At 42.4% G+C, this 122,600-nt stretch overlaps 3 protein-coding genes and 1 long non-coding RNA gene across 4 annotated transcripts; 1 reads left to right on the top strand and 3 right to left on the bottom strand.

The window, feature by feature from the left end:
* The first annotated feature begins 13,357 nt into the window (after positions 1-13,357).
* Positions 13,358-41,485, top strand: lyrm4 (LYR motif containing 4). The gene is made up of 3 exons (XM_036519071.1): positions 13,358-13,461; positions 17,713-17,833; positions 40,322-41,485. Exons 1-3 carry the CDS (start codon positions 13,376-13,378, stop codon positions 40,379-40,381), a joined length of 267 nt encoding a protein of 88 aa, XP_036374964.1. The 5' UTR covers positions 13,358-13,375; the 3' UTR covers positions 40,382-41,485.
* Positions 41,486-46,227: 4,742 nt separating this feature from the next.
* LOC118771484 (protein phosphatase 1 regulatory subunit 3G-like) lies at positions 46,228-47,336 on the bottom strand. The gene has a single exon (XM_036519494.1). It carries the CDS (start codon positions 47,274-47,276, stop codon positions 46,428-46,430), a length of 849 nt encoding a protein of 282 aa, XP_036375387.1. The 5' UTR covers positions 47,277-47,336; the 3' UTR covers positions 46,228-46,427.
* A 6,046-nt stretch (positions 47,337-53,382) lies between these two features.
* LOC118771392 (chromodomain Y-like protein) lies at positions 53,383-89,468 on the bottom strand. Its single transcript, XM_036519374.1, has 7 exons — positions 89,123-89,468; positions 67,622-68,429; positions 61,866-62,110; positions 58,234-58,406; positions 57,031-57,241; positions 55,120-55,263; positions 53,383-54,352 (listed from the first exon to the last, which is right to left on the bottom strand). Exons 1-7 carry the CDS (start codon positions 89,144-89,146, stop codon positions 54,194-54,196), a joined length of 1,764 nt encoding a protein of 587 aa, XP_036375267.1. The 5' UTR covers positions 89,147-89,468; the 3' UTR covers positions 53,383-54,193.
* Positions 89,469-103,739: 14,271 nt separating this feature from the next.
* On the bottom strand, positions 103,740-104,606 carry LOC118770853. The gene is made up of 3 exons (XR_005004579.1): positions 104,551-104,606; positions 104,426-104,482; positions 103,740-103,763 (listed from the first exon to the last, which is right to left on the bottom strand). It is a non-coding gene; the product is annotated as an uncharacterized LOC118770853 (long non-coding RNA).
* Between the last annotated feature and the right edge of the window lie 17,994 nt (positions 104,607-122,600).

Here is a 122,600-nt window from a genome sequence, read left to right as displayed (position 1 = left end):
GGACCTACCCCAGCTGAGGGCTGCACTGGAGCTGCAGGGCACGTTGTTGGGGGGCCACCAAAGCCAGCTGGAAACCATCGGCCGGTCCCTGGAGGGATTCACAGCCAGCCTTGCCAGTGTCACGTCTCAGCTGCAGCAGTTGCAGCTGAGCCAGGATAACCGCCCCTCGCCGCCCGCGGAAGCTCCCCATCTGCTCCACTTGTACCCCCGAACCGGGAGCCCCGTCTGCCACCTCCCGAGTCATACACGGGGAATCCGGGAACCTGTCGGTCATTCCTCTCCCAGTGCTCCCTGGTTTTTGAACTGCAGCCCTCCACGTTTCCCACGGACCGGGCGAAGATTGCCTATGTCATTACCCTGCTGACGAGACGTGCCAGGGAGTGGGGCACTGCGGTCTGGGATGCCGGCGTCCCTTTCTGCCATTCCTTCGTGGCCTTTGCGGAGGAAATGAAGAAGGTCTTCGATCGATCCAGACATGGTCGCGAGGCTGCGAGGGAGATGCTCATGATTCGCCAGGGGCATCGGTCGTTGTCGGACATTGCAATCGACTTCTGCACTCTCGCTGCCTCCAGCAGCTGGAATACGGAGGCTCAGTACGACGCTTTTCTCCACAGCCTTACAGAGCCCCTCTCGAGAACAACTGCCCACGCCGGTTGCACGTAGCCCTGCTATTCCGCCACCTGCTTTCTCGGAGCCGATGCAGGTCGACCGCACTCGCCTGACTCACCTGTCCCCTGCCGAGCGACAGAAGAGGATCAGCGCCGGGGCCTGCCTGTGTTGCGGGCAGCCAGGGCATTTCGTGGCGACCTGCCCAGTAAAAGGCCAGCGCTCACCCGTAGCAAGGGGAGTACAGGTGAGCTTGACCCCCTTAAGCCAGTCCCCTGAAGTCCGCCCTCTTTTTTCGGCCACTCTGCTCATCGGGGGTCAGCCCCACGCTGTCTTGGTGCTACTCGATTCGGGGGCCGATGGGAGTTTCATCAATGCCGGCCTCGCGGCCCAATTGCAGCTGCCCCGTATCCCTCTGCACTCGCCGCTAGAAGCCCACGCCATCACCACTTCCGTGGTCCTGGGCCATCCCTGGCTAGCTCAGCACAACCCCCACGTTGACTGGCAGGGCTACAAGATTCTGGGCTGTAGCCCATTCTGCCATTCCCACTGTCTTCGCGATGCTCTGGCCCCTGTGTTGTTGGATGCCCCCTCGCCCGAGAAATTCCCGGATCTGTCAGCAGTGCCGCCGGAGTACCTGGACTTGAAGCCGGTCTTCAGTAAGTCCCGCGCCACCTCGCTTCCTCCGCATCGCCCCTACGACTGTGCGATCGACCTCCTGCCCGGCTCCTCACCCCCGAGGGGGGGGCCTGTACTCCCTGTCCCCGCCAGAGAGGGAGGCCATGGATCCCCGCCATCCGGGAGTCCTTAGCTGCCGGGATCATCCGCCCGTCCTCCTCGCCTGCCGGGGCTGGATTTTTCTTTGTTGGGAAGAAGGACGGCTCCCTCCATCCCTCCATTGATTACTGGGGTCTCAACGCCATCACCGTCAAGAATCACTACCCCCTACCACTCCTGTCCACTGCTTTCAAGTCGCTGCAAGGTACTCGACCTCCGCAATGCCTACCACCTGATCCATATCCGTGAGGGAGACGAGTGGAAGATGGCCTTCAACACTCCTTCCGGGCACTATGAATATTCGGTCATGCCGTTCGGGTTAATGAATGCCCCAGCTGTGTTTCAGTCACTGGGAAACGATGTCCTCCGGGATATGCTGAACCAGTATGTGTTCGTTTACCTGGACAACATACTCGTCTTCTCCCGTTCCTTGCCCGAACACGTTCAGCATGTCCATCGGGTTCTCCAGCGCCTGCTGGAGAATCACCTGTATGTCAAAGCAGAGAAATGCGAATTCCATCGGGACACCGTCTCTTTCCTGGGTTTCGTGATCACAGCGGGAAACATCCAAATGGACCAGCAGAAGGTGCAAGCAGTAGAGGAGTGGCCTACGCCCTGTCTCACCAGTTCGCACCAGCAGACGAGACCCCGGAACCCAGCACCATATTGCCTGCCCGATGCGTGGTTGCAGCGGCACAAAATGGGACATCGAAACCATCGTCCACGCCGCTCTCTGGACCGAACCGGGCCCTAGCTCCTGTTCCCCTAATCACCTCTTTGTTCCTCGTTCTGTCCGCTCCCAGGTCCTTGCCTGCCATCCTGGCGCCCGACGTCTGGCGGCATTCATTAGTCGGCGGTTCTGGTGGCCCACCATTAAAGAGGACGTCCGCAGCTTTGTTTCTGCCTGCTCGGTCTGCGCCCGGAACAAGACATCTAACCAGCCGCCCGCTAGCCTGCTGCAACCCCTGCCGGTTCCCCAACGACCCTCGTCCCACATTGTGCTGGATTTCGTCACCGGTCTGCCCTCATCTGACGGTAACACCACCATCCTCACCATCGTTGATCGGTTTTCCAAGTCCGTCCACTTCATCCCACTCCCCAAACTCCCCTCTGCCAGAGAAACTGCCCAGCTGCTTATACACCACGTGTTCCGGCTGCATGGGCTGCCCACAGACGTGGCGTCCGACCAGGGCCCCCAGTTCATCTCTCACTTCTAGAGGGCTTTTTGCAGGCTGCTGGGTGCCACGGTCAGTTTGTCGTCCGGGTTCCACCCCCAGTCCAACAGCCAGGCCGAGCGGGCGAACCAGCAACTGGCGACTGTGCTGCGGTGTCTCACCTCCCAGGAGCCGTCAGCATGGAGCCAGCAACTGCCCTGGGTAGAATATGCCATCAACTCCCTGCCCTCACCGTCGTAGGAGCTGTCCCCTTTCCAGTGCTGTCTAGGTTACCAGCCCCCCCTGTTCCCAGCCCAGGAGGAGGAGTTCGGTGTCCCCTCGGCAGCTGCTTTCATCCGGCGATGTCGCCACACCTGGAGACGTGCACGGCTCGCCCTGTTTCGCACCTCAGCACAGGTAAAGCAGCTCGCCGATCGCCGCCGTTCCAAAGCCCCCCGCTATCGCCTGGGTCAGCGGGTGTGGCTCTCCACCAGGGATCTTCCCCTCAGGATGGATTCCCGCAAGCTCACTCCTCGCTTCATCGGGCCATTCCCTATTGCCAAAGTGATCGGTCCCACGGCGGTCTGACTTAAGCTACCGCTCTCGCTCCGCCGTATCCACCCCACCTTCCATGTCTCCAGGGTCAAGCCTGTGGTCAGTAGCCCCCTCTGCCCAGCTCCACGGGCTCCTCCGCCTCCTCGCCTGATCGACGGGACCCAGGTGTACACTGTCCGCCGTCTGCTGGGAGTTCGGCGCCGGGGGCGGGGTTTCCAGTACCTGTTGGACTGGGAGGGCTACGGCCCCGAGGAGAGGTGTTGGGTCCCCATCCAGGGACCTGCCTGATAACCAACCCTGCCTGCTCCAGTTCCCAATCCTCATTCTGTCCACGGACTGCCTTCTGGTTTTCGACCCTGCCCGTTTCTGATTTGCGATCTGCCTGACGATTTCATTAAAGACGCTTGGAACCCGAAGCTCCCGTGGTCCGCGCCTGAGTCCTTGCCTGAGCCTTGACAAATACGGCTTTTCCATGAATTTTATGTCATAAATTATATTTGATGTCATGCAGAACTGAAGGTACAGTATGTTCTCAAAGGAATGTATCCTTTAGAATGTGCTGATGAATACTGTTAGAGAATCGTTAAAAGACCAAATGATCTGAAATCACAGGTTGTTAAACGAAGCCATCTATCAGTATCACTTACATATAAATCTTCAGGTGTTGCCTGTTTTTAGCATTCCTTTACCTGGTGAACCTGAGGGGATGGCTGTTGGCACAGTCTACTGCTCTCACTCAGAAAATGCCAAAGGGAATATAAACCACCAAATCAGGACATTTTCGCATCTCAGTGGATATCAGGAAATGAGACACATTCTACAGTAAAGGACAAAAAAGTGTGGTATCTGACAAGTAGAATGTAGGAAACTGTCAAAATGTGACAGGAATAGACTGTTTATGGAAGACAAGAACTAAATTTCAATGTAGTGTGTGCGAACAGCACAATTTAGGCATTTAAACTCAGTCAGCAAGAGTATTCATCAAAATGCAAGGATATGTGCATGGAACAGGAATCAAATGGTACATAGTGTCAACACTTCATTACACTTTGCACAAAGTGAATAATGACAATTTTCCAACATAAAAAACTGAACATGAGTTGCAGATAAGTGAGAAAACAGACATCATACAGTAGGTTCTCAAGGGATGAATGGTAGTATTATGGCTAATCACTGCACTGTCTGTTGGCTTCAAATACAGTCAATGCTGCTTGTTTTTTTATATCAGGAACATAATAAATCATGAGAGCAGGCCTTGTTATATAGACTTCAACTTCAGTCTAAAGCCCTGTGCCACACCTGGGGTCACATGTATCAACGGTGCGTACGTACTAAAATCACGCTGAGCACTTTTCTACACATAAAACGGTATTTATGAAAAGATACTTCCCGGGAAAACATGCATACCTCTGCACATGGTCTTGCAGAGGTACGCATAACATTTGTAATTTGCAGATTGGCAACACCAAGAGGAACTAACAGTGATGCAAGTTAACAGGTCTTGTAATAATCATTGATGAGTGTTATCGCGCCAGGTCCTGGCGCCAGGATGAGGTGACTGAGGGGGCAGGTAAAAATGGTGAGGGAGCAAATCTTTTTGTATATTAAAACAGTAGATTATCATCCTGCTATGCCTATTTCTGCATTTTTTTTTCATCCTGCGGGTGGAAATATAGTGGCGTTTTGACTAGATGCGAACAATTCCCTACACTACCTTTCCCATGTGTTTGTGTGTCATGGCCATAATATGAAATAGGAATATTTGGGGTAGATTGCCAGGTCACCACCTAAAATTGGTCTGGTGCTAGGTTTAATGAAATTCATTGATTTAACCATGCAATACCCTCTGAAAGGCTAAATAACAACAACAACAACACAAGACTACTGTTTCAAAATCAAATAACTTTATTTCAGAGCAGTGGTGAAGCCAACGTTAAACCTGAGTGTCCTCGCACAATTTAGGGAAATCGGAGCACTTGTAACGTAGGCCTTCTAGACACAAAGTAATAGAATTTATAAATGATTCTAACCACTGAGAGATGGCTGCTAAAATCAACAAAATAATGGCCAACAGCATCAGGGTCATTAAGTTAAAAAAAAAGATGATCAGATTGTTTTGTCTGTCTTTCTGCTCATGCCATTAAGCTCTCTCACTCTCTCTCTCTCCTCTCTTCACTTCCGTGTCGTGTCCAACGAGTATTCCAATGTTTCCAATATTTTTGTTGTTTTTGCTAATTTTCTATAGGGTACATAAACAAACTGGGGGGCACAAAATACAACCTCTTGCCCCCTCGTGGCGCCGGGTGCAGACACACTGGTCCTGTGTGCGCTCATGCGTTTTTTGGCCACTTCTTCACCTCCTCCACCGTACGCACCTCTGGTGAAACTGCATTCATAGCAGTCACCACTTTGAGCCACTCCGCATTTTTCCGTTGATTTGAAATGTCCCAATTTGGCACCCAAAAGGACATTTTATCTCCTCTTCCACCTCATCAACCATCACCTCTATCACCGGGGTGGGATGTGTACCAAGGAGCTCCAGCTACTGTGGACCTATAACAAATATACATATACAACTATACATAACGTAAAACATACATAACATAAAAATGCCTACATACTTGGTTGTGAGAAGTCCTATCCATACCATATATAATCACATCACAGATTATCATTCCATAATTTTATTTGGGCTGTGCAAAGGTTTAACATGCATTATTTTCTTATTCTTTTTAACAAAAACAATATATAAAAACATCATGTAACTTTTCTGGAGTGCAAACAACATTTCTGATATAATGCATCTTCACATTGGCATGTACATTCAAGAATTTTCTTTCAACCGCAAAACCACAATTTCACATACAATTCTTTTGAATAAAACTGACCTGGTATAATGAAAGAACAAAAGAATAACAGACAAAAGAATAATTAATTATTGAAATTTATATGTATTTTACAAACACTGAACCATGGAAGACAAAAACACACAAAAAACTTAACTAGTGGACATCACAAGCGGCTCAAGAAGCACAAGCAGCTCTGAATTTGGTCGAGGTGTATTTTTTCCACTTGTACTTTTTTTGATCTCTTGCAGCAGTAAGTAGTCGTTTATCCTCCAGAACTGCACTGTAAAACTCTGAGCAAGACATTTCAAAATTCATAGTGACGATCAGCTCACTCTTCATTAGTGCAACAGAACATTTGTTCCACACATCAGTCCATTTAGTTTTCATTGAAGAGAAAACTCTCTCCACATACCCAGTAGAGGATGGGATGCTGAGGACAAAGGACACCACAGCCAGGATGTTTGGAAGATCAGCTGCCTGGAGAACTGCCATCCACCTCTCAGCTGTTCCCCTGGACACCCACTCCTGATGCTCTGTGAGGCGCTCTAGAATGCTGTTGGCAGTAACACACTCATCATGGAGCGCATCCATGGAGATCTTAAGTCTGCAAACCAGGTGAAGCCGCTCGGTGATCTTCTCCATGTCATCATAGGAGATCCTCCCAGATGTCAGAGAGAGGGGCTGCAGGTGAAAGAGCCAGTTGTCCTCTGAAAAGTTGAACCACTTCTGGACATAACTGATGGCGGTGTTTAAGAAGGCTGTAAACTCCTGTATGGCAACATCAGCATTAGATGGAGAGACAAGCTGAAGTTTTTGTTTTGTCAGGAAGCCATAGAACCCATCATCTCTTCTCTGAGTTAATCTTCTCAGAAAAGAGTGCATAATGGTATAGAGGTCAGCTGATGTGGTGTCATCCCTCTTCAGCTTCTTGACCACCTCTTCAAAGAGAGACAGGACATTATTACAGAAGAGGAGGTACACCTCCACAAGAACAGCCTCTTCCTCAACTCCAGCAGCATCCCCTTTCAACCTCAGCAATGCTTGCAGGCACCTTGGACAGTCATCACCAATGCTGATAAAGTATGACTTCAGAGGAGTCCAGTTCTGCAGCAAGCGGGTGATCGCAAGGTTGAATGACAGCCATCTGGTCACCACATGGCGCAGGATTTCATGGAACTCAACATCACAAAACGCACAAAACTCCTTCAGGGACTCTCTCCTTTTGGCAGAGGTGGAAAAGAAACTGGAGACCTTAATGACAATATTTTCCACGTCAACTGAGAGCTGATCCAGGGCATGTTTAATAGTGTTATGGACAATATGTGCATGGCAGTTTCCTTGGAGGAGGTCATTGTTGGACTTGGATCTTTAATTTTATGAAGACTGAATTGTGGATGCCATAATTGACATTTGTATTTGTCAGTTTCTCCTGACATGATCGCGCTGCACTCCCTGGGAGAGTGAGGGGGCTCGGGCGTGCAGCATGGCTGAATTAGTGGTTGAATAATTGGCTAATGACGGTGTTCGTTGCCTGGTGTGTGCTCCGCACCTGTTGCCTGTCCGTAGTGATTTCGCCGGGACTATTTAGGCAGGTGAGTGGGAGTAGCATCAGAGAGACGCTGACGGAGGTTGTCACATGGGGTTTTAGTGTGAGGTTAGGTTTTTTGATTTTTCTTTCCTTTGAACGTGCCGGCACGGCCGAGTTTAGGGTTTGTTTTTTTGGTTTGCTGTTTTTTTCTTTGCGTTTAGTTTGAGTTCTGGGAGTCACGACCCAGAGCGGGTTTCGAGTTTGTTTCGTTTGGTTAAATTTCCTTTCTTTTTTTGCTTTGGTGTGCTGGGGCGAGTGTGTTTGTGTCTTAGGCGGCCTCAGAAGAGCGGCGACCGAAGGGGCTCCAGCAGCGAATCCCTGAGGGAGCGGGGAAAACATCACTTGGTTCCGGACGCAGCCGGGGTCGAAGAGAGCCCCCACCCCGTGGAAGCGCGTGCTGGGAAGGTGGATCCCCTAGCTGGAAGGGAGGTGGCACCGCGGAACCTCATGAGAGTGCGTGAGTCACCAGCATGGGGTGGAGAGGGAGGGCTGACCGGCTGCTGCTCTGTGTCTCCCTCAGTGTGATCCTGCGGAGCCGGCGGAGTTACTACCGGGGAGAAGACGTGGGTCGCCGCCAGCCCCCGCAGGAGTGATGCGGGGGCCTTATCTGGAGTTTATTTTATTTATTTATTTTTTTTTGTTTTTTTTGGGACGTAGGCGAAGCCCGGCATCGTGGTGCGGGCTGAGCTACGTCCCCCCTTATACTTTCGTTTACGTTTTGTACGTCTTGCGTGGTGTGCGTGTGCGTGCGTGTGAGGAGCCTCCACCGCAGCGGCAGCACTCCCCCCCGGGTGGTGAAATTGAGCAGTCCTCTCTCTCCCGGTGTCCAGGTGGGCGGGGACGCCAGATCACGGGGTGTTTGCAGTGAGGCTAAGTGTGTGTGTGTGTGTGTGTGTGTGTGGGGATTCCTTTTTTTTCCTTTTTTTTGGTGTGTGCGGTTGGGTAGCGTTCCCGCCTGTTTGTAGCCGGGGAGGGCAGACAGGGGTAGACAGAAGGATAGGGGGAGGGGCTTCGCTGGGAGAGGGATAGCGGCGTCTCAAATTTTATGAATTGTTTTGTTAAAATTGTGTTTTTTAATCTAATAAAATAAAGAGTTGCTATCTTACTCACCTTGTCCTGGCGTTCTTGTGGCGGGCGGATCCCTGGGAGGGCGAACTGGTTGGGCATTGTGTCACTCCTGACATATTGTCTGCACTGAATGCAGACACATGATCCAAAGTCAGGCCCAGGTTTTCAAGAGAGCTCAGGATGGTATTGACTATTCCTTCAGCAGACTCATTTGGATTTTCAACAAAATCAATCAACTTGTTGATGACCCCACTCTCTGGAGTGAAAAACTGTACGGCCAAGGGTAACATCTTGCGATTGCCCTTGTAAGAGGCATCTGTTTGTGTAGAGAATGGGAGTGGATTCTCAGTGCATTGTAATTTGTTTATCACCTCCTCTACTGCCTTTGGAGCAAGGACATCTGTGATCACTGCCTCGGCTTTTGTCCTCCCACAGGACATCTTCTTGGCAATGCTGGAGTCACTCAGTGTTCGGTGAGTCAACTTAATCACACAGTCAGAACTGTTGTAGCTCAAGTTGTGGTTCACAGTATGATAGATATGTGCTAGCTCAGCAGCAGTCACCTGTAAAAATAATCACAGTGTATCTATCACTGTTGGGGAGTACTGAAGTAGTGAACTACATGTAATTAAACTAGTAGTTTAACTACATTTTGCAGTAGCTTGCTGGTAGTTCAACTACATTCATATGTGCATACTGATTCAAGTAGTTAAATTACTTTTTTGCCATTTTTTGTGTAGCTTACTGAAAATACAAACGATTTTGGGTCATAAAAAGCTGACATTCTTTGCACTTTCCAATGAATAGTGGGGTATTTTATTTTTTTGGTTTATGTATGACCTGTGAACAAGTGAGCACTTTTAGCAATAAACTCAAGTGAGGGGCATTTTTTGCTGGCTGACTTTTTTGTATTAAATTTTGTTATAATTTCGCATCACAAGTACATTGACAATTTGATATTGATTTTTCCAAGTAGCTTTAGTTAACCAAACTAGATTTCTCCCTAGGGTAGCTTTGCTGTAGTTCAACTTCTTCCAGTGTGAAGTAATTGGTAGCTTGCAAAGCTATGCTTTCAAAGTAGCTTCCCCAAGACTGGTATCTATCAACCAGATTTGGGTTTAAAAAATCTATATGATTAGTATACTGTTCAAGCCATATCAGCCTTTGGAGATGCCTGGCGGACAAGAAACTTTGAGAGTATTCCCTCTCCCTGTGAGCTCCGCAGCCTCTCCCTCCTCCTGTGATTTTCTCCCGGCGCGTACTGTTTAATGTCACAAATTCCGCCGTGCATTAGCCTTGTGCACATTGTCACGCATTCCAGCAATTGGTATTCATTTTCCCAATCCTTTCTGTATTTTTGTCTTTTTTTGCTGGCGGACTGTGCCCTGACATTGCCATTTAAAAAAAAAAATCTCGCGCCGCTGTCAGGCGTATCGTAGCTACGCTGACAGCGCTTCTCATGAAGCGCATTCTCTGGGTAGTGGAACATAACGTGACAGACAGGCTGAGGGAGAGCAGCAGGGTTTCCTTCTATCTCATACAAATCGCCCGGTCTGTAATATTTCTCTCCCATAGATTTGCACTGAATAGATTTCTCTCCCATAGATTTGAACGGGCGGTAGTGCAGCATAGTGATTAAGGAGCAGGACTCGTAACCAAGATTGCCGGTTCGATCCCCGCTGGGCCACTGCTGCTGTACCCTTGGGTAAAGTACGTAACCGACAATTGCCTCAGTAAATAGCCAGCTGTATAAATGGATAACATTGTAAATAACTGTAACCTATGTAAGTCGGTTTGGATAAAAGCGTCTGCCAAATGAATAAATGTAATGCAAAATGAATTGATTCTCAAAAATACGGAACAAAGCGCGTCCCGTATCAATTCTATACGGAACACGGCTTTTAGTTTCCAATTACGGGACGATTATGTATTTTACGGGACTGTTGGCAACCCTATCTCAACATCAATCTCTGCATTTCAGATTTATCTCAGATTTGTGTTGCGACCTAGACACTGAAATAGATTAGTTCTGTAAGGGGGATATATTGGAATTTCATTGTAATTTTATTTTGCAAATAGTCTACGTATTGTTCTGATTACTTTACCAGTAAAAGGTCAGAGGTGAACATCAAATGATGTCATCAGTTAGCGCTCTACTAGAAGAGAGTTGCTGTTGAGCTACGGAAAACCAATGGTGTATGTTGCGTACTGACTGTGTGTGCATTATAATTGCTTCGTAAAGATTTACTCCAATTCAGAACTGGGAAAAATAAGGTTGGCAACAGGGAAGACGGAGTCTCGTCTGTCCAAGAGTGCAACATTTACTCTTTATATGCTAATTCGACTAATTAAAGCCGAGTCTCGGTCCATATAAGAACAATTGTGGGAGTGGACGTTAAGCGCGTTCATGTGCACATAATATCACGATGATTTTATTTACGCTGAGATTTATGAAGACAATCAGGCGTGCGTGGTGTTTGATAACTGACTAAAAACCTCCGTACACAAATCGTGGGATTCTGCGTACGCATGTTCCTACGGCAAGTTGTACACAAAGATTGATACATATGGCCCCTGGTCTAGAGAAATCCAAGTTTGTCAGGTTTTACCTCCTCATAAGCTACTGTAACAGGCCAGGGTAATAAATTGTGATTCACTTGCCATTCATAGATAACCAATGGGTAATAGTCTCTTACACCTGTCTCGTTCTCATGCCCTATGGTGGAACTTTGTTAGCCGGTGTGTGTGTTGTGTCATGTTGACTGTCGTGGAATCTCACCTTCTAGAAAGAAACTTCAGTGATGAAACAGAGTCAGAGTACAGTGAGACAATTCCGTGTTTATTCTTAAAGCTCTCAGGGGAAAAGTCATCCGAAAACTCGCATAGAGAAATCAAAGCAATTCCAGCTTTCAGTAGTATACATCACAATTTTTATGCGGTGATAACGCATACAACTCTCAAATAGGCGCATACGTCATTTCTAGGAAGTATCCAGGGAGAAAAGTTATAATTGTGTTTTGAAATATTCTGTGGTTAGCAGTTAATTGAAAGTGAAAAACTCCCTAAAATATATTCTTTTAAACTTGAGCCAGGTGAAACCATATCTGTTGCTGACCGGGCATGGCCTGTGTGCTTCCTTAGACCCACACAGGACAGACATCAGTCAAGGCCGTGAAGCAGATAATCTCCTCTGCTCAGGAAAGATACAACATCCTTAACATTTCTGGGGAGTTTACAGAGGGCTTTGTGAAGAATAGCATCTTTGTGTATAGGTTTTATACATACAGGTAGAAACAAAGAGTACAAAATGATCACACAGAAGGCACTCAGCTCTCACATGACATGGGGCTGTGTTTCAGATAGAATGGTCCCAGTCGCATGTTTCAGACACTGCCCATGTAAAAGTAATGTTGTAACTATAAAGTGAATGTAGGAAGGTATAGTTCAACTGAATGTGTTGATATTACATTTCGGAATGTATTCAAGAAGTTCTGTAATTTCCTGGTGTGTATTTTTGTTTTTATCACCGAATAGCTAGTTATAGCTGTAGCGGTACTGCAAATTCCATGTGGTGCATGCATGCCTGTTTTCTCTTCTGTATGCCAGTGACACAATGGTGCACGATGACATTGGATGGCTGTGCATGGCTAAATGCATGTTTTTTTCTTTTTTTTTCCCAACCAGATATGAACGAAAATAAAGTGACTACAAAGATTGGTCTGTCATCATTTTAATTAAACACAACGCAGAAAAGAAAGATCAGTAACACTACATCATGCATTGAGGATGCTCTGAGAGATAAAACACCTCCTAATGTCAGTGTTTGCCTTTAAATAATTTCCCCCATGCTCTCCATCTTTACCCATAGAGCCAAGCTTGAAATAGCTCCTGCCACTTTATTAATCCCTTTCAAAATACTGGTGCCAGTACAAAAACAGACCACTTATTCAATTATTTTCCCTTTTCCCAGTTGAATTATGAAGTTACAAACAATAGAGTTGCTAGATATTCAAACATTCATTTAAAACACCAGTCCAGTATATGCTAACTTTAAATCTGCTTGCAGATGGAAAAAAAGATAGTAGTAGCAGAGCTTTTCTTCAAAAATATTCACTTCACTGTCCATTGTCAATTCTAACAAATATTGTGAGAGGAAAGGAAATGAAAAAGAAAAGAAATAACAGGTTTGGAAACTAATGAACTGCCTTCAGTAGAGGAGGTTAATTGTATCCAAAAATAATTGATGTTACTCCTTTCCAATTTGGCCATGTCTTGACGTATTTGCCCAGTATATGGGTAATTAAAATCACCCATAATTTATGTGTATATATCCTGACAAACTTCTGATGTTGACATAAACCATTGTGTTAAGATCACAATGGGATCCTGATTGTCCACAGCCATTTCCTGCATTAAGGTGCTTCTCATTTCCCCACTAATTTCATCAAAATAACCTTGCAAGAATTTAGAAAATCAGTTCATGTAATCTCAAGCACATTAGGTTCATGTGGGTTCACCTATCTACTACATGCACGCCACTCATCTAAACAAGCACTACGTTATTCTGGGGTCTTACAATTGCCTGAATAATTACATGTTTATATTCCAATAACAAAGTTTATTAAAAATTGCGTTGTATTCACTTTATTTCCAAGTACCGTCTGTTTGGGTCATAAACTACCTCTGAAAATGATTGATGTTAAAAGGAGAAAGTATATTTATTCAGGCACTCTTGGATTATGTTGACCAGGGTCCTGAAGAACAGGCTTGCAGGCAATATGGCGTCGTCTAGTAGAACGCAGGTTATATCCCTGTATCGAATGCTTATGCGAGAGAGCAAGAAATTCCCTTCATATAATTACAGGTAAGCGACTTAATAAAGTGATAAATGGGGGGAGGGCTTAAATGTTTTACAAAGGCCAAAGTGACCAACTAGCTGTCATTACATTTATGATAAAGATAAAAGGATAAATGATGTTTTATTGTCATTCCAGGCCATGTTTTGCATGACAGGGAACGAAATGAGGTACTCGGGTCCCGGTTCGGTAGTAGCAATAATAATAATAAAATTAGAAAGAAGTAATAATAAAACTACACCATAACCGGGAGCCGGGGAAACCGCTGCACTGCTGCGCGCCGCCATCTTCAGTTTCTGCACTATGTCTCGTATGGATCAACGATACTGTTGTTATCTAACTAGCCAAAATGGTCACTTAGCAGGCAGCGCCAGAAATTTGTTTAAAATGACTGTTATGAACTTGGAGTTTAGTGATTACTTAGCAGCTGGTAAAGTGATTGAGAGACCATTGATTGATCCAGAACAGCTGACATGAGCTATTTACATGTTAACCCTGTAACGCTAGCTAGTTAGCTTTACCAGCTTTTTGTAAACAGTGTACGTTTCATTTGCATTTTGTCTTGCAGCAGTCGACGTGTATCTGATAAAGTCGCAGAAACGAGCTAATCTTAGCTAGCTTACTAGGATCGCCTTGGATCTCTGTTTATGCATGTAGTTAGCGAGTTAGTTCAAGCTGCAGATCAGCGGGGATATCAGAGTTGAGTTCTGATGGTCATCATTTTGTACATGTGAGATTCTCCATTACGTCATCTGAATGTGCCGAAAACCTGGTGCAATGTTCCAGAATCCAGACAGGCACGGAAATTACCAGCTCACATGCCATTCATTGACGTTGTGACACCGTCCGTACGACCCTATTTAATAATTAACCACACTACCCTTTCGAGACTGAGGCATAACCGTGTGGCCAGATCGAAAGCACAACCATTCATCAGAATCAGAATCGGACTTTATTGGCCAAGTATGCTTTTACACATACATGGAATTTGAATCTGGCCCCAGTGTCTCTCATAGGGCGTTCACACAATGATTTACAAGGTGACAACAACAAATACCATCCAGCAGTAACAACTTGGAACAACAAACATCAAGAGTAGTGCAGGGCACATACATGTAATGGCATAAAGATGGAATGAGTTATAGAAAAAATAAATATGAACAGATGTTATGATGATATGAAGTGTACAAGTACGGGAGAGCACTGCACCGCGGCGGTCGATCGTGGCGCCTTCTTGATGAACCGGACGCGATTAATTTAGTCGAACCTACGTTTTCTTTAATAATATTAATGTATTTTTAGTAATATTACTGTCTTTAGTGATAATTTATTATATAGGCAAGACAAACATAACCACAGTCGCAGTGTCCGGTGTTTGACAAGCGTTTAAGTAATGACGTTCATTCAAACGATGAGTCCCTACAGCACTAGAATCGCCCATGCTAAAACTGTCATTTGTGGCGTAGCTCGCCCTGAAATAACTGAACAAGACGTGTTGTCTGTAATCAGTGTAGCTAAGTGGTGAAAGTTGCCAGGTTGGTGGTATATTGTAGATTTCTTGGAGTGAAATTATATTTTTTTTTCCTGAATGTTCCTTGTATTTCTGGGCATTCAGGCTTGAAAAATCCATGCCTTTCATAATTGATTTTATGATGGCTAAGAAAGAAATGTAACTACCATCAATGTCACCTGTGTGCTTTGCTCTCTGTGCCACTAAATTGGCCACACTGTATGTGTTGGCCTTAAGGTCACTGCTTATCCACCGCTTGAATAATGCATTGTATGTCTCCATCTGTGGGGTTTTTCTGTCATTGCAAACAGTTATTTGTTGGTCCATTGGTCCACTAGCTACATCTGTAGAACATATCCTGTCTGGAGACACATTTGCTCTTTTAGCCACAGCTGTTTCACTGCAGTTTATTGGTACAGCTGTAAAGCACAATTAAGGAGTACTGCAAAAAGCACAGGTAACAGTAGCACACACTAACAAACACACACTTACTACACTTACTCATTATGGTTGTTAGAGAGTAAGGGGGTAATGTTTAGAGAGTATTAAAATGTGAAGTGGACTGAAGAATGACTGGAATGGAAACTGTTTATGAGTGTTTGCCCCTGGGGTGCAACACCCCTCACACTGTTGCTGAGCACAGTGTGTTCTGCTCAGAGGGACTCGGACCACCACCATTGATAATAAGTGAGCCACATTTCATGGGCATCACATTAACACTTATAGGGGTCTGAGCACGCTTCCATTAGCAGTCAGTAAAGGGCTCGATGTTCACCTGAAACAGTCTACACACCTACAGAAGGCAGATCGGCCGTTTTGTCCATGAGTTGCAGAACCCATGTGCCACTGATGCCTCCCTCATGGGTCATTCCATATCAAATCATCCAGAGGGTCCCAGGTCACCCTCTCAGATTCCCCTGAAAAAAATCACAGGTGCTCCTATACCAAACTTATGGAGAAATCCCAAATATTAGGTCTATATATCTAATAGTTTTGAAACTACAGCCCTTTGAAATTTTAATTAATTTTATGCATTTTGCCGAACAAGTCTTTCGGTCCAGCTTCTGACATTCATAGCTACTTTGATATGGCATGTACAGCTCTGAAACTTTGTGACTAGGGCTAACTTTTTCTGTAGAATTCAAATATATCTGAAGATGACCTGACAAAAAAATTTGGTGTTGTTGCTGAGCTTCCTTCTGGAGTTATAATTTTTTTAAAGAATGAGCTGTCATGCTCTTGATGCCATACAAATTCAACCAAAACACAAATATTACATATTTCACAGTTTCAGAATTGCCACATAGACTTATTTCAATAAGAGGAACATACTGCCCCTTCATAAATTAATTCAAAATAGTGAAAATAAACAATATTTTTTTTCAAGTTAGGCAATTTTATTGATTGTCAGAAACATGTCAAAGCAAATAATCACAGCAAGAGCTTTTTCTTTTCAGAAATCATCAATCATCCAATCAGATATTACAGTGGCACTCATGAGATATCTTCTTCTTGTGAATGTTTCTTGAATCCAAACAAAAGTGTTGAAGGCCTTCAAACCATGTTAAGAATAGTTCCTCATGATGGAAACACACGCTGTCATCCTCAGCTGGTGAAATTCCTGATTTCCAGTGAACTAAAGCTTTTTCCTCATCAGAGAATGAACTGAAGTCCCGAAGTCCTTGTTTTCTTGAATAAGTAATTTTATGACATTCATCTTCCAATCTATTTCCAAGATTACACTGAGATAAAGCACTGGTCTCCATCTTGATGACCTGAGTGATTATGATTATCCTAAATCCATTCACTGTTATATAAGGAAAAAATTGCGCAATCTTTCTGATGTGCCTGGGCAAGTGCGGATTAATCCATTAAGCAATACTTATCATATACTTCTTGCTGATGTTAGATGTAAGGAGACAAGTACCAGCATGTTTCAGTGACATCACAGCAAGAACACAATAGTGACAAATTTAATATCTAGTTAAAATCAAGTTAAAAAAGTGAATCCCTGGGTCATGATGAATTGGATCACCACCAAATTTGGTACGTATCATCTACACATGGGTGTGACCAAAAGTTATTCAAAGAATTTTGCTAGGGCAAACAATGTGGCCGCTGTCATCCAATGAATTTCCATGGTGAAGATACCAGCCCCTTCATTGCTGCTTGCAGCTATATTGATAATTGAAATTTGAAACAGTAATACTAACTGTTGGGAATTTTACTGTGGTTTACTGTGAAACCGGTAACCGTTTCATCCCTATTCAAGTGTTTTGAAGCAACCCACAAACCGTGTTAAATTTTCAGTTTTCCTGTGAACGTTTGAGTAATGATACTCGGCAGTGTTTTAACCACTTAACATTAGCTTTAGCAGTGTTTAGTCAGGGAAAACAAGGCGATTAAATTGTTGATATTTTTGGGATTTAGTAGATGCTTATATCCAGAGTGACTTACATAGGTTACAATTTCTGTGCTTGTTATCAATTTTTATAGCTGGATATTTACTAAAGTGATTCTAGGTTAAGCACCTTACCTAAAGGTATAACAGTGCCTCAGTGAGGAACGGAACTAGAGATCTTTCAGGCAGAGATCTGCCCCTTACCACTATGTCACACTAGTGCTCATAACGCATTATGACTGGATTATGAGTATCTTTGTCACCCGAACTACCAAGAAGATGAATGTCAAAGCCCGAGGCAGATATAGGCTTGTGGAGGGGTAGAATTTAAACCCTTTCCTGTCTTAGGACCTATGCCCTGCGCCGAGTGAAGGATGGCTTCAGAGAGAATCGCATCGTGGATAACCCAAAAACGTTGGACCTCCTCCTCAACCAGGCCCGTGAGAGCTTGGCAGTCATCAAGAGACAGGTGAGTCCACCGTTTTTTCACTGGTGCACGTGGTTTGTCCAAGCTCTTTCTCACAACTCCAGATATGATTGACGTGTCACCATTGAGCTTTATCACAAGGGGCCACCAAATAGGCATTAAGATCACAAAGTTGCTGAAGGTATGATAGTTTTATCAAAGACACAGATCATTTATCAAAACAGAAAGCAAATTCAGTACCCAGGTGTTTGTAAAGGTTAGTAGGTCATGTACAAGGCAGATGTGTGCTGGATTGAAATGTTTGTAGCCTTTCAGTGTTTTGATGCGTCATTTGTCCTCACAGCCACGAATGAGACCATGTCTGCTGCAGTCCTCTCTGAAACAGATTCAAACTAGTTTTATTGATACTCACTGTTGTGAGTAATATACGGGTCTTCTGAACAGTAGACTGTCCACTCTGAAATTAATTCCACACATCTTTTACTGTGAACAAAGGGGAAGTCGAAAATGTTTCCAGTCGGGCAAGTTGGAAAGACATCTGCTTGCTTGAACTAAATTTCTACTTGCCTGGATATGACATGTTTTAACTGTAATATAAAGCACTTAATATGGCCATGTGCCTTCAATATAAAGCACTGTTGTCATAAGTGTGTTTCCTTTGCAATCTGTTCTCCCCATGTAGAGATCCACTTGACTTGTCCCGAGTTTGTTGTGCCTTTCTAGATTAATTTTTGTAATCTTACAGACTCTGCTGAAAATGAGTAATTTTACTGAATTTTTTTTTTTAAAGCACCTCAACAATTATCACTGCACCCACGTCATTGTACCATTGTGACTTCAGTGTGGAGATGGTTTCTGAACAGGATACCTTAAATCTCATGTCAGGGTCCATGCTAATCTGCTTTCCCTATCTGCGTCATGCCACTCCAGCAGGTGCGAGAAGTGTAATCATGGTAGAAACATACCGTTAGCTACTAGAACAAGCTATCTGTTCAACTAGCAGGCTAGCTGGTTAGCCAAGATAAGATAGCAAAGTGTTAGCCAGCCAGCTAATTTACTGGCATGAAGCTACTGATAGCGATAAAGCTTACATTTACTATTTAGGTAGTTACTGTTTCAGACACATTTTGCTGGTTAATATGTTGTACATAGATGCAGAGCTGAAGCTAATGTCAGCACTTATTGCAGTGCTACGCAGGAGGATCAGGTGAAAGAATCGAATTGGATAAGGCAGTGACTATTTTTGTAAGAACAAGTGTAGAAACTTGTCACACACTGCAATGAGAGCTGGATGCAAGTGTGGAAACACAAAACTTTATTCTGGAACGGGGCAGGATACAGACAGGGCACGAACAGAAGATCAGATGGGAGACAGGCAGGAATCGAAGAACTGGTTGGATTCAAAACCAAGAGTTCGAGAAACCAGGCTTAGCATACCCTTATGCGAGAGTGGACTTCACACAGGAGAACTAAACACAAAGATTTAAATAGGGGAACAAATCAGAGCTAACGAGGTGGAGACAGGTGAGGGAGATAATTGCTGATCAGACCGGTGATTAGCAGGTCGGCAACACTGAGCGCTGACTGGCTGAAGACGGAGTGGGAGGAGGTGAGGTCGTTACAAAACTGTATGTCTTTGGAAACTGCATTAGGTGCCTTAGTGAGCACTAGTATGTGAAGCCAGCGCAGTTTAACTTTTCCGCCAGCTAGCTATAACACACGATTTGCTAACTGGTTGTATTAATCAGTTGACAAAACAAAGTTATAGTAAGGATCTATTTATGAAACTAACTAGGAAATTCATTACACTGGTAACTTTCTTTAAGTCAATCGACCACAATGTCAAACATGAGCCCTGTGATGCAACAGCAGATGCCACTATTGTTCGGTTGCTTGATTAAAACTTTCATTAATTGAAACATTACTGGGTTGCACGAGAAAACTCTGTCTGCTAGAGAAACCTCCGCAGTCAATTTTGGGTTGCTTCTGATTGGTTGAGAAACATTGGAGAATTTAGGCTAGGAGGGACCACAAGGCCAGTCCTAACAGGCAAAAAAAAAAAAACGCAGAACTTCATCACACTCTGACAGTAGGCAGTTGATTGAGTCTGCTTACACTGTCACAGATAGCAGGTTATTAGTCAAGAGCTAAGTTATGATTGGTCATAGGAACCAACGTGACCTGCCGTGTTCCCTTTTCACACGTGTGTGTGTGTGTGGGTATGTGTGCATGCACGTGTGTTTTACTCATTTCTTTTTGGCAACTCTTTTGTTTTTATTTAAAAGCTTAACAGACACTGTGCCATGCAGAGTTAGGTCTCTAAGTGACACAAAGAGAGATTCATGAATTAGTCATGATCACAGCCATGCACATCCTCACCGTGTCATTCTGAAGCACACACACTCACACACATATGTACATACTGACATTCACACACATACATAGGTGCTCAAACATACACACATACATACAGACACATGCACACACCTACTCACATACATACCTGTTGGTGCATTCTGCTTTTTCCTGCAACCATTGTCTCAGCTGCTTATGCTGTCACACAGGCAGTGCCTGTAATGTATAATGGATTTTTGCAATTGCTGAGCATAAAGTTGTATCAGCTTTTCAGCCAGGCACACAAACTCATTTTCTTGCACACATGCTCACACCTGCCACATACCAGGCTGCTCAGAGAGCTCCAAAGGGTGAAATGACTGCATAGCCTGTAATGTTTCTTATCCAGTGTTAGTCCTTAACATGTTACTACTAGGCCTAACTGTGAACATAGGAAGGCCTTAAGACATGTTGCTGCAGGCCCCTTCTCTGGACTCATGAAATGATAAAACTTACAGCAGCTTTTCTGAGTCAGATTATTGCCTCAGACTTCATTCGAGTTTTGTAATCAATGTTTTACAGCTATATACAGTACATTATTGAAACAGTTTATATAACCCCTATCTGGCATTGTGCTTTTAAAATGTGTATTCATGGTATTCATTCTGTTTCAGTGCAATTGTTCATGCTGAATATTTGGATAATTTTTCACAACTCACAGTGATCATAGTCTTTAAGATCCATCAATCTCACTTTGTGCAGCTGGGCAGAGATGTACTCTTGTGTTGCAGACCCTGGTTAGCATTAGCACTCCACTGGAAAGAAGTAAACAATGTAGTCCAGGATTACAGCTTGTCAGGGCATGTGCAGTTAGCCATGTGTCCTCCACTCCTAGTAGCTCTTTGCTTTAATTACAGAAGGCACAGCAATGGCCCTACTGGTAGGGTGCCACCTGCTGTTCAGAGGACGTATGTGCAAGTTTACCTGCTCATGTGCCCATGTGAGAAGCCAGCCAACCACAGCAGTCACTTTTTTCCATTCAAAGTTTAAAAGGAAACCTTTTTTCTTTATAAATTTAAGAGCCAAGATGGTGAGTGGGTGATTGATTTGTGATTAGCCTACTAGCTGAACAGACAGCTTGTTCTAGGAGTTAACAGTACTGGCTTTAATTGGATGTGTACACTAAACTTAAATTGGTCAGGGGCACAACAAGAAATCTCAGGAGGCAGAAAGTGCATGTAAAAGGCATCATTTGCAGACTTATAACAAACAATCACAGAAGCTCAGCAGCTCCTTGGCACTGAATGAGTATTCTGACTTATACAGAAGTCTCTCATGTAACTTTGCAAAGCTTGCGTTTGACATTACTTTGAATACATCTGTTGTCAAGTTGCTGCACCATCATCTATGCATCAACACATGACAGCTCCCTGAAGGAAATTGGCATCCCTTCTTTAAGTTTTCGTAGGACAGGGATCAACAGCAGCCAGAGAGTTGACGCACACAAAGCTTTCATACCTCAGAGAGTGGCATCTGTGAATGGGAATGGGACAGCCCCCTCATACTCATGACCGCTGTTCAAACCCTATGTTCTCTCAAGATTGCTGCATTCATCTATGGGGCAACTGACTGTCTGACTGGATGACCCGACAGGGTCGCTTTCCTCAGACATGATCCCTGTCTGTACTGTTCCCTCAGTAGTGGAATGAACTCCCCACGGAGGTTAGGACAGCAGAACCACTGGTCATCTTCTGTTGCAAGCTGAAGACCCACCTCTTCAGACTGCATCTCAGTTCTACTTTAATCCCTGCCCCCTAACACCTGATACCTCTAGTATTTCATATATCATAATACTACATGTAAAATACGTATTTTGCATTCTGTGTTCTAGGAACTGTTGTATCATAGTATGCTTCTGTCAGATTGTATAAGTTAACTTGTGGTGGGGTTCGAATAGTGCTATGCTCTGGTCTGGGAGTGTTGTGAGCCTGGTCTGATACTGTTGCTCGTTTAAATTGAATGGATGCACTTATGTTCTATTGTGCTGGAAGAGTGTCTGCTAAATGCATGTCATGTAGCAGCATCCCCATCAGTTTCCCATGGAGCAGCTCCAGTAGCAGTATCCTCATCAGTTTCCCATGGAGGAGCACCGATATATATGTATACCAAAATCTTTTTATTTGAGGAACACATGGGTATAGTTCCTTAAAAACAAAAACAACGTGTATCATTGCTGCTTCATGTCATTAATACGTAGGCAATGTGTTTGCATTAGTTAGCACAGGGAAAGCTGGTTTGTAAGGTAGCTACAAGGACTGACAGAACGTAGCTGACCGCCAGTAGCAACTTTGTGAACATTGTGAACGTTTTCTTGCTAGCCTAATATGAACAACTAGCTAGCTAGCTAGCAAAGGAACATGAAGAACTACGTTTCTCTTGAGTTGCGCTAAATTACATTGCATTCGTGAGCAAGTGCTGCTGTTCAGTTTAGCTAGCTAGCTAGGTAGCTAGGTAGCTAGGTAGTGGTTGTGCACTGTATTAAAGTTAAGCTAAAAAGCTGTGACTGCAGTGCAAATATATATGAATATGCATACCAGGCATCTCCACGATTTCGGACACCCTTCTCCACACATCATTTTTTTATTTATATCTCTGTACATATCAAGAGACAAATTGTAGATTATGGGGAAACCCGACGCTGCCACAATAAGCTTCTCCTCCATGTTTGACTGGAACCAAAATGTTGCATCATTTGTTTCAGCAACGTGTGTCACGCTGCATCCCTCAGGATTTGCATAAAACAGAACTCGAGTCTAGTCTATTTTAGCCCCACCTAGTTGCAAAGCCAAAGGCCACTTGTGTCTTGTCGCTGTAAATCGCCAACTCTCATTGAAAATGAATGGCAGCTGGTTGCTTTGTCTCTCTTCTGTGTCGTCCGTGTGACCGTAGGGTTTAGCCATGGTGAACACTGAGAGGTCGCATCACAGTTTAAAAAATTGATGCAACAGGTTTTCCTCTATGCGTTCCCAGGTCGTTAAACGTTAAAAGTTAAACGAGAGCGACATGTAATGAGGGGGGGCTAGTAATTGCCTTTAAATACGACAGGCCATGTCAGAGCCTGTCTATTTAATTCTCTGGCTATGTTTAACCATTTCTGAAATGAACCTAGAAAACTGGAAAAAATGCATATTAGCCTAAAAGATTGATCCATAAATTTTACAGATCAATATCAAATCGGGCGAATTTTAAAAAACAATTAATCAAAAAAAAAAAAACAATATTTTTGCACACCCTTACTTGCTTGCATGTGTATTTACAGTGTGTGGCATACAGAAGACCCTTTTCATTCCAGCAGCAGTTCTAGAGATTTACTGAACAGCAAAATCGGTTAAAACTGGAAAGCTGGACTGTACTGACAATGAACACACTAAAGGGCAAAACAGTTTAATTTCATTCTAAAAATCCTCTTCTGCACAGCACACTCCTGCAGTTGGAGAATGCAGTATACTCCTGCTGTGGAGCCTGTAGAGAAACCGATGGACCTTCATGACAGAATGCTTCTGTGTAAGGAAAGTGATGGTCTGAATGCTTCTGTGTAAAGAAAGTGACAGTCTGAAATCTTGTGTTGAAGGAGTAACTGTTCGAATGCTTTCCGTGCCCCACTACTGCACGCACTACTCGCACTACTGCAAAGTCCATGCTGAAGATTTTAACAGTAGTGTCATATTGAGCTACAAACCCATGTGGGCTTTGAAGCTCTGAGGTCTGTGTTCTAAACGTTATTGTTCATTGCATTCAACCTAACCTAAAAGTTTATTCTCAGTAATTTAAATTGATTTAACTAAATTTAGCTCCATTCTGTAATTTGAATTTTGTAGCACAAGAAAGCTATAATGCGGCACATTTAAGAGAAAGCTTTGGGATTAGTTGCCACTTAATTATTCAAATTGCCATCCTTGTTAAACAATCTCATGCTGTAGCTTTCATAATAGCACACAAATTTCAGACAATCTCCGGTGCTTCGCCAGCATAATGTTTAGCGAGCATAGTGTTTCGCCACTATGCACTATGCACAACAAACAACAACAATAAAAACAAGAAAACAGTACTTTAAAAAACTACACTTTATACTGTTTCATTGTCCACTACACTTTATACAATTTTAGCCTTTGTGAAGCCAAATGTTAAGTGACATTGGTAGGTGAGGCAATGGCAATGTTAGAAAATAGCATGCTAACATTAGCTACTGTTGCCCAGGTTACGGTAGCTGGCTAGCTAGCTGTTGGTCAGCTAACATTACCCAAGCAAGCATAGCTACTAATTTTCCACATCAATGATATGAACGTCGAACGTAACATTGATGTGAGAAATTAGTAGCTATGCTTGCTTGGCTAATGTTAGCTGACTAACAGCTAGCTAGCTACCCATCAATGTTACGTTTGAAACATTTGAAAAATAAAACTTTGGTTTTTCTTCTTCTTTTTAGGCAGACTAGACGCTACACTACACGTTTTTTTATAAATGGCAGTCACAAAGTTTTAGTTGGTCACGATAATCCTGCCCCCAGCCCCTGACGTAGCGGTTCTTTGTTCTAGACCAGCAAAAAGTTGGTGCCGCTCTCGAACCAGTTTTCCTGGCTGAGAGCCGGTTCTTTGGCCGTCGAAACGTGAAGAACTGGTTGAAGACTAGGCACCGGCTCCGAACCGGCCCTCAAAATGCGTTGGTGGAAAAGGGGCAACAGTGGACATATAGGGCACTTACTGAAAACACACAGGGCACTTACCGATAACGTATGGGGCCCTACAGCATTGCAGGTGCAGAGCTACCTGTCCGAGGTGCAGATACCAAGAAGTGAACAGGTGTTGATCTTCTGGCGCACAAATAAGAGCTGCTCTCCTGTGCTGGCTGAAGTTGCACAAGGTTACCTGTCTGCACCCTGCACGAGTGTAGACAGTGAACGTTTGTTCAGCTCAGCTTCTCACATGGTGGACCAGAAAAGAAACCGACTAGCTTGTGACAAAGCTGAAATGCTTCTTTTTGTAAAGAAGAACTTACAAAAGCCGTTTTTGCATATGAACTGACCTGATCTACAGAGTTGCCCTTTCACACATGTAGCACACAACAGGAGACTGTCCATGTCAGACACATTCTCACCTGCTGGAAGGCAAGGGGTGGCGCCTGGACGGAGCATGCAGGAGGCAGGACATGATGCAAAAAGTATGCTGCAGAAATTGCAGTGGCTGTATTCGAAACCGCCTACTACATACTGTGTACTGCGTACTGCGTACTACACAAGTATATACTGTATACTGCATGCTGTTTTTCAGTGTAGTACCCAGTACGTGACCATTAATGATTATATTTGTAGTATGTTACATTGCCACGTGAAATCATTGCGAGTTTAGAAATGTCCCGATTTCCTCGTGATATTTTCGAGTTAGACGCCACTTGCATTCTTATGAGTGAAAAGTATTTCACTTGAGTTCACAAGTCGAGTGTTCACGAGAAGTATTTGCAAGTTGAAGTATTTTCAGGTTTTTTTCTTTTCAATGTCTTCCCTTTCGGTGGTACAGGCACATAATGTGGCAAGGAGGAGGAGAATGCGAACATACAGTATGATCAAGACTTTATGCCTACTCTTATGCTATGGTGTTGACAGGTAATAAATGCTCAGCCCGGTGCGTTAGGTGCCCACTTTCGCCCGTTCCATTTGCTTTGTCTCTAGAGCCCTTAGCTCAAGCGATCTGTCAGCCTAGTTCTTTTGCCCTATTAAAATGAACACATGAAACTGAACATTGTATCTCACTCTATGCAGATGATATTTTGTTTTTTGTTGACGATGCCCTTACAGTTATACATTATATACTGGACTTATTTGGTCAATTTGGCAAGCTATCAGGGTATAAAATAAATTGGTGTAAATTGCGCTGATGCCTTTAAGCCCTGTTATAAACAAAACTAACCTACCATCAACTATTCCAGTAGTTGACATTTCAGATATGTCGTGTCTGGCTAAATCCTAATACTCCTGTATTTTGGCAGAAATTAGAAGACAGCATGGTTTCACCTTATAAGCTTAGTGATCTTATTTATGTGGGTATTCCACTTAAGTATTGCAGATTGCACTTTGGCCCCATAATAACTCAATTAATCGAAGTTTTGCGATTAGTAGAAAGGTGTACAAAATCTAAAAAAACATAGCATGCACATTCTCCCATCTTTCATAATCATAGGCTTCTTACCAACAATTGTTCGTTTGCCTCCTCGCAATGGAGCAGCAAGGGCATTCACATTTTACAGTATCTGATGTTTTTAAAAAGAATGGCCTTCGATCATTCCAGGACCTGCAATTACAGTCTTCCAGGCTCTTCGTTCTTTCTGTATCTGAGACTTCTGCTATGCGTGCCTATGGTGTCCCCTGGGGAGAAAGTTTACCCTTCCATCCAATGCATAATCTATTTGTTGTTAAGCATAAATTGAAAGGATTGGCATCTTTAATTTACATTTTTATTTTACAGGCCTCATACAAATCTTTAGCAATGATACCCATTTGGAGTAGAGGTTGGCTGTGGATGGGGAGAGTCTGTATTTCTCTGGGTGCAGGCAGCTACATGGAGTCAGTGGAGTGAGACCAAGAGAGGTCCCCAAGTCTCCAGGATACCTTATAGGATCTCTCTGTGAGGTAGGACTCGAAGTGCAGTGCCAGTGATACCCAGTTCAGCAAGGGTGGACAGGAGGATCTGGTGGTTCACTGTTGCCCCTTTTCCACCAAGGCAGTTCGAGGGCTGGTTCAGAGCTAATCTCGCCAGGAAAACTGGTTCAAGAGCGGCACCAACACTTTTCTGGTCTAGAACAAAGAACCGCTACCTCAGGGGCGAGAATATCATGACCAATAAGTCCAACTAAAACTTTGTGACCGCCATTTTTAAAAAAACCAGAGCTAGTGTATCGTCTAGTCTGCCTAAAAAATAGAAGAGGAAAAACCAGTTTTATTTTTCCAACGTTTTGCCTTGTTGCCAGCCAGCTATGTATTTCTTAGCTGTTTAGCAAGCTACTAATTTCTCACACCAATGTTACGTTCGTAACATTGATGGCTAGCTAGCTAGCTGTTGGTCAGCTGGCAGGATGGCAATTTGAATAATTAAGTGGCAAGTAATCCCAAAACTTTCTCTTAAATGTGTCGCATTATAGCTTTCTTGTGTTACAAAATTCACATTACAGAACAGAGATAAATTAAGTTAAATCGATTAAAATTACTGAGAGTAAACTTTTAGGTTAGGTTGAGTGCAATGAACAATAACGTTTAGAACACAGACCTCACAAAAGCTGTGATGTGTCATGAGCATTTAATGTAATTTAGATCAATAATTGGCATCCTTGTTAATTAATCTCATGTTGTAGCTTTTGCAAGCACACAAACAAACTACAGACAGTCTGCGGTGTTTTGCAAGCATAATCATTTACTCCATTTACGCGATTGATGTCGACTATTTTGTGAAATATTTGTTTTATTGTTAATTGAGGAAGGTAAAGGGGAACAGGTTGAAAGTAATGATAGATTTAAAGGTAGTGTTTGGGCTTCCCCTGTTTCCAGCTCACCAGCCACCACTGCTAGCTTGGCGCTAGCGGGAAAGAGGAGACGTATACAGACATACAGTGACGTAATGACGTGGCTCTATGTTGGCTCTCTAGCCCGTGGAAAAACAAACCCATTCTTAGAAGGTTTGCAAGTTGAAGCAACTCTGAACTGGCACTAGCACCAGCCCAGAACTAGCACGTAGTTCGCGTTGGTGGAAAAGGGTTATGTGTCAAATGCAGCAGACAGGTCTAGTAGGATGAGGGCCGATGATACGGAAGCAGCTATTGCTGCCCGCAGGGTGTCGACAACAGACAAGAGGGCTGTGAACGGGAGATGAGAGAGACAGGTCTGTAATCTTCTATTTGGGAGGGGCTAAGCGCAGATTTTTTGAGTGGTGGAGTTACCCTATCCTGCTTAAATGTGGTGGGGAAGGAGCCAGTGGTGACTGATGTGTTAATAATGTGAGTGAGTGCAGGTAAGAGTATGGGAGAGAGAGCCTGTAGGAGAAGGGAGGGGATTAGGCTCAGGGGGCAGGTGGTGGCTCGGTTGGAGAGTTGCAGCTTAGAGGCGTCAGCCTCAGAGATAGGAGAGAATGTGGACAGTAGTGTGTTGCATGTGGATGGAGACTGGCTGTGAATGTGTGGAGTGGAGAACTTACTGCTGATGACATCCACCTTTCCAGTGAAAAAAGTGGCAAAGTCATCAGCAGTCAGAGAGGTGGGTAGTGGAGGCAGCGGAGGGCAGAGGAGAGTGTTGACCATCATGAAAAGTGTGTCTGAGGTGCTGTTGATTTTGTCCTGGTAGTAAGCGGTCTTAGCAGTAGAGATGTGTGAGGAGAAAGAGGAAAGGAGAGACTGATACTTAGTCAGATCAGCAGGGTCTCTGGATTTGCGCCATTTCCTCTCGGCTTCCCTGAGACTGATCCGATGGTCGTGGAGAACCTCAGAAAGCCAGACACAGGGTGTCGCGTGTGCAGGCCTGGAGGAGAGAGGGCAGATGCTGTTGAGACAGATGATTAGGGTGGTGCAGAGAGTGTTAGCGGCGTCATCTACATCTAGTGAGGAGAAGTGGCTGGGAGGGGGCAGAGAGGCAGTGATCAGGGAGGAAAAGTGGGTGGGTGAGAGGAAACGGAGGTTGCAGCAAAAGAAACAGAAACAGGAGGAGGGGAGGACGGTGGAGATGGAGGGACTCACAACATGAACAACAAAGTAGTTATCTGATATGTGTAGCGGAATGACAAGGAGGTTGTCAGTGTTACAGTTACGTGTCAGGATGGTGTCCAGCTGGTTTCCCGCTTTGTGGGTTGTAGGAGTGCAGACAGCTTTCAGGTCAAAGGAGGTCAAAAGAGTTTTGTAGCAAGAGCAATGGAGTGTCCAAGAGATCAGCATGTCACTGGCTGAAAATAAGCACGACCTTGAAAGGATTCCGTTGTCTAAAATAATTTTTTCAAACACAAATCTTGTCCCTTTGTCTTGTCTAACAATGAAATTTGAGTCTGACACAAGACATGACATATCGAAACCTGGGGGGTGATGCTGCCTTAGCGGTTTGAAGGGCATATGTGCTGCTGAAGATTACAGCTGTAAAGGGAGCACTACACAGGGTGCACGAGGCACTCATCCTGCCTCATATCCAGTCTGTCCACCAGCAGATGTTCAGATTGCTGCTTTACTGTGTAGAGGAGGTGTCCTGCACATCTGCAAGGAGAAAGGGAGGGCGTGGGTTACTCCTGCTGTGTTGGATGGAAGTGTGTGTTTGTGTGTGTGTGTGTGTGCGTGCATGTGTGTGTGTTCTTCAGTAGTATTTGCTACTTTGTTCTCTCACAGTTTATGGCCACCTGTCCCTTGCATCATTAGTGTGCCTGTCATCAATCTGTAAGACTCACTCTCCTTCCCTCTAGCAGAGATTCTATTGGAGTAGAAACATTGTAAACACGGTAAGTGCAGAGGGGCAGAAGGCTGGTGCATGCAGTGAGCAGTTTAAATGGCCACGCTGTGAACACACAGCAGGAAAGTGATGAAAACCAGACACTGGCATGTGGTGTGCTGCATTAGCACTGAGTCTCCCTGCTTGCTGACTACATCCTCCTGTGCAGGTACCCACCACTGTGTCACAGGCCTGTGTACGAGCTGTTTCACTGCTGCATACAATTAACACCACTCTAATTGCTCTGCTAACATGGCTCTGCCTTGGTATTCAGACATTTTTCAATGAATATGTCAGAGCAGAGTGGTGCTGTAAGAGCACTGTCTGACTCTGCTGGCTGAAGGATGAAGCCAGCACTGGGAAGAGCAGGGGTGCACTGTCTGTGCTATCTTTTTGCGGTGTATTTATCTAAACTTGCAGGAGGCGGATGGCTCAGTTGACAGGACTGAAGTTTCAATCCCTAGCAAGGTAGCGTGCTGCCCTCTTGTGTCTGTGGTACGGGGTGTCAGGCTGTGCATTGTGGGACGGGACCGTGTAGTACTGCAAGGGATGTTATGATGCAAGAGCTGTGATACCTCTGGACATGGGTGGAGGTGCGCTTCCTGGCTGCTGTTGGGGTGTGTGATTATGCAGAGGCCTGCCTCAACATGCAAGATGGTCTCAACCACACTTGCACTTACACTTGCGTGCACGCACACACACACACAGTACACGCACACATGCACACACACACTCGTGAAGTGGATCCTTAAGCAAATAAACACAGGTTTCTGTGTGTAATTGAGTTTGTCTGCCTTTAAGGTGCTGAGAAGCAGGCACGTAAAGGTGTTTTTTTTTCCTGTTAAGGCTGATGAATCAGTTATAAGACTCACCACCAGTGCAGGTGGCTACACACCATGACGCTCAGGACCATTTCACTGAATACCAGAAATAGATCAATCTGTGGAACCCAGGGAGTCACTCCCATCTCAAAATATCAAGCACAATACACAGCTCTCAGCCAGCAATTGTGCAGCATGGATACTGGGTGTTGTATATTGGGTGTTGTGGTATGTGCTGTATAGTGTGTGTTGTGGTGTGGGTAGGCTGTATTACATTACATTACATGCATTTAACAGACGCTCTTATAAGACGCAGGCTCACAACACTCCCAGACCAGTGAGTGTGAGCATAACACTATTCAAGGTGGGGATAGAAGTGGAACCGAGATACAGTCTGCAGAAGTGGATTTTCATTCTGCGTTGGAAGATGGCCAGTGATTCCGCTGTCGTAAGTTCATTCCACCACTGAGAGACCAGTACAGACAGGGATTGTGACTGTGAACAGTGAAACGGTTGGGTTGGGGTAGAATATGTAGTGAGATGGGAGCGGATTCTTTGGATGTTGTAGATGAAGAATCTGAAAGCACGACTCGACCGCTGCCACCTGAGATAGCGTTGCTGCGTTCCATTTGCCTCAGAAATTGGACGTTGGAGCTGGGAATGATGTCACACCTGAGTTGACTGTGTACAAGTACAAGTTGGAAAAGGAAGATGGACGCCTTCAGGAAAACCTTTGTTGTGCTTGCTCTTTTGGAATATAGACAACTACAGAACAAAGGTCCACCTCAAAAACATCATAGAAGTTATATCAACTAATGAATGAATGGCCTGACGCACTTAACGCTAGCTAGTTAACTAACATTAAGTTGCTAGCTAGCTAGCAAGCAAACGGTACTTAAGATCAGGAGTCAATACCTTGGCTTGCGGTATGAATGTTAAAATTAACCATTTGTTTAGAAGAGACATGATGAAGTTGTATTTGTTTGATAGCTAGCTAGCAAAGTGCATGAAAGCCAAATTAACTAGCTAGCTACTTGCACATTCAGCTGAAAAGTACAAAGACCACCTTACAAACACAAATCTAGCTAGCTACAATACAAACAAAACAATAAACGTAACTAGCTAGCTACTTTCACATTCTGCTGACAAATATCAACAATTTGTCAGCAGAATGTAATATCGACAGTATCAACAATGACAAATATCCCCTTGCAAACAAACACATAGCTAGACCGGACAAAAGTATTGGCACCCTCAGCCTAATACTTGGTAGCACAACCTTTGGACAAAATAACTGCGAACAACCGCTTCCGGTATCCATCAATGAGTTTCTTACAATGCTCTGCTGGAATTTTAGACCATTCTTCTTTGGCAAACTGCTCCAGCTCCCTGAGATTTGAAGGGTGCCTTCTCCAAACTGCCATTTTCAGATCTCTCCACAAGTGTTCTATGGGATTCAGGTCTGGACTCATTGCTGGCCACTTTAGAAGTCTCCAGTGCTTTCCCTCAAACCATTTTCTAGTGCTTTTTGAAGTGTGCTTTGGGTCATTGTCCTGCTGGAAGACCCATGACCTCTGAGGGAGACCCAGCTTTCTCACACTGGGCCCTACATTACGCTGCAAAATTTGTTGGTAGTCTTCAGACTTCATAATGCCATGCACACGGTCAAGCAGTCCAGTGCCAGAGGCAGCAAAGCAACCCCAAAACATCAGGGAACCTCCGCCATGTTTGACTGTGGGGACCGTGTTCTTTTCTTTGAAGGCCTCGTTTTTTTTCCTGTAAACTCTATGTTGATGCCTTTTCCCAAAAAGCTCTACTTTTGTCTCATCTGACCAGAGAACATTCTTCCAAAATGTTTTTGGCTTTCTCAGGTAAGTTTTAGCAAACTCCAGCCTGGCTTTTTTATGTCTCTGGGTCAGAAGTGGAGTCTTCCTGGGTATCCTACCATAGAGTCCCTTTTCATTCAGAAACCGACGGATAGTACGGGTTGACACTGTTGTACCCTCGGACTGCAGGACAGCTTGAACTTGTCTGGATGTTAGTCGAGGTTCTTTATCCACCATCCGCACAATCTTTCGTTGAAATCTCTCGTCAATTTTTCTTTTCCGTCCACATCTAGGGAGGTTAGCTACAGTGCCATGGGCTTTAAACCTATTGATGACACTGCGCACGGTAGACACAGGAACATTCAGGTCTTTGGAGATGGACTTGTAGCCTTGAGATTGCCCATACAATAAAAAACAATGAACGTAGAAAGCTAGGTAGCTTACTAGCTAGCTAATTTGGCTTTCACGCACTGTGCTCAACTGTCATATTACTAATAGTTAGTTATCTATCAAACTAATACAGCCTCATCACGTCTCTTCTAACCAAATAGTTAATTTTACCACAGACACTGCAAGCAACCTGTTGTGACAACTACTGTTAAGCTAGCTAGCTACCCCTGACCCGCCATCGTTAGCCACAATACCTGTTGATAACAACACATTACGTGGTATTTTGCGCATACTGAGGACACCATAGCAACATGTCCACAGATAGATGTTAGACAGTACTGTGTATACGACTGATTTAATGAGACACAAATAAGTGCTAATGAACAGTATAATACTACAGCTTTTACTACTGTTGATGCCTGGAACAGCCATATTGGATTTTGAAGTAGGGGTTGGTGAGGTTCCTCCGACTTTCCAAGTCAGAAATCCGACTTCAGGGGGCGTTCCAGCTGAAATTTCCAACTGGGAACTCGGAAATTCTGACTTCCCAGTTCAAATGGAACGCAGCATGTGCGTCAACTGTATAGTGTGTGTTGTGTGCTGTATAGTGTGTGTTGGGCTGTGTGTTGTGTAATGGGTGTTGTGCTGTGGTGTGTGTGTTTTTCTGAGTGTATGTGAGTGAGTAAGAGTAACTGAGTTTGTGTATGTGTCTGAGTGTATGTAAGTGAGCGAGTGTGTGTAGAGAAAGGGAAGTATTTGTTGTGCAGCAGGGAAAAGACTACTGCAGTGCTGCCAGAAATTTTAGAGGGCCATGCCCCATCCCACCCTCTTCTGCATTTGGCTCTTTGAAGGGTAGTGTGCTGTCACTATATCAATCTAAAACGCACCTATAAGAAAAAAAAGGATGGAGAAGAATGCATGTTGATCTGAGCCAGTGAAATTGTCTTTGTCTCATGGGATGCCACTGCTCTCTGGTGGAGACGTGTAAACATGCATGTGCACACATGCACACACACAGTCCCAGCCCACATTCATCTCAAAATACATCTGGGAATATGTGTGCTCACCTCTCCTCACTACTGCTGCTCCTGCCCTGGCCAGGTGTGTGTCAGGCACACAGGAAACATCCTGGAATGTCCTGGTTTTTCATACTAGTTCCTAACGGGTCAATTTTTTCTTCATATCTTTGATGCTACTGTATACTCCTGTTGATGAAAAATTTTCAACCAGCATGGATTGCGTATGCATGATTGTGAGTGTATACATACATTAATGTGAGTATATTTAGGCTGCAACTACCGATTATTTTTATCGATTAATCTATAGATTTTTTCCAGATTAGTCGATTAATCTTTTGGTCAATAATAATAATAATTATAATAATAATAATAATAATAATAATAAATGAAATAATTAGATAAATGAATAAATAATAACCATAAATTCTACCATTAATCTTTCAACCTTTTATTCAAGCATTTTCTCATAAAAATATTTATTTTATAAATAAAAATTTACCAGCATAAAAAAGTGCCAAGGATTAAAAGGCATCTATCATTAATACAAATATCCATGAGTCCAACATAAATTCAGCCCAACATGAATAGTGCAAAAAAGATTTTAGGACATAACTAGCTAAAACGACGACAAATACAGACTAGGGTGGTGATATCATAGGAAACATACCTAGCTACATCTGCGATATTATCACCCTGTGGTGTTTGTTCTGCAGCTATACTAACTTCCTGAAAAAAGAACCTTTGCAAACCAGATTGTTAGGAATTGAATGTTACCTTCCCACAGACGCAATGCAATCAGTACTGTGGGTTGTGTAATGAGTATTAGGAGTTCCACAGATGTAGCTAGCTATGTTTCCTGCGATATCACCACCCTGGTCTGTATTTTTTGTCAGTTTTAGCTAGCTATGTAGGTAACAAAATGACTTTAGCCTTATCTTTCATGAAGTGGTCACTGCATACACGAGCATTGTCAGACTCCATTCCACCAGACTTAAGACGGAGGTTTTTGATCCATGTCTGCTGCCATTTCTCTGAGTTTTTTAAACTTCTCCCCTTTGTGTACCACTATTTTCGGGACTCGAAAGTAGCCCTTGTTTTTTTCCTGATTTGATTGGTTGGAACAGCCGTAAACAACGCAAACCATAGGCATTGCTGCAGTGTTGGTGGTCGTTGCCAACTTGCCTCACAGTTTTAGATAGCTAGCTAGTTAGAATTGTTTATTTTATCAATCAGTTTTATATTTTCCAAGTTATATCCTTTCAAGAAAAGGAGTATTGTAATTTATTTTAACATGTTCAAATGTTATTAGGCAGACATTCTACACTCAGAGATAATAAAACAGCTGCATTGATGCTGAAAACCTGTGTAGGCCTACGTTTTTTTTCCACACAGAAAATTGATCAGGAATCAATAAGGGATCAATAAAGAATCGGACCGATAAGCAGAATCGGTAATTGCATTGGTATCAATCAATCCTGTCTCGTTGTTTTGAGGTCGGAGAGCCCCAGGATGTTTTCTTTTGAGATGCTTGTGCATAGCAGTTGTGCTGCTCTGGTAGGCAATTTCAGTTTTACAAAGCGTGCAGAGCACCATTTTATTAGGTCTCTGTTTAAAAAATTCCCAGACTTTGCACGATCGGGTTCGGGCTTTTTGGGAAAAAGTCTCATTTTCAGCATGTCCGGGAGTGTGAACGGCCATAGTTGGGGATGAACGTAAGCAGTGCGATGCATCGACGCATTCCATGCAAATCGACGTATTTACATAATTGATTACATCGACGCGTCGTTCCAGCCCTAGAGTATATATGTATGTGTGAGATTATTGCTTTTAGCACAGTGAATACACGTGTTGTTTATGCCAATTGAGTAATTGTAATATGTGACTTTTTCACTGATTAATTATTTAGTTGTTTGCCAAAGCTGCTAATAGAGGTGCACACACACAGATGCAGGGTGAGAGCAGCCATTTACAGTGTGTTGAGAGCTGACAGCTCCCCTGTATGTGGTGCTCCCCCCACTTCTGCTGTATGGGAGAGTTTGGTGGAGTCTGGGGTCTGTAGTGTCACTGCATCTTAAGCTATGCTCCTGCATTTTTGCTGCTGATTCGAGGGCGGCGGTGTGGAGTATGTAAGTTGTCCTGCATGAAAGCATCTGCCAAAGGACTGTAATGATTCCTGCAGGCCCCTGGTCATGCGGGAGAGTTTTAGTACAGAGGGATATTGGGGAGGATTTGTGGGGCGGGGGTGAGCTCTCACTATTTTCTGAGGCAGATGTTGAAGTGATGGTGTGAAGATAGAGAAAAGCTACTGCTGAGGCTTTTGCAGCCTTCAGCTTCTCCAGGAGTCAACAGATGCACAGGAGCTTCTTCTATTAGCTATTTCTCATTTATCTTTACAGCCATGTTGCGTTAGTGCAGCATATGTATGTTTTCCTGCATTTTGTGCCCCTCTTGTGAGAAGTACCTGCTGTGTCTTTCTCTGTGTAGCTCCAAGTGGGCTGGCTTCTCCCTGAGAGCAATGCTATTGGCTGTTGCAATTCCAGAAGACAGCCCCTTTCTTCCTCAATGGGTATGATGGCTGTTTGTGGCTAAGCAGCTGGAGGCTTCTCTGTTCCTCACAAGTGCCAATTAAAAGGAGCCTCCTGTGCAACAGCTCCAGAGGCATGGCCTCTCACTCCCTCTCATACTGCCAGTTACTACCTGTCCTCTGATTGGGGCTGAAATGTCTGACTGGCCACCTTTAAGGGGGTGCATGGGTCCATGCTGCCTCTCTTCCCTCCAGATTGAGGGTCTGCCTGTAGCACGTGCCCTGCAGAAAACGTCACTGAAAATGCTTTTTTAGCAAGGATGTATTGTTTATGTATTTTCTATACTTTACTTGAATGAACAGATTTGAAAAGTTTTACAGGTGTTTCAGCAATTTGCTTTATATCCTCATTGCATCAGAACAACCACAAATAATTTCCCTGTTCAATTCATGCTGTTAGGTTCTGAAATCCAGCAAAAAATTATTTCTGTGCAGGACAGCTAAACTACAGTATGTTGGGGTGCATTACACCTCCATGTCTATCTTCGTACATCACTGCCGTGGAAGGATTAAGCAGGGCTCAGTGCAACTGTGTTGTTATCAGCATACCTTCACTGCCGGCCAGTGGAGAGAGATGGTATTGCTTGGGGCTTGCAGCAGTGTGAAAAATTAACGTTGGTTGTGAGAGCAGAGCAGGCTGTCACACAGTCAATGCTCTGATTTCTGTCTGCAGGGTTTTGTGATGTGAGTGGCATAGCTAGTTTGGACTTGTCTGCAGGAGATGACTTCAAGTGCTTGTGAAACGCTGATTTACGTGCAGGCTGAACACCCCAGACATGTTAACGTGGTAAGGTGTGCAGTCGCAGCACGGGTTCCAGTTGGATTACTGTGTGGTTACGTGTGGCCTGGCATGGGCCTTTGGGTAAAGAGGAGTCACTTCCTGTTGAGACCCCAGCAGTATGCAGACTGCTGATGTGCTTTGCACATGGCGGGTTTTCCTGTTTGCCAGTGTGTGAGAATGGGTCACTTCAGGTACTTGAAACATCCTTGAAAAATATATAATGAGAAATCATAATATATAGTACTAATAAGTGTGCATATGGCGCTCTGTATTACATGCAAGTATTGTAATGTCAATTATAGAAAGACATGACATTATAGAAAGATGATTAATGTTGTCTCTTGAGGCTAGCTGCCAAGCTTGGCTCTTGCTCACTAGTGTGTAATAATTGTGACACCAGGTGGTGAGTGTGTTGCCAGCTGACTCTCAGCACAGAACCCTATTTAGGGTCAAAGGACCAAGCATAGCTAATGTAGCTTCGTACTTAAGGAAAAAGGAAGGTCAGGTATAACTTCTGCAATAAGCACATGTAGCTGCACTGTGGATTTCCATGCTGATAAATTTTAAAAGCGACTTCCCCCAACATTACCTTGAAGTGTGTCGAAGGCTTACTTGGCACTTTTGTGAATTGGTTGTTCTGTAATTTTTTCTCAGTGAAGCATAATCACAGGCACACACAAATGCTCTCATACATAGTGATTCCGTTGCTATATGTAGTGCAGCTGACATGCATTTTGAGCGACCCAGTGAATGGCTGGCCACATATAGGAGCAGAGAGATGTCCCAGCCACAGCTGGAAGATATCATCAGGACTGGGTGTGCAGCATCCTTCCTCTTCATATTAAAGATGTCCCCTCCTGTAGCAGGAGTGTGACTGATGTGCTGGTGTTTGGCTTTGGAAAATTAAAGAGGGAACATGGGGCTGGAGTTATGGGAGATTGGGTGGAGTCAAAAATCCTGTGTAAACTTGCAGAAAGACAACACTGTGTAGGTTTTGAATTGTTTCACAGGGAGGCACAGGGATTTTTTTTATAGATTTGGATTGGAAACACACCTATCTGGTGTGTACTAAGTGAAGAGAATGTATTGGTTACTGGTACATAATGCACCAAATTGTGGTGTTTTATTGCTATCATAAAATTATTTTTGGAATGTTATTTATTGTGCTAATACTACACTTTCCAGTGAGGGGGGAATTTAACCATAAAAAGCTGCAAATAGCAAGCCATTGCTGGAAAAGTAAGCCTTAATCCAGGGATGGTCCTTGGTTTGCTAATCATCAGTCTCTTATTGGGACTAACTGGCAGACACCACTAACATCCAGCATGTGATAAGCAGTGGTTTTGTAAAGGTTCCATCCCAAACCCCAGGGGATCTCATTAATTTGCGGTTACTACACCTCTGACAGTGCAAGCAGACTCCCACATACTAGGGGCTGCACATCCTTGCTCACTGACTACTTAAATGGCTAGAAGAGAACAATTATAATCTCCCCATTAATAATGCCTTCGACAGGTCTCTTTAAAAACTAATGTCAGGATGTATAATTATGTCAGGACAAGCAGTATTGTCAAGACATATAAAATCATTTTCTGCTCATGTTTATATATGCACCTTCATTTCATGCGCCACACACTCTTCTGTGCTCACTCCTGAGAGCCACAAACCAATCCCGTAAGTCGTCAAGCCATCAGCTGCATGAATCATCCAGTCAGCAGGGGCACCACTCACCCAGCCTACGTCCTTTAAGCGGACAGTTGAGGCTAAATAAATTTCCAACAGAGAAAGGATATCAGTTTGAAGGAACATGACTGGAAGATGAGAAAGAATCTTCCTTTGTGCCCTGTGTGTGCAATACTCTGCTCCCACAACACACACTCGCATACACACTGGGCAGAGGCAGATGGCCCTGGTCAGAGGGAGGCAGCTGCTATACAGACCTTAATGTTTCTGTTTAACGAATCCATCACCCTGGTGTATAAAGGAGCTCACACAACCACACACCCCCATCTTCAGCCTGGTCCTAGCAGTCTCTACCCTACCTTTCACTTTAGTGTAGTAGTATCTACTGTATGTGCACAAGTTCCTGTGGTCTTCCAACCACTCTGAATTGCTAAAAGAAACCATTTCTCCACTAAATTGTGTAATTGTGTGTAGTTTTTCTGAAGGATCTTCACAGACAGAGTGGCATTTGTTGTGCTGTGCTTTGCTACATTAGTCTAATGATTGGCTCCCTATACACTCTTATAACACATTGAAAGTCTCAAACAGATGCTGTGGTGTTCCTGTTATTTTCTGTGTACTTTGGGTGCCAGGACCATAAGTAGAACAGGCTGTGCTGTGGTTCTGTTGGAGAAGCAGCACCAGGGACTGGCTTTCTGGCTTTCTTCAGCTCCCCAATGTAGTTTGTCAGAGTTATTGAGTTGGGCCACATGTGTCAGGATCACTGAAAGAAAGGGAGGCTTACCACAGGACGAGCTGAGCTTGCGCAGTTTCCGCAGCCAGCCGGTGATGGAGTGTGCAGTCTCATCAGGTGGTGAATGCAACAGGAAACTGCTGTTGGGCAAGGCAGTGATCAGGGGGGCAGGATAAGTGTGTGCAGGCAGGTGGAGATGGATGTTGTCGGAGTCCCCTCTTGACCAGCGTGGTACGCTGGAGTATGAGAGTTTGAAGCCATAGGCCACAGGTCCAGCACTGCAGGGGTTCTGCATGTCACAGCAAGAGGAGGAGCTTTCCCATCAGCCACTTCTGCTCTGTGTGCAAAGCCATCCATACAATATGGCTGCAGAAAAATGTACACATTTATGGGCAGTACAAATCTTACAAAATGTCAAATAGATGCAAAGAATATTGCAACCCTTTGATCTCAACTCATGATATAAGCTCACGGCTGTTGCACACAGAAGTATAAGAGTTGTGGTCATCAGTAACTCTTTCATACCTGATACACCCACTTCCAATGGAAGATGCAGGCCAATCATGTCTTAGTGCTCACTGCTCCTCCCATTCACTGCACCATCACCCTGGAATGAAGTGGGAACACAACAAGGTCCTCACATTCACACACACTGAACCTCAGAACTTTTACGTGCTGTTGAGACAAACTGCACCAATGCAGTGAGCACTGCTGTCTTGCTATGTGGCCACATCTCAAACATTACATTAGCTCTGCAGTTTTTCTAATACTTACTTTTGAATGTTTGATGAGAGCTTTAAGGGGTTCTAAAAGGCCTCTCATTTGACATGAATGTCCGTCTGTCTCCTGTGCAGGTCTCCATTGGCCAGCTGTACTCTGCCCAGAAGACCATCGTGGAGGAGAAAGGCCTCTGAGTAGGACAGCAGGATGGGGTGCCTGCCCACTGCCAGTGGGAGGAGCCTGGGCATTGGAACATTGCCTCTGCTGCCTGGGCATTCATGGAGTGGGGTGGGGTGATTCCAGTCTGGGGTGGGGGGCAGGTGGGCAGGATTAAGATCTGGACCTCTTGTCATTCCTAGTCAACCCTATCCCCAGGATTGGTCGTTGAGATTGGCCCTCCTCAACGTGAGATGTGCAACTGTAATGTAGTATGAGATTGTACAGTCAGCTTTCCTTTACTATGCTTCATTTTTAAAAATATATTTCAATGTCATTTTCCTTCAAAATTGTGCACTAATTAAAAACACTCATTTGAAATGCCCATTTTATGGGCTTTCTAAGCCTGAGCACACAAGTACAAAACACACAAATGTACATGTATAATCATGCAGACTGCGGCTTCTGAGCAATCAGTGTCTGCATAGGTGGTGACTGACTGAGAGAGCTGTGTAAACTCCATATTACGCAATGTTATCAACATTAGCTGGGACTTTGGTGGTCATTTCTCAGTAACCATGGCAATGAAACTATGTGAAAGTTTTCAAACAAACCACATATTGGCATCTGTACATAAACAAAGCTAAACTATGCTGCCTGATATAGAAATCAAACATATTTAACATACAGCTTGGAACTGTGGGGAAGACTGGGTTATCCCAACATAGCATGAAGTACAATGACACTGCAGCATTGCTGGACTGTCAGCCAATCAAAGAGGTAGAAGGCTCTGACACACAATGCATCGTCCTTAGGGGTTTGATCTCGGCCCAGCACTGACCTTGTCTTTGGGCATGCAGCCAGTGTCAGTGATGACTTTATGCTGCGACCAGTGAAACACTTCCTCTGACAGTCCTGAGAGCAGCATGTCCTACCTCCCATGGTCATGGAGGGTGTATGCCCTCAGTATGGGTGCGGTAATGAGTTACCCAGTGCTCTTTTACCCCTGGCCTATCAACACATTGACAGAATTGGCTTGCTTAGGCTCTGTAAGTTGGACAGACTAGACAGACTTGGGGTTGACTTGCAATATTTTAATGTTTGTAGATGCAGGGCTCATAACTGAAAGGTTGCTGGTTCGATACCCCAATGGCTGTTGTACCCTTGGGCAGGGTACTTAACCCAGAATTGCCTCAATAAATATCTAGTGGTATAAATAGGTTACAATTTTTTTCCTTTTTTTTTTTTTACGTTACCCATGTAAGTCGCTCTGGATAAAAGTGTCTGCTAGATGCCAATAATATAATGTAATTTAAACAATATTTTCAATTTTTGGGCAAAGTGTTAAGTAATTGCATGTGTACATGCATACATCCGAAGGATGTACTCTGATATCTGAATTATAATTAATGATTAGAAGCCAACAAGTTCAAATGAAACATGTAAAGTACAGCATTGTATCGTTTACTGCTCATGTTCCTGTATTCAGGTTCATCTACATACATAATTACTGACATTTTCAAATACTATGTTTTGGGTTTGTTCACTTAAAAAGGTCAGATTTCCTGGCCTTTGTTCAGTTAGTGGATAACAAGCTGGTGGGTGAAGGTGTGTCATTAAGCCACACATAGACTAACCATAACCTGACATCCATCAACAGTTTGTGGGTTTTCACTATGGCCTTGAAACCCTGCCCTGGAAGTGACATCATGATCCTCATCTTCACAAAGGTGGAAACATTCTTTCACATCCTGATGAAAAAATTTCAATCAAGAGTATTGCTTTCTCTTTCTTCCAGTGCTCAACTGATTTTAGTGGCTCTAAAACAACTTTGTTTTCAAACCACAAAAGGAAGGCCCCATTTGCAGAGTCATAAACAATAAGTGAAAGCAAGTGAGTTGTGAGGTATGTACTCAGTTGATGCCTAGAGTGGAAACACAAAGACCTCAAACACTGGGCTTATAGCAACATGTCTTAAGGCAGAGAGGATGGCTACAGGTATTCTCATGGGATGCTCAGTAGGGGTCGACCGATTATCTGGTTGTTAGATAATCAGGGCCGATATTTGCAAATTTTTGATTATGGGCATATTATCGGTATATATATATATATATATATATATATATATATATATTTTTTTTTTTTTTATCTAAATTCCCAATTAAAAAAAAACTTTTAAAAGCAATCCATGTACTATCCCGACACATCTCCTCTGTCAGAAAAAAAGATGCTATTGGTATGGCTAACATTCTTTCCACAAAATTCCCTTATTATAATATTATCTGACCTTGAAAATCAAACATTTTCTCAGACCTGCTGCTGGAAACAAAGATGGAAGGTAGGTATCCAATAAATGGGTCGTTGTGCTCAAATCATGCTTCTAACCAAATTGCACTGGGCTAATTGGGCCTTTTTGAATCAGTATAAGTACTCTACGCTTAAGATAAAAAAAACAAGCTTGGAATATAAAAGAAATAAGGACTTGTAATAAGGACTAATTGGTGCAATTATGCTATAAGTTGCAACAGTTTGACACTGCACATTTAACAAATAGTAATGTATATTTATGCTTCCAAGCCCAGCATGGGCTGGCAAGCATATTGTTTTCGTTCTGTTTTTATGCTTCCAAGCCCACCGTGGGCTGGGAAGCATATTGTTTTTGTTGTTTTTTTTTATGCTTCCCAGCCCACCAGTTATGATATTTAATTCAACCGTACTGGCACCTTGCCAGTACGGTTGAATTAAATACGCTAAGCAAGATACTATGTTTCCAAAGTTTCTTACGTTATTCGTTACAATGAAAATGTTTCAGAATGTAGTTTAATATCATAGGGTGTTTGCTGTTTTGCTAGTACTGTGAATATATTCATGAAATAGTTTTGTAAAACCGAAGCACGCTTGTTATGGAAGACCGTATGTGACGAAGGAAGTGCATGGATTACCTAAGGAGCGACCTGTTCAGAGTTAAGAGTCTATGTAACCTGATATTCATGATATCGTAAGCAGGCTGGTCCACTCTTTTTGCTTTATTCACTCTAACCAGCGTGCCTTCAGTAGTGTAGTTTAATATGGGGTGCTAGCTAGGCTGCTAGCTAGCTTGCTAATATTTTAAACACTTGTGTCCATAGAATGTACTTCTCAAACTTCAAAACAAAGCGTACCTTATTTAATATGGTAAAATGTATTGAAAGGAATAATTCTGTGTGTCATGTAACAACAGTCCTCCTTATGTAGCATCTGCAGGTAACTTGCTATTGCAACAAGATGATTATTATTACACAGCATTTAAATTTGTGTAACTATAAAACAGAATATAGCTGTGATTAAACGACTGTATGTCATTGAATTGTGCTGTTTAATTTGTTTTGAAAGTACTGAAGGTGTTAATGGAATTATGGAATCATGCTGTGTAGGAAAAAACTCAGTTTGTTTAATTGTTATATATATTTCATTACACCTTTGGGGCTTGGAAGCATTTGATGTAGCTTTTGCGACCTCTAGTTATTCTTTCAAATGAAACATTCAAAGAAATTTACCCTAAAGCACAGCCCTTCTGAATTACAGTCGTCATTTAAGCAACTGTTCACGAAATTAAACTTCAGCTCGCTTGCGGTTGCACTGTATGTCGGAACCCCGCGGCAAAGCTGAAAATGCCGCTTTGATGTTTCTTCATTTGGCCTCATCATCATCATATAAGTTGACTTATTAAAAGAAAAATTGGCAGCACAGTTTGCACTTCACAGTATTTTTGCTAATTTTATCACAGTTCTTCCACACGGTACCCTACTTTTGTATGAGCTGTCCATTTGTCACATAAATGATTTATGAGCAAATGGGCTCCTAGAATCTCTCCGCTGCTTCAGAAAAAGCGTGGATGCACAGGCTAGTTTTAAGGTTTTATATTTCATACTTTATGATGAAAATGCAGCCTAAATGATGTACCAATTGCATTGATTGCCATCGTTCGTCCAATAATTGAATGCTTTTGAAATAGCGATAGGCATCTTATTTTTATCTTTGAGAAAGAATTTTCATTTGATCTTTTTGCTCTTTATTTAACTTTATGCCTGAAAACATATTTACATTTACATTTATTCATTTAGCAGACGCTTTTGTCCAAAGCGATGCACAAAAGTGCATACAAAAGACAAAACAGGCACAGGCACAAGAGCAAGATGTGTACATGCCATACAAAGCATATAGTGCTGAAGCTGAGCATAAGGTCAGTGTAGCGAGACAGAGCTAATCTGATCTAGGGATACATATATCAAATGCAATCAAGGGACGAAGAAGTACCGCTATGCTACCAAGGTAAAATGTGCTACAAATACAAGGTGAGAGATAGAGCTACAAGTACATGCCAAGAATCTTAGGTCAACAAGTTCAAAATGGCAAGGGTGTCAGTCCAGGTAGAGTCTGAAGAGGTGTGCCTTTAGACCACGTCTGAAGGGTTGACATATGACTAAGTAAAGGGGGTTTGTAATTAAGTCCATGTTGTCACAGAACGTTTCATTTCACACTGAAAAAAAAAAACGTTTAAAGCATTCAAATATCGGCCTGAAATATCGGTTATCGTCCTCTTTTTGTCGCAGATAATCATTATCATATCGGCCGACCCCTAATGCTCAGAATTGCCGAACTACCAAAGGCTGTGGATCATGCAGAGAGAATCCCTGTTACTTGGTTCATTAATAGTGTGAACCTCTGTCTGGGTTTAAATTGTAAGTACTGTGTGGTTCAGTGAGTCAAAGTGTATTATTTAATTTAGACAGTTGCAGACAGATTTCCCAGTCATTTAAAACATATATATATATAATGATAAATTAGTTAACCACTCAATCTCAGGCCTCCTGCAGTTACAAAAAACACACACAAACACTCGCCCCTTTGAGTAAAATCACGTCATGAATGCTTTTGGAGGACACCCAGGGGAAAGTCATCACACTACAGCTGTTTCACATCTCTTATCTTCTGGAATCCATTTCTGAGTGTTTGTCCATATGCCAGAAAGGTAAATGTACAGGTAAATTTCCATTCTGGAGTCTGCAGCAGTAGTGCCCCTCCCTATGGTGACATGGGCTCTGCATGCTCCCCCCACCATCCATCATATACCTGCACTCTCACTGTCCTCATCTGAGGCCAGTGAGGGCCAGTCCTGTTACCATAATTAACTCTCATCTAAGGCCTTAGCCTGCAGGCATCCAGAGGAGGGCTGTTGACTCTTATGCATTGTTTAATAAGTAATTTGCTTTAATCTGCAATTTACAGCTGGCACACAATTTCAGCGTTTTTGCTGTTTGGTATGTACCCAGTTGCATACACAGAGGCAGATTCTGGGCATTCTAATGGAATATTACAAACTGTCACCATGTTTACATTGTAATTCGCTCTGCATTTTGAGATTCTGTGACGTGTGACCAAAAATGCTGGTAAGGGTGGAGAATGGGCGTGGTTGTCCTTCTCGGTGAAAAATAATTCAGTTATTGTTTCTTTTATAATTTCATTGATTTCAGTGCGTATCTGTATTTAGCAGCTACGCAGGATTGACAAAAAGTTTGAAATAACCTAAACGGAAAAAAAATATATTCTAGAATGAACAAACTCTGAATCAAGTTGAATTTTACGCATGCCAAGTTATGCGTATATGCGTACCCAATGCTTATTGTGAAGCAATTTCAAGTTACTAAATATAATGGCCTCTGCTGACCGATGTAATAACCCTCTGATTTAATTAACGAGATTAGATTGGTTTAGAATACCTTGCTGACATTAATATAATGAAAAGAGACAGACGAATCAGAACATCACGATTGCATGAAGTCAGATAGGTACAACACGAGTCACACCATAAAGCATGTTCTGCAGGTAGTCTACTGTGGCCAATTCTTTAATCCAATTAGCTTGAATTCACAATTCCTAACAGTTCTGAAGCATTCTGATCTGACAATTACACCAGAGGGACTGGGGATAAACATCCATTTTCATGACACACATTCTTCCCATGAAGTTGACCGACGTGGCTAACGTTAACTCATGCACATACAGGCCTATTGGCCCGCCATTTATATTGACAATGAGTCGCTGTTAAGTGCCATGGGAAGCTACGCTCTCGGTCGAGATGCAGTGTTGCTTCAGAGTGTAATTTTGTCCCTCGTTGTTGTCCCAGAACTCGCCACGATCAGTCCGGAAATACACAGCAAAGTGCACTGAGGAACTCGCGTCCAATAACGGAGGCGTGTATAGCGTGAATGCGAACTGCTCACCAACAGCTGCGTTGTCCTCTCCTGGCGTAGGTATTGCTTGTGTGTCCACGAATGAAAGCCAGTCATTAAAAGTGTATCTCACCCCAACTTCCTTCCTTGAATTGCCAGAAGTCAGCGCTCTAATCAGTCCTCGGATGTCAAAATTAGAAACGGTAACTTTTTCCAAAGCTACTTGAAGGCGCTGGATACGGGTATCGAAACCACTGAAATCCACAGGCATCTTGAAAGTAGGCACAAAGCGGTCTATATTCAGCGAGGACGTGAATCTATCGCACAGATCATCTACATATGCTCGGTCCAGCTGCGGAGGGAAACTCTGTAACCGAGAGAATACTGTGGAGGGGATCTCCGGGTCCTCGGTAGCACTGAAATGCTTTACGCTAGCCAGGTTCAGACCGAGTGTGTCTGCGAACTGCACCCTTTTTCTGCATGTCTCTGGACAAATTTGCTCAAAGATAGTGGTTTGGTCCGTATAAACGGACAAAGATTTTGCCCTCTGTCTGTCTTTAGGATTGCTTAGTTCCTGCTCCAAGTGCGAGGTCCCAACGTCTCGTTCTTCACCGTGTTCAGAAGACACTTCTACGCCCCCCTCGCACCCACTGTTCTGCACATTAGGTGAGGCTTGCCCCGAGTCACCTGTGAGAACAGAGTCCGATGTATCGATATCCATAAGATTTGTCTTAAAGCAAGCGTGGGTTTGTTGAGCTTTTTCTTTCTTTGCGCTTTTGCCCATTCGACTCAGTAACCCAACAAGAGGAAACTGTCTTTTGCTGTCCAGCATTTCATATACTATTGTAGTGCGTCACAGTAACGTAACTCGCAAACAAATAATCAGGAAATACTCCAAAAACCTTGTGACTGGGGCTACGTGAATGCATGGAGCTAACCATTCTAAAGCATTCTAGTGATTGGGAGTAATACTCAATGCCGTTAAGTGAAGATTGCTTTATTAACACATTCACTTTTATGGTTACTTAGTTTTGGTGAGCGATTTTTTATGTGACACAAAAGCCAGCTGTGAAATGAAGTACATTTGATGATTGACTGTCGGCAGAAAAGTTTGATGAACATGATCCTAATCATGTACACCATTTTGTACTCTTGTATGGAATTTAATTCCATAAAGTTCTCCGCAACCACTATAATCATAATAATAGAACAAATAGCGCTAGATAGTCGTACATTTAGTAATAGTTGTAGTAATCATAATTAATATATAATTAATGCTGATAATATTATTGCTGTCCGTCATAGTAGTCTTAGAAGACGATATTTTTCTGAAAGCGCAGTGTTTACGCAGATAATTGTATTAGAGAAAAGTATCCGTATTATTATTATTATTATTACCACGATAGACGCGTGAGTGAAATCACTTCTCCTGAGTTCTCAATTTCTGTGTAAATGTAGCCTGTTTATTTCATATTGGCTTGGGTGTTGATGCAAGCATTACGCACATGGACGATTTGTTTATCAGTTTACCCTTTTTCGTTTCTTCCGTTTATGTTTTCATTCGAATAAGTAAGCGACGATGGACAATTGTTTCGTGTAAAGTTTAAGAATGAACGTTTTACCTTAAGAATGAAATTTCCTAAAAAATTATTTGTGGTATTTTTGTTGTTATAGTAATAGATCGTATTAATTACGTCCCTTTAGATAGTATTTAATGTGTTTATTGCACTGCACTGGAACAGTAAACTATAAAAAAAACTTGACGGCGTCTGAATGTGTAACTCATCTCAGAGAAATGATAGCCTACACCCGAGCTTTTTTTCCCGACAAGAAAAATATGTATTTTTAGCGCGCTCAGACATATCTTGCTCTTGTTAATCGCAAAATGACCTGACGTAACAGATCCCAACTTCAGACGTGACCAGTCACTCACGCGGGACGGAAACATTATGCACTGTTATCGATTATAAACCGGAAGTGGTGTGTGTGTGCGTGCGCGGGGCCGGGGGAACTCGGCTACATGTTTTTTTTTTTCAAAGCAGTCATATCCAAAAACATAAAATAATGCATTTTTGTAATCAAGCGTTAACCTAACAGCTATCGGTTTTGGGGTGATGTTCAACGGATTTGTAAGTGATGACATTTATTTATTTGGATTTATTTAACTAGTTTTATTGTTGCAGTGTTGTACTGCACTTGGAGTCTTTTAAGACTTACTAGTGTACTGTGTAAGAACTACAGCATTAGTGACTATTATATGATCATTGTTTTCTGAATTCAAGCACATGCTAAATATGATTCAGGCTTAAAAAAAAAATCACAAACATCACTGGTTATATTTTTCAGTATTTGTACATATCCCTATTGGTCCCTGAGTGTGGAATTCACTTCCCTCCATGCACTGTTATCCAGGAGAGTTTGAATAATGTCATATTCTGACTAAATAATGACATATTCTTGTAGTTCCCATATATTGATATAGTTATTGAGGGAACATGCCAATAATGTTTTTTGGAAGTTCTGCTACACAGAGCATTGTTAGTGTATTTATCATATTGTGGGAAATACCTAAATCATAGTGAAATGTGTCACAAGTGTGAGTATGATGTAAAAAAGGATATCAAATTACATTAACCAAACAATATCCACTCCACCATTTACCCATCAACAAACTACTGGAAGGAGAGTCAGAGAAACATGAAGAGATGAAAGTTTCCACATGCAGGGCATCCTGTAATTCCTTTCACTCTCAGCTGTAAACAGTAGGTAAGACATGACATTCATTTCCCATTTATTCTTTACACCTTTCTAATGTGCTTAGCCAGGATAGGTCCTACTGTCCTGTCCACAGTGAAAGTTTCAGCTGCAGGTTTGATGATTCTGATTTCACAGTATAAAAGAGACTTTGCAGATGGCTTTACAAACAGCTTCTTCCAGTTTCATGTGTTTGCTCAGTGACTAGCCCTTGAATGAATCTCCAGCATGCATTATCCTATGGTTCAATTTCAGCTCCATGGATTAAAGGACTTCAGGAGATACCCTATGTGTATGTCCTCTTTGTCACACAAAGCAGGGGACTTGCAGAGCACATCAGCTTGGGACAGACGCTCATGTTGTTTACGTTTTACCCACAGGTCTGTTACATTTTGTGTCACTTCAGGCAATTTTTGAGCTCTGCAAGATCAGACCTGATGAAGGACAGGTCAGCAGCACATCTACCTCCCTCTCAGAAAAGCTGCTTTTCACTGCACGTTTTTGCCATGTTTGTTTCAGCTGCCATTGCGATGACTTTCAATAGAAAAACAATGGCTGAAGTAGCCACCATATAAGACAAACTGATGGTATTCTCTGGGTGGAGTTGTAAAGATCATTCAGGTACACAGTTTGAGTAATGTAAGAAATATAAGCAACTTTATTCATGCTTACGTGCATTTGGTAAATATGTATGCACATTTACCAAAATGATTGCACGTTCAAACTCTCAGGCCTCATTTATAAAGGATATCTTATAAGTAGTCTATAGTACTGCAGCCAGCTTCTCTGATGTACTGTCATGCTTACATCTTAAATGTAATTTGACATTATGTGCCCTTACATTTCAATAGCTTCCCATTACTGTTCAGAGCAGTGGCGGAACAACTTTACAAAGGGCTCTGGGGCAGAAATTGGTCAAGGGCCCCCCGGCCCCAACCCCGCCTATGCCAGTGACAAGAGTGGAGTGCAAAACCATAGGCCAATATTAAACAGTTAATCATCTATTCTCATTATAGTTTAGGCTATAATTCCTAATGCCAACCCTCCCCATTAATCCGGGCTTGGGACCGGCACCTAGTTGAGCTGGCTTGGCTTATTGATTTGTCAGTGGGAGAAGAAAGAGCACTGATCGTAAGGACGCAGCCTGGAATGTGCATTAAAGGGGGCCCACATCGGGGCCATGAAGGGCCCCCCGCAACTCAGGAGGGGCCCGGGCCCAGGGGCAACTGCCCCGCCTATAGCTCCGCCCCTGGTTCAGAGACCGTCAGTAAGTAGTTAATTTTAAATGTATAATAACAGCACTGTTTTCACAGAGCTTTGAAGACACTGTGCTGTTTCTCCTATGCCGGTCTCACAGGGATATTCACTAAAGTTTCACTGTAGAGAATGATGTTCTCTGACATTGTGGCATTGTTGTTTTGTGCCCAGGCAGCTTTCTGACAAGGTCAAGTTCACCCCATGACTGCCACTAATGGGGTATGGCTTTACAGACAGGCCTGTCTCCCGGGAGACTGCAGAAAACAAATTTCACAAGAGCAGTGAGAAATTCTACAGCTTCACCTGGTGAACACATGAGCCAACAACAGAAGTTGTGCTCGACTGATGGACGGACAAACACACGCACGCACGCACACACACTCATACACAATCACAGCCTCCAGAGTTTGTAGATGTCATCATAGTTATATGAACAAAACACCAGATGTATAACATTTTCTTTTTATATTTAACAGATTCAGATTCCATTTTATTACCACTAAATGCATTACAGCACTGAGCTATTCAAGCCAGCAGAATTGCTTATTTCATTTGATATGTGTTCCTTCAACTTGTGTAAATATGAAGTTTGACAGATGGCTTGATTAAGGAACTGAGGCCTCAGGTCTGGGAGTGAGGCAGGTTTATAGCATTATGCCTACTTGAAAACAACATTACTCACTTTGGCAAAGCCTCTCCCTCTCACTGTGATGTTCAACGAGCTAACAGTTGAGAGATGAAGATTTTGGGTGGAGGGAATTTCTAACTGCAGTGTACGTAAGGGCACTCCTGCATTTACAACCTTACACTGTGCCCTGTGCCCTCTCGAGACTTCCTCTATCAAAACAACATTGGACACACAGAAACAAACATGTCTACACTTATTATAATGTATGAAATAAATTTATTTTAACCATTTTCACAGCTGAATGGATTTTCTTTTTAATCTATAAAAAACTTTACAGATTGTACAGTATATATATAATATTTATATAGTTCATAAACTATAACAAATAGGTCCCACAGATGGGAAAAACCCTGTACTAGGCAAATATACACACTGTACAGCTGTAGGCAAAAGCGGGGGGGGGGGAGAGGAGGTCCCAATAAAAACAGTTCACCATACAAAAATAAGGTGAATTTCATTCTTTTCTGTTACAATATAATTCCCTCGAACATACATTCAGCAAGGACGGGGCTCAAGTTCAGTTTCTCTTTGACAGAAACATCCTCTGCTTCCAGGAAACAATGGCTGGGATATGAATGTCATTTCCTTTATATAATTAGCATATTGAGAGGTAAGGGGGTGTTGGAGGGTTGCCCACATCCTCCTGATAAAAGTGAAAGCTGCCTGTTTCATTGGGTCGGTTTAAGACAGCTGGTTCTGACCCGATCCTCTAGTTTCCTGTCTGCAGCAGCACTCTGTGACCTTTGACCTCTCACTGGGTCACATGCAGCTCTTATTAAAGCTTTTCCAACACATTTTGGTCCTTGTAAGCAGTTATGTCAGAGAGGCACCGCAGGTGCAGGGTGTCAGATCACTCAGAAGAGTGCAGCTCCCAGTGCTGTTCCTCCAGCATGGACCACCAGCTCCTTCTTGTCTGGTCATTTGACATACCCATTCCAGTCCAGTGGCCACTTACTGTATGCTGCCATTCAGGCCTTTCAAAACCAACCGACTGAGCAGTTTTTTTTTTTAAAATGACCACTTCATTCACAAGTGCTCAAACACTTTGAAACCAGATGAAAGTGCATTTGGAGATCAGGACGGGTGTGGGAAAGTGGGACAAGCCTTACTCCACTTGTACAGGCTTCTTCACATGCCTGAACCCCCCCACACTCAAACTGAGATCCTGCACTGCACACAACTTTTTCACTGTAAGCACAGTCTTAGTTCATATAATTTATGACAAAAAGCAGATTTTTAAAAATGCTAAAAACTAGAAGTAATTTCCATAATTCCATTTCTGCAGCAATGTTTTGCAAATTTACTTTCTTTAAATGAATGAAATGGGACTTTAAGGTACAGCATTTCATATTGCATGGTGTTTAAGCTCTCCCAGCAAGCATAAATAACAAATAAAACACTGATTAAAAGGCCATTTACGTTAATTACTTAAAAAAAAAAACATACGTATTCAGTGATCAAAATCTTCTGAAAGACAGGAAAAGCTCCTGACAAGCCGACTTTGCTCTGAAATTGCTATCCCATTTAAAAAACAACTAAGATGATATGGAATGTTCAAGCCTGAATTCAAACAGGTGAAACATTCAGACTGCATGGGAGTCTAGCATGACTTTTATAAATGGCATTGGCCAGGGTTTCCCCACCATGCCACCCATAGGACACTATAGGACATAGGACACCATAGGACAGGAGATTACACATTTATATATACAGCATCTTTTATGATGTGCTTTCATAAACCTGGTGACAAAATATCAATGCTATTTTCTGTTAGAAAATGTAAGGATTTGTTCATATTCTCAAGGAGTAAGGATCCAGACCAGCATGAAACGTTTGCCAAACCTACACTGCTGGCAATGCACCAGTGCAGGCCTGGCACAGGCAGGCATGAGGGAACGGTAGGACCAAGCCATGCACGCCACACTGAGAGGACAGGAGACTACTCCTTCCCCCTCTTCTCTTGGAAGGAATAGCGTGACAGTCAGTTTCGATCTCATTCAATTACCAAATATTTCTACATGAACCTAGCCAATCATTTTTCCATTAGCATAAGAAGATATTTGGTGTAACATATTCAACCAAAACGCCAAAATAAATGTTTTCCTTTCTTGTAAATTCATTGTGCCCAGCAATTCTACGCAATAACATAGCTATCATATCAGCAGAAAACAAACAAAACAAACCATTTAAAAGCTAATCCTAGGAGTAAGTTAAGCTCCATCAGCTCAGTAGGGTCTCTAATACTGCCCAGGAGTGTTCTGTAGTTGTGTACATGGAAGGTGTCTGAGATAAAAGGTGGATTGACAACTTTAAATCATCTTAAAGAAGTTGATCATAATGAGGGGTGGAGTTCAGCTCTTAAGTTTTCAATGACATTATCACAGAAGTCTTATTGTGATTAAGGGTCTCCTCACCGCTGGACAGCAAGGTTTCATATCCATGTGTTATTTGCACACTATTAATATTTTCCCGGTGAATTTGTTATAAATAGGGCTTGTTCATCCTGATACCACAATAAAAGCCACTCCTACCTGCTTGAAAAGACAGGCTATTGGATAAGACTCTTTGTTTCCACTCCCCTTCCTCCTCCCACATACATGGCTCCTGCTCGTGTTGGCGTTCAGAGGTCACAGAAAGTACATGTGGGGACTCCATGGGAAAGGGATGCTGGGGGGCACTATTCAGAAGCAAGGGATGTTGGGAAAGAGAGAATCACTCACTTGCTTTTTCTCTAACACTGACAGCTGCACATACACTTACACCAGGGCCAGCTGACCCAGGAGCTTTGTGAGCTGTGTGAATGTATGTGTGAGTGTGTGTGTGTGAGTGAGCGAGTGAGTGAGTGAGTGAGTGAGTATGTGTCTGCTTGCGTGTGTGTTGCAGCTCCCACCCTCTAGCCCACAGAGTGGAGGTTCAGTCTGTCAGGCACCATTTGGCAGTTAAAACTCGTCAATCTTCTTCTGCAGGTACTTGAGGATGGAGTCCATGCCCTGTGGTGACCCCCACACTCTCTTCAGTGCCTCACACTCCCGCTCATTTGTTTGCTCTAGTGCTGCTCTGCTGGTGTTGCACACCAAGGCCTTGGACTCCCGCAGAACCTAAGCACCACCGTGCCAACATCCACATGGAAAACAAAAGAAATAAACTGGTCTGTGGACTTGACTGTACTGCAGGAAAATGTGACAAGTTTTACAGTTATAATTACCGTGCAAGAGTGGGATGGCATTTGTTCAGATATTGCATTACATTACATTACTTCATTTAGCAGACGCTCTTACCCAGAGCGACTTAAGAATAAGTGCATCACTACACTAAGAGTAGTTAGCACAAAATATTACAAGATTGCACGTAAACTTGTGCAATGTCAGGGCATAAAGTAATACAGCAATATGGATATTCACTGTCCACCAGCAGTAGTGTAATAGCATGGATATTCACTGTCCACCAGCAGTAGTGTAATAGCATGGATATTCACTGTACAGCAGCAGCAATGCAAAGGCATGGATATTCACTGTACAGAGGCAGCAATGCAAAGGCATGGATATTCACTGTATAGCAGCAGATTACCAAGAACTCTTAACTTTTGGTGTCATTCCCATACAATCCAATCAATACAAATTCTTGATGATAAAAATGCACTCATGTCCTACACTTTTCACACTGTAGAGCTGGATCCAGGCTGGCTCATTATACCCTTTTGCTGGTTCCAGCTCTATTGTGGCAAAGGATTATACAGTCTGTGCATGTCTGTGCATGAGGTACAGGAGAAAAGCCAACAAACAAAAAGTCAAAGGAGAACACTGGGAGAGTGGGGTGTTGTGTGAGAACGCCACAAAAAATAAATGAAACGAAATTAATGACTTACAACTGAATTACAAGAGACAAGCTCCCTAATGCGCACCATCACCTCCTGAGTGAAGGTCCCTGGCCAGAACACCTGTGACACCAGGCCCTTGGCGCAGGCCTCCTGGGCGGTCAGCTTGCGCCCGCTCAGCAGCATCTCATTAGCCTGCAGAGAAGGAAGCGGCACGGTGAAACCATCAGGAATTACATTTACCCACAGTCAACCCACATTTACACCCACGGTCAAAACACCCTTATGGCCACAGTCAGGCCACACATATACCTACAGTACACTCAAACCACAAGCACACCCACAATCAAGCCACACATATTACCCATAGCCAATCCAAACAGACTATTCAAACACACTTGAGCTAGTCAACAAACATAAAGCTCAATATTCAATACAAGATCATCTCATCTGCAGTCCTGGAGGGAGCATGTTATCCACCTGTAATTCACCAAAACACTCCATTTTGGGGAGAGATACCAGACTGGTTTCACCAAGGCAATAACAAATTCAACATGAATATAAATTCCTGTGTGGGACAGACACTGTGCCCCTACAGTACCAAGGCAGTGTTACGTCTGTGTTACAAGTGAAAGCTGAACATTGCATGCAGTTTGGCAGCAATGAGAGAAGGAATATCCGGCACAGACAGCTGATGTGCCTTATGTTTTGATTCTGACCTGACTACTGGGTACAGGGCTGGTGCTACACCGTGACAAATTAACTTTGGTTTCTAGGGCTGGACACAGAACTTACAGATGCATTCTACACACTACAGGGACACTGGTGGGTGATTTTGTGTCTGCTTCCAAAACTTGCGTAGGGAGCGCCATAACAACCTATGACTGAATGCTCACACAGCTAGGGAAATGAATCCCCAGCTCTATGGTCAATGAATCAATGGGTTTGCATTCCAGAATCTCTGACTCACTCAGTTTCACATGGCAGCAATACTTCAATCTCTTATTCTCTCTCCATATTCCACTACTGCCCTCTAGTGGTGAGAGAACCTCTGCCCTAACACTACCACTGGTTTTCTGTTTTCATGTTCAAACACTCTGTAAACGTATTCATATCATTAGTTTTAATTCCAGATCTGCTGACAGATTCAATTCCCATTCCAAGAGGCATATTCAGGTTGAATATTACGTTGGACTCAGTTGTTCTGAGAGCATTCAGAGGTCCAATAGTCTAAACATGAATTTGAGTCCAGGCTGTGCCATTAGCCAACAATGACCATACTAATAATACATGACTGGCTCTGTTCCTATGGAATAGGCTGGGTTACGTTGTCCAGGGAACCCCCGTTGTAGCGCTCAACACCTGCAACCTATTGACCACACTAAGTGAATAGCTCATCCAGCCAAGCACTTACCCGGAGGTTGAATTTCAAATACCTCACTACTTTGTCCAGCAAACTTTTTAAAGTAGTTTATAGCTCCAGTTAGAACTATGAAAGGTAACTACATTTTAAATTAGTTTCAAGCTCCATTTAGAGTTTATCTGAGTGGCAGGAAATGTTGAATTAACAAGCATCAAAAGCAGACAGAATATATAGGTGTACTTCAAATGTATGCATGTGAAGATCAGCTAGAATTTGGCACACAGAGAAGGAGACATTTGCGCATTTCAGTGAAGAGGCTCAACATCTTTTCTGCCTACTTTATCAACTGAAAGGAGGCTTATCACTGGTCTGCAGCAGCAGGCAAAGTACAGGCCTGAGTAAAATCTTCAACTGCCACAGGGAGTATGAAAGTGTGAAAAGAGGTATGGGGATGGGCAGAGAAAGTGAACAATGAAGACAGCGCAGAGCTGGTGGAAAGGAGAATAGCAGCAGACCAATGGGGGTGAGAGATCAAGAGAGAGGGCTGTTACAAACCCTGGTAAGGGTCTTATGACAGACAGGGCTGTGTGCAAACTCACAGAAGCCACACCCATGATTCTTGGAAAGGTGAAGGAGGAGCAGGCATCCGGTGTCTGGCCATAAGTAGCATAGGGTGTCTGGAACCAGGCTTTCTCGTTGGCCCAGACAACATCACACAGGGGCAAGATGGATGCGCCCAGACCCACTGCGGGCCCATTCACTGCCACAATGATGGGTTTCTTGAACTGGATGAAGGTGTTTACAAATGTCCTGAGGGAAGAAACACTGCCATTGTCATCATCATCGTCATTATCACCATCACCATCATCACAACATTCCTGAAGACATTGAGGATGATGAGACATATGGAGAAATAATCACTGACATTATTCAACATTATAATGGTCACAGGAATATTATTTTTAAACTGGTAAATATTATGTACCAAGGTGAATACAGACTATACAGTGCAACTGTCCAATGACTGAAAACTGAAAGACCAACACTGGCAAGCCTCCTCATGAGGGCAGAGCATCACCATGCTGTTACTCTTAAGAGCACAACAGAGGGACTCCATCTGCCAGCTCCTGCAGTTATTCAGCTAGAAGTGAAATGGAAGTCCAGCATTCAGTGCTGGGAAGCCATGAGAGCAAGAGTCCACAGTTGAATCCATCAACACTCAATAATCACATTTTCACCAACAGCTATCAAGCTCATAACAAATCACTGTTTAAGCACAAGCACATAATCATTGCAGGACTAGAGAGATTGTTTGCTGTTCCTGTGCAACATCTATTTTATAGTGAGTTTATTTTAACTAATGCCAGCCAGCTAACTGCTATGACACTTGGTATAATGACAGAATTTCAGGCATAGGTTTGGATGCTGTGAAGGACTACAACCTTAGAGCAAAACTAAGCTAGCAAGTCATTGATATCTCATTTTCATTGAGGCAAAGGGTATTTTACAAGTGACAATTAGCTAGCTCGCTAAACATGTTTGATACACAGCTGGCATGTCTCAGGTTTACCGCCCTGGCAGTGGGCTGCACTGCTCATTTCCCTCTGACTTGGCAGTGCTGTTCCTCCCTCTGCTCGGCCTCCAGCAGGGCTACGTGGAACCAATCATGACTGTTTAGCACTTTAGCACACACATGCTGCTGTGGTTCAACTGATTTATGAAACATCCAGTGGAGGGCTTTGTAAACCTCTTTTCTGCTGAGTATCAGCAGCTGAGTGAGGTGGCCTTCTGCTTGTCTGTACCTGATGGATTCGGCCATCTTGGCGCTCTCCTTCTTGCGGTCATCGGTCAGCCTACGGATGAAGTAGATGAAGTCCAGGCCGAAGCAGAAGGCACTGCCCACTGCGCTCAGCAGGACCAGCTTACTGTCGTCTGCCGCCGCGGTAGTCATGGCGCTCTGCATCTCCTTCATCACCTGGGGAGTCACCATTATCATCATCACCACTGCCTAATCATCAGCAGCAGCATCAGATCATTATTGTTAAAAAGCCAAGATACTCTAAATGTCAAACCTCACCATCTTAGCCCTTACCACCTACATCACAATCAGAAACAAATGCATCATTTCATCATCAACCTACAAAATCTGTGGATTTCAGGTGGTCAATATACACTGATCTTAAATGACTAAGATCCACCCTTGTTACAATTGTTGCATTGACCTGGGGGTACAGAGAACTAGAGCCTGACCAATAAATTGGCTTGCCGATACTATCGGCCGATATAGGCTAATTGCGGAAAAATCGGTATCAGCGTTCATAACAGCCAATAAATGACAATTAAAAAAGAAACGGAGAGACGGAAGATGGATCTTTCAACTATGAGTGTTGTCGTTGCGTAGTTTGTCCACCAGAGGGTACACTGCAACTCCACTGTTGGCAACACACGTGTTTGGAATGCCACAAATCACCACAATCAGCTGACCCAAGCAGAATTGAGCAGAGTAGCCTAGCCCATGACAGAGATCAGGGTAAATTGTAAATTGCTAATCGTCACGTGAAATACATTACTTAAATAATAATAAATATCCTCATCACTTCTCCTCTTAGCCTAAATAAGCCTGACAGCGTTCATGTCAGCCATGCCTGGTTTTGCTGCAGTAACATGAAAGCCGGTACCCTCAGCATTGTAACATTGTAACGTTAAACGTAACATCAAAATTACGTTTAACGTTACATTAGTTGAGTGGTGTACACTAAGACAAACTTGATTGTGGGTTTATTTATGAAACAGTGTGGCAGTTCTAGCATGTAAAAAAACAACGGTCCTATCATTTCTCCGTCGTCACTTCTAAAAATTCTCTGGCAACATCGCTTACAGCAACTTATAATGTTGTCCATTGCTAAATTAGGTTACCCACAAAGCTAGCTTATGCCATGTTTATCAGCGGAAGACCGCTAACTTTAATGAGCGGTTAAACTATAGCATTAAACTTATTCTGCCTAAATGAAGCAATAGTAAATATATCTGCGACTCGCATGTCTGTAGTCATTCCATTGGAAACTATTAACCCTTTCGCACGTATGGTTACACCGGTGTGATTAGCCGTTTAGCGCATATACCAAAAATGGTGCAATTAGAACACCAAATTGGAGAAATTCTAGCTAATTTTAGCTTTGAGGAAACAGTGATTTAACTCTAAAAAATATAGCAAATGCTAAATGAAAACTATGAGAAGTTTAATAACGTTAATCAAGGGTGTAATTTTGATTTGGAAAGTGGTGGGGAAATAAATTTGGCAGGGAGTCTGGGGGTCCCAGAAAATTTTTGAATTTTTCACTGCATTTCCTGAAATTCTACACAATATACTATGACTACATAGTACTTTCTTGAACACAATAAAAGGTGAGAAATTATCAGTACAATTTTTACACAGCATTTTAACTTTTAAACAACTAAATTCATAATATAACTGGTGTTGATACAAACATGCACATCACTTAGCTTTGATAAATTGTGTGTCATGGCCATTTTATTTTTTTTTCTACCAGATGGAAAAGCAACAGTACAATAAATGAAGTTTTACTCTATACAGCAGCTTTAAATCAACACATATCTCTTTGTCTCCCTCAACATGGCCCCAATGTCTCTGTCTTCTTTCCCCTCCCATATTATTACATGCACCCACAAGTTCATGTGTATGACCCAAAAACATGTCTTCACCTCTCACTGATAGACACAAATAGTCTACATATTGCCATGAGATCCAGTTTGTTCATCATATTCCTATGTACATGGCAGACTGCAGCATGGTTTAGATGCTCTTGATTGTAAAGTTAACTACAGTAACTCTAGGCTGTAGCCACACAGATGGGATTTGAAACTGGAGAAGACAGAATAGCAAAATAGCAATCCTGGAAGGATTACTAATTCTCCTCTTGCTTGGTCAACAGGTATAATGCCAACATGAGAATAAGAACAAGAACAGTTAATGTTACCTAAGTCAAAATAATAGCACAAAATCACCCTACAGCACACCCTGTTCTTGTTCACCCTTTGCTAGCTAACTTCGTTATCTATTAATGTTAGCTAAGTATACTAGCTACTAGTATAATGTTAATTATTGTTTGTACAGTGTACATTGTACAGTGCTAACTATTACAAGACTATTACAATTCCTGGTCTGTGTGCCCAGGACAGCTGCCTGTGTCTTTCATATCACTGAACGATCAACGTTACGTTATGTTTAATTTGATATCGGTACCATAATGTTATGATCACAGAAGGCTAATCACCTGCGACAGACAGCCTGGAATGTGCTTGAGCAAGCTGTCTCCTCTAAGCGCAGAGCGCACTGCGCTGTTTTCATCCAAAATGCACTCCAGCAATCACATCACTGCATGCACAGGAGGCGGGAACAGAGTGAACAAACGCCAATAGAAACTGTATTTCTCATCCAGGGGGAACATGAGGGAGGTAACCCTTTGTTGAGCCGTTGGAAATTATATTTGATTTAAACGCATATGCAATTAATATTAAAATAGTGGTGGGGACAATTTTAGGTAATCAGAAAAGTGGTAGGGACATATCCCTACCCATATATAAATTACGCCCATGACGCTAATGAAAACGTAACAAACCATGTAATGTAATGCGGGCGCTACATAGCATAAAAATTAAGTTACGTGTGAAAGGGTTAAACCAGAGGGGACACATGAAATAAATAAACATGAGCTGAACAAGTATCTAACATGGCTTGGTAGCCAAACTAAGTTATCTAGCTTCTTTTTCAAACGTGCAGTGTGAAATCCCAAAGTAGCAAGTCCTCGTTGCAGACAGTCATGTAGTATTGGATGCATTCAACAGCAGTATTTACTCTAGGTCACTGTATCTGTTTACTGCATAGTTTAAGATGGCATGATATATATATATTTTACTTTTTTGTATTTTTATACATTTGACTCCTATTTATCAAAACTTTAATATATTTTGTACGTTTGTTCAAAGTACTATTTATGACAATAAAAGTTTATTTTTAAACTGCATTATGTCATGTTAGCTTGGTGAGGACTCAAATAACTACACGTAAATGTTAGGGAAAATCTTAGTTTATGTTATGTGTGTCTGAAGAAGAAAAAAAGAAAATTGGATTTTTAAATCCTCAAATATCGACATCGGTATCAGTCTTAAAAATCCTACATTAGTCGGGCTCTACAGAGAACATCTTAAAATGAATTAGAATTCATCAGAATGGAGAGGACACTAATGAAACTGATTCTGTGTAATATAATGGAAACAGGGACTTGCCATCCATTGACATTGATATTAAATCCAGTAGATCTCAGCAATGTAGGACTTGCTATGCTAAATGCACATTTAGAGGAGGCAGCAGGATTTCTGCTGTATTAAGAGGCGGTGTGCAGCCGGGACTCACGTCAGGGTTGAGGGAGTTGTTGTCAGAAGACTTGGTGGAGAGCAGGATGTGCGTGAAGCCGTCCTGCTTCTTCACCACGATGTCACGGTAGCGGTAGGCACTCTCTGTCTGCCTCACACTGAAGCGCAGCCGCTTGTCAAAGGCTGAACGCTCCTCGAAGCGCCGCTTCCCCACCACACCCGTCACCATGCTCTGCAAGCTGGCTGTCCTGTTAGCCGCCAGGGCTGCCATGAAAGAGGACGTACCTGTGAAGGGCAGGTGGGAGCAGACAAGGGGCGTTTACAGGGAGACTCACCCTTACTTACTCGAAGCATCCATTCAGTCAAATGCACGTGTGATAAGGACTGTGAGATTCACAACTGCACACCGTCTGAATTCTCCTTATAACACAGTAGTGAACAAGGGCCTAGACTAAAGTCTGCATTCCATCCATTTTCATGACAATCCAAGGCACTTCATGGTGATTTCCCATGTAAATGAGTGCCATGGCATGTAATTAACAGCCGGTGGGAGAGTGCTGATTTGGTTTCAGATTTGACTGTGCTGCAGGTGTGAAGCCTCTACTCTCCTGACTCGTTCCTTCCTTTTGACAGAAAAACAAGACCAATTTTATGATTGGTTTGAAAACATCCACATTTTATTTGGCATGTGCACATGTATTTGGGTTTAATCAATCCAATACTATCCTCATTGTCATTTTAACTTTACATGGTCTGATAAGTCATCGGCAAACTTGAGCACAAGTCTCCTGAATCTTAAGCCTGCTTTCCAAATCACTCACTCTGCATTCATGTCACATTCTTCATTTAGATTACTCTGAAAACGTATTATACCATCCAGAGAGGAAGAGCAACTAGAATGCATGTGGGACATGTAGGGAATTCGCCTCTGAGTAATGGGCAGCTGAGGACAACTATTGCTTAGTAAAAACAAAAACTCTGAATCAGGAGTGCCCTGTCTACACTCAAGACTACAGCCCAGGGTAGGAATACACGCGCACACACACCCCTCCTGTATACACACAGATCACTTAAGCCCCTTTCAGACATGCACTGAAAGCCGGAACGTATCTGCCCCTTACCCGAAGGAGCTGTATGTACGCAAACGTCCAAATCAGTTGGACCAGCCATGTGATGGACTTCGTTCTGCCAGCTCTCTAGTACAAAGTCCGTCTCATGTCGGAGTGAGCCCATGTGTGAATACAGCAGGTCACGTTCCGGAGAATTCACTGCGAGTGAGTGGGCGTGTTGATGACCTTTCTATAATACGACTGGCGCGAAACCAGAAGAATACAAACATCTGCCTCATACTCTTTTTTTCCTGCCTGTAAATTGATTTCCACTGTTTCATTGACGTTGTGGATACGTCCAAATACATGCAATTTTGAGTCCAATGACGTTAAAGAGATAGCTATAGCTATACTGCCAAAACTTGTCTCTTACGATGATTAATAACGTTGGTTAGTAGTTAATCATCTGGTTAGTAGCTAGCTCAGCTGTAGCTAAGTGATAGTGATAGGTATGGTGAGATAGGTGAACTGGTGACCTAACATTACATAGCGAACAACAAAAACTTACCTTCCTGTTATAATAAATGTATAGTTAATAATAAATTGTGTGTACTGGTAGCACCATTTGGATGGCTATGTGTGATTTTTACCACAAGGAAATCTGGACGTTTCTAAACTCGCAATGATTTCAAGCGACAATGTAACGTACTACAAATGTAATTATTAATTGTCGCATATTGAGTACTACACTGAAAAATAGCATGCAATATACAGTATATACTTGTGTAGTACGCAGTACATAGTATGCACTAGGCAGTTTTGAATGCAGCCACTGCGATTTCTGCACCGTACTTTTTGCGTCATGTCCTGCCTCCTGTACGCTCTACCCAGGCGACGCCTCTCACCTAAACCAAACCGGAGTATTTCCAGTTGGTGAGAACGCATCTGTCACGGACAATCTCCTGTTGTGTGCTACATATGTGAAAGGGCAATTCCGGCCAAATTGCGGACCTGATTCTCCGAACCTTATCCGGTGTTCATATGTGAAAACAGCTATACAGACATATACACACATGGAAACAAAATGTACAGATGCCACACACATCATCAATTCTGCCACCTTGAGAGGAAGTCTTTCTGCCCCTTTCAAGTTTGTGGTGAATCTGGATGAGTTTGTTTTGAATATATAATGCATCTGGACAAGTTGGTTTTGAGTTTATAGTGAATCTCAATGAGCTGGCTACATGCTCAATGTGTGCTGCGAGGCAAGTGGAGACATCTTCTGAGCAAACATGCTTAATTTCCAATCCCCCACTGAGTGACTCAATTACTCGCTCAGGGTTGAACACAAGCTGATGATGTTAAATTCATTGCACACACAAGGAAAATTATACACGAGTTGTGTCGGCTAAGACTGTTAGCTAAGCTGAACACTGAATACCAGGCTGGGTCCTAATACCTCTTTCCCACTTTAGAGTTGAAACCAGGCTGGCACATTATACGCCTTTTCTACAGTAGAACTGGAACCAGGCTGGTTCAGTATACCCCAGATCATGACTTTGTCACAATTCATGTACTGTAAAAACGCTATCTTCCTCTTAAAAAAAGTAAAGGGCTAAATTTGGGCTATGAATTTGGCACAAAAGGTAAAAGCTTGAACGGAACATTTTGCTATAAGAAAGATATTGAGGTTCTTGAAACAGTTTAAAGAAGGGCAACTAAATTAGTTCCTGGCATGAAATCTAAAAGCTACAAGGAAAGACTCCAGATGTAAGTAGCCACTAGTTACATACGATGGCTTCTCGCAGCTCTGTTTCTCCAATCCTTAGCTCTCCTCCCTCTCCTGCTCTGTGTGCAACATGTTTAGTTATTCCTTCTCCGCCATTACTACCAACTTCACCTGTGTTAAATGCGAGCTTAACGCTAGGTTGACGGAGAAGGTAGCAGAATTAGAAGCACGCATCCGCACCTTATACGAGATTAAAGCAAGTGAAAAGTTTATCGAATCCTTTTCAGTACCGGATGCGTCAATTAGCCTTTCCCCTAGTTTAACCCCAGCAGAGCCTTTGCAGCAAGGCGAGTGGGTTACGGTTCGGGAAAATAGACGCAAGCGCAAGCCCCCGGTGCACCACCAACCCTCGGTTCACGTTTCCAACAGGTTCTCCCCCCTCAGTAACACACCTGCTGAGAAACCTGTCAAAAGAGCCCTGATTATTGGCGATTCTATTCTTAGAAACGTGAACGTAGACCATAGTCAATTGCATTCCTGGAGCCAGAGCTTCCGACATTGAAGCCAATTTGAAAGTGCTGGCTAAAGCTAAAGGTAAAAGTAAAGCCAAATACTCAAAAATTGTTATTCACGTCGGCGCTAACGATGTTCGCATGAGGCAATCGGAAGTAACAAAGTTAACTATTAAATCGGTGTGCAGGATTGCCAAACAAATGTCGGATTCAGTAATTTTCTCTGGCCCCATCCCCATGCGGCGCGGTGACGAGATCTATAGCAGATTAACGTCAACTTAATCGTTGGTTGTCTGAGCGGTGCCCCTCTAACAACGTGGGTTTTATAGATAATTGGCACAAGTTTTGAGGGAGGCCTGATCTTTTAAAATGAGATGGCAACCACCCCTCAAGGGAGGGTGCAGCTATCATCTCTAGAAACATGGATCATAGTCTGAATTCCTCTAAACCTTGACTTATCAGGGCCAAGGCCAGGCAGCAGACTTTCTGTCCAACACAGATGTCTGCTTTTTCCCTGGAACCACCACTTAAAGTCAATCCCATAGAGACAGTGTCTGTTCCACGACTCTTGGTCCCAAACTTCTTAAAAACATCCAGTAGGGGCATTTGTGCTGACAATTTGATAAAAATTAAGTTTGACAAACCTGAAAGTACTACCTGTAGACAAATGGTACTTAAGATTGGGTCAATAAATATCAGATCGTTACAACCTAAAGCTATATTAATAAACGAATTGATTACTGATCACCAATTTGATATCTTATGCCTGACTGAAACTTGGCTTAAACCTAATGACTTTGTTGCTCTTAATGAATCAACTCCTCCCAGTTACTGTAATCACCAGGTCCCTCGACCTACTGGTAGAGGTGGCGGCGTTGCTGCTGTACACAGCTCCAAACTCTGTGCCACCTTTAAACCTGGCTATAACTTCCATTCGTTTGAACTGTTAGTACTTAGCTTTGCACATCCTGACAAGACTGCATTTCAGCTATTTACCCTTGTAATAGTTTACAGGCCACCTGGCCCTTACAGTGTTTTCTTATCGGAATTTGCCAACTTTTTATCAATTAACGACGCTGAAAAATTAATCCACGCCTTTGTAACATCCAGAATAGACTACTGTAACGCCCTCTTGTCAGGATGTGCAAATGTCTCATTAAAACCCCTTCAGCTGGTACAAAATGCAGCTGCTCGAATCTTAACTAAAACTAAACGCTTTGAGCACATTACCCCAGTTCTGGCTTCTCTCCATTGGCTACCTATTAAATACCGGATCGTTTTTAAAATACTCTTACTCACATTTAAGGCTTTAAATGGGCTTGCCCCTCCCTATCTTCAGGACCTTCTTCACCCATATCTTCCACAGAGAGCCCTTCGTTCCCAAAATGCCGGGCTTCTCATCATTCCAAGAGTGGGCAAAACTACTATAGGCGGTAGAGCCTTTTCCTATCAAGCCCCTCTCCTGTGGAACAGCTTACCCACCGAGATTCTCTCCACCTTTAAGTCTAGGCTCAAAACATATCTATATAGTAAATCCTTCAGCTGAGGGACATGGCCTGGTGCTGGCGTGGATCAAAGAGTCTCTGGTGGACTAAGTGGTCATTGCTTTCATGGACTCTGTGCCGTGATCTGGTGTTGACTGTCTTAGGGTCGCCCTCATGACTATGCCGGTCCCTTGCCTCCCGTCCCCTAGGTATGCTGCCATAATGTTAGCCTGCCGGGGTTTTTTCCTTGTTGCACACTGGCACCTTTTACACTGCCCCTCCACTCCTGCCTCTCTGTTCTACATCCCTGCCATTCTTATCATCCACTAATCACTGTTTTCTGTTTGCTTCCTATCCCTGCTCCGGGCTCCTGTCTAGAGCTGTAGCCCAAGCGTCTCATCCCGTTTTCCAGTCCTGCTACCTCACTGCCCTGCCCATCAAAGCCAACTGGGTTCCAAGAACAGAACATCCTAGGAGACATTCTTATAATAACTCTGCTGTTAATTACTATTGTCTATCAATCTTAAATGTCTTAAATTACATTGTATAACTTGTCTTTAACTCTGTCTGCCCAGTGCCGGCCAGAAGCAGATGGGCTCCCCCTCTGAGCCGGGTTCTGCTCAAGGTTTCTTCCTGATAGGGAGTTTCTCCTTGCCACTGTTGCCTTAGGCTTGCTCTCAGGGGGTCTCAGGCCTGGGAACAATGTAAAGCTGTTTTGTGACAACTTGTGTTGTAAAAAGCGCAATACAAATAAAAATGAATTGAAAAAAAATGAATTTCACTCGCCTGACTGCACTCATTCCAGTGATTAATAAAAGAATGCACCTTCTTCTTATTACTGAGCTATCTGCAAGCACACACATCAATGACAAAGTGCTGAGGATGTGTCAATTCCTAAGTATCCATCTAGTAATCAGTATGTTAATGGATGGTTGTAGCTGACAAATGCTTAAGAGGTGAAATGGAGCCTACAGGCTGCTGGTGGTTTCAGTTCATTTGACCCATGGTGCAGACGACCCTACCTTTCCCATTGAGTGTGCGTACAGCAGCAGGCGTGATGGGGACTGGTGGGGGAGGTAGGATGGTCTGAGTCCTGGGCCGTGTCCCCATACGCGCCCTCTCGTCCCCTGGTCCCAGCAGAGCCCCTGGGGGCTTTTCCAGCAGTGCTACCTCTGGGGGCACAGAGTCCAGCTCCTGCCCCGTCTGCTCCAGGCTCTGGGCTGCTTCACTGGGGGAGGGCTCAGAGTCTGTCCGGCTCTTCACAGGGCTCTTGGGCACCAGGATTTTGATGCCGGACTTGGACAGGTCCATGCTCCGGCGCCCGAGGCCCAGTGTGTGGGCGGCTGCCACACCAGAGCCGTCTCCAGAGGGACTACTTGTGCGCCGGTGCTTTTGGCTGGAGAGAAACTGCTGTGTGTCACTGGCGCAGAGGAGGAGCTCGTGTTGCTGTTGATGTTTTATGGTGGTGGTGGTAGTGGTGGCAGTAGTGGGATTGGCAGCTTTTACCACTGGGTGGCTGCTGTTACTGTTGTGCTGCTGGGGCCTAGAGATCTGTTTGCGGGCATTGTTGGTGTTTGTGTTCATGCTGATGGTGGTGTTGGCGTTGGTCGGGCCCAGCCCTGGGCTAGGGGAGCTACGCGTCGAGCGGAGGAAAGCCCCATCCCGCTGGCGCTCACTGTGAAGGCGGTTGAAGTCATGGATGAACTCCATGCAGTTGGACAAGTGTGTCTCTGGCTCCCAGGTGTCACCTTCAAAGCCATAGCCCCTCCAGCGAACCAGGTACTCCATTTTCCCCTTCTTATTTTTCCGTTTGTCCACGATTTTCTCAACCTGGTGGAGATGACATAATAATCTCACAAAGTTATCTCCTTTATGAAGTGAGTCAATTACAAAACATACATATGTACAACATATTTGGACTATTGCTGTCACGACCACATCAAAAGCATTCTGCCTAACACTGCATGCAATAAATCTGTTCAGCCAACACAACAGCATACCAGCGCACTGTGAGAATAAATCAAAAAAGCTGGACACCCAAACCCCTGGATTTGGAATCACCAAATAATTTTATGGGGAAGTGCAGTTTAATCAGAAAAAATTTCCATTGCCATTTATTTACTCAACTCTATCACAGTCGTTTCCATGAGTGATTACAATACGGGCATTTTGGGTCTCATTTCAGAGCTTCCTTATCGGTTTCTATAAGGGCAATGACAAGTACACTGACTGCTTTGCTTCCAAAAGCACCAAGCATGTGTGGAATAAAGCGTTCTACTTCTCTACTCTAGTAAAACAAGCAGATCACCAATGACAAGGACAATCCCTTATTTGGATTAATGCATATTAGGGCTGGGTGATATAGCCGTCGTGATATATCGAATAGCTATTTTTAGCGCAATAACAGCTATCCCTGGTATGTGGTGTTAGGTTTTTTTCCCTGTTTTTTTCCCGTTAGTCATAACTGATGCGGGAGCACACTCCAAAGTTCAGTGAAATGCTTCCGGGGCAGAAAAATATCATTTGTATCTATATGTTGGTTAACTTACCTATTAGCTTTGAAAAACACATAGCATATGTTTTCACTAGGGTTGTCAAAATAACGTGTTAATTTCAATAAATTAATTATAGAAAAAATAACGTGTCAAAAAATTAAGGCAGATTAATCACACTCTACGATGCCCCTTGACCCCATATGTCACTGTGCATTTAAGCATTTATCATACCCAACTGCAGGCTAGCTGGGTTCTCTTCTATCACAGAGAAACGTATCCACATTTGCGCTGTTGGTAAATGCGAATTAAGTTCGTATTGGTGTAATCAACGAGTGCATCAGAACATCTGTAAAGTGGAGTGATACATGTATAGTTAAAAGTGCAAGTGCTGTTATACTGAATATCAGCACTCATGGAATGCCTCTTGTCCAATCAAATTATTTGGTCGGAACTAACTGTTGTATAAAGCACAATTTGAACATAAAATGCTTCTCACAGCAAATATTGATATATGCGATTAATTTAGATTAATTAATCACAAAGGATGTAATTAATTAGATTAATTTTTTAATCGCTTAATTAGTTTTTACCTACTTTTTACTCTTTATCTTTGTAGCCATGTGTTTCTATCGACCACATGGAAGCAGCATAGTGCTATTGCTGTGATATCAACATTGAATAGATACGAGTGGTGTTTTTTTTTCCCCGGACGCATTTCACATGTCCTCAGAAAACTGGAGGTGTGCTCCCACATCAGGTATGACTAACAGGAAAAAAATACGGGAAAAAACCTAACGCCACATACCGGGGATAGCTGTTATTGCACTGAAAATAGTTATTCGATATATTGTGACAGCTATATCGTCCAGCCCTACTGCAAATTTAACAATTACGTAAGAGAACCACTAGAGGTGCTATCCATGCATGCTTAGGTGTTGACTTACATGACAACAAGACTCTTTAATTAGTCACAGTGCCAACCGTTTATCATGTAAAGTCCATTACACATAACATTAAAATTATAAAATGCAGGGAAATGACAGTTCCTATGGTAATGTAAACTAGCCACAGGCATTTACAGTCACTTGTGGAAACCTTTACAAATGGGAAGCCTAACTGCTGGTTTAATAACAACTAAGCTCACATAATCAGATTTGCCTGACTTTCTAATTAAATACTGGTCTGGATTTGACATCATACGACTGAGAAAGACCCTGATCTCCCATTCCGCTGTGCTTGAGTGGCAGTGAAAACACACAGGAAGTGGAAGCATAAGTTCCTAGATTTCACATCCTTAAACCTTGCCATTTATTTTACCTTGGGAAATTACAGACTCAATAATAAATATATACTGTATATATATATATATATGGGGGGTGACAGTGGCTCAGGAGGTAGAGCAGTCGACTGGGGATTGGAAGGTCCCTGGTTTGAATCTGGCTCATCCTGGCAGAGTGTCGAAGTGTCCTTGAGCAAGACACTGAACCCCCAACAGCTCCCAGTGGCCAGTTGGTAAGCCTGTATAGCAGCCTCTGCCACTGGTAGGTAGATGTGAGGCATATAACTGTAAAGTGTACAGAGTACTCAAATGATTAGAAAAGCACTATATAAATGCAGTCCATTTACCATTTACATACATACATACATACATACTCAGTAACACGAGCAGTAACATGACAAAACATTTTTTAATAAAATGCCTTTGAACTTCGCTTGAGAACAAGCACAACTGGCCATATACTGTATAATGTGCCTACAAAATAGCACTTAAACTGTGTTTAAATATGACTGCACAGATGGCCAGGTTTCCTCACTCTGCTGTGAGAGTGCACACACAGCAGCTGTGTGATTCAGTGTGGGGGAGGGTGTTCCTATCATTACACCAGACACTCAGCTGAAGATGTCAGGGGCTCTGCAGGTTCCACACAGCTGTTCCACAAAGTTACACACAGCATCTGTGGACAGGCAAAGAGCTGTCGATGGCTTCACAGGCCTGCAGGAGGTCAGGCCACCAAGATTAACTCCATAAGAGCACTCAGTGGTGAAGCTAGCACTCTAACAATGCCCAACACATGATTTACAGACAACAAACACCTGGGTTCTACATAAACTTTCTGCTTCTTAGGGGTTACCCTTTAGTTCCCGGTCACCTTGGGAAAAGAAGCTTCTCCAACAGCTTTGCATTAGGCTCTGGGATCACAATGTCTCTTTCATACCGTTGGTCTCCTTTTCAGCAGTGAAATCAAGCCCCTACCCCAACTCAAAAAAATCCTAGGAATCTCTGGGAGTGGAAAGCATTTGTGGCATGAGCATTTAATGGATCAGACGTTCTGATCATAGGTGCCCATGACCTACACAGACCCCCACAAACGCTGCTTACTGTGCGTGGTGCAGGTGGCCAGCACCAGAAAATTGGAGAAACACACTATGCAAACCCGGTCTACAGGGTGCCACAAAGGGGCGTGACACAGGAAGGTGCCATCCCTAGCAAACCACCAGACACAGCTGGGGGGCAGAAGCATGGAGACAGACCCAACAGGTTACCATGGCAATAGCTGAGCCAGCATGTTTTTACCTGCAATATGTTTGGAATAGGACTGTCAACGTCCAGCAAACACACAGCAGGCAGGTCTTCATAAACAGTGAAGTCTGCCTATTCTGAAGCAGGCATTTCATACACACAAATGCCCTCCAGCTAGCTGACTTTGACATGCTACAATATGGAATTAAATGTCCCATAGGAATTAAATGTCCAAATGGGAAGAAGAGTGCATCAGGATTTCGTTACAAGAAATGATGGTAAGCAATGGGTAACATCTGATGTTCACAAAATGTCCATTGTGTGTGTCAGTTACGCCCACACACACCCACACTAGGGCTGGTGCGATATGGACCAAAAATCATATCTCGGTATTTTTAGGCTGAATGGCAATACACGATATATATCACAGTATTTTCTATGAAGTGGACTAAATGTTCAGCTGTAAGTCAAAACCAAATGTGAGATGTCACAAGTACTTTTATTAAAACAGACTGTGATCAAAATAAAATGCAAAGACAAGGTTTCCTTCCCTGTTTCAAAATATACAGCTGCAAAACATGTAAATGAAAAATTATATCGGCAGTGTGGACCGGCGCTGTATCTCCCTTCATGTTGCAGGAGAACTTGTGTGACTGAGTGGGGCTGGGTTTGCGTGAAGATGGGAGGAGAGTGGGGGCGGGGTTGTGCAGAGAGTGTGACGGTACGCTTCCATTGCAGCGAATTTCGCTTCGCTCTCATTCAGGTTGTATGGGGGAAAAATTCGCTCCGAAATTCGCGAGGTGTTTCGCCGAGCGTGTGGGAGCCTAGCGTTAGAGAGGAGAGATGCAAACACTGGCACGGCTTTACGGAAGAAACTGGTTATGTAACGCAACATCAAACTATATCTGTATAAATGGTATTCTCATCCTATATCTCGTTTGAAAATATATCGATATACAGTACCTTAAAAGGTCGATATACTGCCCAGCCCTAACCCACACACACCCACACCCACAAATATAATGACACATTTGTGTTGTTTTGGAATTCAGGAAAAGGTCACTTATTGGTAAGCATTGATATGAATCCACTGTTCACTCCTACAGCTTTGCTGAAAAGGAGGTGGGGGTGGAGTCTGGATAAACAGCCATGCCAGACAGGACAGGAATTAGTATGAATTATTATGGGTCTCTAAAGAGGAAGTGAAACGCTTATATGCAGGATTGATGTGTCAAAACGTGTTATTTTACATAGTGAAATGGGTTATTACATCGAATAAACCCTTTTCGTATATTTCAATATTTTCATTCTGAAAGTCACTCGACAGACCATGTGTGTGACCATTTGAGCATGCAGTGTGCATGATGCCATAGGCCTATTCAGTGGCTTCCCAACATAAACTGTCCACCAATACTTAACGTATGCAGCCATCACTTCAAGACTAAAGATTACACATATAAAATGAGAGCTGTACATGCTGTGTGTGTGTGTCTGTATACCTAGCTAGCTATCTGGTATAAGCTGAGGTTATGTAAGTCCTTAACATTCAGTTACAGAACTGGTGTATTCTATACATGTTCTATGCATGTTTACATTCAGATGATGGTATCGTGAATTCTAAGTTGCTGTCCATAAACTGCAGTTGCAGACAATACTAATACTTGTACGCTATTAATGTTAGGGTTTAATCTTATATTCACAAACTGCTTTCCCATACCATCACTTTGTATAATTTCAAAAAAAGTGTCCAACTTGCATTGGTATATTTCAAGGCATGGATACATACATGCCTTACCATTAATTACAATAAGATTCCCAAGTGCTGTTAATGCAGCTACAGTATGGAGAAAACATGGTAAGCTCACACACAGCATCCTTATAACATTACTGACACGTTCAAGCAATACTAAAAACATTTTGGGCAATGTCACAGCAATACTGTGCCAATATGATGCGTTTCCTGGAGTATATCTACCTTTGGCTCTTGCTCGATTACTCTGGCTCTTGCTCGATTGCTCTAGCTTGGACGAGTTCCTGCTGTGTTTGTGCTGTGTTTGTTGGTGTTGTGTTTGTGGAGTGGTTTCTGTGCTATTACATTCAATCGGATAAAAATAAAAATTGGTGCTATTTACCTAGCTATTACATAAGGCAGGTCTGATCTGCTCTTAAAGTTGAATCTTTTGTTGCCATTAGGGGACAGAGAGGGAATTTTCCACTTTTTTTCCTCCGTCGCAGCTAATTTGGCTCTAGCCGACGAGAGGTTTTTTTGTGGTTTTTCGCCCTCTCAGGAGCAAATCTCTAAATAATTAAGCAGCACACTTTAGCTAGCTATCCAGGTAGTTTAGCTAGCTAGCCGGTTCACTTTTTTACCTTTTTCTACTATTTTTCAGCGTCAGATTTTAGGATATTCTGATTCTGGTTGTGTTAGCGCGTCTGCGCGTCTGCTGAACTGTAAACGTAGTTTTATTGTATTAGGCTAAGTGGCATTTCTTGCACTTGATTTCTGCCTTTTGACTGTTCTGAGCCACCTCGGTGCTTTTAGCACTTTTTTAGCTGGTAATTCTGTCTCGCCAGTAAATCCTTATTTAGGGAAAGCGTTTTCAGTTAGGGGAAAAATGTGGCCAAAACTGTGCGAGAGTTGCCGGATGATCGGATTTCTGGAGGGAGACCTCCAGAATGAGTTCATCTGCGACTGTTGCCGACTTGTTGAGCACTTGGAGAACAAGATTCTTGATCTTGAGACCCAACTAGCTGGACTCCACAGTAATCCTGAATTGTTAGAGTTCCAGGAACTGATTAGTACGCCCTATAGAGAGATAGTGTGCTCACCCAAGCCGGGTAGGGGGGAAGATACAGACAGGGCAGCATCTCCAGAGATCGTGGTGACCAACCGTTTCGCGCCACTGCAGGATGAGTTGACCCACGATCCTGAGAGTGGGAGGACTGAAGAGCCCCAGGGCACCCAGGTGACCTCATCCTCCAAGAAAAGGGAGTTGGTGATAGTGGGGGATTCAGTCATTAGAGGGGTAGATAGCATAGTGTGTTTGCGCAACAAGGAGTCTCGCATGGTCTGTTGCCTGCCTGGTGCCCAGGTTGGAGACCTCCTGGAGAGCACGGACAAGCTCCTGGCCAGAGCGGGGGAGGATCCGGTGGTCATAGTCCATGTTGGAACCAATGACATAGGAAAGGGTAGGTTCGGGGTTCTGCAAGAAAAATTTATTGAGCTAGCGGGGAAGATTAGGAGCAGAACCTCCACGGTAGTCTTCTCTGGAATTCTACCAGTACCACGTGCAAGCAAAGGGAAGCAAGCCTTTATTTGGAGGTTTAACACGTGGCTACAAACCTGGTGTAGGAAAGAGGGGTACAGGTTTATGGGGCACTGGGACTCCTTTTGGAACAGGGGTGACCTGTACAAGCGGGATGGGTTGCACCTGAACCGGAGGGGTACAGCTGCACTGGGCCAGCGTATGCTTAGGGTAGCAGAGGGTTATTTAAACTAGGGTCTGGGGGGCAAGGAGTTTATACAGTCAGATGGGTAGGGATAGACAGATTGCCGGAATAGAACACACCATGGCTAAATATCTTATTAGTAGAGAGGAAACAATGCTTGTAAATCAGTCAGAGCAGCACTGTAATAGAGGTGGTTCTGGGCAGTTGAGGGCGGGGGTGGAGGGCAGGAGGGGCACATGTGTTACCCTGAAATTCCTCTGTTTAAATGCTAGAAGCATAAAAACTAAAATTCTCGATCTGGAAACAGTTATGAGTAATAGTAACTTTGATGTTGTTGGGATTACAGAGACGTGGCTTGGTGCAGGGAATGGGGATGAGTACAACGTAGAGGGATACAAGCTGCTAAGAAAAGATAGAATCAATAGAAGAGGAGGAGACGTAGCTCTCTATGTAATCTCTATGTAATAGGATAATCTTAATACTCAGGAAATACCAGGAATGGAGCCCCTTGGTGTTAGTGAAGACATATGGATTAAGATATTGGGGGAAAATGAAAAAAGGCCTGAATGTTGGAGTATGCTATAGGCCACCAGCCTCAGATAGCAATGTCAGTAGTATGCTCTTTGATAATATTAAACTAGCATGTCAGGAGGGTGAGACAAGAGTAATGGGGGACTTCAATTACCCTTCAATTAATTGGGAAGCTGTGTCAGGTCAAGGTAAATGTGAGGAAGAGTTTCTGGATGTTGTAAATGACTGTTTTTTGATACAGTCTGTTACTCAACCCATGAGAGAGAACACAATCCTAGATCTGGTTCTTTGTAATAATCCTGATAGAATCGGCAGTATTGAGGTAGGGGAACCACTCGGTACAAGTGACCATAGTTCAATTACATTTGAAGTTTTTTGGCAAGTTAAGTCTGCATTCTCCAATGCTAGAGTGTTCAACTTAAGGCAAGCTGACTTTATTAAGATGCGTGATTATACAAGGAATATAAACTGGGTACCTCTTCTAGGTGGTAAAACTGTCAAAAAAATGTGGTGCATATTTAAAACGATTATTCTGGATGTACAGCGTAAATTCATTCCGCAAGTGAGAAAAGGAAAGCTGAAAAAGAAGCATCCACAGTGGATGAATAAGTCGCTACGGAACAGTTTGAAACATAAAAGGAAATTATTTAGAAAATACAAGTTGGAGAGCTCAGATAGTAATAAGATTGAATACAGTAATATGTGAGCTCAAGTTAAGAAAAAAATAAGGGAAGCCAAAAGGTGTTATGAAAGACAAATTGCACTAGATGCAAAGAGCAACTCTAAACGTTTTTTTCAATATTATGGTCAAAAAAGGATAGTTAAGGATGAAATAAGAGGTATAAAAAATAAGGATGGGGTTATGGTTTACAATAAAGCTATTGCTGATACACTAAACAGTTACTTTGTGGAGAGTTTCACTAGTGAAGTGTTTTTGCATATGCCTTCAGGTGCAGTCAGTTCTCAGAGACTTATAGAGGAAATTGATTTAAATGATGCAGAAGTACTAGATAAACTTCAAAAGCTTAAAACAAATAAGGCAGCAGGCCCTGATGGAATATATCCAAGAGTTCTCAGAGAACTAGCAGAGGTGGTTTACAAGCCTCTGACAGTTATTTTTAAGCAATCCCTTAAAACTGGAGAAATACCAGATGACTGGAAACATGGCAGTGTAGTACCTATCTACAAGAAAGGAGACCGGACTGAACCAGGAAATTATAGGCCTGTCAGCTTTACTTGTATCGCATGTAAAATACTGGAATCCATCATTAGGGATAATTTGCAATTATTCCTGGAACGAAATGGTGTTCTAAATGATAGCCAACACAGTTTTCGCAGAGGGAGGTCATGCTTAACAAACCTCCTGGACTTCTTTGAGGAAGTTACAGCTGGACTCAAACCAAGCTTATGATATTATCTATTTGGACTTTCAAAAGGCATTTCATAAAGTTCCGCACGAGAGACTCATTTTGAAAATGACATCTGCGGGAATTAAAGGAGCTATCACCGAGTAGGTTCGAAGTTGGTTGTCTAATAGAAAGCAGACTGTAACTGTGGGAGGAATTGTATCAGAGCAGGGTCCTGTACGAAGTGGAGTCCCGCAGGGATCGGTGTTGGGGCCTTTGCTATTTCTTATATACATAAATGATCTTGATGCAAAGGTTAGAAGTAAAATAGTAAAATTTGCAGATGACACAAAACTAGGGGGTCTAGCCAACAGTATAGAATCAACTAAGGTAATACAGGAAGACCTAAACAGCATCCAAAAGTGGGCAGATACTTGGCAGATGACTTTCAATTTAGATAAATGGTAAGTCTTGCATGTAGGAAATAAGAACCTTAGACAAGACTACTTCATGGGTGGAAAAAAACTAGAATGTGCTCAATTTGAAAAGGACTTGGGAGTAATAGTTGACCCAAGGTTAACAGGATCTAGGCAGTGTGCTGTAGCAGTAAAAAAGGCCAACAGGATGCTGGGATATATAGCCAAAAGTATTGAGTATAAATCTAAAGAGGTTATATTGAAATTATACAATGCCTTAATCAGACCGCACCTGGAATACTGTGTGCAGTTCTGGGCACCGCACTATAAAAAAGATACCAAAGCTCTAGAAAAGGTTTAAAGAAGGGCAACTAAATTAGTTCCTGGCATGAAATATAAATGCTATGAGGAAAGACTCAAGTTACTTAACCTATGTAGACTAAGCGAGAGGAGGCTTAGGGGTGATTTAATTGAGGTATTTAAATTTATAAAAGGAATCAATAAGGTTAACTATAATAGATTCTTTAGGGTGAGTTCAGTCTGTCAAACAAGAGGACATAAACGAAACTAGTTAAGAGTAAGTTCCGCACTGATATAAGGAAATATTATTTTACACAAAGAGTCATCAATACATGGAATAGGTTGCCAGGTCATGTAGTTGCGGCAGAGACCCTTGCTGTGTTCAAGTCTAGACTTGATGCAGTTTTGGATTCTCTTTAATTACGAAATGGCGAGCTTAGTTGAGCCGAATGGCCTGTTCTCGTCATCAAATGTTCTTATGTTCTTATGTTTGCTAATTCAGCTCAGAGTGGGCACGAGAGGAGAGAAGCATGGATCTGAATCCTTCTCTATTCAGAGGACGTCCCAGTTCGGTGTCTTGTAGCTGTGTCCTTTAATACAGGGATGAATATTTCAAACTGTAGTGGCATTAATAACACACACAAATGTATTTAGAATGTACTGTATTTAATCAAAAAATTTAAATCAGTGCTTTAAAAAATCAAAATGCATTGATCATATCACATCGCCATTGATCCCCGGTTGTGGTCTGGTGTTGACTGCCTTAGGGTCACCCTCATGATTGTGCTGGCCCCTTGCCTCTTGTCCCCCTAGGTATGTATGCCTTTATGTTTCCATTCCTGCAATTAACATCCACTAATCACTGTTTTCTATTTGTTTCCTATCCCTAAGGAGGCTCCTGTCTAGAGCTGTAGTCCAAGCGTCACATTGTGATTTTCAGTCCTGCTACCTCGCTGGCCTGCCATTCAAGCCAACTGCGTGCCAAGAACCAGATTCACCAGAATACATTTTATAATTACTCTGTTGTTAATTACTACCATCTACAGAACTCAAATGTACATTGTACAACTAAGTATTCTCTCTAATTCGATCTGCCCAATGCTGGCCAGAAGCAGATGGGCTGAGCTGACCCTCTGAGCTGAGTTCTGCTCAAGGTTTCTTCCTGATAATTAGGGAGTTTCTCCTTGCCACTGTTGTCTTAGGCTTGCTCTCAGAGGGTCTCAGGCCTGGGAACAATGTAAAGCTGCTTTGTGACAACTTGGGTTGTAAAAAGTGCTATATAAATAAAATTGAATTGAATTTAATAGAAGATCCACATCAAACAGATCATACATTTAAACTGATGGTAATCAAATTACAGTTACATTTTAAAAAATATTTAGATTACTGAAGAGATTACATTTTTTTCATTTAATTTCATTTATTTTTTTCAGTCAATGTTTATTCAGTTGGAAAATCTATCCAATGATAGGCAACTCGGGTGCATCTCCCATATGCCCAGCACAAAAAAACAAGAAAAAAGCGCACAGCCTGCCTGACTCAAGACAGTAGAATGGAGAGTGAGACAGAAAGCAACCAGCGCAACGCGTTTATGCCATGGAAATACCGGGAACATTTTACTTTCAAATTTGACAAAGTTCGCAACATAACAGTACAATACAAGCTGTGTTTGCCAGCAACCAAACTGCTATCTGCTTCAAAAGAGTCAACCTCTAACCTGAAGAAGCTTCTTGAAGTAACTTCTCTTTTTCATTATTTTTAATCTAATATTGATCGCTAGTTAGCCATCTTACATAGTTTGGCTGCACTGGATTAGTTATTCAGCTAGATAGTAGGCTAGTAGGTATAGTATTAAAGCTAACTAGCTAACGAGTAGATACAGTGACAAAACAAGTGAAATTTCACATGTTCAAAACTGCAATTACTCCAACAATTTTACACTACGCATATTATACATTAAATTGTTAAGCTACTCCTTTCTCACAATGTATTTAGGGTGGCTTGTGCCTTTCCTAACTCATGTTTCCGTGTAATGTAAAGTTTTTGAATTAACATTTACAATTCTGAAGAAACTGCGATGAAATGCCCATAGACTTAACATGGGGGTGCCAAAATGTTAGCCACAACAATGCTAAGAGAACATTCTAAAAATAACTGTTCAGAACCTTAGTTGGATGAACATTATTTAAAATTAAAAACAGTGTTCAGAAAGTAGTCCAAAGTATTTAGATTATGTTACTTACCTTGAGTAATCTAACAGAATATATTACAAATTACATTTTAGGGCAAGTATTCTGTAATCTGTAGTGGAATACATATCAAAAGTAACCCTCCCAACACTGATCGTTGCACATGAGCACATGATTTGCTCTCATTTTAGGACAAGGAGAAAATTGCCTGAGAAAAAGAATAAAAGAATAAAAGCAACATGGCCCAGATCCAACTTGTGGTGCTTTGTTCTTAACCACGGGTATAAGTTCAAACCTCCATTTTGCCAGCAAGTCATTTTTTAAGCCACTCCACAACAGAAATTTCACCACTGTGTTTTTCACTGAAGTTTAGATCGCAGCAGGCAGCGAGCAGAGATTGAACCCAAAGCTGGACACAGGCTCTGTTATTCATGTTTTTGTATTGTTTAGTTGTCTTGTTTTTGACACAACTTCTAGAACAGAACATAAATGTTTCACAACTTTAAGAAAATGAAATCATCATCATCATACATGTAACTGCACACTGAATGCTCAATAGAGGCTTGATTGTTGACATCATGACTGTTGACATTTTCACATGATTGAAAAATAAAAAGCAGTGAGAAAAGCCACTACTTTCCTGAAGATTGTGGGTTTCTCCATTGACTGTGATGAAAAGGTGGGGGGGGCGGGGGGGGGGCGGTTGGGCTTCTGGCCTGAAGGATGCTCTATTGAGGATGCAGCCACTGAATATGTTATCATAAAACTAAACTTGGATCTGTAACTACATCCCCCTTTAAAAGGGTTGGGGGAGCAACCCGCTCTCCACTGTCATGATGCCACATTTTACCCTCTGCGGGTCCTTTAAAGGCCTCACACAGAGAGGAATGGAACTTCTTCCACAGGCGTGAACTTAGCCAACCACGATTCCATACCTGGAACTTGGGTACGTAGGGTACAGAGAAAGAAACTATTACAATACAAGAAACTGATGGCGAATTCACTTCGCTGTTTAACTATGGAGGTATAGAGGCACTGTTGTCCTTACTGCACTACATCTGCAACCATTCAAGATGTGGCAGTATTTAACACAGCAATCGAATCACATGACCACAAACAATAAGGGAAGACACTGCAGGGTGGCATTCTTTAGAGGTTGCTTGGGTTATTCTATGAGAAGATAAGACTAGATAAGATAAGAAGAGAAAGCACTAGTTCGACATGTAAAGAATAGCCTAAGTCAGCCTGGAAGGCCCAGCTGAACACATTCCCCGCAGTTCACTGCAAAATGATTTCATTTCAAGCTCCAGTCAGACTCAGTCAGTGAAAGCTCAAATGATGGCCAGTGATCAGCTGACCCAGAGGCATCCTTGCATGGCTCAGTGATCCAAACAGGCTGCCTGTCCTTATCAGGGAGTGTCAATTATGCATAAGAGCCCTCTCCTCCGTCCTCATCTCCTTCCCCCTGAGGAATAACACGAGTGGAAAAGCCTGACTGAGGGGCCATGAAGCCGGGACCCACGAGATCCCTACACTGCAGGCTACACAAACCATGGCTGCTTCCAGCAAGCATTAAGATTTGTGAGGGATGGCACTGTCACAGAAGGAGAGATGTCCCCAGGGCTTGTAGGACAGTGAGATGTAGTTATTGTTGTATGTTCATTTTCCTAGAAGCTGACACCATCTGTAAGCTTCCCAAACTCCCCCTGTCATTTACGTGCAAGCTGTAATCCTCTCCACAGTACTAACAGACAACTGGAGAAACACTATAGTACATCAGTGCAGAAGCACCACGATCAATTCTCCACTGTTAAATATCCGTAAATATCCACGCTGGAATTACGGAAGGAAGTTGCGGTCAAACTTGATAATATGATTAATTTGCGTTAAAACATTAACGCGTTAAAGTTTCCAGATTAATCGCGAACGAGTGTTAACGCGTTAACGTTGACAGCCCTAATACAAACACAAAAGTTCATCAACCGTCTCTGCTGTGTTGCACTCTTCCCGCACTTTTGTGATGTCACGCTACTTACCTAGCTGACGCAGCAATCGCCATCCAGCATACGCCCCACCTATTAAGTAGGGTATGGTTGGCAGTGGAGACACAAGCCGTACATTTACATTTACATTTATTCATTTAGCAGACGCTTTTATCCAAAGCGACTTACATAGGTTACAGCTCTGTACAATGTTATCCATTTATACAGCTGGATATATTTACTGAGGCAATCATGGGTTAAGTACCTTGCCCAAGGGTACAGCAGCAGTGTCCCAGCGGGGATCGAACCTGCAACCTTTCAGTTACGAGTCCTGCTCCTTAACCACTATGCTACACTGCCGCCCCATTGATCATGAAGAGGACCCACTTGCCTGGTGGCGTGATGACCAAGCTCGATTTACACTTCTATCTAAATTAGCCAGAAAGTACCTCACAGTATTCGCTACTAGCAATCAGAGCTCATATTCAGTGCAGCAGGAAATACTGTGATGCCGTTCAGGGCATCACTGAAGCCAGATAAGATCAACATGTTGGTTTTTCTGGCCAGAAACCTGAAAGCTGACAAATAGTCTAAGAAAATTAATTTAAACGGATCCATTGAAAAAGCCATGTGGATTAGCCTACCTACCCATCTTGTTGGCATGTGCACTGCTGTTGACTAGTTTTGTAAATAGTTTATTTTGCACTACTGTATTTACGATTTACTGTTATATTTATTCAGTACTTGCTGACTTGCACTAAAAACTGTTACATTTCTTCATTTGCACAAAAATCATTTGCACATTGTATGCTACTTATTTTTATTCAACTTCTATTTGTAATTTATTTAAAATAAACCTTTCAATTTTAAACAAACCTTTTGCATTCAAATAAATGTGAATATGTCATAACATGTAACTAAGTGACTGTTTCACTAGTGATTGCATCCTCATGACTGTACATCATGACAACATTAACAGACAAGACACATGCCATGCAAAAATAGTCTTTTTAATTATGTTTATTTTTAAATCCTTAAACTCTTTCAGCTCAACAATTTCAACATATTAAGGGACAAGTAACGTGAAATGAATGAATAATTAAACACAGGGGGGTTTGGTTGTGGTATTACCGCAAACCACAAGGTGGCATTCTTTGAATACCGCGGTAAGGATATTTCTATACCACTGCAGCCCCACTTACATCACAACGATGAACATGACATAAGCCCTCACTGTTACCCTACGTTCACACCGGGAGTGGCCAGAGCGTTAAAGCGACCGGAAGCCAGCGTCTCCCAGTGGCGAGCAGCGGTATGACCGTTGGCGGTGCATCTTGGGCGGTGTGGGTGTCAGAATAAAGTTGAAGTCCGAGCAACTTTTTGGTAATGATCTATGATGCGGTTCCACGGCAACCAATCGGAATTTAGAAGTTGTTCTCTAGAATTCTCTAGAGCAGAGCACAACTTTTGTTCCCACCAAACATTAGTTCCCAAGCACAATGGAGGAGAGGTTGATAATTAATGCAGGCTACACAAAAATTAACGTTAATATTAATTAAAGCCCAAGGCTGGTCCTATAAACTGCATGTTGAAATTTGACTTCGCACTTGACATCAACACAAGTCACACCACACAAATGGCTTTTAATTATTTTGTTTATTTCGTTCGTTTATTTTGTTACCAAACATGTAAGTATAATTGTTCATTTCTTTCCTTCATTGATCGATTTCTTACCTTCACATTTTGCACATACTTGTGCAGGGCAGCCAGAGTGAATTTTGACACTCTCGCTGCTTCCCGTGTGAACGTAGGGTTAGTTTTGGGCAAGCTTTCCCAATATGCAGACGGCAAATGACATAATGACAAAATAAACTGTTAATGGCACTACTGTCCATTCAAACCTAAGAAAATTATGTCCGGCCCAATTACAAACAAAACAAATCACTGAACTATCAAAAATAACAATCAAGAGCATATCTAATATTCATAAAGCACCAAAATGGCCCAGAGTTTTTGAGGATATGCCAAAAAAATACATCATTCTCAACTGCTCACAATCAAAAAACACAAAAGACCTTCCTTTCTTTTTAAAACCCCAAAAACCAAACAGCCCACTTACACTAAGGAAATCAATATAGTAGACATGAGTCAGGACTTAAATAGCAGATAGCTGTCCCTAAAATCCAAGGAGTCCTTTAATCCCATCAACAGGCTGTACAGCAAGCACATGCAAATCATTCAGCTCCCTTGCATTGGTACACCACTGAAAACCTCATCAAGACCCTAAGATGCTGACAAATACTCTAAATTTCTGGACATGAAATTACACTGACTAGCTCCTTTCAGTCAAGGCTAAACCATCCAGTTAAATACAGTATCCCTCTTTATCGTAACTCTGTTCACTTGTGCTGTGGATATCAATGCTGAGTGAAGGAGCCAAAGAAGCGAGGAGAAAAGCAAATATTTAAGACAAAAAATACATTGTCCTGGTCAAAAAGTTGGTTTCTTACACAACAAAACACTATATTATATATCAAAACTGTTTTACAAAGCCACTTAAATAAACCATATCAAACTGTTTTACAAAGCCACAAATAAACCTTTAAATGCATTTTGTTTCCTTTATACCAAATTCTCCCAATAACCGGCAGTGTTTATCAGCCAATTCCCAAATTACTCCATTTCAAATACAGCTGGCATCTTCCATCAATGCATGTACTGAAAACCCGCCTTTACCAAATGAAGCCCTATTTCAGATGAAACAGTGTAATAAGCATGCACATGTCCCCAGTAACAGTCACAATGTTTAAATACCTGGTGGAAAATACAGAATTAACTGCATGGACACACCTGGTCAAACAGCCATCAATTCATGTCTCCTATTATGTCCTTGTTTTCAGCACCATGGAGAGCAACATGTGACCATAGAGACCTGCAGAACCATGAGTGAAGTGTATTCTGAAAATCGAAATTAAAGAGATTAGGATGCAATTTACTTAAGACCTATCATGAAAATCACTGTATGGCTAAAATTTATTACCCCATATCATTACTCACAGTGTAGACAAATTAAATCACATTTACACTTCTTGTATGTAAATCACATACAAAAGCAGCTTTAAATTTTGAGGCCGATTTTTTTTTGTTATGGTTTGGTTTTGTTTTTTTCCTCAAATAACACTGTAAAACAGAGAGGTGTTAAAATTCTACAGCACAGTAACATTTTCTTAACTCCAACATCAGAACTCTGAGCAGCGCTAAACTTCAGAGCCAGCTCAGACCAAGTGACGAATCCCCCTAACTTTGCAATTGTGAACGTTTTCTTGCTAGCCTAATATGAACAACTAGCTAGCTAGCTACCTAGCTAACGAACATGAACAACTACGTTTCTCTTGAATGTTGGGTGGTGTGGGCATCAGAATAAAGGTGAAGTCCAGGCAACTTTATGGTAATGAGCTATGACACACGGTTCGGCGGCAACCAATCGGAATTGGTTGTGCTCCGCTCTAAAGAATTCTAGAGAACACAACTGGGTAAACTTTTGTTCCCACCAAACATTTGTTTCTCAGCACAATGGAAGAGAGGCTGATAATTGCCGTGTTATAATTGTAATTATTAACTTTAATGTAGGCTACACAATAATTTATGTTAATGTTAATTAAAGACCAAGGTTAGTAAACGTGTCCTATAAACTGCATATTGAAATCTGACTTCGCACTTAGCATCAACACAAAAGTCACACCACACAAACGGCTTTTAATTCGTTTATTTCGTTACCAAACATGTAATTATAGTTGTTCATGTCTTTCCTTCATCGATCAATTTTTTACCTTCATATTTAAAAGATTTAATGAGGTTAACTCATACCCTACTTGTGGTCAGTCGTCACAAAGATACCGGTTGACACAGTTGTTTGCTTTGTGGCCCCTTTAAGTAACGTTTGCAAGAACAAGCATTCCGAATGAACTTGTAGCCGCCTATTTCATCTACATCAGAGCGTCCACTTCTTAGACAGCGTCATTGGCAGGGCAGCCAGAGCGAATTTTGATGCTCTTGCTGCTCCCGGTGTAAACATACAGTTACACAAAATATCATTACCATTAATATTTACAACCCATGAAAATGCTTGGGATGTAAAACTAAAAAAACAACTTAAATATCATTTGCAGCTGCTGACAGAAATGGACACTGTCATGACTATGCGCTAACTCCTTACATTGTGCAACTCCATTACCTAAACAACACACCGATAACAACTTGCCCTGGGACTACTGCTGACATTGAATCAGACACTCACACTGATTAATCTTACTGTCAATGCTAGAGCAGTGGAAAGTCTCACACATCAGCAACCTTTATAACTAAAATATGAGCTCAGCACAGCTCTGCCGATTTCTCTTCAGCACATAGCCTTTTCCTGGAGCTGATGGAAGCACTGTTCCCCTTTCCAAAGTGCTTCACACAGCAAAAACCCTCCAGTCAGTATGCTGTACAAGACACAGAAACGACTCTCACTTCACTCCATATTAAGATCAAAAGCTGCCAAAGAGATACAGGCTGTTTCTCAAAGTCAAGGATGCTTCTTTGGTAGGACGGGTCCTTCCAAGTCAGGTCCTTCAGAGGCTAGGCAAGACTCCTTCCTAGCATTTGGAGAACAGATAATGGAACAGTGTAGCGAGTGTGCAGGTGTGCGTCATTGAAAATGTCCCGCCTTCAATTCCGCGCCACAGACTCTTGTATGTGCGCATAGGATTGTGGGTGCTTTAAGGATGCTGAGGATACATACTATGCACCCTTGAACGTAGGACTCAGTCCTTGGTAGAATTCGAAGGATCCTCGACATCGGAACAGTCCTTCTGCAGGATTCGATGACGTAGCATCCTTGAAATGCAGCCGTTAAGGATCCTTCCTTGACTTTGAGAAACACCGACAGTTTACAACTGGAGATACACTCCATAATGCCATCTGACAAGTTCACGCAGCAGAACAATACTCTTCCCAGCCTTCAAGGCATTCCGGCTCCTGGACAGTCATGATTATTGTGTGGAAAGCACACGCAGATGGTGGAAACAGGCGCCTTGTTAGGGTGCTTTCACACTAGAGCTTTTGGTGCAGACCTGAGTCCGCTTGGCCCGTTAGTTCAGTTCATTTTGTTGATGTGAATGCTGTTTTCCGAACTCGCGTGCGCACCAGGGACCGTACCCGAGTCCTCAGAAAACGGGGGTCTGTGGTACGGTTCACCTGAACTCCAGTGCGGTTCGCCATTGGTGTGAAAGCTATCCGATCTAAAACCAGGACGTAAACGCTACTGATGACGTGTAATTTGTTATTTGCTCGTTGCATCTAAAAACTACTCGGGAAATAATTGCAGGTAGCCACACTGTTCGCTCATCTTGAGGGTATGCATGTATGCTCTGCAAGCAAAGCAGCAAATTAATTTCGCATTGCCGCCTGTCGCCGTATAAACGTCCTTATCCTAGCAGCTCGCATCACTCTCAGACAGCGGTACGTATATATGGCATAGTGAAAACGCCGAACACGGTTATTTTGGTGCTGACACCATATTAACAAAAAGGTGAATAAGAAAATTAGTGTGGCTTTCTATATTGCCTCTCTTTTGCGCCGTTGCCTAGCGACATTGGTAAATAAAAGCTGCACGTTCTTTACGTGCTGATGACGTAACCGGACCAGGGTTCGCAACCAAAAAATGTGATGTGAAAGGAGACCAGCGGGGGCGGGGGGGGGGGGGGAATAATCGCACGAGTTCGAACCAGCAAAACGAACCAAGTGTGAAAACAGCCTTATTCTTCTGTCCATGAGTTACATTACAAACACGAAATGCATTTGACCACGCTCCCGATAAAAAGATATGCGCCAGCTAGTGCACCAATAAAGATGGATCTGAAAGCATCATGCATTGGGCTTACTCAGTTACAGTTGTAGCCTATAATTCCCGTAAATTCCCATGTGCCAGTCATTAGTAATTCCCATTAATTCATTCATCAGTTACTAAACAGTGGACGCAGATGGAGGACCATTGGTCACAAATTCCGGTACACTAAATTTCAAAACTTCACAGGATATCAAATCTCGCACTGCCAAGAGGTAATACCAATAATTGGCCACCTAGCAATATAGTACGTTTAATTCTATATGGTATTTAAAGAGGTGGATATACAGACTGATACTACAACGTAGGGTAGCAAACTGAAATTTTCTTAATTTGAGCGTTCAACTCCACGTTCTCAAGCAAACCAGCCCACACTTGCAAGTCACTTGGCGTTTGCAAATCTCGCTAGTATACCAATATTTGCAAACAAAACTAGCAGTACAAGCAGTAGCACTAGTTGAATGTCATAAATTATAGCCATTTACGAGATTCTGAATTAGCTGACATTGTAGCTAACGATGCAAAGAATTAAATTTCTGAAGTCATTAGACAACTAACGTATTTGCAGTTAAGCCATGTACCCGGATAAAGTGTATCAGCGGTACTGGCGTCAATATGGTATTATGACTAACTACACTAGACACGAAAAAACACAAAGCAAAACAGGTCCATCCGTGACTGTCTCAGTGTTGAGGGTTGTGGAGTGCATCTAGCTAGACTATCTAACTATATCACAAAACTACCAACAGTCACCGCCAACAAGCAAACCACTGGCTACAAAATACACCTGGACTAGTCAGATAATCTTCGATCAGACTACAAACAATTTTAGTGCTAAACTGCTAACTAATTATTGTTTTCTTAGCTATCTGAGTTACCATATACGTTAACTACACTAGTTAACATCTGCTTCAGATAACAAGAAAGCAACAATGTTTTCCTTGCTAATACAATACTGATTAATTTAATCGTCCAGCTAATGGTACTGGCGAGTTACTTTATGGAGATCTCCCCTCCCCTCTATTGCTTGTGCACCCCCCATGACGACCGATCAGGCCAGCAAATCCACACAAAGTTCTGAGCGAACCTCCAAACTAGTCTTAAATTACCGCTAACTTGCTTGCTAACAGGGGTTCGAGTCCGCTATCAGCCACTAAGTGCAGAAGGCCAGCAGCCAGCTAACTTTGCTAGCTAGCACACGTTAGCTAGTTACAGCCAATCTCCGCGTTACTTGCGACAAAGATAACTTACTACAAAATAGTTTATAGCTAGCTAGCGACTGCTACATTTCCGTCCATCAGTGCTGCCAGGACGAACGTTTAAAAACTAAGACAACAAACAAAAGAGGAACGGCACCGGACGAAACTGTTAACAGTGGCTAACTGGCTAAACGGTTTCAGTACCTCGTAGAGCTCTTCCGAGGCCATCCTGCGTTGATATTTGCCGATGTTTAGCTGATCAGGTTGAAGACACTTTTCTTTTAGTTGCTGTGGCGTTATCTCAGTGTTTTTCTTAAACACCCTTTCTCTATAGCATTGCCAGGTTAGCTAAATAGCTAACTGGAGAGCGAGCTGTCCCGTTTTCGCTCCCTTTTCTGATCTTATCGTTCTCTCCCGTACACGCTCACGCTCGATCTGTGACTCTCTCCTCCCGCACCCTCCTGCAAAATCTCTGTTCTTGCAAGCGCTCAATTTCTGTGAATGCCAGAAGAATTATGCGCAGAAGCGACTGCGCGTTGGGCTCTGCCGACTCCAGCTTCCAACTATGCAACACAGGAAGTGTCAATCGAGCTCAGATAAGATGGGGAGAGCGCCAGCTGCGTGTTGGTTCCGAATGTAGTGGGTGGGTCTTCTTGGTTAATGAACGATATTAGCCTCTGGAAGGCGCGATACATTGATGGAATCGTGTTCTGATTACCATCAAATGGGAATAGGCCTATGGCATAGTTTCTGACATACAGAATAAACTTTTGAATTGAATGCATATATCATATCGTCTACTTCTGGTCTATCCAACGCAAGTGTGGTCTGTCAATCAGAATCAGATTGAAATGAAAGCATAACAGTATAATAGAAACAAATTGATATTTCACTTTTAACAGACTTTATGGTCAGTGCGCTTCATTTGTGTGCACTCATGTGTGAAAGACAAATACCCTGCGTAAACCGATGCGTGATATAGTACAAAGTGGTCAGAAACTGATTTGATGCGCTGTGTTGTTTGGCTTTATGGCAAGCTTGGCACTATTGTCTTCTGTTACTGTATGTTTATGCGTAACACGCAATGCAACAGTTGGACTGTGTACTGACGTCAGTTAAAAAATGTTTGCCCCCTCCCAGCGCAAATGTCAAACTCCGTCTATGATTCACACACTTGCATTTTCTTCATGAAGTGCACACAAGTTATTACCTGCCAGTACCGCGTCAGAGTATGTGATACATTACGTTAAATTACATGCATTTAGTAGATGCTCGTATCCAGAGCGACTTCCATCACAACAGAACAGAAGTGTATCCATTCATTTTAAAGATGTACACTGTCAGCCCAGACTCACAACACTCCCAAGACCAGTGAGTGTGAGAATAACTCTATTCAAGCCCTTAGTATAAGTAAACTTGTGCACTCTGACAAAAGCCAAGTATACTATAATACAATGGTCCCTAGAACACAAATTCATAATTTAATTGGATTAGCTGTAGAGGTTTGATTGCACATGTAGGAAGGCAAGCAAAGAGGGAGTTGCAGTACTCCAGGCATGAGAGGACCATTGTTGTATACGTAGTGAGATAGGGGCAGATCCTTTGAAAGTTGCAGAGGAAGAATCTGCAAGCCTGACTTACCGCTGTCACCTTAGAGGAGAAGGACAGTTGGCTGTCAAGCATTACAACAAGAACTATTGACAGTGCTATTGGTTGTAAGGCTTCAAGAGTCTAGGCTGAGGGAGAGCTGTTGAGATGGGGAGGACTTGGATGGGATGAAAAGCATTTCAGTTTTAGCCAGGTTCAGCTTCTGGAGGTGGTCCACTATCCACTGTGAAATGTTTTTCCAACAAGCTGAGATGTGTACAGAAACCTGTGTGTCAGATGGCAGAAACTACACAAAGAGTTGTGTGTCGTCAGCATAGAAATGATATGAAAAACTGCGGGAGGAGATGACAGTGCCAAGAGATTGCATGTAAAGGGAGAAGAAGAGGGTGCCAAGTAGAGAGCCTTTAGGGACACCTGTAGACAGGCTGTGGGGTCTGGACAACCCACCAATGCAGGACACTCTGAAGGATCATCCAAAGAGGTAGGATTTAACCCAATTGAGAGCGGTGTCAGTAATCCCCAACGTAGCTAGGGTAGATGCTGATGAAACCCAGCTTCACTTCTTGTTCCAACCTGACGACCTCACGGTTTCAGCACAGATCTCTGCCTGTCTCTCAGACATCTCAGCCTGGATGAAGGAGTGCCAGGAGAAGCATGAAGGAGAATTTCCTTGTGTATCCGCAAGCTATCTATTGAAAAACATGCGAATGAAAGGTTCATCTCCACACAGTATGTGAGGCACCCATGTCTCAATGCACTGGGTAGTAACAGAGGTGCGCAACTGAGGTGCCAAAGCACTTCAGCAGGGTTCATGCACATGTATCTCAAGTTTGAATCAGCCCCTTACTGAGTACTTGCTCAAGGACCCACGCTTCACTTCTCTAATCTGGGACAGTGATGGCTTCGGCAGGGCATTCCGGATTTACAACATGGTCACAGCAGCGGGAATTAGCAGGGATTGCTCAATATACTGAATTCTTCAATAAACCATTGACTCTGTTAAATTCTCTGCTTTCTCTTCATTGTGGAATTCATTTGGCTCTAGGCAGTGTGCAAAATACTCGATGGCAATCGAGGGGTCCCCCCTACCCATACCTGCCATCATTTAGGTCTCAAAATACGGGGGTTTTTTCAGATGGGGTTGTGGATAGTAAATAAAGTAAATAAAAAAATTGTATGTAGTGTGTGGATTGTGTGTGCAGATTGTGTTTCATAGACGATCTGGCAACTTGGGTAACATCAGACAGACAAACATACAAAACTTCCGTTTGGATGGATCCGTGTATGATGATTATTCATAATAAAGTTTGCCATGCAAATTATGGGAGTTTCCCAGGAGAAACACCTGCACACGTCTTTTGACCACAACTTTTGAATCATTGCAATGAAAAACAAATAATTTATTTTGTGTTTATTTTTCATACAAAGTGGGATGTAATGTCAGCCATATGTTGGAGACAATGCAGAAATTTGCTGTGATTTCAAAATCGGATTACTCGACAATGCTTTGTCACACAGAGAATCTATTTCTGCCTAAATCTAAGTTCTAAGTTCTGCCATTTATTTTGACATGTGGTATGTTGTGAAGCTGTAGGACAGCCAGTCACAACCAATGAGGGAAGTGGTGGCTGTTGAAGGCAGATGCGTGTGTTTGCGTCTTTGGAAGTAATAATGTTAAAGTCTGCCTATCTAATAACTAAATCTGACTGCATTTTATATTAACCTATGCCTTAATTCCCCAATTCTCAATTCTAATTAGCAACCCAGGAATTCTCAGTTCGCTTTGGCTTGTAGGTGATCAGGCTACATAGTCCACGTCATATGATACCGTACCAGCACATTTAATATAACTTGCTGCCATTTAGGCAGCCCATCTAGGGACTGCAGACTCGTCAGAATAGTGCAATACTTAAGACTGACTGAGCCAAGTATCAATGGGTTTTGAGCGGGACGGCAAGAACTTACGGAAAAACCTCAAATCCTGCTCTTTGCATCATTAAAATTGGTCGAATGAGAGATCACAAACAGAGGACTAATACGTTTATTAATCAAAATTATCCCAATCAGTTAGAAATTCCAAAATTACAGCAAGCAGTATGGTATAGTGTAAATGATGATAAATACACATATACCTATACGGAGTTACATGGATATACGCTTATTGCACAGGAGCCCGTGCTGACGGAGCTCCTCCAAGCGCAAAATTTTCCTCTATATACCCAAACAGCAAAAGAGTTGATCAGCACGTGAGATCAGATCATGGGAAGGGCCCTGATATGTTTTGTCACTCCCAGGTGATTGATTAGTGCCGGTGTTTATTTGTGTCCCATTATCTGTGGCATGTGCAATGGTGTGCATCTTTTTAGGTTTCTGGGCAAATTCCTAGAACAATGGTTTGGAGACCCCCTACTGTTATAGAACTATCACCCCTTTGCTACTCGCACTGTATGGATCAAAATGAGACCAAACAAGACATGTATACCTTGAACCGAACAGAATATACAGAAATAGTAGTTTATAACTGAGGACTGTGATTTCACCACTGGTCAGGAGGGAGGGTCCCTGAAGGATTTGGGGTCATAAAGATCCCAGGCCCTCTGAGTCTCCCTATCAGTAACGACTCATCCTGTCATGGGGTTCCTTGGTGTGGAGGAGCGGGGATTTATTCCTCAGCCGGGTGGCTGCGGTTTTGGCCTGGGAATGTTTGCTTTTGCATGCCACAGTCCATACGTTGCGAGGCCTGGTGCTTGTCAGGATGGCCCAAAAATGTGTGTTTGAACAATGGTCTCTTGTATTGCATGCCATGGTCTATACATTGCCAGACATCTCTGATTCCCACCTTACAAAGCAATAGGGACTTTGTGACTTATTCAACCAAGAAGCAGGAGTGTGAAAATGGGTGAAGAAATTAGTAAAGATACTACTTTGCAGAAGTTTGATCTGTCTTCATAACGTGATTACATAGGTATGTACAAATATGTGACTAGCATCATTACAAGGTTCCGGTTCCCTTCTTTCTTGTGATATGTGTCCCATATCTATGCAATAATGAGTTCAGGAGTAATTCAAACAAGAGTAATGGGTCTGGAGATGGACACAGAGCTGTATGCAGATTGTAACTATGATTAAATTTGATGTAAATTCAAAATTATTTTTCTTGTCAACACTTCGTCGCATAGACAAGCAACTTGCATTGTTAGTAATGAATACTTCGTCAGCAATTCAACCAAGAAGAAGGGATGTGAATTTGGATGCAGGCTGTGTCTGTCGGGCTTTAAGCGTTAAAAGACATTTTTAGTGACAATTGCAAGTCAAGTCAAGACAATTTTTTTAAAGATTTTTCCAGAGACCCCCCCCCAAAATTTTGCTGTTGAGGCTTGCGGGGGGTCTCAAGTGTCAATCAAGGGATCTTGGACCCCCGAGACCCCCCGTATTTTGCACTCTGGCTCAAGGTTACTCCATTGACAAGCAACTCGCACGGACCTGATGAATGGATGACTGACAGTGTTGAAACAATTAACCATTGCCAACAGTATGCCAGTTTCTTCTGTCACTGTGGGCTCCTGGTAATTGCCATAACTTCCTTAGCTCACCGCCATAGCTTCCTTGGTGCACCCTGTAGTTCTTCAGGTATTCTGCAAGAAGTTGCTCAGATGATGTTAGTGGACAGGTGCCTATTCTTCATCTGGTGCACACTTCACTGTGGAGCAATCTGGGTCAAGTGTGAAAAATAACACCATATTAAGTCTGTTTCAGAGATGCTGGATTTCTACCATTCTTCATCAATTGACATGCTTATTTATCAGGAATGACTGGGACTTTGGATCAAATTGCCAAACAACCATCAATTAACCCAAAACATGAGGGAAAAATTAATCTCCCTAATGTTCAAACCTGCCACTGCTTTTGCATTTTTTTTTTGCTATTTGTTGTAAAATCTCATCCTGTCTTCTTGGCATCTGGCAGCTGTGCAAGGAAGCTGCTGTCTGTAACCTCAGGGTAAGGAAACCAGCACTTGAACCAGTGCTTTGTGTGGGTGGACAGGAAGATGGGAGTGTGTCACTACTGTCCACTCGCTCACACTGTACTCCAAGGGGCAGATGGAGACAGGTACACTTCTGGGCCACTATACCAACAAAACTGCCCAACTAGAAAATTAGGCTGAGTAACAGCATAAAATGGAAAGGAAGGTTATGACTTTTTGTAGTTCATTTCCATACTTGGATGGTATTTTAAGACAGTAACAAACAAACACTGCAGCACACAAATTATGGGGCTACCTTTCCCAGTTTTAAGGGGTGTATGGTCACCACTGGACAGTGAGGGTTTTAAGGCAAGGGTACCTAATTAAAGTGTTGTAACATTTCAACATTGCATCAGTTGGCACCTTGTGATATATGAGAGCAGGTCCCCTATCCCATTCTTTAAGCAACACTATTTTCTTTTTGCTGTAATAAGTTGCTACTATCCTAAGGAATCTATAGGTAACTTTAATGTTTTTGGCAACCCGCACTACCCAGTAGTTAGCCTGTAACAACAGAGAATAAATGTTTGCCAACAGCAATCCCCTGTTCCTGACTCTTTCTTCCATGTCTGGGCTGAAGCAAAGCTCAGAGGCCACACATGCTACAACTGGTGTTTCAGAAGTGGGATATTCCCTACACGACCCTTTCAAGAAGAAAAAAGATGATGGATACAGGGCTGGAGTTCATGCTGCTGCTAACACTTGTTGCTGGCCTGACTGAAGAGGGAACACTGCACGGTTGGCTACAGGCGAAGCAACTGGAGCAAAACACGACTTCAGGGGGAATGAGATCCAAAACTGAGTGGAAGCCGGTCACTGTGGGAGGCAGGATGAGCTCTTTCATTGGCAGCTCTGCAAACAATGGGAAACAATGGGGTTGGAAACAGAACTGACATTCAAACGGGGACATACCTGTAGAGGACGACTGCAGGATGTTGTGGGCATATTCGGCGTAGGCCAGGTTGTGGGATTGGACGACACCACTTCTGGAGGAGTGAGGTCTAAAACTGAGTGGAAGACAGTCGCCATGGGAGACAAGGCGAGCTCTTTCATGATTGTGAGGACGTAAGCCACTGCAAAACAGAGATTGAAAAGCTTAGCGAAGCATATAGCACAGTTAATACTGAGTGAGAGTAGAGAACTGGAAGTCATAAGAGCTTGTGATACAACGTCATCAAACGACAACCAGTAGAGAAGAATATAAATATTGCTGATGCTACCAGTAGCTTGTTCGGCACAGGCAACATGGCTAATGCAAAGCTAAAATTTGCATTACAAATAATGGCAAGGCCAGGCGCTAACACTAACAAAGTGGCTAATACTGAAAAAGTAGCCCCATTAAGCATAAAGTCCCTCCCTGATATAAATGTTAATGCTAGTGACAGTGATACAACTAGTAGTGTGAGAGGTGCTGCAGAAACAGTAAGTCCTCATAATGTGATAACAAGAGTGGTGACAGGTACACTTGAGAGCCTGAGAGGAGAGGAATATGGAGGGCACCATGTAAGCCTGCAAATTGCCCCCTGTGTAAGTCAGCCTGACAGCAGCCATGCTTTCCAGGCCTCCAGGTCATGCTCCTCCAAAGGCCCCCCAGGAGTTAAATGATGATTCCATGCAGATAGGCTGCCGTTGTGGGAAGAGGGGATGTGTTTGTCGGTTCTGCACCCAGAACTGGGTGCTGCTGCATCTCCTCCCCAGGTGCAGAGAAGCAGATCAGGGCCAGTGTAGAAGGGGACACTGCTGGCCCGGGAAATGTCACGCTCCCCAGTCCACACACTGTCATTAACAACTTACACTCTAACATCGCAGACACTTGCTGTGTAAATATCCGAGTTTCAGGAAATCCAGTGCAGGCAGGATGGGCTCTGGGATCTTGTCCCAATCTGGAGAGTCGTAAAGCCTGGAGAGGGTGTCAGGTTTCTGTTTTTCAGAGCATGGATAGTATGAAAGGATGAAGTTGAATCTGGTAAAGAAAAGGGCCCACCTTGCCTGCTGGAACTTCAGTTGCTTCACCTCCTGGATATAGGACAGATTCTTGGGATCTGTCCAGATGAAGAAAGGATGTTTGGCACTTTCCAGCTAATGCCTCCACTTTTCCAGTGCCAACTTAACAGTCAACAGCCCCCTATTGCCAAGGTCATAGTTGTGCTCAGCTGATGAGAGACAGTGGTAGAAGGTGCAAGGATGCAATCTGTTATTCCTATTGGATCTCTGGGATAACACAGCACAAATACCTACATCTGACGTGTCAGCTTTGACAATAAAGGGGAGTTCAGGATCGGGATGCATTGAGATGGGAACTGAAGAGAGCCACTGTTTAAGGCTACTGAATGCCTCCTCTGCATAGATGTCCAGGCAAACCTTGTAGCTGATCACCTGGCCAATGCTGTTACGGGGTGGTGATGGAACTGCAGTTCCGAATGAACTTTCTGTAAAAGTTGGCGGATCCCAGGAAGCGCTGCTCTTGTTTAAATGATGAGGGAACTAGCCAATTTCTCACTACCTGGACCTTGCTGGGGTCCATCTGGATGTTGTCCTTAGATGCGATAAAGCCCAGGAAAAGAACTGTGGAAACATAGAAAACACACTTCTCCAACTTAATAGGTCATTGCTGAGAAGTCATTGCAGGATATGCGTTACGTGCTGGACATGGTCAGCAAAAGATTTGGTGAAAACAAGAATGTTTCTAAGAACACAAACACAAAGTGGTTTAGCATGTCACGAAGGACGTTGCTGATCAGGGCCTGAAAAACAGCGGGGGTGTTGAACAGTCCAAAGGACATGACTAAATACTCATAGTTGCCAGTGAGTGTGAGCTGTCTTCCACTCATCCCCTTCTTGGATCTGGACAACATCGCATGTATTGTGGAGGTCCAGTTTAATAAAGAGTCGCTCCTTGTAGAAGCTCAAAGGTGGTAGACATTAAGGGCAGATCTATGCATGGACGAAGACCCCTATCTTTTTTACTCACAAGAAAGAAGCTAGCACCAGCTGGAGACGTGGAAGGGCAGGTAAATCCAATGGGGAGGGCTTCATGGATGTATTCATCCATGACAGTGGTCTCAGCGGCTGACAAGGAGAAGATTCTACCTCAAGACAGGCAGGTTTCAGGCAGCAGATCAATAGCGCAATCGTAAGGACTGTGGGGAGGCAGAGACATGGCTGTCTTCTTACTGAAAACCTCTTGGCAGTCAGTGTACTCCACAGGGATCTGCAGTGACTCAGGAGAGCAGGGCAGCAATTTGGGAGAGCAGGGTGGTGACTCGGGAGACCAGGGTGGCAACTTAGGAGAGTAGGGTGACAGAACATTTGAGATGCAGTTGTTAAAACATGAAGACCCCCACCTGACCAATGCTCCACTGGACTAATCAAAGTAATGATTATGCCAGACCAATCAGGGATACCCAAAGATCAAAGGAAACTCAGGTGAGTTGATTAGATGAAATTGCATGGTCTCGTGGTGCTGCGCTATCCAGAGATGAATGGGAACAGTAAATTGACATACCTGACCAGAGCCCAGAGGATTCCCATTTACTGAGGTTATAGAGACTGGACGGTCAAGGTCAGCCAGGTGAATGCCTAGGCATCTGGCTAAGGCAAGGTCCAGGAAATTACCCACTGCTCCGGAATCCACAGAAGCATCCAGGCGTTGCTCCTTTTCTCTCCATGAAAGGAACACAGAGAGCAGGACCTCAAGAGCAGCATGCTCAGGAGAGAGACTTTGCCTTGTCACAGCCCATCCCGGGGAGGAGGCTTTGCTTTTCCTCAAAGCTCTGGGCAGGAAGCACGGAAATGTCCAGAAACCCCACAGTATAGGAAACACCCCTCTCACATTCTACAACCCTGTTCCGACTGCGAGAGATGAGTCCTACCCAACTGCATTGACTCCCCTGGGTCAGGCATCTGCGGACGCGAGAGGTTGAGAGTGGTCAGGTGGTGCGAGAGTGGAGCAGAGGTCTGCAATGTCAATGAGTGACTCCAGATAGTTAACTGGCTCCCTAGAAGCCAGCATATCTTTAATGTCCTCTGACAGCCCATTACGGAAGGTAGCAATAAGCACTTTGGGGTTCCACTGACTCTCTGCGGCTAGTGTGCAGAACTCTATGGCAAAGTCTCAGCAGCCTCATGTCTGACAACAGGATGATCAAAAAGATCCCCTCCAAAAAACCTTAAATATTCAGGCAAACTGGCATTGTCTGTTTGCAAATGACTGTGCCCCAGGCAAGCGCCTTTTTGGTTAGCAACAATATGATATATGCCACTTTCGAGTGGTCTGTGGGAAAAGAGATACTTGAAGTTTGAAAGCGAGTGAGCACTGGATTAAAAATCCCAGACACTTGCCTGGAGTCCTGTGGCTGGTAAACGCAGATTTCTGCCAGGCTGAAGGGACAGAGCTGGATCAGGAGCCAGCGATTCTGGTGATGAGGCAACCTGTACCTAACAGCTCTGAAGTGCTGTGGTGAGGGTTTGTAGACTTCCCAGGATCACGTGGAGAGGCGGTTCTTGTCTGTTGACAGCAGCACCTTGAGAAGCCAATAGTAAAGCTTACTTAAGATGTTTCATCTGTGCTGGATCCATATTATGGCTCAGTCTAGCTGTAACACAGGAGCAAGAGGAATCCAACTGCAGACACCACACAGCAGCAGTTGTGAAGAAACAAAGTAAATTTTACTGGAGACATGAAAAAACCAAGCTTTTTGCACAGAAACATACACATGGCAGGGCAGCTCAAGACTGAGCGATGAACCAGGGAACAAGCAGGGTTTAGGTATAACACAAACCACATGACCAGGCTACCTACACACAACTGAATTCAATTAACTACATTAGACAAGGCACAAACAAGAAGACAGGACATCTGTTGGCAGTCTGGGGAAGCAGCAGGCAAAAAAGAAAAATCAGACAGGCAGTTACAAGGACGCCTGCTGGTTGTTGTGGGAAGCAGTCTCTGAAACCCTGGTAGGCGGTGGGGCAGTACCGAAATTATGGGGTTTCTTTTCCAAATTTTAAGGGGTGTGTGGTTACCACTAGACAGTTAAACGTTTTAAAGAAGGGGCTTGCAATTAAAGTGTTGTAACATTTCAATATTGCGTCAGTTGGCGCCTCACATTGTATGATAGCAGGTTTCCTCTCCCATTTTTTAAGCAGCGCTATTTTCTTTTTGCTCTAATAAGCCCTCTGGTGACAGTCTGAGGAAGCAGCAGGCAAAAAAGAAAAATCAGACAGATACAAGGATGCCTGCTGGTTGTAACAAGTGTAACAAGTATTCTGGGAGTCATAACACATGGTAAATTGTACCATTGCTTCAAAAATAGAAAATCTTCAAAACAGGACTGTTACTCTACTTTTCTCATGTATAAACAGTCCAACATAACACCATTGCAAACAATTTGATTAATAACTTTACCTTTTTGCAGCACTTTGCATATATGTTGAGGTGGTAGCACCACTTCACATTTTTGGACTTTGTAACACCAAAACTCAATAAATGAATTGCATTTCAATAAAACTGAAAGACACACACACACACACACATACACACACACTTCTGGGAAAAAAGAATAAATACTCTTTCTTACACTGCAAACTCTGCTTCACATGTTCAATCTTTTTGAATTGTTTTCATTTACCACTTATTACATAGCTATTGTAGCAAGCAAGTAACAAAGTGAACTCAGTGGCATTTTTATTATGGTTTATAATCACAGATGGTGATCTCTAAGGGAGACAAAGTAGCAGAGATGTCAGCCCTGAGGAACACCCACTACTTCCTTTCTGAAAGAGGAATTGAAACCACAACCAAGATCGACTGACAGCTAGAGTTATGAATCAAAATGGTTTATTGAAGCAATTTTTCATGTTCAGGGAAGACTATTTCAGATAACACTCTTTTCTTTTAACATAATGACACTACAGGCTTGTGGTCAATAACATACTGTGTGCTCACTGGTTTGGGGAGGGGGCGCCTCTCTTCTTATGGGCCTGGTATAGCCCCACCCTTATTACCCAGGAAACGCCTGTGAAAGTAACCCAATGCTGCAGCTTCCATAGAGACAGGAGTAAGACAAGGTGGAAGGACCAAAAGGGAAAGCTGCCCTCCCAAGAACAGGACTTTAGGCTAGAGTCTGAATATAGAGGACTCAGCCCATGTGAAGAATTTTTATTCTTCCCTTCCCTTTACATCAACTAAATCAATTATCAAGAAGTGGAAGGAACACAAATCTACCCAGAATCTTCTTTAACCAGGTTGCTTTCTAAAACTGAGCAGCTGGGGAAGAAAGGCATTGATAACGAAGCAACTAAGAGGCAGAGGACAACACTGATATGCCTACAATATTTCCTGACCAAGATAAGAGAAACTGTGAATGAGACAACAATCTCTCAGGTACTCCACAGATCTCAGCTGTATGGTAGGGTGATGAGGAGGAAGTTTGAAAAATGACATATAAAGTCCCATTTGGAGTGCGTAGAAAGGCATGTAGGAGTTTCTCAGACAGTGTGGAGAAAACATTTCATGGTCTGATGTGACAAAAATTGAGTTGTTTCACCTTCATGCTAAATTCTATGTCTGGCAAAAGAACGGAACCTGCTTATCATTCTGATAACACTGATAACAACATCCTCACTGTGAAGTATAGTACTGCACAGCAGCATTCTTTTGTGGGGTTGCTTTTCATTGGGAAGGGACTGGTACACTTGTCAGAATCATAGGAGGGATGGATAAAGATCCTTCAGTGAAACCTAGAAAAGTGTGCAAAAGACCTGAAACTGGGATGGAAATTCATCTTTCAACAGGACAACAGAAAATCTGTGGCAGGAGCTGAAGATTGCCATACACTGTCAGTCCCCATATAATGTATAACCAGTAGAGAAGTTTTGAATGGAAAAATGGGCAAAAATTAAACCTTAAAAATGTTGGAATCACGGAAAAAATGTACAACAAATGACCTGAGGCTGTAATTGCTGTATATGACATGTATGACAGAGACAGAGTATGATATATTATACAATGACTCCTACTGTTAGATTATGACTTTTAATTTAGTAATGTCTCACCTTTTGTATGTACTTTCGTAAATCACTCTGAATAAGAGTGCTAGAATACAAAGTCTTGCTTGGGGTAAGAATGAATGTGAACACATATTCACCAGACACTATACATGAATAAATTTGAACATGACTCCCATATGACAAGGGACGAATATGAATATGAATATGAACGAATGAATGAATGTCCTTCAGGCAAGCTGAGATACATGTAGAGACCTGTGTTTCAGATGGATGAAAAGAAAGGAAAAGCTGAGTATCGTTAGCACAGAAGTGGTATGAAAAGCCATGGATGGAGCTGACAGAGCCAAGAAATTGTATGTAAAGAGAATAGAGGGAGCTGAGTGCAGAGCTGTTAGGGACACCTGTATGCAAGCTGTGGATCTAGAAAAACCACTATTCCTGAAGACTCTGAAGCAATGTCCAGAAAGGTCTCAACCTTCTGAAGAGCTGTGCCTGAGATCCCCAATGTAGCCAGGATGGACAGAAGGAGGGTGTTGTCCATTGTATAAAAGTTTGCAGAGAGGTCCAAAAGAATCAAGAGCATGGAGTGGGAGGATGTTCTTGCTGATTGAAGAACATCAATGATGGAGAAGAGGGAAGTCACAGTGGAATGACTAACCTGGAGGCCAGACTAGAAATGGTCAAGAAGCTTGTTCGCTGAAAGATAGACAGACAGTTGGAGTGAAAAGGAAGGAGACAGACAGGTTGATAATGCTGGACAACAGCAAGGGTATGACAGTGAGCCTTCTTGAAGGCTTCCTGAGTGATAAATTAATCAGAGAGTAGATGCATGGGAGAAGGCTTGGAGAGATAGTGGAGAGATAGGTGGTACGTCAGTGTGATGTCAGGAGCTGAGCGACATCAACATCTGAAAGTGGAGAGAGCTTAGTGGATGGATTGAAAAGAAGGAGTCAGAAGAGGGCTATTGTGTCTGGAGGGAGTTTTGAATGTCTGCAATCTTCAGAGGGGATGGGGGAGAGGGAAGACTGAACAGGGAAGAGAAGATAGAAACCTTTTTGTATGGGTTAGACAGCAAATTGTCATAATGGAAATGCTTAAACATTTAATTAGTTTAATTGCTCAATCTGTTTCTAGAAGCTTGCTGCTCCCCTGAAATCTAGAAGTAAGGGAGTTTATCCTCAATATATCACAACACAGACAAATTTGATCCCCCCCCCAAAAAAAAAAAAAACAGAGGCAGCTGTGTGAGCAGCAGTCTGGGGTTTCTGCTGCATTTTCAATGCCCTAAAACAAGCCTTCATTACCAAAAGATGTGTTAAGTAAGTGTCAGATTAGCTTCTTACCAAATCACTGAACAACTGGTCAAATGTATACCCTACACACCCTAATAAATCAGTATGTTCACCAAAAAATAAAGGAAAATATTTGCATGCTTCATTGATATTAAAAAAGCGTTTGATACATTTTTGATATGACAGCTTATATTATAAAATTCTTCAAAGTGATGTGGAGGGTAAAGTTTATGATGTAATCAAATCTATTTATGTAAAAAAACAAGTACTGAATAAAACTTGGCAAAGAAAAAAAAGAACAGAATTCCTCACTCAAGGGCATGGGGTGAGGCAAGGCTGTGTTTTGAGACACAAAATTCAAAATTTACCGCGATGAGTTAACAATGTTGTTGGAACAATCTACAGCCCCTGGCTTCAACCTAAATGACGCAAAAGTCAAATTTCTTATCTATGCAGATGACCTGGTACTGCTGTCACCCACAGCAGAGGGACTGCAGAAACACCTGGCTTGGCTGGAGACATACTGTAAGGACTAGGCTTTTACAGTTAATTTTACAATATTAAAAATAATGATCTTCCGAATGTAGCAGGAGCTACTATGCAAACTACGCCACCTTGGGAGTTCCACCCAAAGAATTAATTCTCTCCCCCTTTGTAGTAACACGTTGGTTTCATACACAGGCCCCTTCAATTTAATGAAGCAACCAGAGACGTGAATTCCAGCAAAAGCAAACACAAGTATTAAAACACACAGATTTCATCAATAGAAAAAAAAATAGTTGCTCCTCCTCCACGCCAGTAGGGGAGGTACGGCTGTAATGCCTGCGGGTGAGAGAGCTACCGGGGAGAGTCAGTGACTTACCGGAAAGGGACCAACCAAGCACACGTGACCGTGGCCGACACTCACACACTGCAAAATGGTGAAGTACAAGTAAGTGAAACAACCTCAGGTGACTCAATGTCTGCACACGCACACCCACACTTAAGTGAACAAAAGATCCCCTTCCGAAGTGCGCGGTCACCCGTCTCCACCGACACGGAGTCTCACACCGCGCACACACTCAACCAAAAAGAAAACAATTTTAAAACAAAAACGGAGGCCGAGCCCCAACTCTACAGTTGGTTTGTCCAATAAGCTAAAGGTTATCGATAGCCGACACCACACAGAATGTAAACAACCCGTCGCTCGCTAGCTACTGGGAAAGAGGGCTTGCTTGCTAGCTAGCTAGCTAGCTAGCTAAGTGGCTAGTACGCTATGTGGCAAGTCCGTGGGTCTGGTGACACGATATGCGCTAGGCAACAATTGATAAAAGCTAGCTAGCTAAAACACACAGGCAAAATAGCAGCCAGCCATCCTAAAAACAAAAATAGGAAAAGCAGTTAAAACGAGTAGTATCTCGACGTAATCTTTTCTTAGCAGGTTCTCCCCACTTTGTGCAATATATAACATGCGGAGTAGAATGCTTCATGTAGCTATCGTTGCAAGAATTAAGAGGGTAAAGAGCCAGGGAAACCGACACTCAACTACAGAGATTTTACATCTTGATGCCGTTATTTAGTTTGTCACTTTACCTTGGGAATATAATGACAGCGATCTCAATCAAGCAGCGCCCGTCTGTCCACAGGAACCTAGAATGGACAAGGCTCGTCAGATTTGCCAAAAGCAGTACGACAAGTGGATGAAGACGCCAGCCTACCTTCTCGGGACATGTATTCAGAGTGCCCAGGGGAAAACCGGAACCAAACAGGTAAGACATTCTCTTTTCTCTTTGGCTACCACAACCTATTTATAGGGATAGGGAATTGATTGCGTTTCCTGACCGCCAACCGAGTAGCTGGTTGCCTGGTAACCGCGCATTGAGCGTCCAACCAGCTAGCTATGCCACACAAAAAAGCCCAGATATCAAAGCAGACACTTCTTCACTCTAGAGCACTCATAACTCAAGTTATGAAACCCATGGCCTAAAAATCAGTGTTTCAGGGAACTTGGTCAGGCAGTGAATACATAAAAATGAAAGCCTGTCAAGCATTCTATGCATTAAACAGAAAATTCTACAAAACAGATATTCCTATTAAAATCTCGTCTGACACATCTGACAGCATCATCCTGCCCATGGGTGTAATTTATGGTAGAGATGGTGGGGATATGTCCCTACCACTTTTCTGATTGCCTAAAATTTTCCACACCACTATTTTGATATTCACTGCATATGCGTTTAAATCAAATAAAATTTCCATCGGCTCTACAAAGGGTTAACTCCCTCATGTTCCCCCTGGATGAGAAATTCTATTGGTGTTTGTTCGCTTTGTTCCCACCTCCTGTGCATGCAGCGATGTGATTGCTGGAGTGCATTTTGGATGGAAACAGCGCATTGTGCTCTGCGCTTAGGCAGAGGGGACACCTCGCTAGAGCACATTCTAGGCTGTCTGTCACAGGTGCTTTGCCTTCTGTGATTATAACGTTATGGTACCGGTATCAAATTAAACACTTAACGTTGATTGTTCAGTGATATGAAAGACACAGTCAGCTGTCCTAGGCATACAGACCAGGAATTGTAATAGTCCTGCTAACATTAGCACTGTACAAACAGTTAGGCATATTAACATTATACTAGTAGATAATATACTTAGCTAACATTAACAGATAACGTAGTTAGCTAGCAAACTAAATGTTGTTGTGACAGGGTGTGCTGTAGGGTGATTTTGTGCTATTATTTTGACTTAGGTAACATTATCTGTTCTTGTTCTTCTCATGTTGGCATTATACCTGTTGGCCAAAGAAGAGGAGCATTAGCATAATTTCAGGAAATGCAATGAAAAATTCCAAAATTTTCTGGAGTAGGACCCCCAGACTCCCTGCCAAATATATGTCCCCACCACTTTCCAAATCAAACCTACACCCTAGATCCTGCCCATTTCATTATAGGAGAGTGAAGTATGGGGTCTACACAGTCCAAACTACACTAAATTCCTTATACAAATGAAAACCCTAACCACTGCATTGGAGGGCAGAATCAGACTGGTTCAATGCAATATACGGAAATTCAACTACCCCAGTAACAACTAGCACACATAGGTTTAAGAACAGCACTGCTAACCAGCAATAAATGGAAGAAGAGTAACCCAAACTTTAAGACAAACAAAAATATAATATCTGGAACACTGGGATAATGAAACCGAAACACAAACTCAGTTTAATTGCTAATGGGCCCCAAACACAGATTACACAGGAGCAGAGTATGCCTTCACGGTCAGTGATACAAAGCACAGACAAATCTTGACCAAGTACAGGCTCACTTAGCAAAAGACGAGCAGACATGCCACTGTGAGACAGGAGGTGCAGACACAGAGATGCACTTCCTCTTACATTGTGAAAAATATTCAGAAATTCTATCATTTGCATCTCCCAAATTATCAATAACTTAACGTCATGTCAGATAATGAAAACCTGCAGGTCCTCCTATGGGAAGGATGAATACAGTAGATTTCAGCATGCCATAGCCTAACAGTGCATGACCACCAGTAATTATTAACTCTCTATAAACAGTTTTACCATATTCTCCAGGGATCAGCCAATCCCATTTTTTCTTCCAGAACTTATTTATGCCGTCCACCAATTACACGAATATGTGCTCCATTTACGTTTATTAATTTCACAGTTTTATCCATACAAAACAAAGTTTTGTGGACGGATGAGACCAAAGTAGAAATTTTTGGTTTAAATGAGAAGCGTTATGTTTGGAGAAAGGAAAAAAAACTGCACTCCAGTATAAGAACCTTATCCCATCTGTGAAACATGGTGGTGGTAGTATCATGGTTTGGGCCTGTTTTGCTGCATCTGGGCCAGGACGGCTTGCCATCATTGATGGAATAATGAATTCTGAATTATACCAGCGAATTTTAAAGGAAAATATCAGGACATCTGTCAGTGAACTGAATCTCAAGAGAATGTCGGTCATGCAGCAAGACGATGACCCTAAGCACACAAGTCGCTCTACTAAAGAATGGTTAAGGAAGAATAAGGTTAATGTTTTGGAATGGCCAAGTCAAAGTCCTGACCTTAATCCTATAGAAATGTTGTGGAAGGACTTGAAACGAGCAGTTCGTGTGAGGAAACCCACCAACATCCCAGAGTTGAAGCTGTTCTGTACAGAGGAATGGGCTAAAATTCCAAGGTGCTAGCTTCTTGTCTGTGATTTTCTTCCTTTTGAGGGGAGCAACGGCATCTAGAGTTTTACACAAAGTAGAGTCGATTCTGTCCACGACTAGATTAATTTCAGTTGAGCTAGGGTTTGAACATAAACTAGAGGAGATTTCGTTGTGCAGGTAGTATGATGTAGGGAGCTCGTCGATAAAGGCATTTGCTGTAAGAGAGCAAAACGTGCACCTGGAATAAAATCTAGGCTCCGAGTATGTGAAGCACGTTAGTGGTAAATTGAAAGAGATGAGATAGTGGTCGGATAACACAGGATTGTGTGGCATAATTTCCACCTGGTTAATGTCTGCTCCATATGTGAGGACCAAATCAAGAGTATGGTTGCGGTAATGTGTGGGTTTGTCCACAGCTTGATAGAGTCCAATGGATTCGATGATGGACAAAAATGCTGTTCTGAACGGGTCATGTTCATTATCCATATGGACATTAAAGTCGCCTACTATTACAGCTTTTTCTATATTGACAACCAGGTCAGATAGAAAATTGGCAAATTCCGATAAGAAAACACTGTAAGGGCCAGGTGGCCTGTAAACTATAACAAGGGTAAATAGCTGAAATGCAGTCTTGTCAGGATGTGCAAAGCTAAGTACTAATAGTTCAAATGAATGGAAGTTATAGCCAGGTTTAAGGGTGGCACAGAGTTTGGAGCTGTGTATAGCAGCAACGCCGCCACCTCTACCAGTAGGTCGAGGGACGTGGTGATTACAATAACTGGGAGGAGTTGATTCGTTGAGAGCAACAAAGTCATTAGGTTTAAGCCATGTTTCAGTCAGGCATAAGATATCAAATTGGTGATCAGTAATCAATTTGTTTATTAATAAAGCTTTAGGTTGTAGCGATCTGATATTTATTAACCCAATCTTAAGGACCATTTGTCTACAGGTAGTACTTTCAGGTTTGTCAGACTTAATTTTTATCAAATTATCAGCACAAATGCCCCTACTGGATGTTTTTAAGAAGTTTGGGATGGAGGGTCGTGGAACAGACACTGTCTCTATGGGATTTTTAAGTGGTGGTTCCAGGGAAAAAGCAGACATCTGTGTAGGACAGAAAGTCTGCTGCCTGGCCTTGGCCCTGATAAGTCAAGGTTTAGTGGAATTCAGACTATGACCCATGTTACTAGAGATGATAGCTGCACCCTCCCTCGAGGGGTGGATGCCATCTCGTTTTAGTCAAGATATGTAATATTGGATCATTTTCCTCAATAAATAAACGACCAAGTATAATATTTTTGTCTCATTTGCAGAGGTGGGCACCCCGGCTTCAGAAAGTAAAAGTCCTACCATGTTTTAGCCATTCACTAAACAAGGTGATTTCACTAATTAGCTCCTCTACCTGGCTGAAGAGTTGTGCTAATTAAATTCAGCTGGTGTAGTGCGTAGGTGGAACAAATACGTGGCAGGACTTTTACTTTCTGAAGCCGGGGTGTCTACCTCTGCTCATTTGTTTAATTGGGTTCTCTTTATCTACTTTTAGGACTTGTGTGAAAATCTGATGTTTTAGGTCATATTTATGCAGAAATATAGAAAATTCTAAAGGGTTCACAAACTTTCAAGCACCACTGTATGTATGCATATGTACACGTATGTGTTTATGCATATTGTGTGCTTTAGCAATATTTACACAATATAATTCATGCCTATAAAGCAAAATTGAACTGAACTGAACTTTGATGTTGGTTTCTGTGGTAGTGTCTACAGTCTCTACTCTGCAGGCTGATTTAGGGGGAGGGCAGAGTTGAAGGTATTCAGGTCCCATTTGACAGTAGGCCTGTCTCCCAAAACACGACAGCAATGCTTTCTTTCTCATATTATTACTATTATTATGAACTTTTGTATTTATAAGTGGTTTTGTAGTCATAGTAGCAGCTACCATACAGAGATGGCTATGGTGTGTGTTAAGTGAGGTAGTCGGTCTATGTATTATAGTATATATTGTACTATGATGCATAGTCTTAGTAGTGTAACAGTAGACTCCACATGTCCATAATCACTTTTAATAAGCCAGCTGCTGTTTGTCTTGTATAGGCAAGAACATGCAGGATATTAAATCATGGATTTAGTCAATAAAAGTAATTATTATGAATGTGTCTCTCTATCTTTTGCAATGTTTTTGTTTCTTTCTTTCTTTTGCTAGGTTTCAATGAGTAGTCTTGAGAAACAACATTCATCAGAGAACAGAGAGGTTTAGACAAGACAATGCTGTGTCAGGACTGCGGCTCCCTAGCCGGGTTTGTTTTGGTTTTTGTTGTCTTCCCTGTCCATGTGCTTTTGTTTTTCCCTGTGTTCCAGCCCTGCCCTGCTCTCCGCCCACCTGGTCATCTGACTGGCTCCACCCGCCTACCTGCACACCTGAACCCCATCTTGTTATCTGCCTTGCCCTATATATTCCTCGTTTGTTTCTGTCTCATCGCGAGTTCGTCTCAGTTCGTCTGTGTCGCTACGAGCCGTTTGTTCCTGTTCTGCCTGCCTGCTTGCTTACTGTTTTTCTGAACCCTTGCCTGTTTTCTTGACTACGTTTTTGGATCTGACTTTTGGTACTGTTGCCGTGTTTCTCTGGTTTGCTGACTTCGCCTGTTTTGACTACGTCTTCTGGATTCCCCGTCTTGCCTTTATTAAACTTCGCGTTGTGCACCCCATTCCGCTGTCTGCGCTTGAGTCCCTGCCTGAGCCCTGACATGCTGACATTCATTAATGAGAAGTTAGGAAATATAGGGTATATATCCATATGATCATTTTCCACAAAGAGATAGTAGTTTATTCATTTTTTTAATCTCTGAACAATGTAAAGCTCTGCAGTTAACCACCACATAATGATATAGCAGGGCCTTTGGTTTTGGTCCTAGGTTTTGCACATTCTTATGTAACATATGTGAACTAGGCTAGCAATATTCCAACCAAAGATTTCATCACTCAGCAACAATTCTAATGGCCAACATCATTACCTGTGACACTTCTGGCCTTACATAGGACTCAGACAAGCTACTAACTGCAGCTCTGATCCACTCAGAACAGAAGAATTTGTTACGTCGTTGTTGTTAGATTTTGTTCTATTTTCTTAACAGCTGCCTTGGTGTTTCAGTTTTTTTCCATCAACTGTCTTTATTAATGGAGACAAACACACAAAGATGTTAAAAATAATGAACAAAATTTTGATTTTGGGTTTACAGATCGACTGCATTGCCATTGGCAGAATGACAGATAAGGAATTATAAGGAATTGTCCCAATAGATCTTGAGAATCTGTAATTGTAATATGACAGTTTTGCAGACATGAGGTGGTTGCTTAAAATCTCAATACAATGTCAAAGTCTGCTGAAAATTTACTGGAAAAATTACAACAGATTAAAGCAAGACAGTCTATTCATTCCAGTGATCAGTCTGAGAAGCTTACAGCGAACACAGATGTTGGAGTGATTTTCAGGTAGGCTGGTTTGTATAGATTGAAGACTCCTTCTGTCCAGTTAGAGTGAAACAGTGTGAGTTATTTAAAAGCACAAAAACATGGTTGAAATAATAGAAACCAGAAAAGGGCTGTTTCTTTCCCAATGGAATGTCAAAGCTTGGTAACTTGATAGACTTTGAATTCTTAGTGCACGATTTTCCTGAAGAACTGAAGAACAGACCCAGCAACAACACTAGCAGGACAGTATGACCTCAGAAAGATGAAGGTTCTGAGGCTGTACCTTGCCACAAAGAAAGTTATACACATAGATTCTGCAGCAAAGAAAACATCAACTTCCATTGCATCTGAGAACATTCAGGAAGACCCCATCATTGTCATAGATGAGGATTTGGTATAGGTGTCATTCACAGATTCTGAAGCACAAGATAAGAGTCAACCTCCGCTGCAGCTGTGAACATTCTGCAACACTCTAACATCACCACTGTAACATCTTTACATGGTGATGGAATCAGAGTAGGGAACACAGTGAAATATCCCCCTGAATGAAACACCAAAACAGCTCCAATGGCCCTCCATATCAATGGATGCTGAAATCCAAATAGGATATGCACTGTTGGAAGATGGCCATGGCTTGGGGGATGACACACTCCCATTAGAAGCACTCCCATTCCACACCAACACTGTGATTAAGTGCATCATCAAAGTGATGAACACAGCATTTCAGTAAGGCCTTGTACCTGTTGATGGTCTGCTGGTTGAAATTGAAATGGTTCTACTAAATGGAAGCACAGAAAGGGGTGAAGACAATGGAGGATGCTTGGTAGCTTGGTAATGCATGATGCCCTTGGTGAATATTGGGAAACATTCTTCAAGCAATCCACCAATGGTAATGCCATAAAGATACCAATGACATGTCATGACATGAAAGATTCATGGGAAGCAGTTGCAAAAGTAATGGTCTTTGGTAACAACAGTGGGACACTTCACAATATCTTTAGCCAAGCCATTTCTCTTCCAGTGTCTGATATAAAAAGATATACAAATGAAAAGATTTTGGCAACATTCATACAAATCATCCCAAATGAGAGAAGGAATATTCTAGAACAGACCAAAAGCGATTTCCCTTCAATTAATAGATTTTTTTTTTTGGAAATTCACAATGGGAAGGCCGATGTGAAGGCACACAAGAAAACTGGTCAAGAATACTGGTGGACATTGCTCACAAAGAAATTATCCAGGAGTTGAGAGGCTGGAGGCTGGAATGAAGTCCTGGGAAATCTAACCCCAACTTCAATGAAAGCAATTGCTTCTTTCCAACATGACAACCAAAACAGGCGGGAAGAAATGATCATGAATTTCTTGAAGAAATACATCTGCCACTGTCCAGAGGATTGCCTCAGATGATTCCTGTGCTTTTGTGCAGGTAATGTTAAATGCCATTACTTTGCAATTATTTTTGCAGGTATACAGGGTTTTTATTTTCAGTGTATCACAGATGTAATGCCACTGAATTGATCCCTTCTCCTTAGACACTTAAATTACTTAATTTCTCTGGTGTAGTTTTTGAAATAAATTGACTGTTGAGTGTGTTATCTATGATTCTACAGGTGCAGATAAATTAGACCATACCTGAATGATACCCAAGAAGCATAAGATCAGTAAATTCTTGTCCAAAAAGTCCCTATCATAATAGCTGTCATCTTTGAGTTTATGGAACTGCTCAGGCCAAAAATCTGCACATTTCTTTTGCAGGAAACCCCACCAGTAGGGCTGTGACGATAACCGCATCACCGCAATACCGCAGTCATGAGACGCCTACCGCGGGGTTGAGCTCATTACCGCAAATATTTATGTCAACGTTAACGCATTGATGTGATTAATCTGGAAACTTTAACGCGTTAATGTTTTAACGCAAATTAATCATATTATCAAGTTTGACCGCAACTTCCTTCCTAATTCCAGCACGGATATTTACCTGGATGAATTACTGAAAGGCGTGGCAAATGCAGATGTGCTGAATGGCAAATTTTGTTTTAACCCTTTCGCATGTAACTTATTTGTTATGGTATGTAGTGCGCGTGTTACCTTATATGGTTCATTATGTTTTCATTTGCGTTAAGTTTCTTATAGATTCAATTAGCATATTTTTTCCTCAAAGCTAAAATTAGCTAGAATTTCTCCAATCTAGTGTTCTAATTGCACCAGTTTTACCATATGCGCTAAACAGCTAATCACACCAGTGTGACAGTATGCGCGAAAGGGTTAAAACGAAATTTGCTGTTCAGCACATCTGCGTTTGCCATTTAAAATAAAAGACCGTAAAATAAAGAATGAGTACATTTTGATTTTTTGCAGCACTTTATACAAGCAGTGATTGTAGTAGATAGCCTACCGACATCATGAATGTTCAATTACGTCGCATGTTTAAAAACCATTAGCCTAATGTTCCCTTACCATCTTCTTATTTGTCATTTCATTTGAAAAATAATTAAAACTGTTTTAATGCGGCTACATATAGCCTACCTGTTCATGCTGCTTCAGATGCCATTATTGTGTAACCTAAACCGCTAAATCGCGGTAATTTGTTGCTTTATTACCACAGGAAGAAAAAATCATTACCATCACAGCCCTACCCACCAGCTGTCATTTTATTGATTGCCTGAACTATGGCTGTGCTGAAAATCATCAGCATGTAGTGCATGTACCGCAGGATGTCCCAGAGGCAACTATGTTTTGTCCCCATGTCTATTCGAACTATATGTTAGTCACTAACATTTCCCACATACTCTAGGAATTAGGCCCCTATTACGTTAGGATTACTGCTGGAGTGTATCCATTAAGTCACAGTACTCTTTTGGAGGAGGCATCAATGGCGCTGTCAATGCAGACACCAAATGGCTTTGTCATATTAGCTGATGTGCCACACAAAGTTCAGCCCTTGTCCCTGAGCTTCTTTTCAGCCTCCTACTTCTCTGTCTGTCTGATATGCTTGGGTGATATATTGAGAGGATTAGACACACATCCTTTTTACTTACATGTAGCCTATTCAGTTGGCACTGAGCCTTGGATCCTTGCAGTTTGCATTTGATGTATGGCACCACTTCTACCAAGCTATTGTAGTGTTTACAAAAAAGCAATTTCTTTTTAATAATGTATTGTACCCTTTTCAAATTTAGTGTTACTTGATATATAGCATTTAACAATATCTATGTGTTTCAACCCTGAATTAAAGTGAAAATTCAATCAATTTGTCTCTGCTTGATTTCATGACAAACCAGGGCTCCACACAGCCGGATAATTTGAGGGTACAATTTTAAATTGCTTTCATAGATAGAACTCTGGAAATGAATTACTAAATTGTGGGTATGGATTGTTAAAATTAAATACTTAAATAATTAAATGACCATGACTTCATTTTGAGCTTGTGGTTTTTTTCAGGGTGTAATGTTTCTCACTGGTATTTTCTCTCTCCTGATTGGTCAACAAAGTGTGGAAGCCGTCTGACAAAAGTGAGTACTGTTTTCTGGTTACTAGTGGGTGTTAATTATAAAGTTTATTTGTAATTCAGCTGCACCTTGCTGAGTAGGTGGTGGAGGATGGTCACCGTTCTAAATGGTCAACATTATCCGAAGATATTTGTAGCTATCCAGTTAAGTTTTTACACCCTAGCGTATATTGTAAATCTAGCGTTACCTATGGTAACTAAAGTTAATTAACATTTTATGAAATTGTAGGCTGATCTCTAAACAATTGCTTGTCACTTATATGTAGCAATGCATTTTCCTCCACGTGAGGCTTTCTGTTGGTAAGCTTGGTCATGCTTCTTTGGATTTAACCAGCTAATGTTAGTTAACCAGGTGATAGTTCTTTCTAATTCCAAAGTGGGTGGAACACTAATTAATGTTTCCAGCCAGCACACTAATTAATGTTGCTAACTACCTGCACAAGCACATCCTCTCTTGTTTAAAAAGGCCATTGGGGCTAACATATATAGCTATTGCCGTCACTTCAGTCACTTACTGTTTCTGGCTCAGCAGATAAGTAAGAGATATGTGAGGCACAATCATAATATAAGCTACTGTGAAGCATCTTAAAGGCAATGCCGTTATCTGACATGTCTGAACATACATTAGTAACAATTTAGTTAAAAAATGATGTCTGATAAGTTATCTTAGTAGCGATTTGTTTATTTTACATAAGTTAATGGCAATGCTAGTAGCCATGGTAACTACTACCTATTGCTACAAAACGGCAATGTTTATTTGTTTCAGAGCCATGTACAGTAGTGTTTAGTTAAGAACACAGACATTGAATATTTTTGTATTGTTTTTATTTACAGATTTCACTGTATAGAGCATGTATGAGGAAATGCCAAAGTAAATGGTCAATGGTAAAATAAAATGTAATTGTCTAAATATAAAATATGAAGTACGAAACATGAAGTTTCAACTCAATTTTGTCACCTTGGTACACAGTTGTGTGATGAACTGAAAAGTATGCTATCCAGAGAAATATGGCAGCTCAACGCTCTCAACAAACACGCCACATTAGGCAACCCAGTAAATACAAAATGGCGCTATTAATCCCGTTTAGGGAAGAAAAGAATTTACAATAGTCTAAGTGGTCAGGTTGCAATGAACACCGATTACAATGCAAAACACACTTAGTACACAGTCAAAATCAGTTCAGTGAGTCTCTATTATAAGTTAGCAAACTTGCATGAAAACGTTGGGGCCCTTTACGTTGGTGCACATGCGAAAATCCACAGTTCGTGCTATTCCCAATGGCGAATGAAAATCCAACAGAAACAAAATAAAAGATCATTCAGGCTGTTACAGTCATGCTCACCCCGGTGGATGAAAAGTTAATTGGGCTTCACAAATAAAGCCGTGTAGGCACGAGTTCAGCAGATGCGGGGCGAGCAGGATGTAGCCACTGGAGGGTAAATTTCTGTAGTAGCAGGTGTAACCGGTAGAATGGAATGACCATTGCAGCCACCGTAGTGCTTGTTTGCGATCACGCCCCCTGCTATGCTGCTGCGGAAGTTAGCCGGCAAACAATTAACTTGCCACACAAGGCAGGTATATATAGGCCAGGTAAGAGGCACGGAGCTGAACTGCTCCTCTGCATCCCTTTGGTGTCTATGTGCCATCATATTCCTGATCTGAGGTAGGTTCCTGACTTGACGTGCATTTGTCGATCGGGTGTTGTGGGCAGGCTTCCATTACTTTCACGGTAACAATATACTGCACTCAACAGGTCGTTGCTGGTATCCTGAGGTTGAAGAGTTTTGCGGTGGCTGTTCTCCTTTTCCTACCCCGGTTCATTGCCTCTCTCCATAGGAGCAGCTAAGCCCATCGGGCAGGTAAAACTTCAATTTTATGAGTGGTTCAACAGGTAGCCGTTAGAGCAGTAGTACCATGAGTTGTTTGGCGCCTCCCGTTTTTACCTCCTGTGTAAGTGATGTTGTTGTCTTAACAGGAAGACTGCCACTGCTGCTTTGCCTTTCGTTAGTTTTCATGCCCTGAATATTGCCCTTGCTGTTAGTGTTCGTTGCTATTAGACTGTGTCCTTTAAACAAACTGCCTTTGTGGGTTGGTCGGTGTATTGTTTTGTTTGCGTTTGTTCGTATGATTTTTTCTCATTTTCGTATATGTGCCTGTGGGGTCGTTTTGTGTTTTGTCGTGCTTATTGGTTAAACCCAATTGGGCTGGTGTGTTCGGCAGCTCGTCTCCTCCGTGTCGCAGCGAGTGCGTGGGGGGGAGAACTCTTTCATCGGCGCAGCTAGTATCTCGGTACTGGTGATCGCAACTGTTGGCACCTAAAGAAAAAAAAGGGGTAACGATAATTACCTTGGTTAGCTGGGTCGGACTTTGTGTGTACCCCCCCCCTCCTAACAACATTCTTGACCTTATGAAATGGCAACTCCCGCAAACACGGAGCTGTGAGCTGATTGGTCTTTTTTTGGAGTTTCTGTTTGAGTTGTATTATGTTGGGTTTGTTCTTGATTTGGTTTTTTGTTTCTTTCTTTTGAGTAGGTGCTGAGGTTCTCCTGTGGGGGAGGCTAGGCACTCGGTGGTGAGGTCCCGGCACTGCATGGTTTGCTTATAGGTTGCACTGGAGTTCACAGAAGGTACACCTGTTTTTTTCTCTTTGAAGCACTGGCGTGAGTATTTCACTTCTGGATACACACTACTGTAGTCTGCCTCCCCGTGGCTGACCGAGGCCCTCTCCGCATTGGCATTTTAATGTACTCTTTTAATAAAGTAAAATTTTAACCTTGTACCATAGCACGAACAAATAAAAGTGTTGTATTTTGGAAACACGTCTCTGTCCTCTCTCAGTGAGCGAACTTGTGTGTCTGGCATGTCCTCCTAGGATTGGTTGAACTGGTGTCGACCCCGGTGTATATTTCCCTGGGTAGTAGTCCCAGGGTGGCGTAGTTGGTACCTCCCTGGTCATACTATTAAATCCCCCCCCCCTTTTGTACTCGCCACACAGGCAATCCAGATGACGATGAGCCTTTAACGTGCTAACTGTTCTTCCAAACGCGGCTTCGCTAGCTTTGTTAAACTTCTGTTTCACTCCGTCTGATATCTTATTGCAATAACGAAAGTTCGAAACGCGACGATTCTACCTGCATTTACAACTATGCTGCAGCACTCGGCACTTCACAAATGAAAAAAAACACGAAGGTGATTAGCTTGCTAGCATACTTAACACACCTCAGACAAAAAAGGAAAACAACCCTCATTAACACTTGGGCCAGTATATTAACTATATTGAGTCTCCAAAATGTTAAAATAAACCTCCAAATACATATTTACCAGCTTAAGCTCCCGGCTTTGTGACCGTGAACTCCGTAACCAAAAAACTCCTCAACTTTCTTCTTCTACGTAGCAGGGGCAGTCGAATCTAGATTAATGCATCCCAAATTCTAATTGGCCTGATACACATCACTACTTCAAAACTGCACAGGATTGGTTACAACATAAAATTTTCTTTATTTATTTTTTCCACAAATTCCAGCAGGAAACATACATTATTACTAAACAAAAGGAAAAGAAGAAAGGGATTATGGTAATTGTAGTAATTTTCAGTATACACAGTATATGGTGTTAATATCAATTAACATTTTATTAATATTGGAAAGGCATTAATAAAATAAATCCTTTTTTAAAGGGCCTTACACACATATTGAAAGGTATTCAAATGCTTTCATTTTCTTTCAGTGTCCATGCTACTCAGTTCCCTTTTATCCTCTTCTGGTGCTGCTGGCCTTTTCATAGTGAGACATTTGGAAACACTTTCTGATTATTGAAGTCCCAGCCCTTGTAATGCTTATAAAACTAAACCTTAGGTACAATAGTATTAATAAAGGACTATGGAAGGACTAAGTGGGCATATATAATTCAGGTACTTTGATGAAAGGGACAACTGCAGTGCCCCACAGGAGTGCAGTGCAATATTCTGGTCCCTAATCCAGATCACTGGCCACACCAGCATTACGTCAAACATGTATAGTTTATTTAAGGATAGGCAGAATGAAACTTTTGTTGAGATCATCAGGCATAGAAGGAAAAGCTATTCAGACTACCAAATTCCTGCTTTAATTTCTTTGTTTTCTTGCATTACATTATTACTCACAATGAATCAGTTCAAAAGGGACTGGAGCACTTTTAGGGGAGGGAAAGAAAGGGGAATCCTGAAAAAGTAGGGTTGGCTATTTAAACAAAGGGACTCAACTACCTGTGGTTTTTGAAAGAGACAGAAAAGAGCAGATAGGTGGTGGTATACATTAAATGAGCTTGAAAGAGAATTACCTAACATACTGGTTGATTTTCCAGAAAAGCCAGTCTTGGCCAAGGCTGAATACTTCAATCAGTCAAGCTTGAATGCTTGCTGGATTTCATTCAGTATCACTTTCTTTTTTCTGGTCACATTCAGGCTTGATATATGCCGCTGGAATGTTGTGTATCTTTCCCTCCACTCCTATACATCTTTTAAGACACAGAAGGGAAATTATTAGAAAATGGAAGGAAAACTGAAATGAATTCATCTTACATTAATAGCCCTATGTACAAAACCTTACAAACACTGCATGAGTGCTACAGTTATTTATTTTGCACTAAGGGTAAACAACCAAGGAGACAGAGCCAATGGGTTATTCATGAAAATTCTAGTTTGATTTTCTTTCTTTCTTTCTTTCCGGTTGGCAGAATCTCTGACATAATGTAGGTGCTGTGGCCAGTGCACACAAAGTCCACTGGTTTTCTGTTGTCCATTTATCTGAAACTCTGATTTGAATGCCATCCCAAAATGAAAATGCTATTACATGAACATTGCTAAAATAAGATAACTTCCTCAACCTCAACAGTTTCTCACATCTCAATGAATTTTTATTGCTTCTGAAATTGAAAGGAGTGAACTCAAAGTGAACTGCGCAAGAGATTAAAGAAGAATTATACACATTTTTAAATTTATGTTGTGTGAAAATTACATCACTAACTATCAGACTTGGTGTAGCAACAGTGTGGTGCTGTAGCGGTAAGGAGCAGGGCAGCAGTGTGCTGTAATGGTAAGGACCAGGGCAGCAGTGTGCTGTTGTGGTAAGGACCAGGGCAGCAGTGTAGTGTAGTGGTAAGGAGCAGCAGTGTCATGAAGTGGTAAGGAGCAGGGCTGTGGTGTAGTGTAGTGGTAAGGAGCAGGACTCATTACTTATAAGTTGCTGGTTTAATTCCCAGCGAGGCACTGCCGTTAGACCCCACTGTTCATTAATTGTAAAGTGTATTTCCCTGTAAACATCAATCAAGGTTGAGGGTTAAATTTAGTATTTATTGAATGAAAGTGAATCAATACCTCCTCAGTTACTGATGTTGAACAGCGGAACGTGGATGACAGTGGGACACCTCTCTTGTTTGAACGCCTTTTTGGTTTGTTCCTGTCATTCTCTGCTATGGCTGCTGAGCGGAAGGGTACTTCTGCTTTAATCAGTGCTGCATACATGTTTATCTTCTTACATTTCCCATGCAGAGTCTACATGCATGAACTCCATGTTTAAACATGTATCCACAGTAGATACTGATATCCAAATAATGTAAATGTATCTATTGGACAGTGTTTGCTGTTTGATTTGTTTTTGGGTCTAGCAACATTGATCTTGGGATTAGAGTCTGATGAAGGGGTTGCATCTTGCCTTGCAGCTGAGGTTGTTGATCCCCAATGTAAGATGGGGTGGAGGAGGAATGCTGTGACCATGGAAAGGAAGTAAAAGTAAAATGTTGGTAAAAGTAGATAAACTGGTTTATCTAGTTCTGGTTAGCTGCATTGGGATTGCCTGAAGACTCTCTTGCTGAATCCTCTGTATGTGTGTGTTCCCTTTTTGGGCACACTGAACCTCTTTTTTGCCTCTAGTGGGAGATCTTATGCTTATGCACATCTTATGCCCAAAAGCAGTCACTTACCAAACACTGCCCATACTGTCCCTATTCTGACACACGTTCCCAGTTGATATGGTTAACAAACTTGAAATTGAACTCATCTGTCACTAATGACTCTCCTTCATGATAGAGTTTTTGTCATTGTCCCAGACCATATGGTTATAATCTGATCACTGTGGTTGACAACCTATTACTACATTTAGGCCCTTCCAATTTTCTCACAGTAATTAACCCCCAGTAATTTAGGGGGTCAGTTCCTGCAAGTTCTTGTACACTTAAGTTTCTTTTATGTACAGGACAGCCCCCACATCCTCGTTTGATAGTTTTCTTTTTTGAACAACTGATACAGCAACGTTGTACTCCCTATCTCCTGCATTCAGTCTTGTCTCTGTAGTACCCACTATCCGAGGACTGAATGACAACAAAATGCCATAATAATTCCTGCCATCAGGTGGCAACACTTACCATCAAACCAGCTGCTAGGAGAGCTGCAAATATTAATGTCTGTAACATGTGTCCCTGTCTTCTTGTTTGTGACACCTCAGCATTGCCACTCTGGGAGCATATTTATGCGGTATATAAAGAAAAGGTATATGTATATGAGTGGTATATGCATAAAGTATAAACGTGTATTAGTATACGAATGTGATATCTTTTCTTATGTGTATATGTATATATTTCTGTGTGTGTGTGTGTGTTTGTTTTTGTTTCATAACCTTTGTTTCTTTCCAAATGAATTCAATGGATCAACTGAGCATAGTGATCTGAATTTTACATATGAAGGTTGTGAGTCTTTCTTGGAAGAAGTCTGCACAAATCTTTTTGTACTTACAGGGAGTTAAAAGAAAAGGTTTTCCTTGTCTTTTTTTGTGCCTCTTAATTCAGAAAATACTTAAATTAATTAAACTTTTAGCTGACCTAGAAAACCAGATAATTAAGCTTCATCAATTGAATCAACTTCCACAAACAAACTAACCCTATTTTTATTACAACAAACTTTAAAAACTTTTATTGATTCTGTATTGTCTTAAATCCAGTAATAATTTGAAGGATGTTTTTGTCCATGACATAATTACTGCAACAATAGTGAAGTTTAAGTTTCGTTGATTGAGTTACCTAATATTTAATTACATTTACCAGCAGTGCCCTCATCAGAGTCATCATTAAGTGGCAACAGGTCTGAGAGTGCTAAATTGCTTGAAGGGCACTGACAGTGGAAAGGGGCCAAAGCAGTGGTTTTCTGTACACTCTGGATGGTCTTTCTTCCAGCAGCTGCACACTTCAGTTTGGTCCAGCCTTACATCCACAACCAATTAAATTCCTACAGCCCACAAATGATCATTTCTGAGATATAGGGCTGCATGCTATATTATAGTAAGAATTTTCATTGTTTGTGCCATTCCCCTCACTTTAACATTAAACCCACAAACACACAAATGAGTAATAAATGAGAAGTTGTAAATGATGGCTGTAGTAATAATTACATGATCATGACAAGTAAATTTTAGTATGGTTTTCTGGGAAAGCACAGTGGGCTATTAGGGCTGCCACACTATTCATATTGCAAAATTAATTGTGATTAGTCCCTCAGTTTCAATAGTTGATTGTAAATTGTTATTTTAAATCACATATTAAAATCAGAGGTCTAATTTTTTTTTTTAATTTATAGCAGTCATAAAATAACTAATGGCAGTCAACCTCTAGTTAGAATGACATTATTCTTTTACAGTTTACATAAACTTTAAAATTAAATACAATTCTATCAGAATGTTTTGATTGCAAGTGAAATGAACAATAAAAACTGTACTTTTGATCTTGTTTTTCCATAATTTGCAGTGCAGGTATGATTAACACTAGCAACGTTTTCTTCCACTTTAAGTAAATAAAGAACACCAGAAGAAATAATACCCCACAAAAATGGAGCCACCGCAAGATATTGGTAATAGTTTTCTGATAGAGACATATAAAGTTCATCATTATAACTGTACTACACAAAACGCCCAATAAAAATGCACTATGAACTATACCACTGTGTTAAGCGGTCTGCAGTCAATGGTGACCCCCTTCACAATGGTTGTATAGGTATTTGGCAAATTCTACAATCTAACATTGCACTCTGATGAAACTTAAGTATTATGTAAGTGAGGTAAAGTTTTCTGTTTAATTTACTTTTTGTTGTTAAGTTAGTAGACGTATGATAACTCGCCATACTTCTGTAATACTAAAATTCTATTTGACAGAAAGTACAAATGACTTGTTTTTATCAAATGAGCCATCTGGAAGACTTTTATAATGACATTCAAGACATTCAAAAATTTCATTTCATCAAAAAATTAAATTTCTAGTTTCATTTTTTCACCTCATCATGATCTGTGTAGCCAGTATATACATACACAAGAGAGAGAGTTTTATGATATATGACAATATTGTGTTACAACTAACTACTCCTAATGCAAGATTAAGATCTGTTATATTCAAAATAATTAACCAAACATATACCTTAGAGAAATTATCCCCATATTCTTATTATTGTCTAAGTAGAACTCTAAAAGGAGTATCCCTTCTCCTGTCCCCAGCACTACCCACGCTAGCGACATTTCTGCAAAAAGGAAAATTGATTTTTATAAACAAACCAGGAAGTAAAATCCAAACTCAAGACTTCAGGAGAGAAAAATGCCAAAATAACA

The sequence above is a fragment of the Megalops cyprinoides genome, chromosome 24 (assembly GCF_013368585.1).
Source record: "Megalops cyprinoides isolate fMegCyp1 chromosome 24, fMegCyp1.pri, whole genome shotgun sequence".
In the NCBI taxonomy this organism is placed as follows: Eukaryota; Metazoa; Chordata; class Actinopteri; order Elopiformes; family Megalopidae; genus Megalops; species Megalops cyprinoides.
Note: the sequence above shows the minus strand (reverse complement) of the source record. Positions and strands in the feature narration are given on the sequence as shown.

What these genes read in the sequence shown, in the direction of transcription:
- lyrm4 (XM_036519071.1), top strand. Translation starts at nt 13,376, where the DNA reads ATGGCGTCGTCTAGTAGAACGCAGGTTATATCCCTGTATCGAATGCTT. An exon ending in TTCCCTTCATATAATTACAG is followed by an intron (nt 13,462 to 17,712) that starts GTAAGCGACTTA and finishes TTCCTGTCTTAG; the next exon opens with GACCTATGCCCTGCGCCGAG. An exon ending in TGGCAGTCATCAAGAGACAG is followed by an intron (nt 17,834 to 40,321) that starts GTGAGTCCACCG and finishes TCTCCTGTGCAG; the next exon opens with GTCTCCATTGGCCAGCTGTA.
- LOC118771484 (XM_036519494.1), bottom strand. Translation starts at nt 47,276, where the DNA reads ATGGATATCGATACATCGGACTCTGTTCTCACAGGTGACTCGGGGCAA.
- LOC118771392 (XM_036519374.1), bottom strand. Translation starts at nt 89,146, where the DNA reads ATGGCCTCGGAAGAGCTCTACGAG. An exon ending in ACAACTCCCTCAACCCTGAC is followed by an intron (nt 58,407 to 61,865) that starts GTGAGTCCCGGC and finishes GTGACTCCCCAG; the next exon opens with GTGATGAAGGAGATGCAGAG. An exon ending in AAGATGGCCGAATCCATCAG is followed by an intron (nt 57,242 to 58,233) that starts GTACAGACAAGC and finishes TTCTTCCCTCAG; the next exon opens with GACATTTGTAAACACCTTCA.